The sequence below is a fragment of the Nicotiana sylvestris genome, chromosome 10 (assembly GCF_000393655.2).
Source record: "Nicotiana sylvestris chromosome 10, ASM39365v2, whole genome shotgun sequence".
Classification (NCBI taxonomy): domain Eukaryota; kingdom Viridiplantae; phylum Streptophyta; class Magnoliopsida; order Solanales; family Solanaceae; genus Nicotiana; species Nicotiana sylvestris.
The window spans coordinates 29,675,316-29,819,494 of NC_091066.1; the positions used below are offsets into that span (position 1 = coordinate 29,675,316).

General features: G+C 39.6%; 5 protein-coding genes and 1 non-coding gene across 8 annotated transcripts; 2 read left to right on the top strand and 4 right to left on the bottom strand.

The window, feature by feature from the left end:
* Positions 1 to 23,162: 23,162 nt before the first annotated feature.
* On the top strand, positions 23,163 to 38,798 carry LOC104226433 (ubiquitin carboxyl-terminal hydrolase 6). Of its 2 annotated transcripts, none has more exons than XM_009778437.2 (18): positions 23,163 to 23,286; positions 24,305 to 24,450; positions 24,611 to 24,646; positions 24,733 to 24,840; positions 25,413 to 25,513; positions 26,161 to 26,287; positions 26,766 to 26,825; positions 26,940 to 27,007; positions 27,214 to 27,264; positions 28,034 to 28,142; positions 28,696 to 28,784; positions 29,099 to 29,168; positions 36,561 to 36,641; positions 36,759 to 36,854; positions 37,017 to 37,062; positions 38,052 to 38,186; positions 38,281 to 38,355; positions 38,525 to 38,798. In XM_009778437.2, exons 1-18 carry the CDS (start codon positions 23,277 to 23,279, stop codon positions 38,578 to 38,580), a joined length of 1,464 nt encoding a protein of 487 aa, XP_009776739.1. In that variant the 5' UTR covers positions 23,163 to 23,276; the 3' UTR covers positions 38,581 to 38,798. The 2 variants fall into 2 exon arrangements, with proteins under 2 accessions (XP_009776739.1, XP_009776740.1); XM_009778438.2 differs by having other exon boundaries at positions 38,067 to 38,186.
* Positions 38,799 to 40,229: 1,431 nt separating this feature from the next.
* On the bottom strand, positions 40,230 to 43,126 carry LOC104226435 (putative pectate lyase 2). The gene is made up of 4 exons (XM_009778439.2): positions 42,713 to 43,126; positions 41,792 to 42,147; positions 40,975 to 41,110; positions 40,230 to 40,457 (listed from the first exon to the last, which is right to left on the bottom strand). The coding sequence occupies exons 1-4, from the start codon at positions 43,103 to 43,105 to the stop codon at positions 40,230 to 40,232; spliced, it is 1,113 nt and encodes a 370-aa protein (XP_009776741.2). The 5' UTR covers positions 43,106 to 43,126.
* Positions 43,127 to 44,959: 1,833 nt separating this feature from the next.
* LOC104226436 (serine/threonine protein phosphatase 2A 55 kDa regulatory subunit B beta isoform-like) lies at positions 44,960 to 53,648 on the bottom strand. 2 transcript variants are annotated; one of them, XM_009778440.2, is made up of 14 exons: positions 53,191 to 53,648; positions 49,955 to 50,058; positions 49,765 to 49,863; positions 49,325 to 49,444; positions 48,598 to 48,810; positions 47,862 to 47,953; positions 47,645 to 47,763; positions 47,379 to 47,502; positions 47,025 to 47,148; positions 46,370 to 46,438; positions 46,187 to 46,278; positions 46,027 to 46,104; positions 45,867 to 45,937; positions 44,960 to 45,739 (listed from the first exon to the last, which is right to left on the bottom strand). In XM_009778440.2, exons 1-14 carry the CDS (start codon positions 53,312 to 53,314, stop codon positions 45,603 to 45,605), a joined length of 1,566 nt encoding a protein of 521 aa, XP_009776742.1. In that variant the 5' UTR covers positions 53,315 to 53,648; the 3' UTR covers positions 44,960 to 45,602. The 2 variants fall into 2 exon arrangements, with proteins under 2 accessions (XP_009776742.1, XP_009776743.1); XM_009778441.2 differs by having other exon boundaries at positions 48,604 to 48,810; positions 53,191 to 53,647.
* Positions 53,649 to 60,200: 6,552 nt separating this feature from the next.
* Positions 60,201 to 62,300, bottom strand: LOC138879141 (uncharacterized). Its single transcript, XM_070158729.1, has 4 exons — positions 62,037 to 62,300; positions 61,851 to 61,955; positions 61,528 to 61,727; positions 60,201 to 60,654 (listed from the first exon to the last, which is right to left on the bottom strand). Exons 1-4 carry the CDS (start codon positions 62,298 to 62,300, stop codon positions 60,201 to 60,203), a joined length of 1,023 nt encoding a protein of 340 aa, XP_070014830.1.
* A 7,596-nt stretch (positions 62,301 to 69,896) lies between these two features.
* Positions 69,897 to 81,797, bottom strand: LOC138879142 (uncharacterized). Its single transcript, XM_070158731.1, has 5 exons — positions 81,492 to 81,797; positions 81,178 to 81,377; positions 78,523 to 78,580; positions 72,828 to 73,471; positions 69,897 to 70,092 (listed from the first exon to the last, which is right to left on the bottom strand). Exons 1-5 carry the CDS (start codon positions 81,795 to 81,797, stop codon positions 69,897 to 69,899), a joined length of 1,404 nt encoding a protein of 467 aa, XP_070014832.1.
* Positions 81,798 to 94,671: 12,874 nt separating this feature from the next.
* On the top strand, positions 94,672 to 94,778 carry LOC138880560 (small nucleolar RNA R71). Its single transcript, XR_011403294.1, has one exon. It is a non-coding gene; the product is annotated as a small nucleolar RNA R71 (small nucleolar RNA).
* The last annotated feature ends 49,401 nt before the right edge of the window (positions 94,779 to 144,179 follow it).

Consider the following 144,179-nt stretch of genomic DNA (forward strand, 5'->3'; position numbering starts at 1 on the left):
TTTTCTATCTTTTTCATTTCTTTCTAAAAATTCGTTTTGAAAAGGATTTTTCAAAGTTTACTACCAGAGGCCGAAGGGGTACAAAAGCAAAATACGAAAGGGATAGGCCAAAAGCCGAGGCAATAAGGCAAAAGGCGTCGGTTGCAAAACCAAAGGACGAATTGTGTAGAAAGTTAATGGTGACGTAAAGAGAGCGGAAAATGACGGGTAAAGGACTTGTGGACCAAGTTCCGAGAAAGTTTCCCCGCAGAATATCGATAAATTACGGACCCAAGTCCGTAGTGGTCAGACGCCACAGGAAAGGGAAATTAATCCGATGCAAGATAACCCTAACAGTCCTAAAAGTTATCCCCAGGCGACGCAATTCTGTGCCTTGTAGTTCTGAGAGGAAATAAACTCCTAAGGGAGTGATGTCGGGATCGAAGCGGACTCCCCACAACGTGTTCTGCAAAGAGAAAGCAGGAAAGGGGATAAATGGAAAACCATCCCCAGCAGGCAGGGCACCCCCAGCAAGCAACTTTATCTACCAACCAATTGTTGGAGCACACAGCAAGGAACAGAAAAGGAAAAATCATCCTCCAGCAAGGACACCGCTGTCCACCATAATTAAAACTAACTAAATCCTTTTGTCTACTGCAGGAAAATAAAGGTTGATGATGTTAGCAGGACACGATGCCAGAAAGGTCACCAAAACCGGGGCAGAAAATTTTCTGTCGTTGTCAAAATTTTCTCGGAGGAACGAGCAAACAAATTCAAATATGTCTTAGTTTAAATAGGCGCCCACCTGTATAACGAGAGGATTAATTTTCAGTCTTAAATTAAATAGGCGCCCACCTGTATAACGAGAGGAATATTTTCAGTCTTAGTTTAAATAGGCGCCCACCTGTATAACGAGAGGAATACTTTTCAGTCTTAGTTTAAATAGGAGCCCACCTGTATAATGAGAGGAATACTTTTCATGTTTTAGTTTAAATAGGCGCCCTCCTGTATAACGAGAGGAATACTTTTCAGTTTTAGTTTAAATAGGCGCCCACCTGTATAACGAGGGGAATAATTTTCATGTCTTAGTTTAAATAGGCGCCCACCTGTATAACGAGATGAATACTTTTTATGTCTTAGTTTAAATAGGCGCCCAACTTTATAACGAGAGGAATACTTTTTAGTTTTAGTTTAAATAGGCGCCCACCTGTATAACGAGAGAAATAATTTTCAGTCTTAGTTTAAATAAGCGCCCACCTTTATAACGAGAGGAATATTTTCATGTCTTAGTTTAAATAGGCCCCCACCTGTATAACGAGAGGAATAATTTTCAGTCTTAGTTTAAATAGGCGCCCACCTGTATAACGAGAGGAATACTTTTCAGTCTTAGTTTAAATAGGCGTCCACCTGTATAACGAGAGGAATAATTTTCAGTCTTAGTTTAAATAGGCCCCCACCTGTATAACGAGAGGAATAATTTTCAGTCTTAGTTTAAATAGGAGCCCACCTGTATAACGAGAGGAATACTTTTCATGTCTTAGTTTAAATAGGCGCCCACCTGTATAACGAGAGGAATAATTTTCAGTCTTAGTTTAAATAGGCACTCACCTGTATAACGAGAGGAATAATTTTCAGTCTTAGTTTAAATAGGCACCCACCTGTATAACGAGAGAAATAATTTTCAGTCTTAGTTTAAATAGGCGCCCACCTGTATAACGAGAGGAATAATTTTCAGTCTTAGTTTAAATAGGCGCCCACCTGTATAACGAGAGGAATACTTTTCATGTCTTAGTTTAAATAGGCGCCCACCTGTATAATGAGAGGAATATTTTCAGTCTTAGTTTAAATAGGCGTCCACCTGTATAACGAGAGAAATACTTTTTCAGTCTTAGTTTAAATAGGCGCCCACCTGTATAACGAGAGGAATATTTTCAGTCTTAGTTTAAATAGGCGCCCACCTGTATAACGAGAGGAATACTTTTTATGTCTTAGTTTAAATAGACGCCCACCTTTATAACGAGAAGAATACTTTTTAGTTTTAGTTTAAATAGGCGCCCACCAGTATAACGAGAGGAATACTTTTCATGTCTTAGTTTAAATAGGCGCCCACCTGTATAACGAGAGGAATACTTTTCATGTCTTAGTTTAAATAGGCGCCCACCTGTATAATGGGAGGAATACTTTTCATGTCTTAGTTTAAATAGGCGCCCACCTGTATAACGAGAGGAATAATTTTCAGTCTTAGTTTAAATAGACGCCCACCTGTATAACGAGAGGAATAATTTTCAGTCTTAGTTTAAATAGGCGCCTACCTGTATAACGAGAGGAATAAGTTTCAGTCTTAGTTTAAATAGGCGCCCACCTGTATAAAGAGAGGAATATTTTCATGTCTTAGTTTAAATAGGCGCCCACCTGTATAACGAGAGGAATAATTTTCAGACTTAGTTTAAATAGGCGCCCACCTGTATAACGAGAGGAATAATTTTCAGTCTTAGTTTAAATAAGCGCCCACCTGTATAACGAGAGGAATATTTTCATGTCTTAGTTTAAATAGGCCCCCACCTGTATAACGAGAGGAATATTTTCAGTCTTAGTTTAAATAGGCGCCCACCTGTATAACGAGAGGAATACTTTTTATGTCTTAGTTTAAATAGGCGCCCACCTTTATAACGAGAGGAATACTTTTTAGTTTTAGTTTAAATAGGCGCCCACCTGTATAACGAGAGGAATACTTTTCATGTCTTAGTTTAAATAGGCGCCCACCTGTATAACGAGAGGAATACTTTTCATGTCTTAGTTTAAATAGGCGCCCACCTGTATAATGAGAGGAATACTTTTCATGTCTTAGTTTAAATAGGCGCCCACCTGTATAATGAGAGGAATACTTTTCATGTCTTAGTTTAAATAGGCGCCCACCTGTATAACGAGAGAAATAATTTTCAGTCTTAGTTTAAATAGACACCCACCTGTATAACGAGAGGAATAATTTTCAGTTTTAGTTTAAATAAGCGCCCACCTGTATAACGAGAGGAATAAGTTTCAGTCTTAGTTTAAATAGGCGCCCACTTGTATAAAGAGAGGAATAATTTTAAGTCTTAGTTTAAATAGGGGCCCACCTGTATAACGAGAGGAATAATTATCAGTCTTAGTTTAAATAGGCGCCCACCTGTATAACGAGAGGAATATTTTCATGTCTTAGTTTAAATAGGCGCCCACCTGTATAACGAGAGGAAGAATTTTCAGACTTAGTTTAAATAGGCGCCCACCTGTATAACGAGAGGAATACTTTTCAGTCTTAGTTTAAATAGGCGCCCACCTGTATAATGAGAGGAATATTTTCAGTCTTAGTTTAAATAGGCGCCCACCTGTATAACGAGAGGAATACTTTTCAGTCTTAGTTTAAATAGGCGCCCACCTGTATAATGAGAGGAATATTTTCAGTCTTAGTTTAAATAGGCGCCCACCTGTATAACGAGAGGAATACTTTTCAGTCTTAGTTTAAATAGGCGCCCACCTGTATAATGAGAGGAATATTTTCAGTCTTAGTTTAAATAGGCGCCCACCTGTATAACGAGAGGAATACTTTTCAGTCTTAGTTTAAATAGGCGCCCACCTGTATAATGAGAGGAATATTTTCAGTCTTAGTTTAAATAGGCGCCCACCTGTATAACGAGAGGAATACTTTTCAGTCTTAGTTTAAATAGGCGCCCACCTGTATAATGAGAGGAATATTTTCAGTCTTAGTTTAAATAGGCGCCCACCTGTATAATGAGAGGAATATTTTCAGTCTTAGTTTAAATAGGCGCCCACCTGTATAACGAGAGGAATATTTTCAGTCTTAGTTTAAATAGGCGCCCACCTGTATAACGAGAGGAATACTTTTCAGTCTTAGTTTAAATAGGCGCCCACCTGTATAATGAGAGGAATACTTTTTAGTTTTAGTTTAAATAGGCGCCCACCTGTATAACGAGAGGAATACTTTTCATGTCTTAGTTTAAATAGGCGCCCACCTGTATAACGAGAGGAATACTTTTCATGTCTTAGTTTAAATAGGCGCCCACCTGTATAATGAGAGGAATACTTTTCATGTCTTAGTTTAAATAGGCGCCCACCTGTATAACGAGAGGAATACTTTTCAGTTTTAGTTTAAATAGGCGCTCACCTGTATAACGAGAGGAATACTTTTCATGTCTTAGTTTAAATAGGCGCCCACCTGTATAACGAGAGGAATAATTTTCAGTCTAAGTTTAAATAGGCGCCCACCTGTATAACGAGAGGAATAAGTTTCAGTCTTAGTTTAAATAGGCGCCCACCTGTATAAAGAGAGGAATAATTTTTAGTCTTAGTTTAAATAGGCGCCCACCTGTATAACGAGAGGAATAATTATCAGTCTTAGTTTAAATAGGCGCCCACCTGTATAACGAGAGGAATATTTTCATGTCTTAGTTTAAATAGGCGCCCACCTGTATAACGAGAGGAATAATTTTCAGACTTAGTTTAAATAGGCGCCCACCTGTATAACGAGAGAAATAATTTTCAGTCTTAGTTTAAATAAGCGCCCACCTGTATAACGAGAGGAATATTTTCATGTCTTAGTTTAAATAGGCGCCCACCTGTATAACGAGAGGAATAATTTTCAGTCTTAGTTTAAATAGGCGCCCACCTGTATAACGAGAGGAATACTTTTCAGTCTTAGTTTAAATAGGCGCCCACCTGTATAACGAGAGGAATAATTTTCAGTCTTAGTTTAAATAGGCGCCCACCTGTATAACGAGAGGAATAATTTTCAGTCTTAGTTTAAATAGGCGCCCACCTGTATAACGAGAGGAATAATTTTCATGTCTTAGTTTAAATAGGCGCCCACCTGTATAACGAGAGGAATAATTTTCAGTCTTAGTTTAAATAGGCGCCCACCTGTATAACGAGAGGAATAATTTTCATGTCTTAGTTTAAATAGGCGCCCACCTGTATAACGAGAGGAATAATTTTCAGTCTTAGTTTAAATAGGCGCCCACCTGTATAACGAGAGGAATAATTTTCATGTCTTAGTTTAAATAGGCGCCCACCTGTATAACGAGAGGAATAATTTTCAGTCTTAGTTTAAATAGGCGCCCACCTGTATAACGAGAGGAATAATTTTCATGTCTTAGTTTAAATAGGCGCCCACCTGTATAACGAGAGGAATAATTTTCAGTCTTAGTTTAAATAGGCGCCCACCTGTATAACGAGAGGAATAATTTTCATGTCTTAGTTTAAATAGGCGCCCACCTGTATAACGAGAGGAATAATTTTCAGTCTTAGTTTAAATAGGCGCCCACCTGTATAACGAGAGGAATAATTTTCATGTCTTAGTTTAAATAGGCGCCCACCTGTATAACGAGAGGAATAATTTTCAGTCTTAGTTTAAATAGGCGCCCACCTGTATAACGAGAGGAATAATTTTCATGTCTTAGTTTAAATAGGCGCCCACCTGTATAACGAGAGGAATAATTTTCAGTCTTAGTTTAAATAGGCGCCCACCTGTATAACGAGAGGAATAATTTTCATGTCTTAGTTTAAATAGGCGCCCACCTGTATAACGAGAGGAATAATTTTCAGTCTTAGTTTAAATAGGCGCCCACCTGTATAACGAGAGGAATACTTTTCATGTCTTAGTTTAAATAGGCGCCCACCTGTATAATGAGAGGAATACTTTTCATGTCTTAGTTTAAATAGGCGCCCACCTGTATAACGAGAGGAATACTTTTCAGTTTTAGTTTAAATAGGCGCCCACCTGTATAACGAGAGGAATACTTTTCATGTCTTAGTTTAAATAGGCACCCACCTGTATAACGAGAGGAATATTTTTCATGTCTTAGTTTAAATAGGCACCCACCTGTATAACGAGAGGAATACTTTTCATGTCTTAGTTTAAATAGGCGCCCACCTGTATAACGAGAGGAATACTTTTTATATCTTTGTTTAAATAGGCGCCCACCTGTATAACGAGAGGAATACTTTTCATGTCTTAGTTTAAATAGGCGCCCACCTGTATAATTAGAGGAATATTTTCAGTCTTAGTTTAAATAGGCGCCCACCTGTATAACGAGAGGAATACTTTTCATGTCTTAGTTTAAATAGGCGCCCACCTGTATAACGAGAGGAATAATTTTCAGTCTAAGTTTAAATAGGCGCCCACCTGTATAACGAGAGGAATAAGTTTCAGTCTTAGTTTAAATAGGCGCCCACCTGTATAAAGAGAGGAATAATTTTTAGTCTTAGTTTAAATAGGCGCCCACCTGTATAACGAGAGGAATAATTATCAGTCTTAGTTTAAATAGGCGCCCACCTGTATAACGAGAGGAATATTTTCATGTCTTAGTTTAAATAGGCGCCCACCTGTATAACGAGAGGAATAATTTTCAGTCTTAGTTTAAATAGGCGCCCACCTGTATAACGAGAGGAATAATTTTCATGTCTTAGTTTAAATAGGCGCCCACCTGTATAACGAGAGGAATATTTTCATGTCTTAGTTTAAATAGGCCCCCACCTGTATAACGAGAGGAATAATTTTCAGTCTTAGTTTAAATAGGCGCCCACCTGTATAACGAGAGGAATACTTTTCAGTCTTAGTTTAAATAGGCGCCCACCTGTATAACGAGAGGAATAATTTTCAGTCTTAGTTTAAATAGGCGCCCACCTGTATAACGAGAGGAATAATTTTCAGTCTTAGTTTAAATAGGCGCCCACCTGTATAACGAGAGGAATACTTTTCATGTCTTAGTTTAAATAGGCGCCCACCTGTATAACGAGAGGAATAATTTTCAGTCTTAGTTTAAATAGGCGCCCACCTATATAACGAGAGGAATACTTTTCAGTCTTAGTTTAAATAGGCGCCCACCTGTATAACGAGAGGAATATTTTCATGTCTTAGTTTAAATAGGCGCCCACCTGTATAACGAGAGGAATAATTTTCATGTCTTAGTTTAAATAGGCGCCCACCTGTATAACGAGAGGAATAATTTTCAGTCTTAGTTTAAATAGGCGCCCACCTATATAACGAGAGGAATACTTTTCAGTCTTAGTTTAAATAGGCGCCCACCTATATAACGAGAGGAATATTTTCATGTCTTAGTTTAAATAGGCGCCCACCTGTATAACGAGAGGAATAATTTTCAGTCTTAGTTTAAATAGGCGCCCACCTGTATAACGAGAGGAATATTTTCAGTCTTAGTTTAAATAGGCACCCACTTGTATAACGAGAGGAATAATTTTCAGTCTTAGTTTAAATAGGCGCCCACATGTATAACGAGAGTAATAATTTTCAGTCTTAGTTTAAATAGGCGCCCATCTGTATAACGAGAGGAATACTTTTCATGTCTTAGTTTAAATAGGTGCCCACCTGTATAACGAGAGGAATACTTTTCATGTCTTAGTTTAAATAGGCGTCCACCTGTATAATGAGAGGAATATTTTCAGTCTTAGTTTAAATAGGCGTCCACCTGTATAACGAGAGAAATACTTTTTCAGTCTTAGTTTAAATAGGCGCCCACCTGTATAACGAGAGGAATATTTTCAGTCTTAGTTTAAATAGGCGCCCACCTGTATAACGAGAGGAATACTTTTCATGTCTTAGTTTAAATAGGCGCCCACCTGTATAACGAGAGGAATACTTTTTAGTTTTAGTTTAAATAGGCGCCCACCTGTATAACGAGAGGAATACTTTTCATGTCTTAGTTTAAATAGGCGCCCACCTGTATAACGAGAGGAATACTTTTCATGTCTTAGTTTAAATAGGCGCCCACCTGTATAATGAGAGGAATACTTTTCATGTCTTAGTTTAAATAGGCGCCCACCTGTATAACGAGAGGAATACTTTTCAGTTTTAGTTTAAATAGGCGCCCACCTGTATAACGAGAGGAATACTTTTCATGTCTTAGTTTAAATAGGCACCCACCTGTATAACGAGAGGAATATTTTTCATGTCTTAGTTTAAATAGGCACCCACCTGTATAACGAGAGGAATACTTTTCATGTCTTAGTTTAAATAGGCGCCCACCTGTATAACGAGAGGAATACTTTTTATATCTTAGTTTAAATAGGCGCCCACCTGTATAACGAGAGGAATACTTTTCATGTCTTAGTTTAAATAGGCGCCCACCTGTATAATTAGAGGAATATTTTCAGTCTTAGTTTAAATAGCATGTATAACGAGAGGAATATTTTCAGTCTTAGTTTAAATAGGCGCCCACCTGTATAACGAGAGGAATATTTTTCATGTCTTAGTTTAAATAGGCGCCCACCTGTATAATGAGAGGAATACTTTTCAGTTTTAGTTTAAATAGGCGCCCACCTGTATAACGAGAGGAATACTTTTCAGTCTTAGTTTAAATAGGCGCCCACCTGTATAACGAGAGGAATACTTTTCAGTCTTAGTTTAAATAGGCGCCCACCTGTATAATGAGAGGAATACTTTTCATGTTTTAGTTTAAATATTTCAGATTTTAAGAGCAGTAACCCCACTGGAAGGCAGAAGGTTACAACAGGAATACCCAGCAGGAAACAATAAAAAATCCCCAGCACCGGGAAGCAGGAGGTTGCAACAAGAAGTCCCGGCATAAGTTCAGGCGCACGAGTCAAAAGGAAGAAAGGACGCGTCTTGAAAGAAGCGGCTTGTGAACATTAAATCATACCCAGCATAGCAAATCTAATGAAGAGAGCCGTACCACCAGAGGAACCACTGAAAAGCTTAATGAAGAAAGCCATATCCCCAGCGGACCAAGCAAAATGATGAAAACTGGCATTCAGAAAGGCAAAGGACCAGTGTCATCCCCCAAGTTCACAAAATAAAAGCATCGGAGGAAAACGCAAGCCGACAAGAAAGCAAGGCGACAAGAACAAGTTGAAGATAGATGAGATCTTATGATCCATAGTCTAGCCTAGCTTCTTGTTTTTTTCTTTTGGCACAATGTAACAAGGAGATCGGCAAGCGATAACAGCATACAGCAGCATGTAACAGCACACAATAACAGCGAACGTTACAGTCACACGGTAGTCCCAGCTACCAAAACTTCCCGAACTACATTGACCTGATTCCTGTTCAGCCCAGGATATGTATGAAACTTTTGAAGCAAAGGTTCGGTCAAATCTTTTTCAAAAAAAATGCTTCACACGGAGTACTCGGACGAGCAAAAATCGCCCGCTTTATCTTTGCGCGAAAACCCTTCGTGTCTTCGGGAAAAGAGGGGCAGCTGTAAGCACGTGATTTTTGTTTCACGGACAATCACTCCAAAAGAAAGCAAAAATAATGACAAATGGCCTCGCTGTACAATTTTTCGATTTTACGTGACATGTGCTGGTAGTCATTTGTGGTTCTGTCCATTTTTCATTTAATCTTATAAAACAAAATACAAAATATGTATGTCATGTGTAATTAAACCATAATTCGGTCATTAAAAGAAAATTCATAAAAAAACATATGCATCTTTTATTCTAGGGTGTGATTTAACCTATTTAAATATTTTAATATGTGTGTGATAATTGTGTTAAGTGTTAAATTAATGGTTGTTTTAATTTCATTTTTATTTAGTTTTAAAATTAGAAAACAAAAGAAAAGAGTGATGAAAATCGGTTTGGGCCAAGAAATGAAACAAAAAATAGGCCCAAAAGCAACCCACATCAGCCAGCCCAAGCAACCCGTCCCCAAGCCATCAAAACGACGTAGTTCAACACCAAAACTACGTTGTTTCAGGGACGGTTCATCTCAGCCGTTCCAACCAATCCAATCCAACGGCCCTAGACCCCTTTTCGCGACCCGTTTCCAAACTTGACCCATTTAACCCCGGACCAGCCCGACCTCCTTTAGATGGAACGACACCGTTCCCCTTAAGTGAAGGGATCTTAGCCCTCGATTTCACTTGATCTGACAGCCCTGATCTATTTTCCCCTTTCGTATATAAACCATCCATCACACCCCACGCCCCCTATCCAAGCCCCCACCCTGTTCCTCCGTCTCTCAGAACGGTACCTCAAAATACCCCCAAACCCTAGTAGCCGCCATAGCTTCCCTTTCACCTGAACCCGACGGCAACAACGCCAATGACCACCAGACTAATACCCTTAAGACACAAGACCACCCTCAACCCCAATCTAGTAATGGTTTGGCTCGAATCTTCCTGGAACGTCTCGAATAATCATTCGAAGGTTTGAGCCGAAACCCTAAGTCACCGGATGAGTCCCAAATTCACCCTAGTCACTCCCCTGACATCCCTCATACCCTAATCAGCTTTGGTTCCGGTCGAATATAAGCAGAACTCTTCGAACCCCAAATCTGAGTTCAAGAACCCTAAAAACCAACCTGGTTCATGTTGAGGTAAGTTCCCGGTGTAATCTTCTTTTCTTTCCTTTTGTGTTGTGCATATGTTCGTAGATTTGTTTTGAATTTTTTTTTATTATTTTATGTCAATTCCCCCCATCTTCAAAGACCCTTTTGTTTGGTCGATTTCTTTTCTTAAGTGTTAATTGAGTGTTATAAGATGTCTATTCGCTTCGATTGATGTTGTCGACTAGTTAAGTTTTGTAAACTCTATGATAAATGCCCCGAGTTTTGAAATAAATTGGTGCCATGTTTAATCTATGTTGTTTGTCGATTAATTGTTACGTATAATAGTTCGCATAGTCGATTTGAGTGACATCGTCAAATAATTAAGTTTCGTAAGTTCCATTGTTGTCCGAAAAATGCCTGAATCACTCAATTGTCCTGTTTTTGAGTTTAGTTGATTAGCGACTAATTAGTATACGCTGTAACTCGCAAAGTCGACTCGGCACATGTTGTCGTTTATTTCGCAGTATTAAAAAACAAACGACCTAACTCTTACTGGCTGATTTTGTTGAATGGTTGTATTGGGTTAATTATAGGTCTGTTTGTTAGCTGTGGGGGGTTCGAACTAGTTTTCAAAGGGTCATAACTGGTAGATCCAATAGAATGAAAGGGTGGGGCAAAGCAGCAATGATCAAGGGTCTGTTGGGTAACTTTGGTTGGGGAAAGACTAATTAAGTGTTCAGGATTAAGGGGGCTATCAATTGTTTAATCAAAATACTATTAATCTAGTATTAGTGGGGACAAAACATAAGAGCATGGGAGTTTAAAATGAATACTTAAATGAACCCATGACTCTTGATTAGAGCAATGGGCCAGGCATGGGGAACCAAATGACTTGCATCAAGAAGATGCTTATGCATGGGAAATGAAGGGGATGGGCAGACTTGGGGGCTGTGAAATTCTAGGCAGACCTTAGGGGTTCTCTTTCAGATTATAAATAGAGCTATTTTTAGCTAAGAAAGGGCTGGACATTTTCTAGTCTTCAGAGAAAAAGAAAAGGGGCTGGTCTTTCAATCTTAGGAAGGCAGTCTAGTTTTCAAAGTAAGATAAAGTTAGGATTGTGCTGGTTTTGCATCATAGCAACCAGAGGATACCATTTTCTTGCATCTTTCCCCTCATTGCTTAGCCTGCAATTGTTTGGTATCATTGGTTGCAACTGGATTTTCTTACCTGGGTTATAAAGATCTGTGTCTGGGATTTTGTTGCTGTTCGACTGAGTGTGCTTCTGTTTGCTGCTGTTGCTGTGTTCGTTGCATACTACTCGGCTGATCATTCTCCTTCTTCTTTTGCTTTTCTATACCAGGTACACGACTAATACTGTCAATGTAACTTGAAAGTTGAGCATGAATACAAAAGAGAAGAGTTGAAGATGTTTATTTTCATACATAGCCTGTATATTGAATATCATGTGATGGATAATAGTTTACATTTTTGCTTGGATACTGGAGGTAGCCCTCATACATAGTAAATGTCAACGTATGGTAACTTGATATCCTATTGTGTATGTAGGCTAATAGATAAAAGGATTGACAGTGTAGTAGGCTATATCTTAGAAATTAGCTATGTTTGTGATTAGCATGTCCTTTAATGCATGTTAAGTATGAAAACTATCCATTATTAGTTAATTTCCTTCCCTTTTGATAAACTGCCTCGTTATAACTGGCAAACCACACCTTTAGAATAAAGAACACAAGTTTACGGTCTCAACCTCACGAAGGTCGAGCCCAAGTCGAAACGAACTAAGCAGGCTTTCATCGGAAAAACAGTGGCCCAGGCCTGGCCAATCCTGCATGAGCTAGGCTTGGGCCCATAATATTCGATCAGTTGCCCGTGTGCGTGGCCATGTTTCTGATTTTGTGAAAGCATTCGGAATCCTGCTGTAAATAACCTGCAAGCATGTAATTAAGTAGGATCATTTTTGCTTTCAATTAGTAGAGACAAATGCGACAAGAAACGTAGCTACTATAGGATATCCTTTTAAAATAAAGATGAGATGAGCCTCGACAAATAAAAATGCACAAGTTGCGGGGCCCTCTAAATGTATATATTAAAATACTTAGAATTCGGGACAGGCCGTTTAGCGAATTTTACGGCCTTCCCCAAAATAACAATACGCTAGTTGCTTTAGGCGCGCCTTTAATAATTTATTTTCCTTAACTCGGGTGCACATTTATGTGACCTAAATCCAAATCTCAACCGAGTCGAGATATGTCAACAACCACGGGTGCATTGATGTAACGTGGTTCGAGATATATTTTCACGACGTTGCATTTATCGTAAAATAATAATAACGACAAAAGCGGTTAAAGTTAAAATTCGCACACGGGTTCAATATGTATAAAATCAGATAAGCAAGCCGAATATGACAGTTGAGCGACCGTGCTAGAACCACAGAACTCGGGAATGCCTAACACCTTCTCCCGGGTTAACAGAATTCCTTATCCAGATTTCTGGTGCGCAGACTGTTAAATAGAGTCATTCTTTTCCTCGATTCGGGATTCAACCGGTGACTTGGGACACCCTAAAATCTCCCAAGTGGCGACTCTGAAATAAACAAACAAATCCCGTTTCGATTGTCCTTTAATTGGAAAAAACTCCCTTGTACCCTCGCGGGTATGTAAAAAGGAGGTGTGACATTTGGTATATAGAATTGATAAACCGAATACCAAACCGAAGTTCTTAAATACCGAACCGAAATACCGAATGTTCACCCCTACTTTAAGACCAAGTTAGATTCACACAACCACAAAGTTATTCTTGATGAGGTTATAGTTGCAAGTAGAGTTTAGCTGATGACGTTTCTTATTCAAATTCTTTATTTTTGACGTTGCCAATCATATAAAATATTTTATGGAGATCCAACTTATGCAGATACATTATCAGATTTTAGGACAACTTGAAAAAATACAGTTCCTCTATGATGTCATTACAACTACAAGTGAGGGGAATATATGTGTCTATTTATCTAATTATATGACTATCGACATACTATTTAGCTATTTGTTTACTGCATCAAAAATTTATAATTAATTTATTTTAGTAATAGTATTGTCACGACCCCAAATACCCCGGTTGTGATGGTGCCTATCACAGTACTAGGCAAGCCAACCCAACATTTAACCATAGTGAATTCTTTTTATAAAACCATTTTCTAAAACCAATTAAGTCTCAATTTCTCATATGAAATATATAAATCAACGAAAAATACAGAAATTTGTACAAAATATACCAACACAACCCAACAATCAGGTGTCACAAGTCAAGAGCCTCTAAATACAACCCAAACTGACTGAATAATACATCATAAGTATGAAATAACAGAAAACTAAGATAGAAAGGAGGAAAACATGACTGCAAACGCCGTGCAGCTACCTTGCAATCTCCGGTAAAGCTCTAAGAGTGCTGGAAGCTCCCACTCTGATGTCCGGGTACCTGGATCTGCACACAAGGTGCAGGGAGTAACGTGAGTATGCCAACTCAGTAAGTAACTAAAGAAAATAAGGTCTGAGTGCAGCGACGAGCAGTTAAAAATCATATAAGAGTGTTCAACAGAATCTCAAGTCAAACTCAACAGTTTAATAGCAGTTACTTCGTAAAAACTTCAGTTTCAATTAAAATACTTTGAAATCATTTATTCAACATCTTTCAATGGAGGCTCAGTATAAAAGAAGAGTGAAAACATTCAAATGTCATAAATGGACCCCTCGGGCAAGGTATCACTCACAGCATAGCCTCTCGGGCAAGCCTCTCAGTCACTTGTGTCCCAGCTCTCGTCAATAGTATTTACACTCAGCACTCCGGCTCAATAATATCTCATAATAATAATAATCATAATAACCGGTGCGGCGTGCAACCCGATCTATAGTTTATAGTCGACTACGCTCACTGGGGGTGTACAGACTCCGGAGGGGCTCCTACAGCCCAAACATCATATCGCTGCGGCGCGTAGCCCGATCCAATATATATCGCTGCGACGTGCAGCCCGATCCATAATATATAATATTATTGTGGCGTGCAGTCTGATCCATAATTAATATATATATATATAATCCTCACCATTAGGTCATCAACCTCTCTCAGTCATTTACCTCACAGCCACTCGGGCATATCAGTAGAAAATCAGGGAACTCCACCCAAACAGTTTTCATATATTAAGAAGTAGAGTGATAAAATCGGATTTAAATAATAAACGGGTAAAACATGACTGGGGATATGTTTTTAAAACAGATAGAGTGAGGAAAGTAGTAAAAATTACCCATAGGGTCTAAAGAGGTCGGCACAAGGCCCTAAACATGGTGTACAGCCCAAAGTATAGTATCAATCTAAAAAATACGGAATATCATAAGATTTCAAATCACATATGCGGCTTAATAGTCGCTATGGGATGGACCAAGTTACAATACCTACCGGTGCACGCCCACACGCTCATCACCTAGCATGTGTGTCACCTTATTTATCAAAACAATATGAAATACCGGGGTTTCATACCCTCAGGTCCAGATTTACAATAGTTACTTACCTCAAACCGGATGAAATAATACTCCGCGATGCCCTTGCCTCTCGACTCGACCTCAACTCGCGTCGAATCTATCCAAAATCAGAATCACAACATCAATATATGCTAAGGGAACGTAACCCATGCGAAAATAATCAAATTATATCAAAAATCCCGAAATTGGTCCAACCCGACCCCCGAGCCCACGTCTCAAAATTTGATAAAAGTCACATCAATGGAATCCTTATCCTCCCACGAGTTCATACATACCAAGAATACCAAAATACGATCACAAATGGCCCCTCGAATCCCTAGATTAAGGTCTCCAATTTCCAAGCCCCAACTCCCCAATTTTACGCTTTAAATCCCCCAAATTTCATGTTTAATTAGGTAGAAATCACAATAGGATTGAGTATTAAGTCCATAAATCTTACCTCCAAGTGTTTCCATTTGATTCCCTCTTCAATCCTTCTCAAAAAGCTCCAAAATCGCTCAACAATGGTGAAATTTAGACCTAAAATCGCGAAAGGGGTCTTTTTAACATTCTGCCAAGCACTTGAAATCCCTTCTTCGCGAACGCGGTCAACGCCTCGCGTTCGCGAAGCACAAAATTCCGTTGATCACTTAATCCTTCATCATGAATGCGACACTCTGTACGCGAACGCGAAGCTTCAGCTCCTCAACCCATCAGGAACATGACACCTAGCTCGCGAAGTCCAAACTTCCTGCCTCACACCTTAACCCTTTGCAAACGCGAGAGCCCACTCGCGAACGCGAAGACCAAATGTCTGCAATACCAACAATAGATTTTCTGCAACTTTTCCTACATAAATTTGATCTGTTCAACCACCGAAACTCACCCGAGGCCCTCGGGACCTCAACCAAACATGCCAACATACCCCATAACATCATTCAAACTTGTTTCAACCCTCGGAACGCTTAAAACAACATCAAAACACCAAATTAACATCGGATTCAAGCCTAAAAAGTCCAAAAACTTCCAAATTCCGCTTTCGATCAAAAAGTCTATCAAACCTCGTCCGAATGACCTAAAATTTTGCACACACATCACAAATGGTACAATGGACCTACTCCAACTTCCGGAATTCCATTCCGACCCCTATATCAAAATCTCACCTATCAACCGGAAACCGCCAAAATTTCAATTTCGCCAATTCAAGCCTAAATCTACTCTGGAGCTCCAAAACACATTCCAATCGCGTCCTAAGTCCCAAATTACCTCCTGAAGCTATCCGAACCATCGGAATTCACATCCGAGCCTTCATTCACATATGTCAATATCCGGTTAACTTTTCCAACCTAAGCTTACTCAAAAGAGACTAAGTGTCTCATTCCTTTCCAAAACCTCTCCGAACCCGAACCAACCAACCTGATTTCACATAATACAGCTAAACAAGACAATAAGAAGCAGAAATGGGGGAAATGGAACGGTAACTCTTGAAACGACCGGCCGGTTCGTTACAAGTATTTGCTGAGTCTCGGACAAAGTCCTTCCATCTCATCAAGTTTGATCCTTCTTCGCCAAAAATTGGTTTACTTTTTATAATTTAATTTTGTAGTATATAATTTTGAAATAAGTGCACTGAAATTTTATATTGGCCAAGATTGTTTTACTATTTGTGCTTAGTCTTCTCATAGAAATATTAAATGGACAGGATCATTTGATTCCCAACATAAAATTTTGTAACTTACAACTTTTAGTCTTTCGAGTAATTAAAGAAACAAGAGAAAGAGAGAGAGAATGTTCCATGGTGTGTAACGTCCATGTATATATATTTTTTTTTGGTTCAAGGGTTTGCTCAAGGGCATATATTAAAAGATCAAGAAGTACATATAGTGAAAAATACCATCATAAAACAGCTAGAGTGAAATAAGTTTTACTCTTACAATTCGACTTGGTGACAATTTGAGCTCACAAAAGGAGAAACTAAAAATTAGACTTAGTGTTAGCATCTGTACAATCAACAAGGATCAAAAGTGAAGGATCCCTTCTTCACACGAATCCTAAAGTTCGGATACCATGTTTCATGTATTCGTTCTTCAAAGTGTACATGTAGTAAACGAGTCACGCGAACGTGTACACAATCACAACAATAAGTTAAGCCACGCCTAAAAGCATTTCTAAGAGTATTTATTTTTAAATTGTACTCGTGTCACGCGAACGTGTAACACGATCCATATTATGGAGGCGATGTGATTTAGTTGACAAGAATTTATTGAAAAAAAGATGCTAAAAATTAGAGTTAATGTTACAACCCATAGTTTTATTCCTAATGTTTACTAATGTGACTATGTAGAAAAACAAAGCATGGAAAAATATTTTAAACTCAAAACTCTTTAAATTTTTTGGTCCAAAATCGACTCTCCATTCAAAATAAAATGGCCAGAATCCCATCTAGCCACAAATCCCTTAAACATTAGAATATCACCGTTAAAATTTAAACACCTATAATGAGACCTTTTTAACACGAGAATAACTTACTATAACAATTAAAATATTATCAATACATAGTCGCATTAAGTTCAAACAATAATAATGAAACGAGATCTCACCAATTCAAGCAACGTAATCGAATCACCAAACAATCGCATGATGATAAAATACTCACTTCTAACAGAGACATCTCAAATAGTATATGACTGTCACGACCCTAACCCGGACCCGATCGTGATGGCGCCTCTCATGAAGACACGGCTAGCCAACTACTCCCAATTCGACGTTAAATAGTTAAAATAGCAGTAAAACAGTCTAAGACATGATTAATAATGCGCAGTAGCAAATAATATCGATAAAAAAAATGCGGAAGTACAACCCAACACAGCCCTAACCGGGGTGTCACTAGTCATGAGCATCTATAAGTTTTAATACAAGTCTGAGAAGTCTATACATTATTACAAACTGTCTGAAAAGAGATAGAAGTGATAAAGGAGTAGAGACACGGGGCTGCAGACGCTAACAGATACCTCATGAACTCCGAATGTCCGCCTGAAGCTGGAGGGATCAGCACTCGGGAGCGGAACCAGCTACACCTGAATCTGCACACATGGATGCAGGGAGTAATGTGAATACTCCAACTCAGTGAGTAACAAATATAAATAAAGACTGAAAGCAAGAAATCACGTAAGGCATAAAACATTCTATAATGAAGCAGTAAAACCATTTAAAATCAGTAAATCAGTGAAATTACCTATCCTTTAACTCAATGTAGTTTCATGAAAAGCCTTTTTCAATACTTAAGCAGGTAAATTATGAACAGTAAACACATAAAGGCTCTCCCCTCGGGCACAGTATCAACAAATCCACCCCTCGGGCAACATCTCAAAACAGCACCAGCCCCTCGGGCAATCACATAGAACAATACCAGTCCCTTGGGCTCAATCTCACATCAGAATGGGTAACCGCACTCACTGGGGGTGTACAGACTCCTGGAGGGGCCCCTTACGGCCCAAGCGCAATATCAAGCCACCTCGTGGCATCATCACTAGGCCCTCGGCCTCATATCAATCAAGCCACCTCGTGGCGTACATATCTCAGGCCCTCGACCTCATATCAGTATCAGTGTTTCCTCACAACATAGGCCTTCGGCCTTACTCAGTCAAAAATCCTCACAAGCCACCTCGTGGCGTACATATCTCAGGCCCTCGGCCTCATATCAGTATCAGTGTTTCCTCACAACATAGGCCTTCGGCCTTACTCGGTCAAAAATCCTCACAAGCCACTCGGGCAATAATAAAACAGTGTTTCTCAGCCCAAACATCATTTAAAATATCATTTAAGTATCAAAAACCGAGTAAACATGGCTGAGTATGAAAAGAATGGGAAATAACATGACTGAGTTCAAGTATAAAGTCAAAACAATGAGGAAATATTAATAAAAATCCCCGAAAGGTTCAAATAGTTGGCACGAAGCCCAAATACGACATCCAACCCAAATAATGATGATAGCAAATAGATTTCAGTCAAATACGCGGCAAAATCATCAATCGGGACGAACCAAGTCACAATTTCCAATAGTGCACGACCCCATGCTCGTCATCAAGCGTGTGTATCACCTCAATATAGCACTACGATGTGCAATCCGGGGTTTCAAATCCTCAAAACATCATTTACAATCATTACTCACCTCGAACCGCCTAAATCTCTAGCTCGCGACGCCTTTGCCCCTCGAATCGGCCTCCACTCGCGGCGAATCTATCCAAAATCAGAATGAGGACGTCAAAATATACTAAGGGAACGAAGCCCAAGCGAAAACAATCAATAAAGGGCACAAATCCCAAAATTACCAAAACCCGACCCCCGGGTCCACGTCTCGCAATTCAATAATTTTTACATCTATAGATTCCTTATCTCCCCACGAGTTCATACATATCAAAAGTTCTCAAATCCAACCCAAAATGGTCCTCCAAATCCCCAATCAAAAGTCCAAATTTCCAAACCCTAGTTCTTCAATTTTTAGCTTGAGTTCCATGATTTTATAGGTGGAATTCACATAATAATCGAGTTTTTAGTCCAAAATTCTTACCTCCAAACGTTTCCCCTTGAATCCCTCTTCAATCTCCTTCAAAATTCTCCAAAAACGACCAACTATGGAGGAAATAAGCCCCAAATCGCGAACAAGACGAGCTTAGAAACATTGTGCCCAGACATTTATTCCTTCTTCGCGAATGCGGTCAAACCCTCACGTTCGCGAAACAAAAATTTACTTTGACCAATTTTCTCCTACGTGATCGTGACCAAGCCCTCGCGAACGCGAGGCTTTACCCAGATGAACCTTCGTGAACATGCTCCGTCCATCGCGAACGCGATGAGCAACCTCGACCTCAGACCAGCTGACCAAAAGACTCTACGCGAACTCGACTGCCATCTCGCGAACGCGATGCTCCAAATCCTTAGCCCTTCGCGAACGCGAATACCTTCTCGCGAATGCGAAGGCCAAAATTCCACTGACTTCCTCCGACTCTTCGCGAATGCGAAGAGTAAAAACCTGCAACAGCTGACCTGCAACTTCTGCAATTTTTCTAAACTCCAAAATGATTCGATTGACCACCCGAAACTCACCTGAGGCCCCAGAGACCTCAACCAAAGGCACCAACATAATCTAAAACCTTATTCAAACTTGTTCCAATCGTCAAAACACCTCAAATAACATCAAATCACCCAAAACACATCGGATTCAAGCCTAAGTTTCAAAAATCTTTCGAATTCTGCTTTTGATCAAAAACCCAACCAAACCACGTCCGATTGACCTGAAATTTTGCACACACATTTCAAATGACACAATGGAGCTACTGCAACTCTTGGAATTCCATTCCGACCCCTATATCAAAAACTCACCTATCAACCAGAAATCGCCAAAATATCAACTTCGCCAATTCAAGCCTAAAACTACTCCAAACCTTCAAAACCCCTTTCGATCACACTTTTAAGTCATAAATCACCTCCCAAAGCTAACCGAACCATCGAAACTCACATCCGAGCCCTCTAACATATAAGTCAATATCCGGTTGACTTTTCCAACTTAAACTTCCATAAAAGAGACTAAGTGTCTCAAACCTTACCAAAATCATTCCGGATTCGATCCGACCAATCCGATACCACAAAATACGGATAACGAAGTATAAAAAAGCAGAAATGGGGAAAATGGAGTAGTAACTCATGAGACGACTGGTCGGGTCGTCACAATGACAAATAAGAGCAAGTACGTAGCCTAATAGAAACAGTAGAGTAGAGGATGGACCTTTATTTGAGCAAGATCTTATTCAACAAAAATAGTTGTTCAGCTAGCAGAAACGGAATTCGGCGACAACACCAGAATTGCGAACAAAACCTCGACCCGAGAGCCACGACATGGACCTCAACTTGATGATTGGCAACGTCAAGAACAAAGACTTTGAATAAGAAACGTCACCAGCTAAACTCTACTTGCAACTATAACCTCATCTAGAATAACTTTGTGGTTGTGTGAATCTAACTTGAGCTTAAAGTAAATTATGGAGTAAAAGAGTACGTAGGAAGAATATTAATTAGGCGGCAACCTAGAAATCAAAGAATTTAAAAAGAAAGAGATAATTTGAAGTGTCCTTGTGCTCTTACCTCTTTATTTCACTCTTAAACTTCTTGTATAAATCAATCAAATCTTTTCTCTTTGACTCGAATCTTCTATAATTTTTTTCAAACTATCCAATATCATCCTTTATGATATGCAGAAAACATATAAGGGTTCCTCAAATAAATGTTAAACGCATCTAATACCCAGCTTATTATATAGAATGGAGTAAACTGTTACCTTTGGATGATTCATAGTTAAAAAATGTCTTTGAAGTTTTCAACTATATCCCCAGTCAAGCCGTGATACTCAGCAATGTTAAGGTGAGAACTTTTATAGGCATGAGTGAGGTGTCATAGTAAGTTTGATTCATCCAAAAAATTTTAGTAACAGAAAAATCACATTATTATCATTCAAAAAAAGAAGCACGGATGAGCCTAAATATCTTTGTTCAAAGCATGATATTTGTCCTTGTATAGAAGTCCTTATATAGGTACATATGGAGGAATACAACAATAAATTATCATAAACTTATACATTAAACATTTGAGGGGGTACGGATATGAAAGGCATGAGAGTTATTATGATTATTTAAAAGTATAGGTTATGAAAATAAAGAGGTGTGAGTTATGAAGATAGGATTTTTAATATAAGATAAATGAAAAAATTGATGAAAAACTCAACAAAATGAGAAAAAAGATAAATATGTTTCTTGGCCCAAGAGAGGTGCCACCTCACTTTCTTATTGCCTTCTTTTATTTATGGGAGGAGATGATCTCTCTCTCTCTCTCTCTCTCTCTCTATCTATATATATATATATATATATATATATATATATATATACTACCCCCATTCCACTATTATTAATATTCAGTTAATTCGAACTTGAGCTCGAATGTTGAATTCACTTTTTTTATTCTTTCTCTTTCCTCCCTTATTCTAAAAAGGAAAAAAAGAGAAAAGAGGGGGAGAGGGATTCATCACCAATATTTAATTGGATCTCTAATCTTCTTCATTCCTACAATAACTAGAATGAAAAAAAGGGGAATATTAACGCATCCGGAAAAAAATATATATATAGAGAGAGATCATCTCCTCCCATAAATAATTTTTTCTTAATGTAGTACAAATAAATATTAGTATTAAAGAGGGAATATTAGAAAATAAATAGGAAAAAACAAAATAGAAAAAATGTAAGTAAAGAGGAATGGCCAAGTTTCATGTGTACTGCTGATGGATGAATATTTATTCGTTTTTTTTTATTTCTTTGGTCTTTTCTATTATTTCACATGTTTTCTTCTTTTTTTCAAATATTGAGAAACATTCGAAAAGTATTTTATAAACTAAAACTCAAATATGCATATATTAAATTTACTATTATTTTTTTATAACCGCACAAAGCGCGGACAAATTCACGGGAGAAATTCAAAAATAGCCTGATTTACAACTGGTCGTTAAAAAATAGTCCAATTTCAAAAGCGATCGAATTTTAGCCATTTTTCATGTAAAGATAAATCTGAGCGAAAACACTGTTCAAATACTGGAGTTCCAGGATAAGTATGCTGGAGTTGATGGAGTTCCAGCATAAGTACACTAAAACTCCAGCATAATATACTGGAATTCTAGCAAGTATACCGGTCCAGGATAATATATTGGAGTTTGGAGCACCGGTGCTCCAGTCTCCAATATATTATACTGGAGCCAGCAAAGTATACCGGTCCATCATAATATGCTGGAGTTCATACACAGGTGCACTGAACTCTAATATATTATGCTGGACCGATCTCTGTTGTAACAAAATAGTGGCTATTTTTCATTGACTTGATAAACACTGGCTATTTTTGAATGACCAATCCGAAAACTGGCTATACCGTGCTATTTTTACCAAATTCACTAGTTATTAAAATAGGTCATCACATAAGGACGTATTAGATACCTATTTGAGAGTGAAATTGGTTCAAATGAATAGTAGGATTCATTTAATGAATCCAACTAACTCATTATTAACACATATATTTTTGTTGTTTTTGTAACTTGTAGTACTTGAAAAAATCAATATTACTTTCAATTACCCCTTTAATTTACCGGAAAAGATTAGACAGGTACTTATAAGTTATGTATATAACAAAATTAGAACGAAACAGTAACTGGAGTTATACTATACAGACTACAGTATACACTTGTACGTATTTACATCACATTTTTTAACCGTAGTTAGATAATATCTCGGAATAGACGAGTATAAATAACTCATCGGTGGCATTTGCCCTTCTCTTCAAGCAAACATCAAGGACCCAAATTCCAAACAGAGGAGTAACGAGAGAGAAACCTATTCCCCAGTCCCGATCCTGCAAACGCCGAAGCTCCTATAACCATGGTCACAGGTCTGAACTTCCGCCATAACTTTCTCGTGTCAGCTTTACTATACTCTAAATTTGAACTATAATACCACATTGATGTGAAAATTCACACTTAGGTATCGATTTTTTAACACAGAGATTTATTTTGTGTTCATGCTTTGGTTTCAAGTATTGGAGAACCTCGTAATCGTTCTCTATAAGCTTCTGGTTTAACAGATCCTAATTTTTCTTAGAAGCTCGAATTATTTTGTATTGGAATGAAATGAACCTGAATATTGTGGACGATACAGAGGAATTATTGTGGTATAGTTGATTGATTGATTGATAGTCTTAAGTAAGAAAAAGACCTATTGGAGATTATGGTGAAGCTTATACAGGAGCAGCTGGACTTGGTTTTCACAATATCTTTTTTGTTAAGGTTAGAATAAACCTGCTAAAATTTTTTACTTATCAAAATAAATAAATAAACTTGCTAGAATTTTTTTCAAGTTGGTGATTGTTTAAGTTTTTCCGATTGTTTTTTCCTTTGGTAAAAACGTTTTTGGCAAGAACTATATTTTGAAGTTGTGGTTTGAGAGTGTTTGTCAAATAATCTTTTCAAACAAACTCTCTTTTCAAATATCCGAACATCTTCAACTTCCACGAAATAGGTGACAACTGGATTAAATTTGGGGGGGGGGAGTGGTTGATGGTGTATTAAGTTCAAACATCATTTATCTTTTTCTCTAGGAGCAGATTTTTAAATCATTATAGATACATTGCTTGATGTATGTTTGAGAAATACCATTGGTGTTTCATTTAGGCATCATCACTGTAATAGTTTGGTTAATGTTTTGTTAATTCATCATGGTGGTTCATTCAGACAGCATCATTCGGCTATGATGTTGATGTTGATTTGGTTACACAAGCAACTCATTGGTGGAAACAGTTTTCTAGGATACCCCTTTTATCATTTTCATTTGATTGTACCTCCTGTTTATTTTTGCACTTGGACAATTACGGGCTACAATTCTCTCCTTGCAAATCTGGTGATTGGTTGCAGTAAGTGTAAAGTGGCAAAAAGAAGTCTATCCTGCTGTGGAAATTGACACTAGCCAGCCTCCATATGTTTTCAAAGCCCAGCTGTATGATCTAACAGGGGTACCACCTGAAAGGCAAAAGATAATGGTCAAAGGTGGTTTGCTTAAGGTATAAAATTTCGTTTCTCTTAGCTTGTTATGCCATTTTTCACTTTGCAAATAAAGCACAAAACTCATTTGTGTTTTGAGGAACGCTGAAATTCTCAGCATCTGATGCTTTGCTTGTTAATTTTGTTGTTAACTCTTCGGTTATTTCTATGGTTGTTTAGGACGATGCCGACTGGTCGAAAGTAGGAGTAAAAGAGGTACACGGCTACTCATTGAATTACTCTCTATTTTTATGCAATGAAGTGCCAATTATCTAGAAGCATCTGTTATTTATTATTTCCAGGGTCAAAGGCTGATGATGATGGGAACTGCAGATGAGATTGTGAAGGCCCCCGAGAAGGGTCCTGTTTTTGCTGAAGATTTACCTGAAGAAGAGCAAGTGGTTAATGTAGTAAGTTTTTTGACACTGATGTTGTTGCATCAAATCGAATGATCCGGAGATGTGTGATTCCTTATGTTTAACTGCTTACATAGTTAGTCTTGTCTCATATGCTGTACTTATACCAGCACTGGATCCCTAGTAGATTTATTGGTATAACTTTACCGCAATTGCTTTGTTCATTTTTTTTCAAAAGCAGTTGCCTTTTCCAACTTCTACATGCAAATAAGCTTTAATATATAATTCTCTATTCTTTTTCCGCTGGCACAAGTGATTTTGTGGATGCCAAGCGCTTGTCGAATGCGTTTCTTGTTCCGCTGGCACAAGTGATTTTGTGGATTCCAAGCGCTTGTTGAATGCGTAATTTCTTCATTTACACATTATGAATCGGCCCTTCCCAAGACCCCGCACATAGCAGGAGCTTAGTGCACTGGGCTGCCTTTTTACACATTGTGAATCAGATTACTATGTTGTTTTAGAGTCCTGTCTAAAAGAACTGCTAACTTTTATAATGGCAAGGCTTAGTTTTGTACTTTTAATCAGTAAATGGGTGATGAGAATTTTTATAATTTTGTTTCCTCCAGGGTCATTCTGCTGGATTATTTAATCTCGGAAATACATGCTACATGAACTCCACAGTACAGTGCTTGCATTCAGTTCCAGAACTGAAGTCTGCTCTAACAGAGTGAGCATTTGCTTCTTTCATCCTTTCCTTCATTTTTGGGAGTCTTTTGGTTTAGGCTTTTTTTTGGTCCTTTTGCTTTAGCCTTGATTTCCCAAAACTTGATCAAATTCAATATGGTTGCTTTTAAGTCTAGTTCTGAAAATATTTAGGTCTATTTTGATTGCGTTGCACTTTTTTGGTTAGGCAATTCGATCTATTTGCACCTAATCCGTAATTCCTGTTTTTGCTAAAATTGATAATTCTGATTTTACTGTTTATATTTGTCAAATCTATTAATCATAATTTAACTTATATAATGTGTCGCGTTGTATACACCTAGATAGTATGTATTTACGGAGACAAAGCGGAGAAAACAGTAATTAGTAGAGGAGACATAAATTATCCTGTTTTAATTCCTATATATCCTCCCTTATATAAATATGGACTCGTTTCTCGGCATGTTCTCCTTTGGATGAAATCAATCCAAAATGTAATCCACTTTGAATCAATTTGGACTCCGAAACTGTGGATCTTTCCCGAACATTATCAGAAAAAAGATCAAAATGGCTCCTGTTAAATACCAAGTGTAGGAGTTCCAAAAACAACTCCGTTAGGTACATTTCTTTTTGTGTTCCTGAGATTCTGAGTTTATTTATTCTTCCTGTTAGGTATAACCAGCTTGGTAGAAGCAATGATTTGGATCACTCATCTCATCTCTTGACAGTTGCAACAAGAGATCTGTTTAATGACCTGGATAAAAATGTCAAACCAGTGGCACCAATGCAATTCTGGACGGTACTTTATTTGTCTTTATTCTACTCCTAATATTTTTGGTTACGACTTAGTATTCCTGACTTTGTATTCTTAGAAAATGTGTTTGGATTTCGAACAAAGTTACCATACCTTTGAAGGAGAATACGTATGCTGAGTAGGAGATAGTGTTTGCCAATAATTTCCTATTGGCAGACTTCAAAATATACTCGTTTAGCGTTGAACACTGAACTCGATATATTTTGTCATGACTTTTGTGTGCAAATGGATTTGCTCTTAGAGAGCAAGGATGAAGTACTTTGTATAGGATGCGAATAGAATGACTTAAGCTTGGGCCTGTTGTCTACATGGTCAAAACTTTGTGCATTATCATTCTTGCACAAGGTTACTTGGATTTATATGAGAACTATAAATGTAGCCTATGTTGATATGTTTGTCTTTTTAGTGTTTTCGTCACATGAGCTACTCGGGCATCAACATTTGATTAGGTTTATGTTCACAGGTTTTGCGGAAGAAATATCCTCAATTTGGCCAGCAGAGCAATGGAGCTTTCATGCAACAGGTTCCAAGCTTACCTAAGCTACCACAATGCTTCCTTGTTATTAAAAAAAAAAAAGTGTACCACTATTGCAATTGCTATATAGAGGTCCTACTGACATGTCCTGGATAATCACAGGATGCTGAAGAATGTTGGACGCAACTACTTTACACCCTTTCTCAGTCTCTTAAATCACCGAACTCTAGGTACTACATCTCCTCTCGGGATATTTCTTGCAGATGAAAGTCCCTTTTCTAAATAATTTCCATGTTTTGTTTCGCTAGTTGTTTTCTTTGTTTCAGTTTGGACATATGGTCCCTATTTTGTAAAAATGTGAAGGAAAACTCTCCTATATATACATTGTGCTTCTTTATGTCATGATTGTGACTGCTCTTTATCTCGGTACTTGCAGTGGAAGTCCGGATATTGTGAAGGCTCTCTTCGGTATTGAGTTTGACAACAGGTATTTCTGCAGTCAAATGTTGTTTACCTTCCAGTTATTCTGTTACCTTATCCCCTTTGCATAGAGTTGTTCTGCACCTAAATATTATAAGAGGCATGTGAACTTACTGTTGTATATGTATTGAGATAGGAAGGAATGCAGCTAGTGGTCCTAGGATGTAGGATGTTCCCTGTTCTGACTTTGAGTATCTTCTGGGCAACCTGATGAGAATCAACATCCTCAACTTTTACTCTGTCATATTGTGAATCATGTAGTTGACAATAAGAGATGAATTACTGAAGTTTTTTTGAAAGTTGAAGCTAAAAATCATGTTTATGTTGACTTCTTTTAGTTTCTCCTACTGTTAGTTAAGTGTACTATAGTGCTACTAGTGTGTATTTGTATTACTGCTAATGAAAGGTCTGGCTGGTTTATGCCGTTCTAGGGTATTTTCAACAGGCTGTGCTTTTCTGCTGTAGCCTAGACCTCTGGGCTAATATTTCTTGTCTAGGACCTGACCTACTGCAATGAGGTTGGGAAGATCCCAATGCCCATCCCAGAGTTCTCATGTGCTCAAATTCATCTACTGATATACAAAATTTAATTTTCGATAGTGTGGGAAGCTGTTTATCATTCATGTCTGACTTGATCTATACTGTTCTGACTGGATTATGGTGGTTGTGCTAGAGTCCACTCTGTGACTATGTTCCATATCTGATATTAACTGCTAGATACTGAAGAAAAATGACTTAACTCTGCCCCTTATTCTCATGGTACTGATATGGACCAGGATTCATTGTGCTGAAAGTGGTGAAGAAAGCACAGAAACAGAAACTGTATATTCCCTTAAATGTCACATTTCACAGGAAGTGAACCATTTGCATGAGGGTTTGAAACGTGTAAGTTCGGTTCTTTTCCTCCTTGTATGTCCCAACTTCTAACTTTAGTCTTGTTTCCTCCCAAATGTTTCATATTACTGCTAAGTTCTGTCTCAATTTTTTCTGTTGTGCCAATCCAGTAATCATCCAATTTGATTAAGAGGACAGTCCCAAAGTGAAAAATGACGTATCTAATTCATAGAAATTCCTTTGGTAGCTGTAACCTTTAAGGATAACTAACAGTTAGTCCTGAAATGGTTGGTTGGATGGAGAAACTATTATATAAGATGCCTCACGGGCGGCACATTGGGGGGGGGTCTTTTGCTTTAGAATTTTTTCATGCCATGATTGGACCAAATGTGGGGCCTGCATGTTGAGGTTCATGCAATAGTTTCACATCAGAGGTAGGCTGAGCCATTGGAGCCGACTCATAATGCTTTTGGTGGGAAAAGATGCTTTGGAGATTTTGTTTAACTTGGTGCAAAATCGTTGATGATGTTTATACTGGAAATCTGGTATTTATCCCCTCAAAATAATTTAAATGCACTCATATGGCCATTGCTTTTTCTGACAGGGTCTGAAATCAGAACTGGAGAAGGCGTCTCCGTCACTTGGACGGAGTGCAGTTTATGTGAAAGACTCCCGAATCAATGGCTTGCCAAGGTATTAACTGGCTCGATTAAATTCCATGGCGATGTAGCGACATATGTATGATCCGTAGCTTCTGCATATAGACTATCTTAATCCACGCCTTTCACATAACAAAAATGCCTTTTGATGTGTTGAAGTAGTTCACCTCATTTTTGGCATCACTTCTTTCTCATTCTCCTTTCTTTTTTTTTTTTGGGGGGGGGGGGGGGGGCTTTTAATTCTCACACTTTTCTGGATAGTTTCTTTACTATTTGGTGCTGATTATTGACTGGTCTATGTCAAAATCTTCTTCTATTTTTACTATTTCTTTTTCATTTGATGAATAGATACTTGACCATTCAGTTCGTCCGGTTTTTCTGGAAGAGGGAATCAAATCAAAAGGCAAAGATTTTGCGGGTATGTTGACTTGCTCATCTTCCTTTTCACATTGATCAAATAGTTGGTCCTCCTTGAAAATGTGTCGGAAGAGGGAAAAAGGATCAGGTTACCATGTCCTGAACCGAGAAAGGGGGATGGAGAAAGGGAGTTCACTGTTTTACTTTGTTTTGTGAGGATGAGCGGTTCTGTCATGTTTAGGTGCTCTAAAGTCTCGCCTATTCTCTCGATTGTCAAATTCTGAACTGTATATTTTAACTTTAGGCTGGTTTGTGATGGTGTCGGTGTAGGAGTCTTGGTCTATAATCCCTTCCCAATAAAAAATTAACTGAAACTTCTCTTAAGTTTCTAATTGATCTTGGAGTAGGTGTAACTTGGGCACAATTACAAAGAGGAGTTCTTATGCACCAATGACTAGATTTCAGCTACTAGAAGTAAGAAGTAAGAGAAGGATGTGATATTAATACTTTGCTATTCTAGTGAGATAGTATGTACATAATATTTTTTTGAAAGAGAGTTCTGGTGAGAAGCTGATATGTTTTTTTTTCTTTTTTCCTTTGTGTTGATACAAGATCTTCTTAACAATCAAAAATATCTGAAAAGCTTTTTCCTGGATTCGGCCATTCGGGATAATAACCCACCCATTGCCATAAGTTCTGGGATCTATAAAGTAGTTGTACTGGGTGTTTCAGATATCTTTGTGTTTGTGAGAATGCACAGGAGAAATCTATTCTATTGATTAAAGTGTTGTACAACCCTATTTATATACAGTAATTACATAATAATAGGTATCTACTTCCCGATGTGGGACACTATAATACGAGAACCAGTAAGAGACTTAGTGAAAATATCTGCTATGCTAGCTAATCATTCTACTTTACAAACTTTGTAACAATATCTCCTGAGAGTATCTTTTCTCTGCCAAAGTGACAGTTGATCTCAATGTGTTTAGTCCTCTCATGGAACACCAGATATGACGCAATATGAAGAGCAACTTGATTATCACACGCCAGTTCCATCGTGCTGATTTCTCCGAACTTCAACTCCTTAAGCAACCGCTTGATCCAAACTAGCTCACACGTTGCCACAGCCATGGCCCGATATTCAGCTTCGGCGCTAGATCAAGCAACTACATTTTGTTTCTTGCTCTTCCAAGACACCAAATTACTTCCTACTAGAACGCAATATCCAGACGTAGAACGTCTATCAGAAGGTGATCCTGCCCAATCAGCATCTGTGTACCCAACAATCTGCTCGTGGCCTTGATCCTCGAATAGTAACCCTTTGCCTAGAGCTGACTTTATATACCGAAGAATGCGAACAACTGCAATCCATAACTGACTTACAACACTCACCGGAAAAGAAATGTCAGGTCTACTCACAGTGAGGTAATTCAATTTGCCAACCAACCTCCTATATCTCGTAGGATCTCTAAGAGGCTCCCCCTGTCCAGGCAGAAGCTTAGCATTCGGATCCATAGGAGTGTCAACCGGTCTACAGCTCATCATTCCCGTCTCCTCAAGAATGTCTTAAGGCATACTTTCGTTGTGAAATAACAATACCTGAGCTAGACTGAGCGACCTCAATACCTAGAAAATACTTCAATCTGCCCAGATCCTTAGTCTCGAAGTGCTGAAAGAGTTGCTGCTTCAGATTAGTAATACCATCCTGATCATTGCCAGTAATAACAATATCATCAACATAAACCACCAGTAATACACAGATTAGGAGCAGAATGCCGATAAAACACAAAGTGATCAGGTTCACTACGAGTCATGCCGAACTCCTGAATAATTGTGCTGAACTTACCAAACCAAGTTCGAGGTGACTGTTTCAAACCATATAGTGACCTGCGCAATCGGTATACAAGATCACTAGACTCCCCCTAGCAATAAAACCAGGTGGTTGCTCCATATAAACTTCTTCCTCAAGATCACCATGGAGGAAAGCATTCTTAATGTCTAACTGATAAAGAGGCCAATGACGTACAACAACCATGGACAAGAAGAGACGAGCAGACTTTAGCCGCGGGAGAGAAAGTGTCACTATAATCAAGCCCAAAAATCTGAGTGTATCCTTTTGCAACAAGACGAGCCTTAAGACGATCAACTTGGCCATCCGGGCCGACTTTGACTGCATAAACCCAACGACAACCAACAATAGACTTACCTGAAGGAAGAGGAACAAGCTCCCAAGTGCCACTCGCATGTAAAGCAGACATCTCCTCAATCATAGCATGTCGCCATCCTGGATGAGATAGTGCCTCACCTGTAGACTTGGGATAGAGACAGTTGACAAAGATGATATAAAAGCATAATGAGGTGATGACAGACGATGATAACTTAAACCGACATAATGAGGATTAGGATTAAGAGTGGATCGCGCACCTTTCCAAAGTGCAATCGGTTTACTAGGAAGAGGCAAGTCCGCAGTAGGAGCAGGGTTAGGTGCAAAACGTGAATCAGCTGGGCCTGATGCTGGCTGCGGACGACGATGATATGTCAAGAGTGGTGTTCCTGTGGCGGGGAATCTAGGAGGAGTCTGTGGCGAAAGGTGAAGGAGGAGCTATCGTAAGCTCCTTAAAGGTCGATACAGGTAAGACCTCAGATATATCAAGGTGGTCAGAAGAGGTAAAGAAAGGTTTAGACTCAAAAAATATGACGTCAGATGATATAAAGTACTTATGAAGATCAGGTGAGTAACAACGATATTCCTTCTGAACACGAGAATAACCAAGGAAGACACACTTGAGAGCACGAGGAGCTAACTTATCTTTCCCAGGGGCTAAGTTATGAACGAAGCAAATGCTCCCTAAAACACGAGGAGGAACAGAGTATAAGGGTGATTGGGGAACAATACTGCATACGGAATCTGATTCTGGATGGGAGATGAAGGCATCCGTTTAACCAAATAACAAGCTGTGAGAACTGCATCAGGTGGTCAGAAGAGGTAAAGAAAGGTTTAGACTAAAAAAATGTGATGTCAGATGGCATAAAGTACTTATGAAGATCAGGTGAGTAACAACGATATCCCTTCTGAACACGAGAATAACCAAGGAAGACACACTTGAGAGCACGAGGAGCTAATTTATCTTTCCCAAGGGCTAAGTTATGAACGAAGCAAGTGCTCCCAAAAACACGAGAGGAACAGAGTAGAAGGGTGACTGGGAAATAGTACTGCATACGGAATGTGATTCTGGATGGGAGATGAAGGCATCCGATTAACCAAATAACAATCTGTGAGAACTGCATCGCCCCAAAAACGCAACAGAACATGAGATTCAATGAGAAGTGTGCGAGCAATCTCAATGATGTGCCTATTCTTTCTCTCTGCAACCCTATTTTACTGAGGGGTATAAGAACAAGAGGTCTGATGAATAATTCCTTGAGAAGTCATAAACTGCTGAAATTGAGAGGATAAATATTCTAAGGCATTATCACTGCGAAAAGTGCGAATGGAAACACCAAATTGATTTTTAATTTCAGCACAAAAATTCTGGAATATAGAAAACAACTCAGAACGATCTTTCATTAAGAAAATCCAAGTAATCTTGAATGATCATCAATGAGACTAACAAAATAACGAAATCCCAAGGTTGAACTGGCTCTACTAGGACCCCATATATCAGAATGAACTAAAGAAAAAACAGACTCTGCATGACTTTCAATACTACGAGAAAAGGTTTGGGAATGTTTTCCGAGCTGACATGACTCACACTATAATCTAGATAAACTAGACAAACTAGGCACCATCCTCTGAAGCTTGGATAAGCTTGGATGTCCTAAACTTATGTGAATTAGGTCCGGAGGATCTGTAGCTAGACATGTCTTGGAGGAATTGAGTGAGTTAAGGTAGTAAAGGCCTTCTGATTCAAGTCATGTTCCAATCGTCTGTCCCGTACTGCGGTCCTGCATAATAAAAGAATCATCAATAAAATATATACCACAATGGAGGGCACGAGTCAAATGACTAGCAGATGCAAAGGACAGCCAGGGACATAAAGAACAGAATCTAGAGTGACAGAGGGTGGGGGATTTGCTTGTCCAACTCCTTTTGCTTTAGTTTGAGACCCATTGGCTAAAATAATAGTGGGAAGAGACTGTGAATATGCAATATTTGACAAAAGTGATTTATTACCAGAGATATGATCAGAAGCTGCTGAGTCCACAACCCATTATCCAAGAGTACTAGACTGGGAAACACAAGCAAAAGAATTATCAACAACAGAAGTATCAGTCTGAGCAATAGAGGCTACTTGTGGAGATGTCTGCTTGCTCGATACGGAGGGAACTCATTATATTCCCCTTCAAATAAAGAAAATCCCTGGTTACCTGTAGTCTCGGTCTGAGCAACATAAGCATTTTTGAGTGGACGACCTTGTAAAGAATAGCACACGTCACGAGTGTGTCCAAGTTTATGACAATAAGAGCAATTGGGCCTAGATCTTCCAAAACGACCACCTCCTCGTCTATTCTCCATAGTTTGAGATACCTGATTGTCCACTGACTGGGATACGAGAACAGATGAGTCAAGTGTCTGTGATGAGCTTACTAGGTGACTTGGTATTGCAGCAAGGCGAAGTAATTGAGAGAATAATTCATCAACATTGGGGACAGTCGGACTAGCCAAAATCTGGTCACATACTGAATCAAGGTCATTAGGGAGTTCAGCGAGTGTAAGAACTAGAAACATCTTCTGTCGTTGCTCTTGTTGCTTTTCAATACTAGCAGAAACTGACATCAATTGCTCAAATTCTTCCATGACTGCCTGTACTTGTCCTAAGTGTGTAGACATATCCAATTCCTGTTTCTTCAAGCTTGTCATTCGCGATATTACATCATAGAAACGAGATAGTCATTAGTGTATAAAGTACGAGCCTTCTCCCAAACTAAATAACATGTCTGGAATGGATGGAACAAAGGCATCAACTTGGAATCAATAGATCGCCACAGGATACTACATAACTGAGCATCGACCTTCTCCCAAAGTGTTTTGGCCTTTTCATCACCGTCGCTAGCCCTTTTTGTTAAATGATCTTGAACTCCTTGACCTTTACACCACAACTCGACAGACGAAGCCCAAGCTAAGTAGTTTGAACTTCCCATTAAAGGTTCTGAGGCAATCATAATACCATAACTTCCAGAACCCGTGTTTTTAGACCCAAATACATCCACTCCCAAAGACATTATTGGATTGAAAAGAGATCTAGCAAATTAGCACCAAATAAAACAAAGAATCAACTGTGGTTGCCGAAAAACTGCCGGAAAAAATACTGTAGTTGCAGGAAAATTTTCAAAGTGCTCGGAATCAAAAAATAAAAATATGGGAAGGCTCGGAATTGCAGGGCGATCAGACTGTTCTAAAGAAGTTTTCTGAAAAAATGGACGGAACGGGCTCCACGCGCCGGCGCGTGGAGTAGATCTTGCCGGCGAAAATTGTCTTCGGGCGGCGCGTGAGGCGGAGTCTGACGGAGTTGTTTGCTGGGGTTTGGTCGCCGGAGGTTGGGGGACCTTATGGTGGTGTTGGTTTTTGCACAACACCGATGGAATTGGTTTTGACGAAAAAATAGCCCTAAAAGGTCACCGGGATGAAGCACGTCGACGACTGGGTTTTCATTCCCGGATGTTTTCTCACTGCCGCTCTGATACCATGTGAGAATGCACGGGAGAAAAATCTATTCTATTGATTAAAGTGTTGTACAACCCTATTTATATACAGTAATTACATAATAATAGGTATCTACTTCCCGATGTGGGACACTAAACATGACTAACTACTTAACAGTGTTGAACATGGGTAACCCAGGGGGGTCTTCACCTAATTCCAAAACTGAAGTGAAAAGAGGAAAAAGAAAGCAGGCTTGTGAGGTTCCGCGTTCCTCTCCATCTGATATGACCTTTCTATATATATATATTCTTTTAAATGATGCTTCCCGGCTAGCTTATGCGCACCTCGATTATTCTATTTAGTACATGCTACCTCCCATCAGAACATGCACAAGGTAACTCTGTCCATCAAGGCTTAGGAAAATAGAAGAAATCACCTACTCTCTCCGTTCCAATTTATGTGATCCTGTTTGGCTGGGCACAGAGTTTAAGAAAAAATGAAGACTTTTAGAATTTGTGGTCCTAAACAAGTCAAAAAGGGGCCTAGATTATTTGTGTGGTTATAAAAGCTTCTCATTAATAGTAGAATTGTAAGTTTAAGCTAAATTGTTACCAAATTTAGAAATGGGTCATTCTTTTTGAAACAGACCAAAAAGGAAATAGGTTCACATAAACTGGAACAGAGGGAGTAGTATTTTTTGTTTCCATTGGGATTTGTGATTGAGATCTCATGGTTATGTATGCATATGTTGTGATGTAGTTCCATATCTTTACTGTTTAGATGGTTGACAGGGAAATAGTAAGTTCTTTTTTAACTTAATTACGAAAATAAATTGTCTTCTTTTATTTAAGCTTATGTGACATTATTTCCTTTTTAGTTTGCTTATAAAAGAATTAACCCTTTCTAAGTTTGGAGAACTAAATGTTCTCATTTTACGCTTAATGGCAAGCATTTATAGCCACACATTCGTTCTGCATATTTAAAACCTGAAGTTTCAAAAGTCTTATTTAACCATAGCATGTTTAAGACTACAAGTTTCAAAAGTCATTCTTTTTTCCTTATTAAACTTCCTGTGTAGTCAAACAAGGTCGCAATAAAATGAAATAGAGGGAGTACTATATTTAAGAATGGTATCATACTTGGTAGTTTTTCTCTTCTCGTCTCTCCTTTTTTGGGTAGGGGATGCATCAAGCTGTAGGTTCAATTGTTTATAACTTTTAAATAGCTAAAGAACTTGCTCTAGTAGTGATTTCGGGGGTAAGATAATCTTTGTGGTTAAGAATCCATTGAATATGGGAATAATAAAAAAAAAAAAAAAAAGAATGCATTGGATTAGAGATCACAACCATTTTTAGCCGATATTGGCTGCGATGTGTTCTGGCTAATTTTTTCTTGAAAGGTAACAGAGGATCGGTTCTGGCGAATTAACTAAGGTTCATTTTAAATATCACCCATATCCAACCTAGCCACCCATCTGTCACGTATAAAACTTATTGTGGACAAAAATAGAATGGTCACTTCCTTTTCCACCCACCGCTAGTTGCGACGTGACAACAAGGAGTTGTAAATGTGATGTGATGGATTTTAGTTATAGCAGGAACTTAAATGATAATCTAGGAAGCTACAATTTTGCTATGCTTCAAACAACAGTCATATCTCGTATTAAAACTCAGCAAGTCTTGCTTTTTTAGTAATATAGGTTTGCTAATATTTCAAAATCCTATTTTATATTTTCTGCATGTATTGGATCTCTCATTGCTTTAAGATATAAGAAATGGTAATCTTAAACTATGTCTATGCCATCAGAAAGTGGATTACCCGCTGTCGTTGGATGTATATGATTTTTGTTCGGAAGACCTTCGCAAGAAACTGGAAGGTCCTCGCCAGGTACTGTCTTTTTCCCATTGATCAATGTCTTTTAAGAAATGAGGAAAGACCAGACCCTCTTTGGCCCCTCTTTCTCTTTCTTGTTCTGTTATTACATGACTCTAAATTTGCTGCTAGGTTTTGAGGGATGCTGAAGGTAAGAAGGCCGGTTTAAAAACCAGTGAGAAAACTTCAAGTTCAACTGACGGCGACGTTAAAATGACTGAGGCTGAGGTATGAATTAATCTTTGTAATGTAGGAGTGACTTAAGGGGATAAAGAGGGACCTTTCGGGCCCACCTATGGCGGATTGTACAAGGTGGTTTAAAGTGGGAAATTAAGAATGTCTATAAGTAACTTCTGCCTTTTCTCCTTTTTTTTCCTATTGTTTATGCAGGAATCATCTAGTGGAAGTGGAGAAGCGTCTAAAACAACCCAAGAAGGTAGAGAAACACCTCCTTTTCTTGATAACTTGATGACTTGATAAACATATGCTGCTGCTGTATTTTAATTGGTAACAATGTCTGGCATTAAAATTGTAATATTTGGGAGAGAAGTTATTGTCATGAAATTACCTTCCAACTCACATATCCTTTTCAATGCTTTAAATGAAACTCTGTTAGTTAATTGTCAGATATAATTCTGCAGTAATATTGCGGTTCCATGAGGTTTTACAGTTCTTATGACAACAATGTTCTGCCCTGGGTATTCAAACTTCTTTTCACAAAGTCACTGTTAGTATCTTTGATTACAAGCGATTGACCTTCTATTAACAATTTTGGGATCCCATAAAGATTATTAACTTGGATCAGATTTATTCCTTTTTAAATTACTATATGTCCCTAGACACCGGCGGACGTTTGCCAAGTTTCTTTTGAAGGGGGCGCCTTTTAATTTTTAGAACTATGGAAGATCCTTAAGGTTTAGCTCTGCTGATACAAGTACATTTTAATTTGTTTGGACATTTGTTTGTATGTAGAAAATGTAGAGAACCTCTAGCATAGATAACCCCGTACTTGCCTTTGAATTTATATAACTACGAAAGATTCTAAAGGTTTAGCTCTGCTGATACACTTACATTAAGTTGGTGTTTTCTCGGAGTCCTTTAATTTGTTTAGACATTTATTTGTATGTGGAAAATGTAGAGAACCTCTAGCATTGGATAACCCCATAAATTGTCTTAAAAGAAAATTTTCTGAGTATTGGAATGAACTAGGGCCCAGATGGAGCAGAATGAATGTCGGGGATTAAATAAGGGACTCTAACTGGTTCTGGATTGGGAGCAGTAGTTGTGAATGATCAATTTTATCAACAGTTTAGTGTTTCTGATATATAAGGGGAAGTTAGTCTAAGAGCTCAATTTTGGAATTCTGTTATGAATGAGGAGTCGCAATGATTAGTGTTTTTTTTTTTTTTAATGATGCCCGATTAGTAAACTCCATTTCAGGTGTTCTGCCTGAGAAGGAACACCACTTGACTGGAATATATGATTTGGTGGCCGTGCTGACTCACAAGGGAAGAAGTGCTGACTCTGGGCATTATGTTGCCTGGGTCAAGCAAGAAAACGGTCAGTTTAACTGGGAAGAGATTTTGTTCTAGTAATCGTTGCTCTTGGACTACCATCTGATACAATATATTGAAAATCTCTTTGTAAACCACAGGAAAGTGGGTTCAATTTGATGATGACAATCCAATTCCGCAGAGAGAAGAGGACATCCCTAAACTTTCAGGAGGTGGTAAGTGAATCACTTGTGTATTACGTCTTCGGCAAATTTTCAAAGTCTGGCAAGCATATCCTTTCTTATAACAACAAGATGTAAAGCAGATGGAATATTTTGTTGCTTGTGTGCCTGAATGTGTTTTTCGTTCTGTCAGTTTATAGAAGTGCTTTATTTTTGGTTTCAGGTGATTGGCATATGGCTTATATTTGCATGTACAAGGCCCGTGTTGTTCCCATGTGATTTAAGTCGTCCGTTTGGGTTTGTTTCACATATTGGACATTCATGTATTAGAGTGAGTCACGTCGCACATGATTATTCTCTTACTTTTACTTCGACTTGAGTGTAATTTATTACATTTTGCATTGAATTGCACTTGTGCCTCCTTGGAAATTCAACGGGAATACTTTTTCGGACGTACTTGAATGGTTTATTTAGGCAAATATAGACTATTATTACAACTGGCTATTTTCTTGACCTAAGGGCTTTTGTCCTTTGGTACTAGCTATATGTTCATTATTGGCATCTGGTTCTTGTTTTCCACCAAAATTGCTTTCCAGCAGCTTATTATGAACCAAATCCAAAAGGAGCTCAAGTTCATGATCACATATTTGGGAAACTGTTAGGTGTTCGTCTATATACTGTAAGGTATATGTATGTATGCATGAAATACTAACCGTTAAATCCAAATGTATCATACATGTAGGTAAAACTTTTACCAATTTACTGAACTTATATTATAATAGACAAACCTTTTCTTTAGATATGAGGTTTAGAATTTCTGTCAGGTGAATTAGTTACTACTTTTGTTATTCTAACCTATTTTCCTCGGTTTGTTCTTTCCTATATAAACTTGTTCTTTCCATGTGTTATATCAGAATCGTGAAGCTTGGATGTTTCCTTTACATATTTAGGTCTTTATGTATCAACATATGGGATGATCGACTAGGCCTCCCGACTTTGTTAGATTCTTTCGTTGTTTTACGGTTTACAATCTCATAACATCATGACGGACATAAGCCTGCGCAATTTTACGTTGAATATTTTGCCTGGCAATTATCCAGTTAGTTCATAAGGCCATAGCTTACTCAAAACTGATGCTGCAGAGAGGTCCTTTTATGGAAAGCGAAGAGCGATTGGTATAGTTTGACTTGGATCGGAATTTAAGAAAGGTAGACTTTTAAAATTTATGGTCATAAATATGTCACAATATTTGTGCAACTATAAGGCTTTTGAAACTTGTGGTTTTAAACTTGTTATTTATATTGCTCAGAACTCTTAGAAAATGTCATCTGGTGCGTGTCGGATCCTCCAAAAGTAGTGTATTTTTAGAAGATCCGACACGGGGTGGGATAGCATTTTGGAGAGTCCATGCAACATAACTTGTTAACATTTGTGTGATTATAGAAGTTTGTCATTAAAGAAATATAAAGATGTCTTATTCTTTATTAAACGAACTAATAAGGGGATAGCTCAAAACAAAGTGGAAGGAAAGGAATAACAAAAGGAATAACAGAATTGCATTATTGGGATCTTGCAATATATGAGGAATAAGCTCAAGTAAAAACCCGGCCGATTAAGGTTTCATCTGATGTTGGCACACATATAGTACATGTGTGTATGTGCAGCTTTTGCTAACTTTAATGTATTTTGAAAAATCTGCACGAACTAACTACAGATCAAGGTAATTAAATAAAATCCATCAAACATAGCTCATCACCTGCATATAATTACTATTTTGAGGTTAATTCCCTACATATATATACATATAACTACAACAACGTTATTCCCTTCTCAATTCTCAGAAGAGATGAACATATCCATTTTCCAAGTAAAGAATACTACAGAAACACAATACCAGCTAGCCAAAGATCTGAACATTAGCTATGTACTCAGCAGGTAGAAGTAGTGGAACATTTTAGAGCACCAGCATTTCTAGTCAAGGCCTTGACATTTTTTCCATCTTCCACTGGAAAAGCTTGATCTGGCAGATAGTTTGGCTTCACGGACTCACGACCCGAACCCGATTCTCTGAAAGATGCTCCATTCTCAAATACATCTTCAACTGATTGGAAATTCCATGACACTTCACCAACTCCACCCTCCTTTCTCCATGTGATCTATAACACCATCATTTTCATCAATCAATCAACTTCTAAACTAGTCGGAGTCAATTGTATGAATCTCCTTTATATTCATTTCGTTCTATTTAGACTAAAGGCCAGCCCAGTGCATTAAGTTCCCGCTGTGCGCGGGGTCCGGGGAAGGGTCGGACCACAAGGGTCTATTGTACACAGCCTTATCTTGCATTTCTGCAAGAGGCTGTTTTCACGACTTGAACCTGTGACCTCCTGGTCACACAGCAACAACTTTACCAGTTACGCCAAAGGCTCCTCTTTGTTTTGATCTATTCACTCATTAGTTTATTCTGTTGCAAGATAAGTAAATAGATATGATCGTTTCATCTAAAAATTTAAGTTATTTGAGAATGAGCATTTTATTGTATTTATGTTGCTAAATTTTCATATAGATATATAATCGTCAATATTGTTTGAGAGAATCACTAAATAACAAATCCCTCAGAAATTCGAGACAATATTAACAAGAATGAAGAAAACTCCATGTTAAAAGGTTTACCTCTTTCTTTCCTCCTTTAGATGCAATAAAATAATTGGCTTGGCTCTTAATGCTAGGGTTCATGCTCCCCCCTATTGCGTAGTTTCCCCATCCTTCGTATAGATTGTTTACCACATGTGCATATCCATGACGAACCCTGCAAAATTAAGCATTGGAAATTCCAAAAATAAAATTAAGTAAAAATAAAAAAGTTCATGTAGACTAGGTATTAAAATGGCATAGTTCCTGTTTGGTCACAAATAAGTTACGGATTTAAGACGTGAATGAGAACTTCATAGTTAATTATTTTCAAATATGAATGTATGAATCGTTTCAGAACAACTAATAAGAAAATAGTATCAGACAAATTGGAATAAATAGGGGAAATTATAAATGCATACATTCCTACACTAGTCAACTTTCCTTCTTTCAAAGAGAGGAGGATGAGTTATTCACGTCTCATTTGATGGTCAGAGATGAATTGAAAGATAAGCAGCGAAAATTTTCCACTTTTTTTAGGAGGAAAAATAAAAATGTCTCCTATGTTACTCATATATATGGGGAGCACTTCATGTCAATGGCAAAGTCATTAATCTTGTAGTTTCGAAAAACTAAAAAATCTTAAACTTCAGCTTGAATGTAACCCGGTGCACTAACTCTTGTTATGCGCGGGGTCCGGGAAAGGGCTGAACCACAAAGGTCTATTGTACGCAGTCTTACCCTGCATTTCTGCAAGAGACTATTTTCACGGCTTAAACTCGTGACGTCGTGGTCACATGGCAGCAACTTTACCAGTAACTTCAGCTTGAATGTAACAATTATTTAATTTATAGGGTACCTCGGCATTCTCTGGTTGCAATTAGGACCAAAATAATTGAATGCAACAGTAACCTTCATATTCTTGTCTCTAAGAAATCCATCATCATGACCTAATAACATAACCTTATTTTGGGTCCTAAACCAATTATTGGATATTGTAATATCAGTAGAACCACGAGTAACATCAATTAAACCATCTTCACAATCGAAAAGGGTATTGTGGTCAATCCAAATCTTGGAAGAAGTCAACATTCTAATTGCATCTCCATCCAATGGACCCACATTTACTATTTTCTTATCAGGTCCCAAGACTGTTGATGCTGGTTGTGCCTTGCAATGGTGGATTCTTAGACCATGAATTATCACATTTGTTACCTAGAAAAAAAATCATGTTCAAAATCATATTATTTACTAAAAACCAAAACAAAACATGACAGTACATTACATAAATGTAGCCAGTTGTGAAGCTAAAATTTTTATTGAGGGATATTAAAATATAAAGAAGTGAATGTACGAAGAAATTAAGGGGATTCAACATATAATGTATATGTATAATTTTTTTCTTTTCTAGGTATACAATGTAATTTTGTCATTATAAGGTGACTCCGCCACTGCATGTAGTAGTCAGAGGTGGATCCTAGATTTAGAACTAGTGAGTTCGTGTGTGCCTATTAATATATTATCTATGTCAGAGTTGGATTCAGGATTTAGATTCTGTGGATTCAACTTTTAAGATTTTTAGCATTGAACTTATTATATTTTCAAAGTTATGGGTTCAAACTTACCATTTATTCATTTTAATAAATTTTTACACATAAACTTTGTTCCACGTCGAAAATACTAGGTTCAGATAATTTTGATCTGATAGTGTAAAAAAAAATATTATATTATCGGTGCATATAAGTTAAAACGTTTAATAAAATTGTCTAGTGGTACATACCCTTTGGAGCATTAGACAAGCACCATCAGCAATGTTAACCTTAACTCCACGGCCATCAATGGTAGCGAAACTGCTAACTAAGAGGGGATTTTGGAGCCTAATAGTCATGTCTCTTTGGAAAGTTACCCAAACCTTTCCTTGGATATGTGTCATCGCATATCTGAGAGTTCCGGGTTTAGGGTTCAGGGGATCGTCACTAGGATCTGTAACCTTATATTCGGGTCCAATATTATTAGTCATTTTTCCAGAATAACCCACAGAACATTTAGCTAATTGTTGCCTGTGACTCCTCCAATTTGGTTTTGTTCTCCAGCATTTATCAATCACGTTAAATCCATGCACAAAACTTGTACTTGAAATTGTTATTACTATAGTAAATAGAATAGTTAACATGAAATATGAAGGCTTGTTAGTTTTCGTCATTTACAACAGCTTTTTAAACTTTCCTTGCTCCAAAGGTAGATTGGAACTGTTTTTGACTAGGAAGAGTGGAGATTGTAGGTATTTATACATGCAATTTCCTTTTTGGTTTGTGGTAGATGAGGAGGTTTTGATAAAAATGATAGAATTGTATGGAAACGGAATAGAGTTTACTATATTTATACATTAACGTAAATATAGTAGGGACGTTGCTATATTAATGCATGTGTAAATATAGTAAACCCTTATCCTCTTCCGTGTTATTCTTTCATCTCTATTTGCAAAAAATAATCCGTTAAAAAAATCTTTTTGTGTGTGTGTGTGTGTTTCTATGAATTTAACCCGCGGAAGGAAATCACCTGATATTAAAGTTAATAACTCTCGATTTCAGATAATTAAGATCGACTTGATTCAAATCTAAAGGGGTCAAACTAGGGATTCAAAATTAGTTAAAATAGCACAGACTAATCAGTTTTCGGATTGATCATTTAAAAATAGTCAGCGTTTGCCAAGTCATTGAAAAATAGTCACTATTTTGCTGCAACGGAGACCAGTCCAGCATAATATACTGGAGTTCGGTGCACCTGTGTATGAACTTCCAGCATATTATGCTGGACCGGTATACTTTGCTGGCTCCAGTATAATATACTGCTCCAATCTCCAGTATATTATGTTGGACCGGTATATATACTTGAACTCCAATATATTATGCTGGAGTATTTTTCGAATTTTGAACAGTATTTTCATTCAGATTTATCTTTACCTGAAAAGTGGCTAAATTTCGATTACTTTTGAAACTGTGGCTATTTTTGAATGACCACTTGTAAATCTGGCTATTTTTGAATTTCTCTCTCAAAATTACTCCCTCAGGTCCATAATAATTAACCTTTTGGCCTATTTAATTTGGTCCAAAATAAGAGCCCGTTTGGATGAGCTTGTTGTAAGTGACTTTTAAGCCAAAAACCATAAGTTAGGAATTCTAGCTTTTGACTTTTGGTTTATTTTCGTTATTTTAGCTTAAAAATAAGTGCTTAAAAGCACTTTTTTACTTTATCCAAACACTACAAAATGGCTTAAAAACACTTAAAATAAGCTAATCCAAATGAGCTCTAAGTGTCCTTTTACATAATCAAGAAAAAAATAATTTTATTTTTTCAAAATTTACCCTTATATACATCTCCTAATATGTTAAAATAACAATTAATTAAGTATAATTTAGTGAATACATCTTTTTTCTCTCTAGGACTTCGTATCTTAAGGGGTGTATCAAAGGCATTATGGACGGGAGGGAGTATAACTTTCTTCTAGGTGATATGTATCAAGGAATTATAGGTGTCTCCTCGTAAGTAAATCTCGAATAAAGCAATTGTAGATCTTCAAGGGATATTAACATAGTCCCAATTTATTAGATAGAGTATGTTTTACTTATTGACGGTTAATTGGATTACTTTTAGACTAAATAGAATTAAATCAATTTTTTTATTTGTAAATTAGTATTCAAAAACAACGTAGAAGTTGCTACTGTCATTTTCTTCATCAAAATAGTTTGGCTATAGGTATTGAAACATGTTTACCGATCTATGTTCTTTACAACCCATAGTTTGACTACAAGGTGTTGAACGTTATCTTGGTATAAGATTTATTTCAAGACACAATTCATTATGAAGTGAGTTTTGACAGTCATGTTTGGACCATAATTTACTCCAAATATGCAATTTTTCTGATGAGGTTTTGATACACCAAAGTCAAATGGGACAAAGAAACTGATCACACTAAAGATCAACAATATTACAAAGGTTTCTTCCCATCTCAGAAAATCTTTCCAGGTAAAGTGAAAAATAGAAAATCTATCAATTAAACTGTTTAAACACAGATTCTGAAGTGACCGAAGTTTAGCAGTACCAACTTCACTTTACCAAAGTTAAAAAATACAGGTAAACAAATGCAGTTGCTCTTGAACTTCCGTTACAGTAGGGAAAAAATTTACTTCAGTTAATAATCTCTAACAAAAAGCACACTATGTTATCCTACAAAAAATAATGCTACCCAAGGAAAAAGGCGTAACATCCTGCCAGTTAGCAGTAGCTCCTTCTCGGCAAGATTCGGATAAAACTACATTTACCTTAGAACTAGTGGCAATTTTGCACATCCAACAGTTATGCTTGTAGGAGAATAACATTCTTTCCCAACTTCAACCCAACAAAATAGGAGATTTAGAGAAAAGGGTGAAGCAGAAACGGGAATAAGGGAGCGAGAATCCCAGGCCATCCGTCTACTCAAAAAGACTACGTCGCTCTGTTGGTGATCCTTTCAGCGACATCCGGACCTTGACATCAAAAGCATGTACTACACCTTTGCAAGGCACCTGGAAGTGAGAAATGGTAGAACCTCAAGTTGCTGCGAGAGAGATCTTTCTCGAAAAGCAACCCAAAAATGCTAACCAAGAAAACTACATCTCCCCTGTTATGACTTATGCGTAATACATATACAAGCTGTTTGCAGCAGCACAGGCTATGGAATTTTCAGTTGGATGCCATGCCAGATGAAGCAGTTTTGTTGTGAAATCAAATGAGTTTCCATTTGCATCAACACCTGCACTATCTGCTCCTGTAATGTGTACATAAAATATGACGTATAACTCAGAGCAGTGGGCGAAAAATTCATGCATCAAAAATAACTTACATAACACAAACTAAAATACATGCGTATAATATATGTGTGTGAAAATGCAGACCTCTCCGGACAACACGTGTTATACTGCTGCTCAGGGACCTGGAAGGCCTTGAAGGAGTCTGGACTTGCCTTCTGGAGGAGCACAATCAACGCCATCAGAAACCAAGGCATGTTACCACACAAAATCAAATGTGTTGCCAAAAATATTTTGACTTAGGTACCTCATAGGGTTTTTGCTTGCTTCCAGGGTAATTGCTTCAGTGCTCCCCGGAGGACAACCAAACACGCGGAAAAGATTGCTGATATGATAGTAATCATTTGTTTAAAAAATGAAGAGGTGGAGAATTGATATGTAAAACAAAGCTGAAAAATTCCACAGACCTGTAAGATCCAGTTGCTACTCGCATACCATCACCACTAAGGCAACACTCGAATTTATCAAAGATGGAATCATTCTCGTATAAGTCACAAAGCTGCACAAAATAGAAAATGCATTACTTATCAGCTCGACCTGTAAAAGGATAACCAAGTTCACATAACACTTTGATGGGGAGGGTAATTCACCTTTGGTCTTAAATATTCATGAACCTGGAATGTTGAAACTGGACCAGAGTCCATGTTTATGTCCCATAGCTGACAAAATAAAGCTTGCTCAGTAACAAAAGGAACAATTTTTATTGATAAAAAATGAAATTTCACTGACAAGGATGGAAAGAACATAAATTTCCTAGACCATAGCTGGAAAAAACTAGACCTACTCCGTGTAGGCGTGTCTCACACACAGAGAAACTACTTTTCGGATATGTTAAGTTTGCCAATGGGACGGAAGGAACAGAAAGTACCATACACAACCACGTAGATCAGTCTCTAGAAACCATAAAGACATTTTTTAAAATTAGTACCTCAAGAAAAACTCCAAATGTAAAGAGTACTTTTGCATTTTAAAAAGCAATTGACGCTGTATGGAGTTTACGATGAGCCATATTATTAATAAACATGAAAGCCCAAAACAACTGCTGGTAATGTGTCCAAGGAAAGACATGGCCATTCTAACATCACCTTCTCAAACTCTGCTTTACATAGGCACTCTTTTACAGATCAAGACATGCCTTCTACTGATTTAAAAATATGAACGCGAAGTACATAAGCAATTAAGCTGTGCACCTCTCCATTCACTGACTGGAATATGGAGATCCAGAAAAAACAAACAGAAACAAACCTTAAGGGTCATGTAGTCACGACTAAGTATGTATCGTCCATTCTTTGCAAATTTAATATCTGAAATTGAAGCAATTATCTCAGTGAAAAAAGATCTTGAACCAGGCGCTTCCTGTTCCTCAAACCTGCATAGAGGGAACACCAGAATTCCCAATTTATCAAAAGCTATGAAAAACTAATTCAAAATACAAACTCTGAACTTGAAAAATACATTTTCCAGTACTCCCACGTTGACAACACCTAGATCTTCCAGGATACTATCATGTACAGTTAAAAGTTCGTTTCAATGTAGAGACAGCATAAGAGAAGTACGCTCAGCAGAACAGAAAGACAAAACAATTACTGTGATACTCACAATTTAGAATGTGAGTCACATAATGCTGACTGCCGCAAATCTATTAGACGAACTGATCCTTTTGAACTACTATAAGCTAACATGTTACAATGTGTAGGATGGAATTCTGCTGAAGTTATCACCTCTGCAATAGCAAAAAACATTTAATTAAAGCCTAAGTACCTGCCGAAAAAAACAAGCATATTCTATTGTAGTGAAAGTCTCGCGCGGGGGGGGGGGGGGGGGAGGGGATGACCTAAGTCGAAATCAACACATGAAAAATGTACCAGTAAGATCTTCCATATTTGTTGGCTTGACATCGACAATATTGAAACTTTGATTACTTATTTCCAAGTTCCAAAGGTTTATTCGGAGATCATCGGCTGATATGAATGTTTCGCCATCACTAAATGGAGAGGAAAAGGACAGAAATTTTCATAAGCTCTGATAGACTAGACTCAGAAGAAGGTGAAGCAGATTTACTATTGTAAACAGGATCTTCACCTGTTATTTGATATAGAATTGATATGATAGTCATGAGCATGTGCATACACTCTTCTACACCTCGCAACAAGGCTGGCCTCGTTGCTTGTAACCTACAAGTTCACATACAAAGTTTTTAGATGCAGATGCAAGAGTTAAAAAGATATTCAAGACAATTTCATAAAAAACAACGCCTATCCTAGGGAGGAGGTAGGCTACATTCATTGGAAATTCCTAATACCCACAAGAAGAGATTCAAGGCACAAGGGAGGTGAATGTTAAGATAATCCATGCCTGGCATTTCAAGGACAATAGCACTTGTGTGTGGGCCAATATTCGTGCAAGCACATACGGACAATTAAAAGTGATGTAAAGGGCCTATGCATATAAAGGCTAGCTTGTATATTTGATTCCAACTTTAATAAATAGACATACATAAATACCCTAATCTTTCTGTTATACTCTCCATCATAGTTAAAAGAAGTTGCAGACATAGTATAAAGCATCCTTCAAATAACCTAGAGTGTAAAACGATCATATACATCAATCCAGTAAAACTACAGCTCCATGGAATTTTTTTTAATCTAAAATACCTTAGTTCGAACATATATTTTATAAAACTGAACATTATGATTAGACAAAGTCTAAGGACACCAAAGAAAAATGCACATAATTGATAGGCTAAATATTAACAAACTTGACATGTCATCAGCATCATAAAAAAAACATAATATAAAAGGTAAGGTTAAGCAAGTACAACAACCACCGGCAAACGTAGTGAGGGGATGCCCCCAGGTGGGAAGGACAAATCATTGCCCAAAGAACTGTACACTTTATCTCCATAGCCCCCATTTGCAAGACACTGTTTTGGGCTGGAACATACGCTCGAACTGGCTACACTGCCATTTCCAGCAGCTTTGGAAGAGTCAATATTCATTTCAGATATTTTCTTAACTTTCTTCTCTTGGATCTGAAATATTCAGGAAAAAGCAATTTGAAAGGAAATTAGCAAAGTGATACACAGCCGTGACATAAGATAGCCACATTCAGAAGTAGATGGTTTAAGAAATACATCATATCTTGATTATTTTACATTTATATCACGAACGAAGGAGTTGTTTCATCGCTGATACAAAACTATGAGCAGAAAGATATTTTACAAACAATTCGAGCAAACTGTTCAGCCAAATCTCACCGTTCAAAGGCATTACACCAACAAACAAATTCATATCATGTATCAACATTCCATTTACCACAACAATGTTTTAGTACAACAACGGAGTTGAAAGAGATAATGTCAAACTACAACCTTAAAATTAACTATTAATATCATTCCCCAATTATGTATCTTAAGCTAGAAAATAATTTACAAAATATTAAGAACTCATTTTCATTTAACTAGATAAACTGAGCAAGCAACCAAAACTCTACAATGCATTAATACCCAATAATCAGAGAGAAGCGAGTCAATAAAATAATTTTACCTTCCAATACTTAATAGTTTTGTCATTAGTAGAAAGAAGAAAGAGGGCACCATTTGCTGTTTGGCACCATCGGATCTTGTTGATTTTCTCCTCAATCTCCAAACTCTTCAGATAATCAAACTGAATGGAAAGATGCGGCAGAAGAAATTATAATTCTACTGGAGCAATAAAAAAGAAAGAAAACACAGCAGATGGAGGAATGCGACATAGCATAGAGGAGGCATTCAGCCAAGTCTACAGTTGCATCTTGACAGAGGAATCAGGCAGCTCGAAGGACCCCTTCTTACCAAAGTCATGAAATAGAATAATAACATCATCCTGAAGTTCTTTTGTATGATTGTTTCCAGGAAAGTTCAGCATTCATGAGTTTCCTATAGAGAAATTACACCAACAAATACGGCGAAAAAAGGAACGGCAAAGAACAGAGAAGAGGGGTGTACCTCAGGCTCATGGCTTTGAAATTCTGTCTTGTATCGAAACTCAGGATGCCGACTGACTGGATAATCCACTCTCTCTAACTCTCGTCGACTTCCAACATGCTAAAGAAAACAATGCACGCAGAAGAATGATCATCAAAACAATCAATTCTACAGTAACTAAACATTCTAAAACTAAAGAGAAGAAACCCACCTCCTTGGTATCGGTCCTTTCAAATAATACCACCCTACCCCCACGATCCCCGGTGGCAAGATGGTCACCAGTTTTATCAAACTCAATTGCTGAAATGATATCAACTGCAATCACAAAGACAAATACATACATCATAAGAGTCAAAGAAAGGCGTTCATTAAACAATCAAACATAGTGAGCCTAATAGAAGTTCTCCACTATTTGTGGAACTTGCATAAGTTCAGGCACATTAGCTGCATTTCTAATGCATTTTAATCTAAGGATGCTATTTTATAATATTAGGCCCATCTACATATCACTATATTATAGCTTGAAACAAAAGGCTCAACAAGTACTTTCTGATAACATGAAGTACCTATTATTAGTAGTCAAACTATGTTATACAATGCAGGGCACCAAATTATGAAGATGAATCATTGCACAGTTTTGAGTAACACATTCTCATTTCCTTGCTTTTTCATTCTGGATTTCTCTATATCAGCATAAATTACTAATTACCCGGAAAATATAAAGTCTATTAAATGAACTCACTAAAAGCCTTCATGATTAAATGCCTGAGAAAATGAATATTGGCACCCATAAAAATAGCTATAGAGTCAATCATTCAAACAACGATTCAAGCTAATTGGCATCCTATATGAATGCTCTATATCCATTCCGCTTCTACTTGAACCCATTCCTTTCTGTTACGCGCTCTGTTCCATTTTAAATATCTTTTCTTTTTAGTTTCTTCTAAAAGATAGTATCTTTCTATTTTTGTACACTCTTCAACTATAGACTTCCCATTTTATCTTTAATGACATGTTCAGATGTTCTTATAGGCATAGAAGTGATGTGTCATGTTTTTCTTGATAAGGTAAATTGTATTAATCAAAAGGGAGAGAAAATCCCGTATACAAGAAGTATACCAAAAAGTAGAGAATTTACATCAGAACATGAATCTCTATAAAAGACGCCAAATCTTCTATACAAATAGGGGCTATATGAGTGCACCAAAAAACGATCAAAGATAAAAGACTATTCTTAAGATGTGAAAAAGGAGACTCAATCCCCTCAAAAGCTCTCCTATTTCTCTTCCCCCAAACTATCCACATGAGAGCTAACGGGGCGAACTTCCACGCCTTTTGCTTTCTTCTTCTACGGAAACCGGCCTAGCTATATAGCATTTCCTTTACAATGTGTCATGTAAAGGAACACAAGTCTTCTTTACAGTGTGTCATGTGCTGTGTCATGTTTAAGAACACAAGTTCCAAGGGTACTATTTTAGTCCAAAAGTCTTCTTTCTTTCTTAAACTCCATGCCTAGTCAAACACCAACATATAAAATCTCACTTACCCCTATATTGATATGCAAGTATCTAACAAGACTAAGAAGATTCTGTCCTTGACAAACACCAACCGAAAGCTTTATGTACGTGCAAAAACAACTAAGCTTTAATCCCAACTAGTTGGTAATACCTATATGGATTCTCCCACTGGATTCTACTTTTAGCTTCCACGTGGAGATTGTAGGTCGTTTGAAACAACACTGCCATATGGATAATATGATTGCTATCTCGTGTCCTTTAAGTATCTTCAACCATCATAACATGGTAGCATTCAGAAATAGCTCTGGAATAATGCGTAAAATAAAATCTTGAGTTGCCTGAGGTAATATTGAACAGATTTTATTTCAAACATATACAAAAATCTCTCCCGAAATTCTATATATAAATAAGGTTGCTACTGATGGGATGTGACTCATGAATTTAATTTAGGGCATAAATGCTAGTAAAAAATAAAGCTAATCTGACTTTGGTGTTTCCATAGACAGGGCTATCCAGAGAGCTAGAGATACTATGAGCAGCCATTGTAGATGAACATGGTGCCGACGCAATAAGAAGACAACCGTGAGTCAAGAAAACTAATTTCATGTACAAGGACTTCTCTGATTAGCGCTGTTGATATTTAACCCTCTTTGAAAAACTTCAACTATCTGTCTAGAATTCATACCTTCTTTAGTTCCAGTGCCCACAATCTCCATGCTTGTAACCACTAAACCATGTGGCAAAAGAGAAGCAAAAAATGCAAGCCAATTAAACATCTTTAAGTGTGGTTTAATTTTAGATGGACTGATGACACTCCATACCCTATGAAGAGAATCAATTAGTTCACAAGTAAACTCCTAAAGTCAATTTCATGCTATGACAGACTATAATTCAATTCTCGTCTCTTAGAAAAACGCATCAATTAAAACCAGCTTCCAAAGAGATGTAATTCATATGGTTTTAATGCTAATACGTATTCGAATTATATTTACCCTGCGCCCTATTTTAGCCGTATACTTCAGGTCATACTCTCACATTGATACTCATCCTTAGGCAATAAAATCAGAAAATTTCTACACAAGGGTATCAAAGCATAATCTAGTATCTGTAGAGAGTAACACGTATTTGGCCTTTACCTACTTAGCCTGGGACCCTTCTTCAACCAATTTAACAGTTGGACAACCTTGACTTTAGCACTCTAGCGCGATATGAAGTACCTATGTGAGAGCCTATATAACACATTACAGAACTCAGTAAGCTTCTGATGAATCACTTGGCCTAATCCAAGCCTAAATCCCCATGGAGATCTCGAGCCTTTCCACAATTTACAGAAAGTGCTAGTCCTACCTTCACCATTATTCGCCTGACTCCAACTCCCACCTCAGTCAATACAAATTGGTAAATAGAACGTCCAGTTTATGACAATAATAACCTTTTCCAAGACAGAAGTAGAAGCACCACATACATATGCACATTGCAAATCTAATCTTCCATAGGGATTTGCACCCTTATGATTTACATTCAAGTATACATTCTTCAACACGTACACTCTATGGCAATACATGACCCAAATTAACAATTAAGAAGCTCACACTACAAATTTACTGCTGATGCTTGCAAGCAAAGTTCAAAAAATAAAAAAGAAAAAAATTACCAGCACACTACAGTTCCATAAATTTGGTTGAGTTCACTACAATACTGTTCATAAATTCGATTGATCAAAATCAACATTCAAATCAATCAATCAGATCCACGATCAGAATCTATCAGATTCGCTCTACTCACACATTTAACAGACTATATTTCACGCAATTGACGACCAAATAACAGATCAAAATCCTATAAGCAAACCCTAAAATGTATACTGATACCAAAAATGAGCACGGATCCAGCAAGAGTAAAAACTCAAGGGCGGCAATAACAGAATTACCTTCCTGCACTTCTTCTCCAGCCGTACGTTCACCGAAAACCTGAGAAAATTTCCATTCCAGGGACGGCGACGGTGGTGGACCCGCCGGAGCTGCCGCGACATCTCCACCAACACCACCTTTCATTATATTTTCCCCCAAAAAAATCAACAGCCAGAAATAAAAACAATCAAATATCTCTGAATCAAATGAAAGGTTCTAGAATCGGAAGGACAAAACAGTCACTTCATCAAAAAGCGATCGTCAGAAGAAGATCGTAAAAACTTCATAGCAGAAAAACATTTTGGATTCAGATTCAATCATTACGAAGTTCCAAATCAAAAACGACGACGTATAACCTTTCAATACAGATTCAGATTCTCTCTCTAATGGAGTAGTGAACCGTTTTTGCCATCGGAAAAACAAAGGCACTGTTATTTTATTTTAATTTTTTCTAAGTTCTATCTATACTATAATACATTCTTCTGTTTCTCTCTCTTCATTTTTATATTTTTTGTACAAGGCTTGTTACGCTTACATGTTGGTTATATTATTTTATGAAACAGTAAGTTTGATTGGTTGAAAGTTTATCGATCGAATGTGTGACGGTGAATGGAGGGTGAGAATAGTGAAAAAGGTAATCGGGGGAAATTATGTTATTGAAGTTTCAGTACACGACCGGGCGTTGTTGCGGGAGGACACGAAGGTAAGGTTGTATGTACGTTTATGTTCTTGTCTTTGATCTCTTCTTTAGATCTTTAATTCTCTAGATTATTTAATTTTATCTATATATAAATATATTTTTGTATTACTATGCAATTCTTTATTACTACTAATATGAGTTGAACGTGAGAGATGAAACTATATGGGTCAAAATCTATCTTTACAATACGTAAGTTGAAATAGTATTGGTGGAACGTTCCCAGTTGTCGCTTATCGAAATAATCTAAGAAACGGTGAAGTCCGTGGTCGAAGAGTCAACAAGGGCTGAAGCCGAGGAGTCATCAAGGATCAAGGCCGAGGTCGAGCACCCTTGACAGAGTTATAAAGGCTAGTTTCAAGATATGACATAAAAGAAAATATTCTAGTGGATATTCTCTGCACTTGTACTGTTAAGATTTTTAAGAACATGCTCCATATAAATAGAAAGATACATAATGATAGGGGACGTGTGAGATTCATTTATAAAACACACTTTGACTTGAAAAGGGAGAATCAGATCTTATTACAAGCATACAAAAACAACATTTACACTAAGATTCTTGTCCACACTTTTCTGTTGGCTCCGAGAATAACTCGGATATTTAAAGGCTTATCCATCACTCATCATTGTCAGAAGGAACATTCACTGATTTCATCCTCTCTTTGGGTGACTCATTCGTTCTATTTATATAAATGTCATTTATTGTTGTTCATCACTATTTAATGCTACATTACTTCCTTTGACTTCTTAAATATTGATTGTGTATCGCCGTTGCTATTGAAAGTAGATCTGCATGTTATTTATTGCAATCCCGAGAACTTCATCTTGGGAATATTATCGTGAACTAAGATTAACCATCATTTGTATAAATTTAATTAATTGAACCAAGAGCTATATTTTTGGTCAAACAATTTGGCTCCGTCTGTGGGAATTTCTTAGTTAAATTTTTAGTTTCCCCTAGATCAACAACTAACGCAAGTCACTAATCTCACAAACCCCGAGATCTTCTTTCTTTGTGCGTACAAAAACCTACATTGCAGTTAACCAAGGAGAAAGGATAAAAATAACAAGTGATTTCCCTAGCAACCTCATGAACGCTATCAATGAGAGCTGCGAAACAGTAGGCAAGGTTGTGACGCCTAACGCTTTCCCTAGGCGCGAGAGGTCACCTCCCCTCCCCCCCACTACAACATAATAAAACCTATTGGAAAAGGGGCCTCCACGTCTGCAAAAGAAGGGACACCCCCAGCTGTGAAAAAACTCCTCGAAGCATGGCTGACCGACACGCTAGTAATTCTCAATAAATCTGCTCCAGGCATAAATGCAGAAATTGCAAGAGCTTGCATGATACAACAAACAGGCGAGCAGTGCAACTGATCAAGCCCTCCGACGACAAATATAACTCACAATATTACTAAAAGTGCAGGTGACAATGCCTTTGATGTTTTAAAGAGGATGGAAGAAATGGAGAATAAAAACAAAGCACTCCGAGACTAGATGAAAGAACACCAAGAACGAGTCAACAAGCTACTGGGCGCTCCTAAGTTGTTGCCAAAAAGGGACGCCGGCAGGTTCGTAAAGCAGTCGTATAGCAATGGCGCAGCCCTGCATGTTATACCAAAGACCTTCAAAATGCCGCCCTACCTCAGGATATACGACGAAACAACCGATCCCGAGGATCATGTGATTCATTATGTCACCGCCGTGAAAGGCAACGACCTCGCCAAGGAGCAAGTGTCCTCTATTTTGCTTAAGAAATTTGGCGTAACCCTTACGGGAAAGGCGTTAACATGGTATTCACAGCTACCAGCCCGCTCTATAGAAACTTTCGAGGAAATGGCAGATAAGTTCGTAACTGCCCATGCCGGAGCCAAGAAGCAAGAGTAAACGACATATTCGCTATCAAACAGTCCTTGGGAGGGAGAAAGAGACTTCCTCGCCCGGTTCAACAAAGTAAGGATGACTCTGCCGAACATATTTGAAGGGATAGCGGTCGCAGCTTTCCAAAACGAATTGAGTAGAGATGGCTCAAGAGAGACTAGAAAACGCTTGAGCCGATTGATGAAATATCCTCCAACCACTTGGGACGAAATCCATAATGCTTATTGCGTTGAGGTCTGAATAGACGAAGTCGACCTCAATGGACCAACTCACCGGCTAACATCGATGCAAATCGAATCCAGAAAGGAACAAAGAGTTATGGATTTCGTGATCCAAGAGGGAACGACACCAACCATATGTCAGGGTAGCCGCATCCCCCCCCCCATGAAGAAGGCCCATCTAGGACAAGGACAGGCATTCACCAGAATGAAGGAGATATGCCCCCTTTTATTATCTGCTCACAACTTTTGTGTGTCACCTACAGAAATAGTCTACACTCTTGAGAAACTCGAAACAAAAGGTGAAGTGGCCGCCTAAGATGAGATCAGACCCGAATACCAGAAAATCTGACGCCGTTTGTGGGTTCCACAAGGAACGTGGACACAAAATAGAAGATTGCATCTCCCTCAGACAAGAAGTCGTAAACATGTTACGCCAGGGACACCTTAAAGAGCTGTTAATCGACAAGGGGATAAACAACTTCGCTAGAGGACGTGAACACCAAGGCCCGCCGAAGCTGCCATCATCAGCTCGTACTATCAACATGATCATCGGTGGCAACGACGATGCTTCTATCAATGCCTTGAAGTTCACTACAACACAAGCTCAAGCGGTTTATCACCCCGCGAATGGCACAACAGACTCGAAGAAAGTATCATCTTCGATGATTCAGATGCCGACGGTTTGACTTTTTCTCGTAATGATGCCCTCGTTATTACTTTACGCATTTTAGATACTGATGTCAAATGCATCATGATGGACGATGGAAGTGGAGCATGCATTATTTATCCCCGAGTCCTCACCCAAATGAAACTCGAGGATAAGATAGTGTCGCGCTGCATCATGCTAACCGATTTTAATAATGCAGTTGAGTGGACGTTCGGGGGAAATTACACTCCTCGTCTTTGCCGGTGGAGTGACTCTGGAGACCGCATTCCACATCATGGACCAGGTCATTGCATACTACACCATAGTGGGACGACCACGGATACATCCCATGAGAGACATCCCCTCCAGCCTATACCAAGTAATTAAATTCCCAACACCATGGGGAATATTCATCATTCATGAAGAACATCGCACGTCCCGGGAATGCTACCGCATTGCCTTAGACATCACGAAAACCCAATAGAAAAAAGACAAGGAAAAAAAGGCAAAGCAATCAACCGGGCCGAGGTCGACACAAGGAGAAACCAGGAACACCATCATGGATCCCGAAATGGTCGAGGCTGCATATTTGAACATAGAAGACCTCGACTATGTTCAGTTGGACCTCAATGATCGTAGCAAAAAGGCCTATATCGGCTGTAAACTCTGGGAACCAGGTAAATTCAGCCAATTCTTAATAATTAATGCAGATTTGTTTGCCTGCAGCCATGCAGATATGTCGGGCATCCCAAGGGAAATCGCCACGCTCAAATTAAACATTGACCAGTTTCATCCCCAGTAAGACAGGTCAGGCGTAAATTCAACTCCGCCATTAACGCTGTAGTCCGCGAAGAGGTGGAAAAACTGTTAGAGAATGGCTTTATCAAGGAGTCGAAGTACCTAAGTGGATCGCCAACGGTGTGATGGTCAAAAAGAAAAACAGGAAATGGCGGATGTCTGTGGATTTCACAGACTTGAACAAAGCATGTTTGAAGGATTCGTTCCCATTACCCTATATCGATCAACTCATCGATGCAACCGCCGGGCATGAACTATTGAGTTTCTTGGACGCTTACTTAGGCTATAGCCAAATGCTTGTGGAGGAAGAAGACCAGGAGAAGACCACGTTCATCACCCACCAAGGAATGCATTGTTATAGGGCCATGCTATTTGGGCTGAAGAACGCGGGGACTACATATAAAAGATGACAAAGATGGTTAAAGACCAGCTCGGCAAGACCATGGAGGTATATATAGATGACATGGTGGTCAAGTCCGAAAAGGCAGAGAATCACATCTATCATTTGAAAGAAACTTTCGACATACTAAGGGGTACAGAATGAAGCTGAACCCGGAAAAATGTGCGTTTGGTGTAGCCTCGGGAAGGTTCTTGGGTTTTTTGGTTTCACAACGAGGGATCGAGGTCAACCCAGACCAAATCAAAGCTATCGAAGGGATACTTGAGCTCTTGACCACCAAAAAGCAAGTCCAAAGGATGACTGGACGAATCATCTCCCTATCAAGATTCATATCGCGGTTGTTTGATAGATGCCACAAATTTTTTGGCGTACTCAAAAAGGACAATGGCCTCGAATGGACTCCCGATTGCATCCAGGCTCTGTGAGAACTGAAGTTATACCTATCATCACCACCCCTACTTTCAAAACCCGAACCTAAAGAGCAGCTCCTCGTCATCTAACCATCTCCGAAGTAGTGATAAGAGCAGTCTTGATCCGTGAAAACAAAGGTACGTAATCTCCTATCTATCACATTAGCAAAACACTCGTCGACGCAGAGATGAGGTACCCGCACCTCAAAAAATTGACTCTGGCCTTGGTCGTAGCGTCACGAAAGCTTAGACCCTATTTCCAGTGCCACCCTTTCTCGGTTGTCACAACCTTTTCTCTAAGGAGCATTTTGCATAAACCCGAGCTATCGCGGAGGCTAGCCAAGTGGGCCATCGAGCTAAGAAAGCGTGATATCACATACCAACTGTGAACGACAATAAAGTCGCAGGTGTTCGTCAATTTTGTCGCCGACTTCAGTGCAAAAATAATGCTTGAAGTCAAAAGGAAAGCCTCACGACCCAAATTCTATTATAGGTCGTGATGGCGCCCAACACCGTTGTTAGGCAAGCCAACCCTAATCAACTAGTGAGTTCCCAATTATTTTATTAAACAATCCCGACATTTACTTAGCTTAAATTTAAAACAGTTGATAATTAATAAATTCAATAATAGAAGTACAACCCAAAAGTAATAGTCTACCAATGTGTGTGCCAGGAATTAATATCACAAGTACGAGGGCAACTAGTAAAATATACGAAAGAATATAACTATCCTACTGCCTGAAACAGAATAGACAGTAATAACAAAATGAGAGACTCCGACATGCTGCTGAACGGCTCAGAAGGGGCAAATCACCGTGGAATCTCGGTAAAGTATCAGGAACAAGCACCGGGCTGGTAGCTAGATGCACCTGCCTCAGATTATGTACATTTAAGTACAGAAGCGTAGTATGAGTACATAAACAATATGTACCCAGTAAGTATCCAGTCTAACCTCGAAGAAGTAGTGATGAGGGGTCGACTTGACGCTTACTAGGGTCAATAATAATATAATCTAAGTGTATGTTGAGCATGGGTGTCATGAATACATAACAGTGAATAATAGAAAGTGACAGATTCTTTCATAAATAGTATTTCGGTTTCCGACATTTCTGTTAGCAATTTATATTTCAAGGCATTTAAAGCACTTCAAGTCACAGAGTACACCAAACGAATAACATGCGCAAATAATGCCGAGGTCGTACGGCCCGATCCAACATAATAATAACAAGTTTGGAATCATAAAAAGGACTCGCTCGAACCCTCGGAATGCCCGAAGCAACATTAAAACTAAAAATCACACCCTAAAACCAATTGAATCAAACTTATGAACTTCAAGTTCTTCATTCTACTTCCAATGTGTCGAAACGTACTTATACTACTCGGAATGATACCAAATTTTGCGTGCAAGTCTTAAATAATATTATGGAACTATTCAAGGTCTCGGAATTCCATTTGGATCTCGATATCACAAAAACTCACTCCAAACCAAATTTAAAGAACTTCAAAAATCCTTAAGGAATCAACTTTCACTATTAGGCGCCAAAATGCTCCCGGGTCATTCAAAACCCGATCAAGACATATGTCCAAGTCCGAAATAATCATATGGACCTGTTGGAACCTCCAAATCCCGATTCTGAGGTCGTTTACTCAAAATGTTGACCAAAGTCAAACTTGGCCTTTTAAGCCAACCTTAAGGAACCAAGTGTCCCGATTTCAACTCAAACTCTTCCAAATCCCGAAACAACCATCCCCGCAAGTCATAAATTAGTAAAAGCAAGTACGGGAAGTCTTATTTAGGGGAACAAGTTTCTAGAAAGCAAAACGACCCGTCGGGTCGTTTCATTCGCCACCTCTTAAACAAGCGTTCGTCCTCGAATGGGTTTAGATTCATACCTGAAGTGCTAAACAAGTGTGGATATCTGCTCTGCATGTCCTTTCAGACTCCCAGGTTGCCCCATCGACTGGTTGGCCCCTTCACTTAACCTTTACTGCAAAATTCCTCTTGGATCTCAACTGGTGATCATGTCTATCAACAATAGCAACGTGCTCCTCCTCATACCCCAAGCTCTCATCTAGCTGAATAGTGCTGAAGTCTAACACATGCAATAGGTCGGCGTAGTACCTTCGGAGCATAGACACGTGGAAAACCGAATAAACTTCTAATAGGCTGGGGGGTAAAGCAAGCTCATAAGCAACTTCCCCAACTCGCCTCAATACCTCAAATGGGCCTATAAACTTGGGGCTCAACTTTCCCTTCTTTCCGAATCTCATAATACCTTTCATCGACAAGACTTTTAAGAGAACCTTCTCGCCGACCATGAATGATACATCCCACGTCTTCTGATATGCGTAACTCTTCTGTTTGGACTGTGCTGTGGAAGTCGCTCCTGGATCAACTTTACCTTTTCCAAGGCATCTTTCACTAAATCTGTACCATATAACTTAGCCTTACCAGGCTCAAACTACCCGATAGGAGATCGACATCGCCGACCATATAAAGCCTCAAATGGAGCCATCTCAATGCTGGACTAATAACTGTTGTTGTAAGCAAACTCGGCCAAAGGCAAGAACTGATCCCACTGCCCTCCGAAGTCAATCACACATGCTCTAATCATGTTCTCTAGAATTTGAACTTTCCACTCCGATTTCCCATTGGTCTGCAGGTGAAATACTGTGCTGAGCTCTACACGGGTCCCCAACTAACCCTGCATGGCTCTCCAAAAATAGGAAGTGAACAGAGGGCCTCTATCTGATATGATGGAAACAGGCACACCGTGCAACCAAACTATCTCCCGAATATAGATATGGGCCAACCTCTCTGAAGTATAGGTAGTCACAACAAGAATAAAATATGCAGACTTGGTCAACCTGTCGATAATGACCCAAACTGCATCAAACTTTTGCAAGGTCCGCGACAACCCAACTACGAAATTCTTAGTAATGCGGCTCCTATTTCTACTCAGGTATAGGCATCTACTGAAGTAGGCCACCTGGCCTTTGGTGCTCGTACTTAACATGCTGGCAATTCAAGCACCCAGCCACATACTCAACTATGTCTTTCTTCATCCGCCACCACCAATAATGGTGCCTCAGGTCTCGATACATCTTCATATCACCTGGATGAATAAAATACCATGAACTGTGTGCCTCCTCTAGAATCCTCTCCCTCACGCCATCGACATTAGGAACACATAGATAACTCTGGAGTTACAGGACACCATCCTCACCAATAGAAACCTCCTTGGCACTACCCTGTAGGACCGTCTCTCTGAGAGCTTCCAAATACGGATCATCGAACTACCGAGCCTTGATCTGTCCCAATAACGAAGACTGAGCAACAACACACGCAAGGACTCGACTAGGCTCTGAAATGTCCAACCTCACAATTCTGTTAGCCAAGGACTGAATGTCCAAAGCTAGTGGCCTCTCCTCCGGTGAAATAAATGCCAAGCTACCCATACTCTCTGCTTTCCTGCTTAAGGCATACGCGACCACATTTGCCTTGCCCGGATGATAAAGAATGGTGTTGTCATAATCCTTCAGTAACTCAAGCCATCTACGCTACCTCAAATTAAGATCTCTCTGCTTGAACAAGTGCTATAAGTTGCGATGATTAGTATAAACCTGACATGACACCCCATACAGATAATGCCTCAATATCTTACGAGCATAAACAACCACTGCTAACTCTAGATTGTGCATGGGGTAATTCTTCTCATAAATCTTTAGCTAACGTGAAGCATATGAAATAACTCGCCTCTCCTACATCAATATACAACCTAAGCCAATACATGAAGCATCGCAATATACCGTATACATCCCCGAACCGGAAAGCAACACTAGAACCGGTACTGTAGTCAAAGCTGTCTTGACCTTCTGAAAGCTCGCCTCACATTCATCGGACCAACGGAAAGGAGCACCCTTCTGGGTCAATCTAGTCAACGATGCTACAATGGATGAAAAGACCTGCACGAATCGGCGATAATAACCTGTTAATCCTAGGAAACTTCCGATCTCAGTCACTGAAGTAGGACGCGGCCAACTCTGAACTGCCTCAATCTTCTTGGGATCCATCTTAATACTCTCTCCTGATACAACATGCCCCAAGAATGCTACTGACTCTAGCCAAAACTCACATTTTGAGAACTTAACATATAGCTTCTGCTCTCGCAATGTCTGAAGCACTACTCTTAAATGCTACTTGTGCTCCCCCAGGCTACGCGAGTAGATCAAGATGTCATCAATGAAGACAATAACAAAGGAATCAATATAAGGCCTGAACACTCTGTTCATCAAGTCCATAAACGTTGTTGGGGCATTAGTCAAGCCGAATGACATCACCAGAAACTCATAATTGCCATATCTAGTACGGAAAGCAGTCTTCAAGACATCTGAGTCCCGAATATTCAGCTGATGATACCCCGATCTCAAGTCGATCTTATAGAACACCCTAGCACCCTGCAACTAGCCGAACAAATCGTCAATGTACGACAACCAGTACTTGTTCTTGATGGTAACCTTGTTCAACTGGCGATAATTAATGCACATCCGCATGGTTCCATCCTTCTTCTTCACAAACAACATTGGTGCACCCCGAGGTGTCACACTAGGTCTCACAAACCCCTTTGCTAATAGTTCTTCAAGCTACTCATTCAACTCTTTTAGAGCCATACGGTACAGTGGGATAGATATAGGCTGGGTACCTAGAGACAAATCAATACAGAAATCGATATCACGATATAGTGGCATGCCTAGAAGATCAGAAGGAAACACATCGGTGAACTCCCGAACTACTGAAACTGAATCAATCGTCGGAGACTCTGCGGTGGTGTCCCGAACATAATCTAGATAAGCCAGACAACCCTTCTCGACCATATGTCGAGCCTTCAGAAAAGAGATAACTGACTAGATGTACTAACCGAGGAAACCTTCCACTCCAACCTCGACAACTCTGGCATCACTAAAGTAACAGTCTTGGCATGACGATCTAGGATGGCGTGATATGGGGATAACCAGTCCATGACCAAGATGACCTCAAAGTCGGTCATACCAAGCAACATGAGGTCAGCTCTAATCTCAAAACCACAGAATGTGACCATACATGACCGATAGATCTGATCCACAACCACAGAATTGCCCACAGGAGTGGACACATGAACAAGAGTACCCAAGGACTCCTGGGAATATCCAGGAAATGAGCAAACATAGATGATACATATGAATAGGTAGACCTTGGATCAAATAGTACTGAAGCATCCCTATCGCAAACGAAAATAGTACCTGTGATAACGACATCTGAGGCCAATGCATCTGGTCTGGCCAGAAAAGCATAGAATCTGGTCTTGGCTGCATCTGCTCTCTACCTCTCAGACATTACCCCTCAATCTTCCGAGCAATCTGCACTACCAGCTAATAAGGAGTCCCCATCTCAACCTCTCGGGCCATGTTGGCCCCAATACCAGAATGCAACCCCGCAATATACCTCCGCACTCTTTCTGCATCAGTAGGAAGTATCATCAATGCATGGTGGGACAACTTAGAAAACCTCTCCTCATAGTCGGTCATTGACATCTGACCCTGCTCGAGCTGCTCAAACTGATACTGCAACTCTTCCCTCTCAGAGGGTGGAATATACCTATCTAGAAAAAGCTGTGTGAATTGACCCCAAGTAATAGGAGGAGAACCCGCTGGCCTACCGAGAATATAAGACTGCCACCATCTACCGGCCCTGCCCTCCAGCTGGAAAGTAGTGAAGTCAACCCCATGGGACTCCAATATCCTCATGTTATGCAGTTTGTCCTTGCACTTATCAATGAAATTCTAGGCATCCTCATGACGCTCACCTCCGAAGGTAGGAGGGTGTAATCTAGTCCATCTGTCCAATAACTTCTGCGGATCATCGTCCGCAGTTGGACTGGGCTCAGGTGCCACAACTACAACTGGCTGGGCCCCATCTATAGGTAGTGCACCCGGAGTCTTCATGACCAGAAGCCTAATCAGTAGGGGTCTGTGCTCCCTCTCCTGCCTGACATGTGGCTGGGTCTGCTGGAAATAAACTAGCATGAGTCATAAAGTCCATGAACCGCAACATACGGCCCATGACCTCCTGGAAGCCTGGTGCTGTCATGAAATCTGTCAGGGCAGGCGCTGCTTCGGGCACTTCTCCCTACTCCTCAATAATAGGATCCACCGTAGGATCCGCCGGTGGTGCAATTGGAGCAGCTCTGGGACGCCCTCGTCCCCTACCTCAGGCCAGTGCCCACCCCAGCCTCTGCCTCGTCCTCTAGCAATGTGGGGAGCAGCTCCTTCCGGGTTTGAAACGTCTACCGTATGTGTCCTCACCATCTATGAGAGAATAAAAGAAGGAAATTTAGTATGCCATCAACTGCACAATAGAAGATGAATAAAGAGCATTTTCCTAACACCCTATAGCCTCTCGAAGATAAATACAGACGTCTCCGTATCGATCCGCAAGACTCTATTCAGTTTGCCCATGACTTGTGAGACCTACGTGAACCTAGTGCTCTGATACCATGTTGTCACGACCCAAATTTCATTATAGGTCGTGATGGCGCCCAACACCATTATTAGGCAAGCCAACCCTAATCAACTAGTGAGTTCCCAATTATTTCATTAAACAATCCTGACTTTTACTTAGCTTAAATTTAAAACAGTCGATAATTAACAAATTCATAATAATAGAAATACAACCCAAAAGTATAGTCTACCAATGTGTGTGCCAGGAACTAGTGTCACAAGTACGAGGGCAACTAGTAGAATATACAAAAGAATATAACTATCATACCACCTGAAATAGAATAGACAGTAATAACAAAAGGAGAGACTCCGGCATGCTACTGAATGGCTCAGAAGGGGCCGCTTACCGTGGAATCTCGGTCAGGAACATGCACCGAACTGGTAGCTTGATGTACCTGCCTCAGATCCTGTACATTTAAGTACATGAGCGTAGTATGAGTACATCAACAATATGTACCATCTAAGTATCCAGTCTAACCTCGAAGAAGTAGTGACGAGGGGTCGACTTGACGCTTACTAGGGTCAATAATAATATAATCTAAGTGTACGCTAAGCATGGATGTCATGAATAAATAACAGCTAATAATAGGAAGTGACAGATTCTTTCATAAATAGTATTTCGGTTTCCGACATTTCAGTTAGCAATTTATATTTAAAGCAGTTCAAGTCACAGAGTACACCAAGCAAATAGCATGCACAAATAATGCCGAGGTCGTATGGCTCGATCCAACATAATAATAAAGTGTTCACTATCGGAGGGTCGAACGACGCGAACCATAGATGCATCTATTAACCCGTTCACGAATCATACATGCGACGCAATCAAATACAGATAAACATATCAAACAGTCAATCAATAATTTATTATGAAAGCAATTATCCAAAGTAATGTCAAACTTCTCTTTAATGGTCAAGAAAATGATGTTTAACTTTTTTTTTGGAAATTCATTCGCCAAGTTCGATATGATTTACGCAATTTAAATTAACAATAAAGTTACAAATATGGCAAGTAAAGCATGCTTTTGGGTCCTAGACTCTCCGGACTTAAGCATAATAGTAGCTACGCATGGACTCTCGTCACATCGTGCGTATGTAGCCCCTGAAATTAGAGGCACATATTCAATTATTACTCTTATGGGAAAATTCCCTCTTAAAAGGTTAGAAAAGAAACTTACATTACCCCAAAACTTACTTCCAAATTCAAGAATGCGCTCAAACCCTCAAATCGGAGCCGAACAATCCAAAATTATTCAAATGGGGTAAGAACTAGTCAATACATGCTCAAGAGGTCATATTCTAGCTATTAAAGTAATTTTCCAACCCTAAATGCAAGGTTCCTAAAATCCATCCCCGGGCTTACATGCCCGGATTCCGGTAATTTTGGAAGAAAATTGTTACTCATAACCTAAGAATCAAGAGTATGATTTTTTTACTTCATTCCATAATGAATTTCGTGGTTAGATCTTATTTTTCAAAACACTAGGTTTTACTCTAAACCCATAATTTTCACTAATTTACATGGTGTAATCTACCCCTAAGCTATGAATTAAACTCACATTAAGTAGAAATAACTTATCTCAAAATGTTAGGTTGAAATCTGCCTTTTGGAAGCTCCCAAATTACCCAAGAAATAAATGAAATGTGTCAAAAATGACACATCACCTTATTAAATGAAGGCACTGCCTTCAGCGATTTTTTCACCTGCAGTTAGGGGATCGCATATGCGGTCTCGCTTCTGTGAGGGATCGTTCACTTCTGCAGAATTGGACGGGGCTAGCTGGGGCAGCATCTACGGTTTGGGGATCGCTTTTGTGGAAGAGAAGCCGCATCTGCGGAACCTGGGCTCCACCCCTTAGGCCGCATCTGCGATTGGTGAGACGCTTCTGCGGTTTTGCACCTGCGGCTGGCCAACTGCAGGTGCGGTTATGACAGAACTGGAGCTTCAGCTCCTTCTCAAATTTCTAACTTAACTCGAGTCGTCCGATTGACGCTCGGGGTGCCCGAGTCCCCGCCCGAACATACCGACAAGTTTGAATCATAAAACGGACTCGCTCGAACCCTCGGAATGCCCGGAACAACATTAAAACTAAAAATCACACTCTAAAACCAATTGAATCAAACTTATGAACTTTAAATTCTTTATTATACTTTCAATGTGCTGAAACGTACTTATACTACTCAGAATGATACCAAATTTTGCATGCACGTATTAAATAACATTATGGAACTATTCACGGTCTCGAAATTCCATTCGGACATCAATATAAAAAAACTCGCTCCAAACCAAATTTAAAGAACTTCAAAAATCCTTTAGGAATCAACTTTCACTATTAGTCGCCGAAACGCTCCAGAGTCATTCAAAACCTGATTCGAACATATGACCAAGTTTGAAATCATCATATAGACCTGTTGAAATCTCCAAATCCCGATTCTGAGGTCGTTTACTCAAAATGATGACCGAAGTCAAACTTGGCCTTTTAAGTCAACCTTAAGGAACCAAGTGTTCCGATTTCAACTCAAACTCTTCCAAATCCCGAACCAACCATCCCTGCAAGTCATAAATTAGTAAAAGCAAGTATGAGAAGTCTTATTTAGGGGAACGGGGTTCTAGAAAGCAAAACAACCAGTCGGGTCATTACACCAAGCTTCCGTCCAAACACAAACCTCTAGGTCTTATACACCTATGGTGCATCCAACGCATCAGGGTCCAGACTAGGACTCGTACTCGAGGTCCCTACAGGCGAAGTAATCCGCTAGTCCATAAGGTGCCCGGATATGACTAACAATGAGGCCAAGTATAAGGCCGTAATTGCACACTCAAGTATGGGGCGAAACGGTTGAAACTCTATTGTGATTCCCAGCTCGTAGTCAACCGAGTCACATGGACTTTCCAAATCAAGGAATAAAGGTTGCAAAAATACTAGACCATAATCTGCAACATATTACCCGAGTTCGACGAATTCTAGCTTGACCAGATCCGACGGGCGCAGAATGCCAAAGCAGACGACCTCGCCAAACTGGTCATAGCTACCAAAAGCATCACGACTGTTTGTGGCAATTTTCCCGTTTCGCTCCTTTTTTCCTCCAATCTCGCATCTTCATCCCATATTGCCTCCGGATGATTCCTACACATAAAACACCACGAATTAGCACAAATCATTACATTCCACATCTAAAATCTACGAAACATGAGTAAAACTTGAGGCGATATACATATAAATATACATTATATACTTTAAGCTAAATAGAAACATCCCACACTTAGCTCTTGCTCGTCCTCGAGCAATGGGACTATCAACTACACCCCAAAAACGTACATATATTAACTAGAGAGGAGCACTTCAAGTTTTAATCATACACTCTACCCTTGACTATGATTGATCAAGCATGCACATACAAAATTCACATTATTCCCATTTTAACCATGCCCAAGTATAAATATTTCATTTCAATAAATTCAAACAACCCATCCGTAACCACCCTACCTCACGAGCCGACTCATTACCACTAAGCACCCTCAACTCGCGCACTCACCAACAAGAGAAGTTTACAATATTACCAATCCGTCATGAGATCAAGTGCCCTTGCCACAAATGAAAAGAGTGAATATAGAAATAGTTCACACGTTCAAATATGCCATTGAACATAAATTAAGGACATCACACAATTGAATAAAATTCACTCACTCTCACAAAGAATTCCATGTGCATCCCATGGTCGTATCATAAGCTTGCCCATAGTGTACATCTCTACTAATCTAAGCTAGCCAAATCTAGGATCAATTAGGACTTTAAGGTTGTAATGTAGGCTAAGGGACGAGTAGGATATATTTAGGAATAGTGACTAACCCTCCTAATCACTTTAATACACTACACTTAAAATCAAGCACATCTTTTCAACCAATTCACTCGCCACAAACCATATATAACCTAGTTTTTTTTTTCAATTAAGCACTTATATATTTCTATTAGCACGAATTAGTGAGATTAAGAGATGTGTGTTCTTCTACATTATTTGAACTATTATTTTTTCTTTCTTGCAATTTTTTCTTTTTCTTTTTTTTTTCTTCTACACATGCATTAAGGTTCATCAGCTAGTGATATTTTTTCACAACTTTAGTGCACCTTAAGGGCCCTTCCATAGTTCCACTCGAAAGCTACTTCCCAATCTCCCATCTTACTTCTTTTAGCGTCTAAGTGTCTTCGGAGGTAAAAGTTCAACAATCTCAAATTAAGAACAAAATAGGGATATGACTTGTAATGTGGGTGACAAAGAAAAGGTCTATTGGCTCAACGGGCTAGCAACGAAAAATTTTCTTTTTTTAAGTGACAAGCAAATCTATGATCAAGCAAGAAATGCCTACGTTATCTCCTAGAATAGCACAACTTAATAATTTTGCTTCGATTAATAGACGGGGCAAGTTCTAGACTACACAGGATAGCACAAAATATCACAAATCCTCACACACACATTACACATGATTTAATCAAGACGTTTCTATTCAACTCTCAAGTCAAGCAAGCACATATAGTTGAGAAAATTTAAGCAATATTACACTAGGTGGCATACAAGTCAAACAACTGAGAAAAGGCTTCACAGATTAGGCTATTTATTTTACTCGGGCATCACAATTCAAATCAAATGTACAGGAAGATAGAGCACATGTCATCGCCTAATATGCCAGCATCAAACATATCAATAGGTACCTTAGAGCAACTCATGTTTCTTCCTATCCTACTCTTAAAAAAACAAAGTACCCGGTTTGAGCAATACCCTTGGAAAAAAACGGCGGCCAAAGAAAAACCAAGGGATACTACCTAACTATTCTAAAAAAAAATAATACTTTTTGGTGCTTTTAATCGAACTTTAATCCCTCAAGAAAATTATCCAAGAGATCCATCGTCAGGAAAAAAGTCTGAACTTTTTCTAAATTTTTTTAATTTTCATTTTTAAATTTTTTTTCTCTAAAAGTAGACTATGTCTACTACGGGTTCCTAAAGAAAACTAAGCATATGCATAGTCCCCGATGCATGTAAGAATTTGAAACAAAGTAAGGTGGAAAGAAGAACTCCCTGTTAGTTAGATTCCCCCTCCTCAAAATGCCTACTAGCCGCAGCTCCGAGCTCATCATCATCATCCACTCCCAGGGGCACCAAATCCATAGGCCCGTGACTTCATCACCAATCTTATCCTTTGTGTCAGAGCCTTTGTGGGTGTTCTCATCCTCTGACGGGTGAACGGGACTGCCAGCTGCAATTTCCAACATTTCTTTTGAAGAACTGGACAGATCATTACATAGATGCATGAGCTCTTTGTCCGACAAGCCAACCTGCTCATGATCACATTTAGAGAGCTATAGAGATACCTGTTGAAGTTCTCGTCTCTCTCATTCCATGCCGCCTGGATAATCTTAGACATAGACTCTAGCAATGACGTGACGCCCATCAAACCCTTAGGAGCCTCCACAACCTCGTCATATCGGGGTATTCAGGTACCCCCCCCCCCCGAGACAGTATGTATTGCGTGGGGAAATTACCAAAGAAGAATCTCTTAATTTTTTTGCCCAAATCGTGTGTGGGCCATCTCCCCTAGCATGATCTCTCCCACATTGATGGGTCGCCCAGTCATCAAAAAAATATCTCACACACTCGAGCTCGAGTGCATTCATTAGTGTGCTCAACTGCATTGGTCTATCTTGCACGAAATTTTTCCACACCTTGGCGGTTTTGTTGAAGTCGAAGCGGATCATATAAAGATGGGTAACACTATTAGTTCTTGTCCACTTTGCATTCGAATTGACGCCACATAGAGTGTGACGTATAGCCTGGTAACTCGGGCATTTCACAAACTTTTGTAGCCTTTGCGGGTTGCGGCTATCAACTCCCAAAAATTCGCATAAGGAATGCCTATCTATTGGCACCTCCTTTACATGGAGCCATGACTTGAACAAGTCCCCATTCTAATTTGCATAAAGTTATCGCACCATGCTCAAATTTGCATGGCCCGAGAACTCTAGGAACTTATCCATCTTAATTTCTCTCAACCGGGCAAACACATCCGAGAAGTTCTTTTCTAGAGTTTTCACATTAATTCCCATTTCGGAGACATACCGCCCATATGGCATAAAGTTATTATGCCATTAGATGGCATCCTCACGAACTAGATCCAAATGAGGCCTTGGTCCCAGTGGTGCCTTCTTCGATCCATCGGCAACCTGTTTTTCTTTAGCTTGTTGAGATGATCCTTCCCCTTACTTGCATTTTTTAAGAGTGGGAGCAGTGGTTGAGGACTTCCCCACTCCTTTACCCTTGTTCAAACTATCACGAGTCATATCAACATAAAACACAAATAATCATGAATGTGAGAATGAATCAAGAAATCCGCCTAATGTTATCGTGTGAGTCAAAGATGACCCCACACTTAAAACCGAAGGCTCTATGCAATATACTCACAATATTAATTTAAAGCGCTCAAGTGTTGCACAACACGACGATGGGTACTCAAGACTTCCCCATGTCACACAATCATAATTCACTAACTATGCCACACAAATCAAGTGGTTGAACATGGTGAAGCGACTTAGCCTTAGTGCAAGCAAGTAACACATGGTCCACAATCTCTACAACTAATACACTACATTAGCTAATTCTAACAAAGTGCTACAACATACATAATACAAGATACATGGTGTGAGTGGCATTGTTATAGCATGTGAACATTAAAGACAAGCTTCGGGTTATGTAAAACCACCCCCAAACATCCCACACTTAGCCCGATATCACATACAACTAAACGCGGTTACTCAGACTTCACCAGTGCACAAAGTACTTTTTCAAGCATTCTATCAAACACATGGTGGGAATTAAGCCTGGTCAACTCAATTCAATAATGGTGGAACATGGTGGCCCTCCAAAATTTTAACAAAGTAGAGAGAATTTTAGTTTACTACTCCGTATATAACACAACAACCAAGTTGTGATAACCACTTTCGTTCCACCTCGGTCCACCCACCATAGAAACAAGTTCTAAGAAGCAACTTATGGGGAGATTGGGGAATGGGGCATTTGGGGGGGGGGATGGGGAACATAATCTACAATATGAAAGAAAAGGGGAGAAGGAGGAAACATACCTAGATGATTGAAGAGGAATACAATGAGGAAAACAAAAAAAACTTGAGAGAAGGAGAGAGAGCTGCATTTCAGAGATAGAGATAGAGATAGAGAGATACGAGTGAGAGGGAGATGGGGTTAAGGGTTAGAGTTTTTTTAATTTTTGTGACGATAGGCTGGGTTATTGGCTATGGGTTATAATGTGAGGGTAAATGGGTATGTGGGTTGGGTTTTATGGGTATGGGTAATAAAAACAATAAAACAAAAATGAAAAATGAAAAAGAAGAACAAAAATTTACTTACCTGCCAACCCCAACCAAGGTACATGCTAGGCCTGGCGCTAGGGGAAAAATCATTCTGTTTTCTGCGACCCAGGTAGCGCTGGCACTGGCCTGGGCGCTGGTTTCTCATTTTTATTTATTTATTTGAACTCCCCGACCTCCCCGAGCACTTTATATATCCAATTTACATACCCCACACCATTCCACATATGATTTTTATGTCTATAAAAAAAACAAAAAAAATACTCTAGTCTAGTCTAACTAACTAATTTTTTTTTAAAAGCTAAACTATGAAAGCAATAAAAATTGGGTTGCCTCCCAACAAGCACCTGATTTAACGTTGCGCCACGACGTAGGACCTCGCTTACTCATCAGTATTACTCTGGACTTTTCACGATCAATAACACCTCCCTTATAGTGCTTGACTCTTTGCCCGTTCACTAAAATTCTCTTTCACCATTTAAAGCACGCATCTCAATTGCACCATAAAGAGTGTCTCTCACCACCTCAAGTGGACCTGACCACCTCAATTTTAACTTCCCAGGAAACAACTTGAGCCAAAAATTGAGCAATTGTACCTTTTGGCCCAGTTCAAGGTAATGTGGCTTGATACGCATGTCATGCCATCCTTTTGTTTTCTCCTTATAAAGCTTAGCATTTCATAAGAGTGCAACCTGAACTCATCTAACTCATTCAACTGCAAGAGCCTTTTCTCGCCCACGACTTCAAAGTCCATATTCAACTTTTTAATTTCCCAATACGCCTTGTGTTCAAGTTCAACTGGCAATTGACATGCCTTCTCATAAACAAGCTTATACGGCGACGCCCCAATTGGTATTTTGTATGTAGTTCTATATGCCCACAAGGTATCATCTAAGTTTGCAACCCAATCCTTCCTATTCACACTCACTGTCTTCTCTAATATCTGCTTTATTCTTCTGTTGGACATCTCAGCTTGTCCACTTGTTTGCGGATGATATGTCATGGCAACTCTGTGGCGGACCCCATATTTGTCTATAAAAATATTGAACAACCGATTGCAGAAATGTGTCCTTTCATCACTAATTAAGGCACGCGGAGTCCCAAACCTCGAGAATATGTTTTTCTTCACAAAAGCAGCTACCACCTTGGCATCATTGGTTGGCAATGCGATCACCTCTACCCATTTTAACACGTAGTCAACTACTAGCAAGATATATTTGTTTCCTCTAGACAATGGGAACGTTCCCATGAAGTCTATCCCCCACACATTAAAAATATCTACCTCCAGAGTGTTATTCAAAGGCATCTCATGCCTCTTTGTGATTGTTCCTGATCTCTAACATTGGTCACACTTCTTAAAAAATGCATGGGTATCCTTGAACAATGTTGGCCAAAAGAACCCAGATGGTAAAACTTTTGTAGCTGTCTATCGCCTCTATGATGGCCTCCATACAGTGAGGCATGACAATCATACAACACAAATTCCACCTCCTTTTCACGAATGCATCTCATCATCAACTAATCAGCACACTGGCTGTACAAGAAAGGCTCATCCAGTAGTAGAAGTTCACATCATGTAGAAACCTCTTTATAGCTTCAGATTCAATTTCAAGATGAAGTACCCCACTCATAAATTCACATAATCCGGGTACCATGTGTCACAACTCCTTTTTTCCTACACCCCGGAAAGGGTATAAGGGAGTTTTTTCCAACTTAAAGTGACAATCGAAATGGGATTCATTTATTATTAAAAATTCAGAGTCGCCACTTGGGATAATTTATGGTGTCCCAAGTCACCGGTTCAAATCCCGAATCGAGGAAAAGATTGACTCTGTTTTACAGTCCGCAAACACATAAATCCGGGTAAGGAATTCTGTTAACCCGGGAGAAGGTGTTAGACATTCTCGGGTTCCGTGGTTCTAGCACGGTCGCTCAACCGTTATAATTGGCCAATTATCTGATTTTAATACATGTTTTAGCCTATGGTTCAATTTTAACTTATTAATCGCTCTTAGTCATTTTTAGGAAGATTGCAGCGTCGTTTAAAATATGTCTTGAACCATGTTACATAAATGCACCCACGGTCTACGACACATTTTATTTAACGTTGTTGGGATTTGGATTTGGGTCACATGAAATGCACACCCGAGTTTAGGAAGGTAATTTCAAATTACGCGCCTAAAACAACTACGCATTTTTCAACTTTGCGAGGGCCATAGAAAATTCGCTAAATGGCATGCCTCGAATTCTAAGGATTTAAAATTAATTAAATGAGGGCCATGAGTTTTGATGTTTTATTGTGGATGGAGTGGTATAAATTGATAAGTACAAAAGGCCTAAAAAAATGGATTAGCTACATGTATATCACTGGAGCCTTTTGTTATAGCATACTACAATTCAGAAAGGTGGAGTTGACATTTATGTGAAAATAACAAAAGACAGGTGCCAGCTTTGGGTTCATCTCCATATCATCTTCAAAAGACCGACTTTCGTTTTCAAATTCTAGAAAGAAACTAACAAAATTTTATAACAAAATAATGAATCTTAAATGACCATATGAGCACAAAAAAAAGAAACCATGCTGAGAACTATTCGGATGAACCAGAAGGAACAAAACAAACATGGACGTACAAAAATGCATTTTAAACTTGATTATAACAAAGAACACTTAAAGTAATTAATTTATTTAATACTATGCTAAAGAGAAAGTTGTTGTATCACCACTATAACTTCTACAGTGCCATTTGAAGCAGAGGAAGTTGAATCTTCACATGGTTAATTTAAGAAAATATGCAGTCAATAACATAAACTGAAGATAAGATCCTTCCACTAACGCAATCTATTTTTTTTTACATCTTAATGTTGACAAATTGTTCAACTTGACATACTTCTTTAAATTTTAAAATATGAACATGGTGCTACATGAGCTTAAAATCTAAATGTAAACAAACAATACCTGCTGGTTACAAGTCATGAGCCAAGAAAAATAAAAAAAAAAGTAAAAAATAAAAAAACGAGACAGAGTCATGAACATACTAAAATAACGTTAACATTTGCAAATCTCAATTCACCCAATGAAAGAAACATCATTCATGCGAACAGATTAAATACGAAAGAAACTTTATCAAAAGAACCAAATCAATTTGTTTCTGCTTCAATAAAGATGCTCCGACATTTTTTAACTCAAGAGCTTGAATTAAATACCTACAAGAGAGTGAATTCAAATGAATAAAATCTGAAAGTTGTAAAGTCAATACAACAGCAACAACAAAATCTCTATCAACTCTTCTTCAAACCCAAGATTCAAGGCCGAAATATTGAAAGAAAAATTTAATGAAAATTTTCAACCTAAATTTCTCTCCTCCCCCCTCCCCCTCTTTTTTTTCTTTCTTCTTCTCAAATTTTCTCTTCTATTTATAGCAAAATTTTCGAGATTTTTCAGATTTTTTTTTTAAAAATATTTTATTATTTTTTAATTAAAAGAAATCCCACTTACAAATTGCTTTTATTTTTTTTATAAAAAGAAATCCCACATTTCTTTACTTTTATTTTTTAAATTTCAACTTAATTACTTTTATCTTATTTAAAATCTCACTTGTTTACTTTTTAAAAGAGAATTCCACTTATTTAACTTTTCTTAAAAAAACAATCTACTTTCTTTTGCTTTTCTTTTAAAAATGCTACTTTCTTTTACTTTAAATTTTTTTAATTTTCAGATACCTTTATATTTGTTTTTTAATTCCAACTTTCTTTTACTTTTTATTTTTTTAAAATTTCCACAAAACTTTACTTTTATTTTTTTAATTTTCTACTTTCTTTTACTTTTTAAAAGAGAATTCCACCTACTTTTACTTTTATTTTTTTTATTCAATACTTCCCTTTTTCTTATTTTCTAAATCACTCCTGAAAGTTAAAAAAAAATTAATATTTTTTCGGAATTGTTTTATTATTTAAAAATAAAATAAAATAAAATAAAATAATATTAATAGTAATAATTCACCTTTTAAATTTTGTATTTTTACCCTATAATAAAAAGTGTAACAAAGCTAAAAATTGTAGGTTAAAACCCCTAAAATATTTACATAGAAGAAATGATAAAAAAGTAAATATTATCAAAAATTAGGTGCTCACAACTGCCCCTCTTTGTTTGGAAACATGAAGAGTTTTCAAGCAAAGATAAGGTGAGCCATGTGACTAATTTTTGAACATATTTTTATTCAAAAGGGAAGAAGTTAGGATAAGAGAAAAGAGAAAGGGTGCAACCGAGGCTTGATTTTGGACAACCTACATATCCCGGGTTATAGGGGAATCAGGTTGCATGTAGTTCAAGAAGTTTTGGTAGCTGGTACTACCGAAGAGCTGTGATTTTGCTGCTATCGCTGTTGTTTCTGCTTACTGAACTCCTTATTACACCGTGACAAAATAAAAGAAGCCAGACTAAACTATGATATACGAATTACAAGAATCCTGTCTATATCTTGAACTTGCAGTTTCTGCTGCCCTGCTGACTTGTACTCTCTGAGTGAGATTCCTTTGTTGCTGACTTGAATTGCATTCTAAGATGCTTTCCCTTTGTTCTTCAAGTGGGCTCCTGATTGTTGTCTTCCTTTGAACCTTGCTGCTTCCCTTCGTTCTCCAGGTGGGCTCCTGATTACTAACACTTGCGTTGTTTTCCTCGAAACTTGAACTACTTCCCTTCGTTTTTCAGGTGGTTTCCTGATTGCTGAACTCCTTTGAACCTTGCTGCTTCCCTTCGTTCTCCAGGTGGGCTCCTGATTGCCAATACTTGCACTGCTTTTCCTCAAAACTTGAATTGTTTCCCTTCGTTCTTTAGGTGGGCTCCTGATTACCAACACTTGACTTGTTGCTTCCCTTCGTTCTTCAGGTAGGCTCCTGATTACCAATACTTGAACTGTATTCCCTTGCTCTCCAGGTAGGCGCCTGATTGCCAAAACTTGAATTGTATTCCCTTGCTCTCCAGGTGGGCGCCTGATTGCCAAAAATGGAAGTGTATTCCCTTGCTCTCCATGTGGGCTCGTGACTGCTAAAACTCGAATGTATTCTCTTGTTCTCCAGGTGGGCTCCTGACTGCTGAAACTTGAAATGTATTCTCTTGTTCTCCAGGTAGGTTCCTGATTGCTGAACTCGAAATGTATTCCCTTGCTCTCCAGGTGGGCTCCTGACTGCTAAAACTCGAATGTATTCCCTTGTTCTCCAGGTGGGCTCCTGACTGCTGAAATTTCAACCGTCTTTCCTTGTTCTCCAGGTGGACGCCTGATTTCTGAAACTTGGTCCATCTTCTTCTTGAAACTGCTTTTCTTTGACTTGTTCTCCCTCGTTCCTCCAGGTGGGCGCCTGATTACCAATACTTGTGCCAATCTTCCTTGAAACCTGATTTGTTTTCCCTTGTTCTCCAGGTGGGCTCCTGATTGCCGAAACTCGAACTGTTGTTCCTTGTTCTCCAGGTGGACGCCTGATTGCTGATACTTCAACTATTGTTCCTTGTTCTCCAGGTGGACGCCTGATTGCTAGTACTTGGTCACACTCTTATCTTTGATATCTGTGTTGTTCTCCCTATTCTTCAGATGGGCACCTGACTTCAACAAAAATAGACAAAACAAAAGAAAATTTTCTGCCCCAGTTTGGTAGCTGGGCGCATCTGTGAGTTTAAACTGAATCACATCACCAAATATTACTAAGAATTTGAAAGCTAGGTCCCATTATCCAGGGGGGTCCTGACAACTCTTAACTAAACGACGATTTTAAATCTAAGCTATATCTTGTTATCTAAGGAGGTCTTAAACTACTCCCCATTATCCAGGAGGGTCCTGACAATTCTTAATTAAACGACAATTTTAGAGCTAAATTATATCTACTGAAGGGTATGTCTTATGCTAAATCTTGTTATCCAAACCAGTTTTAAACTACGTCCCATTATCCAGGCGGGCCCTGACAACTCTTAAATCAAGTCTTATCTTAAGAGTGACAATTCTACGGCTAAATTATATTACCCTACAACAAGAACTTATGCTAAACCTTGTTATCTAATGGAGATCTCAAAGCTAGGTCCCATTATCCAGGAGGGTCCTGAAAACTCCTAATTGAATCATATCTTAAACATGCGAACTTTAAAACCATCTTATTCCTTGGGATACATTTATGCTAGATTTTACTACTCATGACTGTTTTAAATTTTAAACTAGGTCCTATTTTCCAGGAGGGTCCTGACAACTCCTAACTAAATTCTATCTCCAGAATGAAAATTTTGAAACCAACTTATATTCTTTTGGGGTACATTTATGCCAAATCTTGCTACTCAGTCGTGTATTTTGAATTTTAAACTAAGTCCCATTTTCCAGGAGGGTCCTGAGAATTCTGCGATCAAACCTGCATGGTACTTGTCTTCCTTACAAGGTGCTTCCTGAAACAAATGCCATCTTTGCCCCTATTTCAAATCAAAGAAAATCTTGTCAATTTAAACGTGGCGGTTAGTTGTGGAATTCTTGTTGGGGGTGGTTTTCTCTTTGCTAGGCTCTGCTTCATTTCGACTGCCTTGAACATGGTCGAAGGATTGTTTTGACCTTCTGACTGATCCTTAACTGCAAGATCCCCAACTGTTGTTCTCCATTTCTGACCTTTCTATCTGAACTCGTATATCTCCCACGACATTACTGAACCATTCCACCGATTTAACTTTTGCTTACACCATATGTCCCACTTTTCATCATATCATCTCTGGCATGTTCTAGCCGTATTTTGCTTTGTGCAATTTCGAAACTGGTAGTAAGCTTTGAAATTCCTTCTTATTTGTTGAAACAAGGCTAAACTTAGAAAAATTAACAGCAATGAAATGCAATGATTTTGGGAATTATGAATAAAGAAGAAAATCTGAATTTGGATAACTGTTGGAGATAGGAAAAAAGAACTTATCTGAGTGGAGTCACTGGCACCAATGATCATGGTATGCATTTTGGATTAATCGGCCCAGTCTATTTAACCAATCTCTTTTCCAATTGTTTTACTTTATGCTCCAAGATGTTCCACAACCTAATTTACTTTTCGCCAACTTTACGGATCTTGTTCGACTTGCAGTGCCCTGAAGGGTTTTCACCAACAAACCTCTCTCATTTGTTGATTCCTCAATTCTTTGTCGCCTGATGGTGCCCGTGAAGGTTTTCACCAATAAGACTCTATCATTTTTATTTTCTCTCAGCTTTCGTCGCCTCATGGTGCCCGTGAGGGTTTTCACCAATAAGACTCTCTCATTTTCATTACTTTCCCTGATTGGACCAGAGTGTTACCCTGATATGAATCACCTCTATTTTCTCGACTTGGCATCTCTCGAAAACTGATCGGAAGGTCTTTTGGACAGTAATGTGGGCTTTTGGATGGGGTTAGAAATAAAGGGTATCAAAGGCTCAAAACAATTTGACATGGGTTTAAAATTACAACTTTTGGAATCACATTTCTTATTACAAATACAACCTCTGCCCTAGTTTCTTGCTTGGGGATCTTTTGACTTTTATTTTACCATGACCGAACCGTAAAGTTGCCTACGTATCCTTAATAGGAATCAGGTCAAACGTAGTTCACACCTGAATTTCCTTGTTGTTATACTTTTCACTTCTTTTCTTTTCCCTTTTTCTTTTCTTTCTTTTTCGTGATTGATTCCAAAAGAGGGGTATGAAAGAAATAAATAAGGCTCAGAAAGGGGAAACAAAGGGCAAAGTGTTTAGATAGTAGAACAAATTGCCTTCGTCATTTCAATCTTCGAAAAAATGCCAAATACAAACAATCAACAATTATAACAAAGAAATCATACATAATATCTTTTTACTGCATCAGAATTGATAGTCATGTCTATGCATTTTCCTTCGATATCTGTTAAACATAAAACACCATTGGACAATACTCTGGTTACAATGAATGACACTTTCCAATTCGGGGCGAACTTGTCTTTTGCCCCAACTTGATGTGGAAGGATGCATTTCAGCACTTGCTGGCCCACTTCAAACTTCCGGGGACACACCTTTTTATTATATGCTCTTGCCATTCCCTTTTGATACAACTGGCCATGACACACAGCTGCTAATCATTTTTCATCAATCAAGCTCAACTGCTCCAAACGGGTTTTGATCCACTCATCATTATCAATCTCAGCCTCAGCGACAATCCGAAGGGACGAGATTTCAACTTCCACAGGTATCACTGCTTTGGTTCCATATACCAACAAATAAGGGGTTGCACCTACTGAAGTACGGACAGTAGTGCGATAACCTAGCAACGCAAATGGTAATTTTTCATGCCATTGCCTGGAACCTTCTACCATTTTCTGAAGTATCTTGTTTATGTTTTTGTTGGCTGCCTCAACTGCTCCTTTCGCCTTGGGACGATATGGGGTGGAATTGCGGTGTGCAATCTTAAACTGTTGACATACTTCTTTCATCAAATTGCTGTTAAGATTAGCACCATTATCTGTGATGATCACCTTTGGGATTCCAAATCGACAGATGATATTTGAATGAACAAAATCGACCACTGCTTTCTTAGTTACAGACTTGAAAGTTTTGGCCTCAACCCACTTGGTGAAATAATCAATGGCTACCAGAATGAATCTATGACCATTGGACGTTGCTGGCTCAATTGGTCCAATGATATCCATGCCCCAAGCAACGAAGGGCCATGGTACTGACATCGTGTGCAATTCCGATGGTGGAAAAATGAATCTAATCTCCGTGTATGCACTGATGACATTTGCGCACAAAACTGATACAATCTCGCTCCATGGTGAGCCAATAATAACCTGCTCGGAGAATTTTCTTTGCCAGCACATATCCGCTCATATGTGGTCCACAGACTCCTGAATGTGCTTCGGATATGACAGCCGTAGCTTGTCTAGCATCTATGCATCTTAACAATCCAAGGTCTGGTGTTCTTTTATACAACACTCCTCCACTTAAGAAGAATCCACTTGCCAACCGTCGAATTGTTCTTTTTTGATCCCCCGTGGCTTGCACTGGATATATCCCCATTCTGATGTACTCCTTGATATCATGGAACCATGGTTTGCCATCAAGTTCTTCTTCAATCATATTGCAGTAAGCATACTGATCTTGTACTTGAATATGCAAAGGATCGACATAGGCTTTGTCCGGATGGTGAAACATTGACGCTAGGGTAGCCAAAGCATCGACGACCTCATTATGGACCCTTGGAATATGCCTAAACTCCACTGATCGAAACTATTGACAAATATTATGCAAACATTGTCAGTATGGTATGAGCTTCAAATCGCGTGTTTCCCATTCTCCTTGAATTTGATGTACCAGAAGATCAGAGTCTCCTAAGACCAAGACTTCCTGGACATCCATGTCTGCAGCTAGCCTTAAACCCAAAATGCATGCTTCGTATTCAGCCATATTGTTAGTACAATGAAAACGAAGCTGAGCTGTAACAGGATAGTGATGCCTTGTTTCAGAAATAAGCACGGCTCCTATTCCCACTCCTTTCATGTTAGCAACCCCATCAAAGAAAAGTTTCCAACCTAGTTTTTCGGCTTGTTCTAGCTCGTCAATATGCATTACCTCTTCATCGGGAAAATAATTCCTTAGTGGTTCATACTCTTCATCGACCGGGTTCTCGGCCAATGCTTGGGCTTTCATCGCAGTCCGAGTCACATAGATGATGTCAAATTCTGTGAGCAAAATCTGCCACTTCACAAGTCTTCCTGTCGGCATGGGCTTTTGAAAGATATACTTCAATGGATCCAAGCGTGAAATGAGGTAAGTAGTGTAGGATGACAAATAATGTTTCAATTTCTGTGCCACCCAAGTTAGGGCGCAACATGTCCTTTCCAGGTGAGTGTACTTAACCTCATAAGCCGTGAACTTCTTGCTAAGATAGTAGATGGCCTGTTCTTTCCTGACTGTGACGTCATGCTGCCCCAATACACAACCAAATGAATTTTCTAGGACAGTCAAGTAAAGAATCAAAGGTCTCCCTGGTTCTGGTGGTACCAGCACAGGCGAGTTAGACAAGTACCCCTTTATCTCGTTGAATGCTTCTTGACACTCATCAGTCCACTTGATCGCAGCGTCCTTCTTCAGCAACTTGAAAATAGGCTCACAAGTTGTCGTGAGCTGAGCAATAAACCTGCTGATGTAGTTCAACCTTCCTAACAGACTCATCACTTCAGTCTTGTTCCTCGGAGGTGGCAATTCTTGTATGGCTTTGATCTTTGATGGGTCCAATTCGATGCCTCGCCGGCTGACTATGAATCCCAACAGCTTTCCGGATGAAACACCAAATGCACACTTGGCAGGGTTAAGCTTGAGGTTGTACCTGCGAAGCCTTTGGCAGAATTTCCTCAAATCCCCAACGTGGTCGGCCTGACGCTTCAATTTAATGATCATATCATCTACGTATACCTCAATCTCCTTGTGTATCATATCATGAAACACGGTAGTCATGGCCCTCATGTAAGTTGCCCCAGCGTTCTTCAAACCAAATGGCATTACCCTGTAGCAATAAGTCCCCCATGGTGTGATGAAAGCCGTCTTTTCTGCATCTTCTTCATCCATTAGAATTTGATGATACCCGGCATAACAATCCACAAAAGATCCTATCTCACGCTTGGCACAATTATCGATCAAAATGTGGATATTGGGTAGTGGGAAGTTATCCTTCGGACTTGCTTTGTTGAGATTGCGGTAATCGACGCATACTCTGATCTTGCCGTCCTTTTTTGGTACAGGCACGACATTAGCCAACCAAACAAGATATTGAGTGACCCGAATAACCTTTGCATCCAACTGCTTGGTAATTTCTTCTTTAATCTTCACACTCATATCAGTTTTGAATTTCCTCAACTTTTGCTTGACGGGAGGGAATGCTGGATCAGTAGGCAATTTGTGGACCACTAAATCAGTGCTCAAACCCGGCATGTCGTCATATGACCATGCAAAAACATCTTTGTACTCGATGAGTGCTTTGATTAACTCTTCCCGGGTCTCTGGCTCGAGGTGGACACTTATTTTAGTCTCTCGGACATTGTCTGTGTCCCCTAAATTGACGACTTCTGTATCATTCAGGTTGGGTTTGGGTTTTTCTTCGAAGTGAATTAACTCCTTACTAATCTCTTCGAAGGCTTCATCCTCATCATCGTATTCTGATTCGTAATCACAATCTACTTCTTGAACTAATATTTCGGAATCAAATTGATTTTTAAGACTGGGCTGCGGATTCTTTATGCATGCCATGTCATTAGAACCAGCGTAAAAAGAACTGTATAGAAAAGAAAAGAAAACAAAAAGGAAAACCATCAGGAATGATGAAGAAAGGGAAATTGTATTTCATTGAATGATAAAAGATAACAAGGTTTGCACACTCAAACAGACTGAAAAAAAATGAAATCTAGATTACAACCCTGGAATAATCCGTACAAACTTAAAGGAAAATCAAAGCAAACTACCAAGACTCCTTCCGAGTAGGGAGATGAGTTGCCTTCCAATTATTAAGCTTTGTTTTTGGCCCGACAAATTGCACTTCCGCATTGCTAGAACCTTCTCCAATTTCCACCATGTTCACACTGTCGAACAACTTCTCAAATCTTTCAATTAACTCTTTGTCAGGATCAATCATAGAACTGGGAATTACTGTTACTGGGCGACTCCTCGTACCGGACTTGACAAATGATTTGGAAAGACGTGTGACCGGCTTTGGAAGGACCCATGCCCTCTGTTTCAATTTCCTGGCTCTTTTTATGTCTGCGGCTGTGGGCTTGAGTCCCAGACCAAATGTTCCCAAGTTTTCAGGAAGAGACACGGGCTGTATGATGCCTTGCAGAGCTGATCCCAAACCCTTTCCTGGTACAAAACCATTCTTCAGCATTTCATATGCTACCATGACTGATGCGGCAGTTATCTTTGGATTTGGGATACACTTTCCTTCTAGAACTTTCTCGACTGACATTGCGTCAGAAACTTGGTAGACCCATGGTCCCTTGTCATCTTCCATTTTAATGAATGGCACAATGGTGTTGCTGTGAGCGCAAAAATTATCTTCGCCGTGCACATCTATTTCCTGTCTGTCCCATTCAAACTTGACCATCTGATGGAGTGTTGATGGTACTGCTTTAGCGGCGTGAATCCACGGTCGCCCTAATAGCAAATTGTAGGAAACAGCTATATCCAGCACTTGGAATTCCATTGTGAATTCTACTGGACCTATAGTCAGCTCCAACATTATGTTTTTGCCCCCGCCGTACACAGATACTGTTCTTATGGATCCTCTCATTTTCTACTTTCAGCTTGCTTAGAGGGAGAGAGGACAGATGTTCGCACTTGAACCATTGTCAATCAATACCCGGGTAACCACGGAATCCTCACATTTCATTGTAAGGTAAAGGGCTTTGTTATGCTCAGTACCCTCTACGGGCAATTCATCATCGGAAAAAGTGACTCTATTTACTTCAAAAATATTGTTGGCTATCTTTTCCAGATGGTTTACCGAGATCTTGTCGGGGACATGGGCCTCATTCAGGATTTTCATCAATGATCGGCGGTGCTCATCTGAATGGATTAGCAATGAGAGCAATGAGATCTGAGCGGGCGTTTTCCTCAACTGCTCTACAACAGAATAGTCATGCACTTTCATTTTCCTCAAAAATTCCTCTGCCTCTTCTTTAGTTACAGCTTTCTTTACCGGCGTTGGATTATCTTTAGCTCTTCTTAACTCCTCGGGAGTGAAACACCTTCCTGAGCGAGTCAAACCTTGTGCTTCACAAACTTCTTCTTTGATTTCTTTCCCTTTGTAAATCACTGTCACCCGTTCATAATTCCAAGGAATAGCCTTGCTGTTGATCACTGGAAGCTGAGTTACTGGTTTTATAATAATAGGATCTGTGCGAGCACCCTTCACGACCACAACAGGTTTACTTGCAACCCCTGATACTACCACTTTAGCTTTCTCTGGTTTCACTGCAACAGTGCTTGACGACCCTTTCTCGGCTACCACAACTGGCTTATTGTCTACCCTTTTCAACTGGACCACTGATTTCCCACTGGTTACCTTCTTCTTTGAACTGGTTTCACTGGAACGGATCATCATTACCGTCTGCGAGGGTTTCTTAGGCTCTTCTCCTTTGTGTACCAACTCAATCATATGGGTCTCATGGTCAGCTGGCAGTGGATTATGATTGATATTTGGTGCTTCTGGGGCCTGACCTCGATCCGATGAGTATCAATAAGCTCTTGCACAGCTGTTTTTAGTTTCCAACACTTCTCTGTATCATGCCCAGGGGCCCCTGAACAGTACTCACAACTCACCGAGTGGTCAAGATTTCTAAGAGGGGGATTTGGCATTTTAGGCTCAATTGGATTCAGCATGTCCAACTGCCTCAACCTGTGGAAAAGACTGGTATACGATTCCCCCAGTGGAGTGAAAGTCTTTTGCTTCTATAACCTCTCATTCTTGAAGGCTTGGCTTGGTCGGAAACCCGTTCCGGGGGGATTTCTATAGGCTCTTGGGGGTGGATATGTGTTTTGTGGAGATGGGTATGGATTTTGTGGAGCCGGCGCACGCCATTGTGCGTGTGTCGGGGTTTGGGTATAGGTTTATGCCTGATGGACGGAAAATGGGGATCTGGCGGTGGGTAGTATTGTTGTGGAGGGCTATATAGAGTGTGGGGGTAATTTTGGTGGTAGGGTCGGGGTTGGTTATAGTAGGGTGATGGGCCTTTAGATCCGAACCAGGCTCCGGACTCAATTGTCGCAACATCTTCTTTCTTTTTTTCCCCAAGTACACCCTCAGTGCCATTTTGGATGGCCTGGGTGGTTGCCTTGATTGCTGAATAACTCGTGATCTTGTTGGACTTAAGTCCCTCCTCGACTATGCCTCCCATTTTTACAACCTCATTAAAAGACTTGCCTATTGCGGACACCAAATGACCAAAGTAGGTCGGCTCTAAAGCCTGCAAAAAGTAATCAACCATCTCGCTCTCTTTCATTGGGGGATCTACCCTTGCTGCCTGCTCCCTCCATCGGTAACCATATTCTCTGAAGCTTTCACTGTGCTTCTTCTCCAGTTTAGTCAAGGACAGTCGGTCTGGAATGATCTCAAGATTATACTGGAAGTGACAAGCGAACGCTTGTGCCAGATCATCCCATGTGTACCATCTTCCGTGATCTTGGCGGGTGTACCATTCCAATGCTTGATCCACTCAAACTCTGACTGAAGTAAGCCATTAACAATTCATCTTTTCCTCCGGCTCCCCTCATCTTACTGCAAAAACCTCTTAAGTGTGCTACTGGATCACCGTGCCCATTGTATAGATCAAACTTGGGCATCTTGAAACCTGGCGGCAATTGCACATTTGGAAACAAACATAGGTCCTTGTAGGCCCCACTTACTTGACCTCCTAATCTTCGCATGTCCCAGAATGACTGTTCTAGGCTCTTAACTTTCCTGAATATCTCCTCATGTTCGGGATTTTTGGCTGGTCTCTCAGCTTCTCTCGGGAGATCAGAACGTGGATTATAAGGGTAGGTTTCGGGAGCTTTGAAGGTGGGCTCCGGGGGGTAGTACTTGTTGTCCTGAGCTTGGAACATAGGCTCACTCGAGGATCTATGAAGTGCAGCTGGTGGAGATGCCACAAAGACAGGGGTGACTGGCGGAGGGGGTATGGAATTGATTTTGGTAGTGGAGCTTGTGGCATATGAGAAGTAGTGCCATGGTAATGTTGGTAAATGGGAAAGCTTGGATCGATGGCAGGATGATCCTGAGCCTGAGCTGGTGGTGGGGTGGAAGCAAGGTTAGCAGGGTAAGCTGGGGGTGATTGTCCTTTAGACCAGGCCTGATACATCTCGGCCATCTGTTGCTTAAGTTTGAGCATCTCCTCTTTCATTTTACTGATGTCCAACTCCTCTATCTCAACACTTGTGTCGACATCCGGGATAGACATGATTTCTGGTATTGGTCCTTTTGATCTGGTTTGGTAATGATAATGTGTCAGTATCCTCTAGATAAACTAACTGCTTGAATTCTCTGAAAAACAACAAACTTGTTAGTTTTTAGAGTTTAACACATATGCAATTACACGTTGGGATGCAATGCACCTAGGCAATTAACCATTTTCTATCATGCATTTGCTTCGGTTGCGTGCGTCATTCCGGCCTCTCATAATTGTGCCCCTTCTTTTAAGCTTCCTTTATTATATCCTCCTTTATTTATTTTTCATTTCCCCCTTTTCTTTTTAGTGGTGGTCGAATCCTATAGAGATTACCTACGTATCATGTCCCCGCATGAATCAGACCATGCGTAGTTCTAGCAGATAAGTGCACAAGTAAACAACTCTAAAAAAATAAATGCTTCCATTATAAAACTCAAAACTAACAAATTCCAAAAGACTAACAGATTCTGATGCAAAGACGAAATACAGACTCCAAAAATAAGCTATCATACTCCAACAAAAGGAAATATAGAACAGAAAGAAAATACAAACTCAACATGACTGACAGACTTTAACCGAAACGGAAATACAGACTTCATGAGAAATCATGAATACATCAATGCTCCTGGTGCCCGCGGGACATCATTCGGTCTCGCCGCTGGCCTATATGCAAGATCCCTTTGAAGTCGGTCCAAGTCACTCATTATCTGCTTAACAAATGTCATCACTGCTGCGAAGAATGTAGTACGAGTCATATCATCACAGATCTGGCACTTCATAACGACGTAGTCGGCGATGTTTCTAATTCTCTCTCTTATGACGCCTTTTTCTTGTAACAAACACCCAATATGCTGGTCCCTGGCTTCCAAAGTTTGGTTGGCCACATGATTCTGCTCCTGAAGATGTTGCAAGTCTATTTCTAATTGCACCAAGGCCGTATAACAATGTTCCCTTTCAACCCTGAAGTCTTTTGCCCGTTTGATCATTTTGTTTTCTGTGGCGATGAACCTTTTCTTTAGCCATGCAACCTCATTGTCATACTTTTCTTTCAGTTGCTTAACCAGACGTGCTCGTTCTGCCGAGTTTTTGGCCAATTGTTTTCGAGCCCTAGTTAATTCACTTTCTGCTTTGTTCAGATCAAAATTATATTCGCCCAATTTCCGCCTCAGGTTATCTATAAGTTTTTCATCTTTGGCACTTCGGGCGGGGTTTTTTGGCAGCTATTTTCATCTTTTGAATTTGGGCTCGAAGGGCCTCATTTTCTTTAGCTAGTTTCTTTTTCTCCCCCTCATCTGCGGCGGCCTACAGATCTTTCTCAAACTGCAACTCCATGACTTGCTTCTCCAATATGCCTATTGTGGCCTTGTACTCATGTTCTTTAGCCAACCAATCCCACTGTTCTTGCGACGCCCCGACGAACTCCTGGAGATGGGGTCTCTTGGCCGGCCTCCCAAACTCGATTTCTCTCCTATACCAAGCAAGGTATCCCGACGAAACTTCACCTTTGGACCGATCACATACACATGTATTTGCCATTAAGTATTGACACTCGCTCCAAATTTGGCGGACTGCTGCTTCGTGAAATTTTCCGTTAGGCCCGATCTCGACCACTTGGCCACTAAGATCTTCATCTTTCGGAACTATTTGACATCTCCCCAACTGCCTCAAAACTCGATACGGGGCATAGGGCTGGATACTCCTAAGTCCTATCAAAAGGAAATGGGGTCCAGTGACTGACATATATATGATTTCATCCACAGGCAGCCATCCAAATGTCCACTCTATTTGGCTTGCAGTGACGGAACGAAGGCGCGCTATCCACTCTATGACCCCTTCTAGCAAGCTGATTCCATCAACCCTCGTAGAAAATTCCTCTATGCATGTTTTCTCTATCGACCCATAACTCATAAATTGAGGAAGACGACATAGGTGTTCGATCATCCACATCTGCAGCAACATGTTGCACCAAAAAAGTGTCCCCCGGCTTTGCAGGCTGTGAGAGCGCGAAAGATTTCAGCTACTATCATGGGTGCGAGGGTGCTGTTGGCCTGAGTAAACAAAGTGCTGACAACCCCGGCTGCTCGTATGTCAATATTCCCATCTTTTCTAGGAAACACCAAAAGTCCCAAAAAGACCACCATAAATGCAAAACATCTGTGTTCTTCCCACTTAAGGCGGGTTCCCTTGCTGTAGATTTTGTTTTCCGGCTTGTTGAACCCCCATTTATGACCATATCTGTTGTATATAAACTGCAAAGTACAAAAACCAGCTGCCGAGTCTGGGTTGTGGACCTCCCTACTTATTTTTAAAGAGTCTAGGAACCTGTGCACGACTATGGCCCTCAGAGCAATTAGGTACTGGTGTCTCAGAGGAACTTTGGGACCCCCAATATATCCGGCTATTTCTTCCAATATTGGGGTAAGTTCAAAATCTGAGAAATGAAATACGTTGTGAGCTGGGTCCCAGAATGTGACCAATGCCTTTATGATATCCTCTCTAGGATTAATTTTCAGCAACCCAGCGAGGCCTCCAAAGTATAGATTGACCGTGTCTCGCCCTGATTTGCCCAAGTCATCCCACCACATGTGCAACTCCAAAGGGATCTTGTTCATAATTGCTACTGGTAAATTCTGGCTTGTGCTCATTCTACACATTTATTAAGGTGATTAATCATGATTTACTCTATTTTGAATCAAAACTGACCCTTTTTTCAGATTTTTTTTTTCTAAAACCAAAAGCCCAACTTTGCAAATACAGCCTTTTAGCACTTCCGGAGGGAGATTTTAAGGCTGTGCCTGCTAACTGGCCAAAAATTGGAAAAGACCAAAGGTGGTTGTTTATGCGAAATCAGCCTTCCGGCGTCCCTTTCGGGAACATTCGGCTATTTTTGATAAAAACGGCATCACCTTACCTATTTACAGTAAAATAAATTATTATTGTTTTTCGTTTCGGGCTATTTTTGGCAAAAAGAAGTTGGACCCGATGAGGGTTGCCTACGTATCCCACACCCTGTAAGAATCAAACTGACGTAGTTCGGCAAATAAAATAAACTATTTTTGAAAACAAGATTCTTTTTTCATTTTATTGGCAAAATAAACAAACTATTTTTGAAAACAAATCTTTTTTCTTTTCCTTCTCCTTTTTTTTTAAAAAAAAAATTCTCAAAAATTCGACAGAGTTTCGACACTATGCTCCGACATTTTTTAACTCAAGAGCTTGAATTACATACCTACAAGAGAGTGAATTCAAATGAATAAAATCTGAAAGTTGTAGAGTCAATACATCAGCAACAACAAAATCTCTATCAACTCTTCTTCAAACCCAAGATTCAAGGCCCGAAATATTGAAAGAAAAATTTAATGAAAATTTTCAACCTAAATTTTTCTCCTCCCCCTCTCACTTTTTTTTTCTTTTTCTTTCTTCTTCTCAAATTTTCTCTTCTTTTTATAGCAAAATTTTCGAGATTTTTCAGTTTTTTTTTTTAAAAATATTTTATTATTTTATTATTTTTTAATTAAAAGAAATCCTACTTACAAATTGCTTTTATTTTTTTTATAAAACGAAATCCCACCTTTCTTTACTTATATTTTTTAAATTCCAACTTTAATTACTTTTATCTTATTTAAAATCCCACTTTTTTTTTTACTTTTTAAAAGAGAATTCCACTTATTTAACTTTTCTTAAAAAAAAACAATCTACTTTCTTTTGCTTTTCTTTTAAAAATGCTACTTTCTTTTACTTTAATTTTTTTTAATTTTCAGATACCTTTATATTTGTTTTTTAATTCCAACTTTCTTTTACTTTTTATTTTTTTAAAATTTCCACAAAACTTTACTTTTATTTTTAAAATTTTTTACTTTCTTTTACTTTTTAAAAGAGAATTCCACCTACTTTTACTTTTATTTTTTTTATTCAATACTTTCCTTTTTCTTATTTTTTAAATCACTCCTGAAAATAAAAAAAAAATAATATTTTTTCGGAATTTTTTTTATTATTTTAAAATAAAAATAAAATATTATTAATAGTAATAATTCACCTTTTAAATTTTGTATTTTTACCCTATAATAAAAAGTGTAACAAAGCTAAAAATTGTAGGTTAAAGCCCCTAAAATATTTACATAGAAGAAGTGATAAAAAATTAAATATTATCAAAAATTAGGTGCTCACACCATCGGGGAGGGTCTTGGGTGATAGCAAAAAGTTGCTCATCAGGAAATGCCTCCTTAATTTTTCCATCTTCCTCCATGTGCTCATGATTTTGCAGCCTTGATAGATGGTCGGCTAATTGGTTTTCTCTACCCTTCCGATCTCTTATTTCTACGTCAAATTCCTGCAACAACAAAATCCAATGCATCAATCTAGCCTTTGATTCTTTTTTTTGTAAATAGATACCTGATTGCTGCATGATTAGTATGGACTATAACTTTTGTTCCCACCAAGTATGACCAAAATTTCTCAAAGGCCCACACAATAGCCAACAACTCCTTTTTATTGGTGGTGTAATTCAGCTGTGCATCATCAAGAGTCTTACTCGCATAGTATATGGAGCAAAACATCTTGTCTTTCCTGTTGCCTAACATTTCCCCAATAGCATGGTCACTTGCATCACACATAAGTTCAAATGGTAAGGACCAATCCGATGCCACAATGATGAGGGTAGCCACCAACTTCTTTTTGAGCTCCTCGAATGCCTTCAGGTAGGCTTCATCAAAATTTAAGGTTACATCCTTTTCAAGCAACCTGCACAAAGAAGTAGCAATTTTTAAAAAATCTTTAATAAAGCATCTATAGAACCCCGCGTGTCCCAAGAAACTCCGGACAACCTTCACAAAAATGGGCGGAGGTAATTTTCAACTGCCTGCACCTTTGCCTTATCAACTTCAATGCCACTCCTTGACACTCTATGGCCCAACACGATGCCTTCTTGTACCATAAAATGATACTTTTCCTAATTTAGCACTAAATTTGTTTCTTCACAACGGGCCAACACTTTGCCCAAATTCTTCAAACAGTCATCATAAGAATACTCAAAGACTGAAAAATCATCTATGAAGACTTACGAATTGCTCCACCATATAAGTGAAAATGGCCATCATACACCTCTGGAAAGTGGCTGATGCATTAGAAAGACCAAATGGAATTTGCTTGAAAGTAACAGTACTATAAAGAGATGTAAAAGTGGTATTCTCCCGATCCTCTAGGCATATGACAATATGGTTGTACCCCAAATAACCATCAAGGAAGCAATAATATTCATGCCCCGCTAATCTGTCCAACATCTGGTGAATGAATGGGAGTGGGAAGTGGTCACATTGCAGGTTGCTTTGTCGAGTATTCTGTAGTCAATGCAAACTCTCCACCCCGTCACGGTGTGAGTAGGAATTAGCTAATTTTTCTCATTCTCTACAATAGTTATACCCCCTTTTTAGGCACACATTGCATTGGGCTCACCCAGTTGCTGTCAAAAATAGGGAAGATAATACCTGCAACCCACTTAATTACTTCCTTCTTCACGACCTCTTTCATAATAGGATTTAATCTCCTTTGTTGCTCAACACTGGGAGGTGTTCATCTTCCAGAAAGATTTATGCATGCAAAATGATGGATTGATTCCTTTAATATCAGCAATTGTCCACCTAATAGATTCTTTATGCTCACGAAGCACTCTGAGCATCTTTTCTTCTTGCACACCGGTCAAGCTGGATGAGATAATCACTGGAAATATTTCAGAATCCCACAAGTAAGCATAGCGCTGGTACGCTTGAAGAGGTTTAAGCTCCAGCTTTGGAACTTCTTCAATAGATGGTTTAGGAGGGGTCAGAGTAACAGGCCTGTCCAACTCCTCAAATATCCCAAGCCCGCGGACATACTTGCAAGACATGTTAAGGACTTGCTCAATTTCTTCTATCATCTCATCTTCACTATCTTCTTCATCCCCCATCAAGGCTCATTCAAGAGGATCTATGGGGTTTATATAAGGAACTAATGAAGTCGCATCACTTTCTACCATAGAAATCATGGATAGCTCTTCATAGTGTACTGGTAGTATGAGTGCTTTGTACACATTGAATACCTCCAATCGATCACCCACTCTCATTGTCATCTTTCCTTCACATACATCAATAATATCTCGGCCTGTAGCTAAGAATGGACGCTCCAAAATAAATGGGACTTCTTGATCAGGTTCATAGTCCAAGATAATGAAATCAACTGGGAGTATGAAAGAACCCACTTGAACTAACACATTCCTTCAGGATGAGCAAGGGAGTGATCAACCAACTACAAAATCACCGTAGTTTGGTGTGTCTCATCCAACCCCAACTATCTAAAATATATAGCGACATCAAATTGATGCTCGCCCCAAGATCACACAAAGCTCGCCTGACTGCATGCTTACCAATCGAGATTTAGATAGTGAAACGACCTGGATCCTTTAATTTCTAAGGTAGCTTGCTTTGAATTCTTGAGCTACATTCTTTAGTGAGTGTCAGAGTATCGAACTCTGCCAACCTCCTCTTATTTGTCACTATGTCTTTGATGTATTTGGCATATTTGGGCACTTTTTGCAGGATGTGTACCAGCGGAATATTGATTTGCACCTGCTTCAAAATATCAAGAAACTTTTTTATAAGCGACAATATCCTTCTCTTTCTGCAAATCTCTAAGGGAATGGAGGTGCCGGCCTCGCAACTAATAGTGGGTTTTTTTTAGCTACCGCCTCTTCAGCTAGCTTTTCTGACTCCTTTGCTTTTTCTGATTTTGCTTCTATGGTGGCCGGTTTCTCATTAAAGGTCACTTGCTTTCTCTTTTTCGATGGGAATTCTTCTAACTGTCTCCCATTCCTCAATTGACACAACATTACTAGATGCCTTAGGATTAGCCTTAGTGTCGCTTGGAAGAGCTCCAACTGGTTGAGTGTTTTGGGCACTAGCAAGTTGCCCCATTTGTCTCTCTAAATTTCTCATCACTACTGCTTGGGCCTGCTGTTTAGCCATCAATTTCTTTAGCATCTCCTCAATGTGACTCGTCAAGTTTGTAGGTTGTTCAGCCTGTGGTGGTCTATATTGCTGTTGAGGAGCATGTGGCCTGTACTGATTGTGATCACCTTGATTTCCACCCCAAGAAAAATTTGGGTGGTTCCTCTAGTTAGTATTGTAACTGTTCACATACTAGTTTGTCTGGACCCTATTTGCATTGCCCACAAAACAGACATACTCTAGATTAACTAGGCATAAGTCGCTCGTGTGACCCTCTCCACATACTTCACAAAATATCTGAACCGTTGCATTAGCTGAGTTTGTTGCTTGTTAATAACCTAGGTCATCTTATTGACTTGGTTGGCCATTGTGGAAACCTGTGCTGGTAATGTAGAGAAAACATCTAACTCGAGGACCCCTACATATTTTTGCACTCTATGTCTACCCATCTCTCCTTGCCAATCAGGATTGCTTTTGGAGAATTTGTTTAATAAGGCATAAATTTCATCAAAGCTTTTCTCCAACACTTGACCTCCCACTGCATCGTCCATCACAATATTTGTCTCTGGATGGAGACATTATATGAAGGTGTGAGCTAACACTTTATTTGTCTAGTTGTGATGAGGACAATCTCTGAGCAGCCCCTTTAATCTCTCCTGAGCTGAATATAGAGACTCCCCCGATTTCTGTTTAAAGGCGACTATCTCACTTCTGATCTTTGCAGTTTTGCCTGAAGGAAAAAATCGTGCCAAAAATTTCCTTGCCAGATCATTCCATGATGTAATAGAATTAGTTGGTTCTGCCTTCAACCACCGCTTTGCTTCGCCAAACAAAGGAAACGGGAACAATGTGAGCCTCACATAGTTTGGAGTGACTCCATTAGTTATATAAGTATCACTAATCTTCAAGAAGTCCAAGATGTGCTGTTGTGGATCCTCGTGTGGAAGACCTATAAACTGCCCATTCACATATAATAGCTGGATCATACTCTATTTCAGCTCAAAGTGCTCAGTGATTCTGGACTTCACAATGCTGGGGTTGACATTAGCAATACTGGGCATCGCCACCTCCTAAACAACCATATATTGCTCCTCTGCCATGTTCATAGGTAGTTGAACAAGTTCCTGAAGATTATCTGTGTCCCTTGCTTCTCTCAACCTTCTGTGAAATGTTCTCTCAAGTTTGGGGTCAAAGCCTTGAAGTCTACCCTGGCTTCTGACCCTTCGCATTCAATCAAAGTCTTGAGAGCAGAGCAACCAATAAGAAACGTTAGACTTGATAAAATAAATAACTAACGTAAAAGCTAGAAAGTAGTCAATATTCAAGTCCCCGGCAACAACGTCAAAAACTTGTTTTTCCCAAACGCATACGCAAGTATACATGGTCGTACAAGTAATAAAGTGATAAATTGAGTGTCGAACCCACAAAGACTTGTGTTAACTATCCATTAGTTTTACCAAGATTATTATTCAGCCGAGTCAATCAAAGTTCTAAAGTGTGATTATACTAAGCAATAATTCTAACAAATGACTAATCAATCAAGCAGCAAATAGTTGTTGTGTATTCAGTAGAGACGAATATTCTAAGGTTATAATCGATTCACCAATCTTGTTGTATTCTAATTATCTCTCCCTTTCATACAATTCGCTCATGGTTATAAATTAATCGAACAATTGCTCTCGTAGTATTCTCTCGAATTACTACTTGCCTATTCAAAATAGATTAACGTCTATATTCCTATAGAATCAATCTATTAAGAACGCATTAAGATTACGATATCCAATTAAGCATGGTGACTAGGTATATTCTATTCTAACAACAAATCCTCCCCCGCTCAGAGTTAAGATCATGCCCTCTTTAATTTTTCTCTAATCTAGGTGTTGTTTTCCCAAGCATAGCATAGATAGTAAATAGAACCTAACTGCTGGCCAGACAATTAGCAATTAATAATAGAATTGAAGAAAAAAATCATATATTAGCAAATTGTAATCAAGGTTGAGTCAATTTTAAATAATAATATTCATGGCTAAATCACAACCCCAAAACTATGGGGTTTAGCCACTCGTGATAATATCAAAATAAATTCACAAGTGTTGAATAATTGAGAATACTAAGAAAAGATGAAGAAACTAAGATATCTCGCTCCCGGATGTTCCTCGTGTGTATTCTTCCCTCAAAGTGACGTCTTCCCTCTCAATATAGGCTTAGTCTTACTTTTATACGTGTTGGGGGGCGGGGGGAAGGGGGGGGAAGTCTTGGGTTGAAATAACCTTGTCCCGGGCGAACTAGGAGAAATTTTCTGTCACCAGCGCCCAGGGTAGCATGGAGTGCTAGCCCTGGCGCTGGGATATTTGGCATTCTAACTTCTGCGCTACAGGTAGCGCCCCACACTGCATGTAGTGCTACTTTGTGGCAATTTACCCGTTTCGCTCCTTTTTGACTCCAATCTCGCACCTTCGTTCCATAGTGCCTCCGGATGATTCCTAGACATAAAAACACCACGAACTAGCACAAATCATTACATTTCACCTCCGAAATCTACGAACCATGAGTAAAACACGAGGCGATATATATATATATATATCATGAATTCTATCACTTGGATAAATAGCAGAACAAATTAATCACGTAATAATATGCCAAAAACTTTATTTACAGTGTTCGTGTTTGATAAGCACAAAATGTGTTTGCTTACTTTAATATTCAAAAATTTCATCAAATCGCTATTTGGTTTACTAATATTATAATCAAAAGTTTAATAGAAAAAAATACTTTGCACTCGCTAACCGAACACGTAAACATATTTCTGAACAATATCTTTCAAAAAGCAGTTTATTTTTAAAAATAGTTTTCAAAAATATTTTCTCTCATATTAAACATAAGTAAGAAGCTAGAGCGTACCCTAAACGTTGATGTTACTCCCTCTATTCCAACTAATGTGATACAGTTTGAATTTCAGATTACTTAATTTTAATCGTAAATTTAAATATAGAATCTTTAAATTTTTTTAAAAAATAAAATTTACATATTTGAAAAGTACATAAAAAGTACTATATGCCACAGTAATTAACACTTCAAAATATTTAAAATGCATATGAAAAAATCACGATTAGAAGAAAAAATTCGTATGACTCGCGAAATCCAAACTACATCACATAAATTGAGACTGAAAAATTATTATTTTACTTAATTTAATACAAGGATGGTGAGGTCTAATTTACAAATGCTTATATTCACCACTAGCCACTAGGCATTAGAAAAAAAATGTCATTGGTACATGTGATTGATTAACAAGAAGAATAGTAACATATAAAACGAATTAATTTAAAATTCAACGAATTGATAGAGAAAAGAAAGAGAAACCTAATACATAGACACTTTTTTCCCCCGGTGGAAATGAAAAAAGACTTTGTTGCTCCAATTAAAATGAGTTTGTTAAATAGGGGTCCCCACGTGAAGAAGAAGTTTCTTTCCAATTGAATAATACTTCCTGTGGATCCAAATCGCCATCCACAAGTCATACTGAGAATTACAACTTACTAGAAGACTAATTATGTTATCATTCCCAAAAGAAAATGGACTAAAATATTAGCATTTTAGTTGATATGGAAATGATCGATTGAGGATTTTTCATAAATTACTATAGTTTAGAGCCTAGTAACTATAATTTACTTAATTAGCATTCGTAACTATTATTTAATTATTACTAACTTGTATCAATTGTATTCAAACCTACAACGAATACAATCTGTGTCAATTGTATTCGTTCGCGCAACGTATACAATGTGTATCAACAATATTCATTCGCGCAATCTGTATTCGTTTGCGCAATTGTATTCATTTGTGCAACAAATATAGTATGTATCAAGGGTGTATACAAAGGATATAACTTGTATCGACTGTACACATTGTGCATCAACTGTATTCATTCGTGCAACGAATATAATATGTATCAAGGGCGTATACAAAGGATACAACTTGTATCGACTATATTTGTTCGCGCAACTAATACAACTAAGGCGAAATACAGAAATACAGGAAAATAAAATATTCTTGTTGAGATTCGAACTCAAGACCTCCTTTAACTAAGCAGGCGCTCTAATCAACTAAGCTACGAGAGCTTATTGCTCTCTTGTTTTAGTTCAAAATAAATAATCTCTTATTTCATGGATTTGCTATAAAATTCAAATATAGCTACGATGTCACGACCCAAAATCCCACCACAGGCGTCGTGATGGCACTTAGTCTATAAGACTAGGTAAGCTGATTACTATTACAATTCAAGCCATTTTTAGGTATTTTTTTAATAATCAAAACCAACAACGGAAATAATTATAACACCTTCCCAAGACTGGTAATACTGAGTCACGAACTCTAACTAAATACATGCAATGATCTCAAGGATCGAGTTTACAATACTGTTCGAATAAGAGTTGACAGTACAGTAAAAAGGAAAGACCCCAAGTGACTGCGACGACCAAGCAACTCTACCTTAAGTCCTTGCGCTCACACTCTAACTCTATCCGAGTCCGATATCTCCAATACCTCGCTCTGCACCAAAATATATAGAAGTGTAGTATGAGTACACTACAATTGGTATCCAGTAAGTATCAAGACTAACCTCGGTGGAGTAGTGACGAGGTACAATCAAGACACTCAATAGTCAAATAACCTGTGCAATATAGCAGTATGCAATAGTACTGGAAAACAACTAGCAATGATAGCAACAAAAATCAACCAACGATATAAACAGCAAGGCAACAAGAACACCATAAATATTGCTCAAGCGATTAAGGAACACAAGTAAAACCAAGTAATCAAGTCCTTCAAATATAATTCTTTCACCTATAAGTTTTTCAAATAAAAATCTTTAGAATGTAATCCTTTCAAATAAATATCGTTCAAATAAAAGTCACCCTGCGACACCTCATTTCATAATCATAAAATACGGGTCTCAGGCCACTTTCATATTTTCACGTTACCTCGTACCCATATTTCTATCACAACTGCATGGACCACTCACTTGCCAATAATATCAATGTATATGAGATCCACATGATCAATTTATTTCCAATAAAGGAAGTTTAAAATTTTTAAATCAAGTAAGAAATCAACAAAAAATGAATTTATTTTAGAAATTATTTGGGTGAAGAAAATAACATTTTAATTAAAACGAAGTACCCGATAGTTGCTGATTTGGATGTAAAACTTATAAGAATTAAAGCATACAACACTTTTTTTTTAAAAAACAACTCAACCTTGAAAACTAGTAAAAATCAGAAACACAAATCCCAGAGTCTCGTACAAAGAGCCAAAGCCAAAATATTACAACAAGGAATACAAACATATAATAAAATCAAATAATACATCACAGAAGAACAAGAGGATTTATCTATCACGGAAATACAAAATAACCAAAGACAAGTGCAATCATAGAGAAATATCAACAAAGGGCATTTCCGAGATACCGTCTCGTAGTCCCAAAACCAAATGCTTAACAGGGGATCTTCCGAGGTACTGCCTCGTAGTCATAAAAGTAAATGCTCAACAGGGGATCTCCCGAAGTACCGCCTCGTAGTCCCAAAAGTAAATATACAAGATAGGGGGATCTTCCGAGATACTGCCTCGTAGTCCCAAAAGTAAATATGCAAGATAGGGGAATCTCCCGAGGTACCACCTCGTAGTCCCAAAAGTAAATATGCAAGACATGGGGGTCTCTCGAGGTACCGCCTCGTAGTCTTAAAAGTAAATATGCATCAACAGAGGCACTACAAGTGCTCAAATATCACAACATTTCACAAGTTACGCCTCAAGTGCTCAATTATCACATCATTCACAAATTGTACTATAAGTGCTCAATATCACAACACATCACAATTTGCACCTCAAGTGCTCAATTATTACATCATTCACAAACTGCACTACAAGTGCTCAAATGTCACAACTTGCCACATAAATCAACAATAATATTATTTTTCACAATAAGGAGCCCACGACTCAACCATAAGGTGCACACCATCTTAAGAAAATGTTCAGGAGTGAACAACTCAATCGAATAATATTTCACAATTTGGCACTTTGCCTCAATATGATTCACGACTATTATAATTCAATACCAAGTTTTCAACAACATGAACTAAAAGGTAATTCATCAAGGAACTATACCTCTTTTAAATCACAACTTCAGAAAATAAATAGATTTATTCATCTTATTAACTAAATTTCTCATTAAATTATCTGTAGGTAAAATCAATAATGAAAGTATTTTTCAATAAAAATAGCATCTCAAACAAACATAGAATTCACATAAAGGTCAAGTGGAAATCACACCAAATTATCATATAAAAATAACCTCGGTAAACAAGGAATGAGGTGTGACAAATAAGGAATTTAATAAGTTCCACCAATTTTTCAATTTAATACATAAGGATGTCTACGAATTTTAAGCGATATAATTTGCACATATAAACCAAGTACGTACTCGTCACCGCGCGTACATGATTTTCACATAAAACTCAATGCCTAAAGGGTAATTCCCCCACACAAGGTTAGGCAAGATACTTACCTTTTTGAAGTTAGGCCGATATTCCAAAGTAGCCTTCTCACTTAAATTGACCTCTGGACAACTTAAATCTATCCAAATTAATTATATAACTTCATTAAAATTCATCGGAAATAATTCCGGATAATATAACGTCGACTTAAAATTTCACATTTAAAAAGTCAACCAAAAGTCAATGCGGGACCCGTCTCTCGGAAACCCAACATAATTTTTACCAAATCCGAACACCCATTCCGATACGAGTTCAACCATACCAGTTTTATCAAATTCCGATAACAACTCGACCTCCAAATCTTAAATTAAAGTCTAGAGGATTTCTACCATTTTCAACCCGATTCACAAATTTAGTGATAAAAATGACAATAATTAATGTAATTTAACCAAAATTGAGTTAGAAATTCTTACCCAAAGATGAGTGGTGATTTTATCACTCATTGTAGTCTCTTTTCTTTAGTTTTTGTATCCTTTAATTATAAAATGAGGTGATTTATGGTGTGCATTGCTAGATTTTCAGGTAAATGATGCCATGAAGTGATTTGAATTCAATTGAAGCGGAATTGAGCAAAAAGTGTAACAAAAGTGCAAAATTCTTCAGTGATTCCGCATCTGCGGAATATTGTTCGCATATGCGAATTCGCATCTGCGAAGGACAAGACCGCATTCGCGGAAAGGAGTCACATGCACTGGGACCACATAAGGCATCGCGGGCTAGAGTTTGGCTTGGCTTGAGGTAAGTAACGCTTCCAAACTTGATTTTGAGGGTTCGAAACACCGAACTGTATGTTCTATGATTACTATTGAGGTGATGCAATGCCAAGTGACGGACGTATGGGCGTACACCGTGAGAAATGCGGCCTGGATCATTCCATGGCATTGCTTAGTGACTCTTTTATGTGGTTAATTGTGTTGTAATTATGTGATTAAGTTGATAAGCTGCAAATCATGCTAAATATTATGTTAAGGCTTTACGCCAATATTGTTGGGACCCGAGAGGTCGTTTCTTGCTGTCATGTCATTAGCTTCATTTATAATGTATACTCAGTACTGTTCATGCATAGGATATTATGCCTCAGTCTCGATTATTGCTACTTGACATATCATATCATTGTCGGGCTTGTATTATGACATTTTTGCCCATGTGTGTGAGACTGGAGAGTATTGACTGAGTGAGGCCAAGAGCCGGATATTGTTTGACAGTATGGGATTGGGCTGTTCGCCGCGAAAAGATATTGATCATGCCTTTGCTGGCATTGATAGAGTACTTGGGCTCAGAGAATCCCCTTCGGAGTCTTTACACCCCCAATGAGCGTAGTAGTTAATGATATTGAGGGATGGATCTTCCCTGGACATGGATCTTGTCCGAAGTATTGGTATGGAGATGGACCTTCTCCATGAGGCTGGATTGGCCTGTTTTCCTCGGTACTGGGTAACTTATAGTCTATGATGTACATACACTCCGAGATGGATTTTCCCTGGGCCGAGTGGGCCGTATACAGTACCGAGTTGTTGAGCACTGTGAGTGGAGGTATCATACGTGACATTGATCATTCTATCTGTGCATTTGTATTTAGAGTTTCCTGAGCTTTATACTTTGTATTGTTCATACTGTGTTTAGTTATTTCTGAGAAACTACATGAACTGTAAGCATGCCTATTTTTCCGTACAATTATCTGTTGCAACCTGTTTGAGGTTTGGTTCGTCACTACCATCATTACATAGTTTGGACTTGTTACTTACTGAGTTGGTGTACTCACGTTACCCCCTGCACTCCTGTGTGCAGATCCAGGTATCTCGGGGCATGGTAGCGGTTGCTGATCTTGCCAGTTGAGGACTTTCTGTGGATATTGCGAGGTAGCTGCTTGGCTACCGCAGTTCCGCCTTCTCCTTCCTTATCTTCCTTATAGTACTTTTATTCAGATTCTTAGACTATGTAGTCTTATATATTTCAGACAGTTGTAGTATGTTGCTCATGACTTAGTGACACCCGAGGTCGGGATTATGTACTTCTTTCCGTTGGATTTGAGTTCTATTTTTATCTTATTGGATTTCTATTTAAAACTATGATTTTTCTTAAGTCTTATATTGGAAAACAAAGTGAATGGATAATAATTGGCTGGCCTAGTATCACGATAGGCACCATCACGACGTCGTTAGGTTTTTGGTCGTGACAAAGAGGATATCAATATTCGGGAAGAATTGCAATTTGAAGGCATTTCACATTGCAAATATTTTTTAACATTAAAATTGTGTGGTGATATGGGAATTGAACTACACGAGTCAATGAGGAATTCCGAGGAGGAAAGAAAAAGGCCATACATCTTACAATTTGAGGGAACAATACGGAAAAATGACATTCCTGACATGAAAGCCAGGAAATGCAAAATGAAGAAATTAAAGTTTGGCTTGATCATCAACTTACCACCCCACTGCTCGTAGTCACAAGCTTGATTCCAAGTTAGGTGCCCAATTCATATCATCCAAGTGGCGAGAAAAATGGTAAAGTTGATCTGCGTTGTGCCACGACATTAGATGCGGCGCTTGGTGGGAGGCAATCATCATTTTCAATATTTTTGGGCGTTTTGTAAGTTTTATTTTTTAGAATAGTTTATTATGTTATTTTTGACTAATCTGCAAAGTTTCAAATTTTTTGGAGTTGAATTAAGGGGTTTGAAGTGTTGGAACAAGCCAAAAACAGTTGTTGTCCAGATCTATCCAGCTGAAGTCTGGTGCAACCGCACCTGCGGACACAATCACGCAGGTGCACTCATGCAGAAGCAGGATTTTGAGGCGCAGATGCGCAACACGCGTAGGTGCGGTAAAATACTCGCAGAAGAGCTTCTTTAACCGTAGGTGCGAAAATCGGGCAGGTTTAATGAACCAAGCCTTCATTTCATCAGGTATATACTATAACCTTTTTCCCCAAAACTCAAAATCCTCCATCTCTCACACACTCAAATTCTCCATTGCTCTCGATTTCTACTGCTTTTGCACAAGACAATCAGGTACTCATTACCACTCTCTCTCTCAACTGCCTTCTTCTTCTCAGTCTCTCCCCCACAGTCTCGTTTTCTTTTCTCACTCTTGATTAGGGTGAGAAAATTTGTTGAGTGTATGTTAGTGTGTGTTGTTGTTGATTGAACAATAATTTTGGGGGAAATCTGAGTACCCAATTTGTGTAAAGAAGCATAATTTCTCACTGCTTGCAACGTGTTCGATGAATTGTCCAAAATAAAATTGCTTGCTAAGCACCACAAAATCAGGTTTAATAGAGTCCTAGTTTCATGTAATGCACTAATTTAGAATTGTTGAGTATAAATTATGTGCTAACATCGTGTTTAAGAAGTGAAAAGAGCCGAAAATTTGGGGTTCGTGAAACCCCTGAAGAAGACCGATAAGCGCAAAATTGACCGCACCTGTGGCCTCGCATCTGTGAGGTCCTTATCGCAGGTGCAATTTTTGGTCAACTGGGGAAAACTGCAGAAGCGAAAGAAAACCATAGAACCTGCAATGTTTTTTCGCAGGTGCGGAAATTGGGCAGTTTTGCCAAAACCAGTAGCTTTGCAACTGGAGCTTCCGGGGCACGTTCGACTTGATTCATTGGCCTAATTGCATTGTTTTGAATTGCTTAACATGATTCTACTGCCCGACTAATATTTTTTTGATTTTTTGAAGGTACTTTGAGCTAAAATGGACCCGAACATGAACGAAAATGCTCTGCTTGATCATGAAATTTAGGAAAGAGGCTGCTGAGGAGGAATTTGATACTTCACGCTTCATGTCTACTGATTTTCAGCGCTGGTATTATGACAATCTTCTCAGAAAGAAGATCATGCTTGAAAAAGGGATTGTCGAGGATAAATTGGTCGAGCTGCTTCTAGAATTCTATGGCCGTCTGCACACCTCTAGCTGGTTGTGCTTCATGCCTACTCCATGCAAAACCAATGAGGAGTGGGTACGTGAATTGTACGCTAATCTTAAGCGTACAAACTTCGCCAACCCAAAACCCACCATTATAGGCGAAACAGTGAGGTTTTGGACTGAACTAATCAATGACATTCTAGGGCTTCCTAACCATCCACTTGAGCCAGTGAAAGAAAAGGATCATTGCAACAACAGAGAATGGCTTGTTTCTAAAATCTATCCCACAATCATGAGAGCAAAATGGGCCAACAAGAGAAGGGGTTTGAAGTCGATTGACTTTATAGCTGAAGCAAAAATATGGCTCTACATCCTCTGCAACAAGGTATCACCCTGTGGAAATGTTTCAGATGTCTCATACACCAGAGCCTTGATCATTGCATGCCTTCTAGACGGTATTCTTGTGAATGTTGGTTACTATATCCAGCGGGAGCTGAGAGAGTATTTGCTAGACGACAACTCAGGGTTGATGTTTCCTTCACTGATCCCAGAGTTGTGTAGGAGGGAAGAGATTAAGGTGCGTAGCACCAATCGTTGGTTACCCACCGACAAACCCTTTCATCCGCTGAGAGTAACAGGCGAGTGTAGTGCAGTAAAGAGCAAGAAGAGGAAATTCACCACTACTGTTGCCGGACCAGAGTCATCCTTACAGGAAGCCGTGCTTGAGGGACCATTTGGGATGCTAAACTCCTAGCTTACATCCATTCGTGACTTAGTGTCACTACTCCCTAGTGGTCCCTCATCCTCCCAGCCTATGCCCGCATATTTCAACAGGGAAGAAATGAAGACCTACCTGGATAACCAGAAAAAGCAGGCAGAGTCTCATGAGAAAATGGCAACTACTGTTGACAGACTCGAGGCAGCCTATGGAAACTTGGCCAAGGCACATGCAGATCTTCAGTCGGGCTTCCAAAAGAAAAAGGTGAAGAATAAGAAGAATGGCAAGTTTATGATCAAGATGTGGAAAGGCATCAAGGCCATCTTCAAATGGGGCAGCCAGACAGGAAGACACCAGTTGGGGATGACAATGATAACAAGGAGTATTCCTTCATGTCGAATGCTGCTGGTGATGATGTTGATGATACAGATGATGATAAGGCCGAGAGTTCTTCACGGCAGTGATTGGCTTTCCTCCCGCAGTCTGCTAGTCTGATGCAGGCCTCTGGGAGACCCTCAAACTACTTGTATTTTTATTTTGATATTGTGCAGTGAGAACACAACAGTGTTTTTAGTTGGGAGTGGATTTAGGGAGTACAATTTGTTTATACATTGATGCTTGACTTGTGCCCTTGTCGGGCTTATTGTTGTGGTATGGATATTATGTGCCCTTGCCGAGCTTATTTTATTATTGCTTATCATGTGCTCTTGCCGAGCGTAGTTGTGATTGGTTATATATGTGCAGATTAGTCACTTGTGTTATTCTATTTTATTTTCTTTCTTTATTTATTTTCTTTAGTAGTTTTTAGTTTATGTTATTATTGTTCCTATAGTATTAGTTGCTTCTGTTATATTATTTTTATTTTTGTAGTGTTTATTTTATCTTCTTTAGTATTTTAGTTTATATTATTTTATTTCTCTAGTAGTATTTCCTTGAATTTTCTTTATGCTATGATTCTTTCCCGAGGAGCATTTTTGTGTTGAACTGGGTGACTTTTCCCTATGATGGATGGCGTGACGACTTTCTTAAGGGAATTAGTCTTGTTTGTTATGTGGAGACTTTTGGATTATTTGGTACTAATAAAATTAGTCTCTTGTACGTTAAGTGTGAATTAAGAATACCCCTCCGAATTTTGGTGCTAAATTGAAAAAGTAAGTTACATGTGGAAGAATAATTTTTGTAACAACGTTTTGGCTCATTTGGTAACTCTTTATCCACTAGTTGACATGATATTGCTCTAAATGCTCTTATTAAAAAGTGAAATTAATCCGTCTTGATTAGTTCATGTGCCATGTGTGTTAGTTTTTGTTAAAAATAATTCATGTGTTTACTTCTATCATCTAGAACTTGCCCGGTTGCTCTTACAATGCTAATGCTAATTATGTTTGGTTGGAGGGATGACCTTTGACATTCTTTGTGATCTTTGAAAAAGCCTCTTTAGCCTTTCAAGCCTACCATTTCATAAATATTATCACTAGTTTACCCCATTTTAGTCTTTAACCTTTTCTTTGGCCACCTCGTTATAAACCTTTACCCTTTTGTGAAATAATTCCCTCTTTTGGACCCGTCCCTCCTTGAATATTGAGAATGAGGCTAAAAGCCTAAGTTGGGAGTGTTGGTGTCAAGTTGGAAATTAGTAACGTTGTACATTGAGGGTAGAAACATATACCTCAAAGTTGTTCATATGAAGTTATTCAAGCTCCAAAAGAAAATAGTAAAAACAAAGAAGAGAAAAATATGTATACATAAATATGGAGTCTTGAGAAAATTAGAGAGGTACTTTAAGGTGTTTCTATGTTGATAACTAGATGCCAATAAGCGCTATGTGGTTTAAAAAGAAGCAAAGTGCAAAAAGAAAGACAAATGTGAGTAGTGTTCAAGAAGGGTGTAGTCACTTGTATCCCAAATGCTTATCCGCCCTTCCCTAAACCTATATTACAAGCTTAAAAAGTTTAATGGATCTCCAACCGAATGTTCTTGAATAGGCAGCAAATTAAAATAAGGGCAAGCTTATGGCATGATATTTTGTAACACTTGAAATTCTTTGTTGAGAGTGAGTGTCTTTGTGCATTTGTCCCTTATGTTGTTATTGTAAATATGGTGATTTTGAAACTTTGTTTCTTGTGAGTGAACATGAATTAGGATGGAGTGGTGATAGTGATACATCCGGAAATGAGTAAATTGAACACATGTAGTAGACTAGTACTTTTGAGTCACTTCTTGAGGGCTTTTGCTGTCACTTGATCATTTTGAAATTGCTTTGCATTTCTTGAAGTTGTTTCTAAATGAGGGAGTTATTTGGTTAAGATTCACATGCTTGAGCCTAATAATTAATACCAACTAAATTCATAAGTATGGCGTTTAATTGGAGAATGTGGTTTGTAAATGATAGTAATACTACTTGTGCTTAAATGGTAGAGCCTCAATGACTTGTTGATTTTGATTTGCTTGAGGACAAGCAAAAGCTTTAAGTTGGCGGTGTTGATGAGTGGTGATTTTACCCCTCATTCTTGTGACGACCCGACCAGTCGTCTCATGAACTACCGATCTATTTCTCCCATTTCTGCTTCTTATTGCTTTGTTTATCGGTTCTATGTGTGATGTGATCGGGTTGGTTGGCTCGGGTTCGGAAAGGTTTTGGTAAGGTTTGAGACACTTAGTCTCTTTTGAGGGAGTTTAAGTTGGAAAAAGTCAACCGGATGTTGACTTATGTGTTAAAGGGCTCATATATGAGTTCCGATGGTTCAGATATCTTCCGAAGGTGATTTGGGACTTAGGAGCGTGATTGGAATGTGTTTTAGAGGCCCGGAGTAGATTTAGGCTTGAATTGGCGAAATTGAAATTTTGGCGTTTTCTGGTTGATAGGTAAGATTTTGATATAGGGGTCGAAATGGAATTCCAGGAGTTGCAATAGTGCAGTAGTTTGATACATTGTATCATTTGGGATGTGTGTGAAAAATTTCAAGTCACTCATACATGGTTTGATAGACTTTTTGATCAAAAACGTAATTCGGAAGAATTTGGAATCTTAGGCTTGATTTCGATGTGATTCGGTTGGTTCGATGTTGTTTGAGGTGTTTTGAAGATTGGTACAAGTTTGAGTAGTGGTATATGATGTGTTTATGCTTTTGGTTGAGGTCCTGGGGGCCTCAGGGTGATTTCAGATGGTTGGCGGAAAGTTTGGAAGTTGGTTTTGGAAGCTGAAGATGTTCCATTGCTGTCATAACCGCACCTGCGGCTAGGGGGACCGCAGGTGCGCCCCCGCAGAAGCGAGTTTGGAGCCACAGAAGTGGTGCTAGGACCGCAGAAGAGGTTGCGCAAGAGTGTGGAATTGACCGCAGGTGCGAAATGCTTGGGCCAGAAGGTATAAAAGGATTCCTTCGCGATTTTTGAGTTGTTCTTCACCATTTCAAGTCGGTTTTGGAGCTTTTTGGGAAATTTTGAAGAGGGAATCAAGGGATATTGTCTAGAGGTAAGATTTTTGAGTCTAATAATCGATCATATGGCATTATTTCACTGATTTAGCCTAAGATTAATGGAAATTAAGGGTTAAAAAAATTGGGAAACTAGGGCTTGGTATTGGAGACCTTGACTTGAGGATTTGAGGGGCCATTTGTGGTCGGATTTTGGGACTTTTGATATGTATGAACTCGTGGGGAGATAAGGAATCTATTAATGTAAATTTTATCGAATTCCTAGACGTGGGCCCGTGGGTCAAGTTTTGGTTAATTTCGGGAATTATGTTGTAAATTGATTATTTTCGCATGGGCTTCGTTCCCTTAGCATATTTTAACGTCGTGATTATGATTTTGGATAGATTCGATGCGGGTTGAGGCCAATTCGAGGGGCAAAGGCATCACGAGCTAGAATTTCGACCGGATTGAGGTGAGTAATGATTTTAAATGTTGTCCTGAGGGTATGAAACCCCGGATTACACATCGTTGTGCTATATTGAGGTGACACACGTGTTAGATGACGAGCGTGAGGTCGTGCACCATTGGGGATTGTGACTTAGTCCATCTCAAATGACGGTTTTACCGCGTATTTGATTGAAAACTATTTGCTATCATCATGTTTTGGGCTGAATGCCATATTTAGGCCTCGTGCCAACTATTTGGACACTTATGGGATTTTTACTGATATTTCCTCATTGTTTTGACTTTATACTTGTACTCAGTCATGCTATATTCTACTGTTTTCATAACTCAACCATGTTTACTCTGTTTTAACACATTATATGATATTTTAAATGATAATTTGGGCTGAGCATCATGTTTTACTGTTGCCCGAGTGGCTTATGAGATTCTAACTGAGTAAGGCCGAGGGCCTATATTCTGAGGATACACTGATTTATGATTATGAGGCCGAGGGACTGAGTTGTACTCCACGAGGTGGCTTGATATAAGGCTGAGAGCCTATTGATTATGTCTTGAGATGACTTGATATTGCGCTTGGGCCATAAGGGGCCCCTCCCAGAGTTTGCACACTCCTAGTGAGCGTGTGTACCCATTGTGATATGAGATATAGCCCGAGGGGCTGGTGTTGTTCCATGATATTGCCTGAGGGGCGGATTCTGTTGACATTGTGCCCGAAGGGCGGATTTTTATGTGTTTATCTGTTCTAGCTGCTTTTCATTTAATTGTTTAACTGTTAAAAAGGTATTTTAAAGAAGCTTATTCTGAATTAAGGTGTCTTTATATGTTTTCACTGTTTCATTGTTTTTACTGGTTTTATACTGCTTCTTTATAGCATGTTGATATGCTTTTATGTGATTTCTTATTGCTCAGCCTTCATTTATTGTTATTACTCACTGAGTTGGAATACTCACTTTACTCCTTGCACCTTGTGTGCATATTCAGGCGCTTCAGGTCCCGCTAGCGAGTGTTGATTCTTCCAGCTCAGGCGGATTTCAGAGTTCACTAGGTAGCTTCTCGATGTTCGCAGCCCAGTGCTTCTACCCCTATCTAATTTTTCTCTTGTTTTAGTTCTGTAATAGACTATGTAGACTCTTCCTATTTTAAATCGGTTAGTAGATGCTCATGATTGGTGACACCCCGATGTCGGGCTATGTCTATTCCGCAAATTGTATTATTCACCTTTACCTTGGGATTATTATTATGTTAAAGACTTAAATTTGTATTATTTTAATGGCTTAGAATGAATTGGGTGTGTGTCGGCTGGCCTTATCTTCACGAGAGGCGCCATCGTGACCGGGTCTGGGTTTAGGGTCGTGACAAGTTGGTATCAGAGCCTAGGTTATATAGGTCTCACGAGTCATGAGCAGGTTTAGTAGAGTCTCGTGGATCGGTATGGAGACGTTTGTATTTATCCTCGAGAGGCTACAGAACCTTTAAGAAAAACTTCATATTCTTGAAATTATTATCGTGCGAATCTGGTGATCCGAGTACCAAACTTCTGTTATTCTATTCTCTAACAGATGGTAAGAACATGCGCTACCAGTTAGGATGGAAGACCTCCAGTACCACCAGTTGTGGCCACTAGAGGTCGAGGATGCGGTCGTGGTCGCGGTAAGGGCAAGGGTGTGGCCCGCACAACAGCTAGGGCAACACTTGTAGATCTACCAGCCGCCCCAATTCAGGATCAGGCCCACGTTATGGACGCTCCAACAGTACCAACTCAGGCACCAGCTGTGCCCATTGTGATTCTGGGTCTTCAGGAGGCCTTGGCTCAGATTCTATCAATATGCACTGGCCTAGCTCAGGCGGTCTCAGTTACTACAGCCGCAACTACTTCTCAGGCCGGGGGAGGCAATCAGACTCCCGCCGCTCGTACACCTGAGCAGGTCGTGTAGGGACTTCAGACACCAGGGGCGCATCCAGCCCAGTCGGTTGTTGTTGCTCATGACTATGTAGCTCCTGCCATGCCAGAGGACGAGCATCGCAGGTTGGAGAGGTTTGGTAGACTTCAGCCTCTGACTTTCAGTGGAGCAGAGGGCGAGGATGCCCTAGGTTTCTTGGATAAGTTTCAAGGGATGCTTCATACAACGGGTATTCTGGAGACCAGCGGGGTCTCTTTCACTACTTTTAAGTTTTCTAGAGCTGCCTTCACTTGGTGGGAGGCTTTTGAGAGGCGTAGGCCTGTTGGTGCAGCACCCCTTACTTGGCAGCAGTTCTCCGTTCTCTTTTTGGAGAAGTATGTGCCACAATATCGTAGAGAGGAGCTGCGCAGGCAGTTCAAATGGTTGTGTCAGGGAGAGATGACTGTGACACAATATGAGATAAGGTTCTCTGAGTTAGCTCGTCATGCGATTTGGTTGGTTCCGACAGATAGAGAGAGGATTAGGAGGTTTGTTGATGGCCTCACTTATCAGTTTCGTATTCTCATGACCAGAGAAAGGGTGACTGGTGCTACTTTTGAGGAGGTTGTATACATTGCTCGTGATATTGAGTCAGTTGGTCGCCAGGGGCAAGATGAGAGGGAGGCCAAGAGGCCTCGAGGATCTGGTAGTTATGGTGGTGCTCCTTCGAGAGGTCAATTTCAGCACGGTAGAGGCTGTCCATTCAGGTTTACTCAGCTAGCTCGCCCAGGTTATCATGGGGCGTCATCAGGTCATGGTTCTCACGGTCCTCATTAGGTCCAGTTATCACTTAGTGCCCTTCCAGCTCAGAGTTCGTCCCGTGTTCCATTAGTACAGGGCTCTTCTATGCCAGGTGCATCTGCTAGTCATTTCGGTGCTAGGGGTTCCCTTCAGTCCCCATCTCCAGCACCCAGGAGTTGCTATGAGTATGGAGAGATGGGTCATATGTGGAGGCAGTGTCCTCGTCGTTTTGCGGGTTTATCTCAGCAGAGGAGTAAGCCATCGGCTTCAATGCCAGTTACTTTACCACCACCCACCCAGCCAGCTAGGGGTGGAGGTCAGTCCCGTTTCTATACACTTCTATCTAGACCCGATGTTATTGCCTCTGATGCTCTTATTACAGGTATTGTCTCAGTCTGCCACATAGATGCTTCTGTAATATTTGATCCTAGTTCCACTTTTTCTTATGTGTCATCATACTTTGCTCGTTATTTGGATACGCCCCATGAGTTTCTTGTTTTACCTATTCATGTATCTATCCGGTGGGCGTTACCATTGTTGTAGACCATGTGTACCGGTCTTGTGTGGTGACTATTGGGGGTCTGGAGACCCGAGTGGATCTGTTGTTATTATGTATAGTAGGCTTCGATGTTATTTTGGGCATGGATTGGCTATCTCCGTGTCATGCTATCCTAGACTGTCATGCTAAGACAATGACATTAGCTATACCGGGTGTGCCATGGATTGAGTTGCGAGGTTTGACTAATTATGTTCCTAGTAGGGTAATCTCATTCTTGAAGGCCCAACATATGGTTGGGAAGGGTTGTCTTTCATATCTAGCCTCTGTGAGGGATGTTGGTGCAAAGACTCCCAGTATTGATTCTGTTCCAGTTGTGAGGGATTTTCCCGATGTGTTTCCTATAGACCTGCCAGGCATGCCACCGGACAGGGATATTGATTTTGGTATTGACCTGGTGCCGAGCACTCATCCCATTTCTATTCCACCATATCGTATGGAACCAGTGGAGTTGAAGGAGTTAAAGGAGAAACTTTAGGAACTCCTTGATAAGGGGTTCATTCGGCCTAGTGTGTCGCCTTGGGGTGCGCCGGTTCATTCGTTCATGCATTTGATGAATAGCGTGTCCCGACCTTATCTTGACTCATTTGTCATAGTCTGCATTGATGATATTCTGGTGTATTCGTGTAGTCAAGAGGAACATGCAGAGCATTTGAGAGTTGTGTTGCAGAGATTGAAGGAAGAGAAGCTTTATGCAAAGTTCTCCAAGTTTGAGTTTTGGCTCAGTTTAGTGGCTTTCTTGGGGCACGTGGTGTCCAGTGAGGGTATTCAGGTTGATCCGAAGAAGATAGAGGCAGTTCAGAGTTGGCCCAGATTGTCCTCAGCCACAGAGGCAGCTTTCTTGGTTTAGCGGGTTATTTCCGCCGGTTTTTTCAGGATTTTCATCTATCGCATCACCCTTGACCAAGTTGACTCAGAAGGGTGCTTCATTTGTATGGTCGGATGAGTATGATGAGAGCTTTCAGAAGCTCAAGACAACCTTGACTACAGCTCTAGTGTTAATTTTGCCATCAACTTCAGGTTTATATACCATGTATTGTGATGCTTCGAGAGTTGGTATTGGGTTTGTGTTGATGAAGGAGGGTAGAGTTATTGCTTATGCTTCTCGTCAGTTGAAGCCCCATAAGAAGAACTACCCTATTCATGATTTGGAGTTGGCTGCCGTTGTTCACGCGTTAAAGATTTGGAGGCATTATTTGTATGGTGTGTCTTGTGAGGTGCTTACTGATCATCGTAGCCTCCGGCACCTGTTCAAGCAGAAGGATCTCAATTTGAGGCAGCGGAGATGGTTGGAGTTACTAAAGGATTATGATATCACTATCTTATACCATCCAGGGAAGGCCAATGTGGTGGCCGATGCTTTAAGCTGAAAGGCAGTGAGTATGGGGAGTTTGGCATATATTCCACTTGGAGAGAGACCCCTTGTAGTTGATGTTCAGGCCTTGGCCAATCGGTTTGTGAGGTTGGATATTTCGGAGCCCAGTCGGGTATTGGCTTGTGTGATTTCTCGGTCTTCCTTATATGATCACATCAGAGAGCGCCAGTATGATGATCCTCATTTGCTTGTCCTTAAGGACAAAGTTCAGCACGATGATGCCAGAGCTATGACTATGGGTGATGATGGGGTGTTGAGGATGCAGGCCGGATTTGTGTGCCTAACGTGGATGGGTTTCGGGAGTTGATTCTGGAAGAGGCCCATAGCTCACAGTATTCTATTCATCCGGGCGCTGCAAAGATGTATCAGGATCTGACATAACATTATTGGTGAAGGACAATGAAGAAAGACATTGTGGGATTTGTAGCTCGGTGTCTCAATTGTCAGCAGGTGAAATATGAGCATCAGAGACTGGGTGGCTTGCTTCTGCAGATGTATATTCCAGAGTGGAAGTGGGGGCGGATCACTATGGACTTTGTAGTTGGACTCCCATAGACCTTCAAGAAGTTCGATGCTATTTGGGTGATCGTGGATCGACTGACCAAGTCCGCGCATTTATTTCCCGTGTGTACTACCTATTCTTCGGAGCGGTTGGCAGATATCTATATCCGAGAGATTGTTCGTTTGCATGGTGTCCCAGTTTCCTTCTATGGATTATGTGCCTGTTGTTCGTTAGTTTCCTGAGGTATTTCCTTCAGATTTGCCGAGTATGCCACCTGATAGGTACATTGACTTTTGCATTGATCTGGCTTTGGGCACTCAGCCCATTTATATCCCACCGTATTGTATAGCCCTGCCTGAGTTGAAAGAATTGAAGGAGTAGTTGCAAGACTTGCTTGATAAGGGCTTTATTAGACCTAGTGTCTCGCCTTGGGGTGCGCCGATGTTGTTTGTCAAGAAGAAGGATAGATCGATGAGGATGTGTAAAGATTATCGGCAGTTGAACAAGGTCACAATCAAGAATAAGTATCCATTACCGAGGATTGATGATTTGTTTGATCAGCTTTAGGGTGCCAAGGTATTTTCGAAGATTGACTTGAGATCTGGCTACCATCAATTGAGGATTAGGGCATCCGATGTCCCATACAGCTTTCCGCACTCGGTACGGGTATTACGAGTTCTTGGTGATGTCATTCGGGTTGACAAATGCCCTAGCAACTTTCATGGATTTGATGAACCGAGTGTTCAAGCCTTACTTGGATTCGTTCGTGATAGTCTTCATTGATGATATTTTGATCTATTCTCGCAATCGGGAGGAGCATGAGCAACATCTGAAAGTTATTCTTCAAACTTTGAGAGATAGTCATTTGTATGCTAAGGTTTTGAAGTGTGAGTTCTGGTTGAGTTCAGTTGCATTGTTGGGTCATGTTTTATCAGTAGAGGGTATTCAGGTAGATCCGAAGAAGATAGAGGCAATCAAGAACTGGCCTAGACCCGCGTCAGCTACATAGATCTGTAGTTTCTTGGGTTTGGTGGGCTATTACCGTCCGTTTATGCAGAGGGTTTCATCTATTGCAACCCCGATGACCAGGTTGACCCAGAAGGGTACCCAGTTCAGGTGGTCGAACGAGTGTGAGGCGAGCTTTCAGAAGCTCAAGACAGCTTTGACTACACGCCGGTGTTATTATTGCCTACAAGTTCAGGGCCATATACAGTTTATTGTAACGCATCTCGTATTAGACTTGGTGCGGTGTTTGATGCAGGATGGCAAGGTAATTGTTTATGCTTCGCGACAGTTGAAGATTCATGAGAAGAATTATCCAACTCATGATTTGGAGTTAGCAGCCATTGTTCACGTGCTGAAGATTTGGAGGCACTATTTGTATGGCGTGTCATGTGAGGTGTTCACGGATCACAAGAGTCTACAATATTTGTTCAAGCAGAAGATTTGGAGGCACTATTTGTATGGCGTGTCATGTGAGGTGTTCACGGATCACAAAAGTCTACAGTATTTGTTCAAACAGAAGGAGCTAAACTTGAGATAGAGGAGGTGGTTGGAGCTATTGAAAGACTATGATATTACCATCTTATATCATCCGGGGAAGGCCAATGTGGTGACCGATGCTTTGAGTAGAAAGTCAGCCAGTATGGGCAGTCTTGCATATATTCCGGTCGGTGAGAGACCACTTGCTTTGGATGTTAAGGCTTTAGCCAATCAGTTCGTGAGGTTGGATGTTTCTGAACCCAGCCGTGTGCTAGTTTGCATAGTCGCTCGTTCTTCATTATTCGAGCATATCCGAGATCGGCAGTATGATGATCCTCATTTGCTTGTCCTTAGAGACACAGTGCGACACTGAGGTGCCAAGCAGGTTACAGAGAGAGATGATGGAGTTTTGAGGATGCAGGATCATATTTGTGTGCCTAATGTGGATGGACTCCGAGAGTTGATTCTAGAGGAGGACCATAGTTCCTGGTACTCTATTCATCCGGGCACTGCTAAGATGTATCAGGACTTGCGGCAGCATTATTGGTGGAGGAGGATGAAGAAGGATATTGTTTCATATGTTGCTCGGTGTTTGAATTGTCAGTAGGTAAAGTACGAGCATCAGAGACCTGGTGGTTTGTTCCATAAGATTGATATTCCTGAGTGGAAATGGGAGCGCATCACTATGGACTTCGTTGTTGGGCTCCCACGAACTCAGAGGAAGTTCGATGCAGTGTGGGTTATTGTTAATAGGTTGACCAAGTCAACACATTTCATTCCTGTGACAGTTTTCTATTCTTCTGAGAGTTAAGCAAGGATCTATATCCGGGAGATAATTCGTCTTTATGGTGTGCCTGTGTCTATCATTCGGACCGAGGTACGCGGTTTACCTCACATTTCTGGAGGATAGTTAAGCCTGAGTGGGCATACGGGTCGAGTTGAGAACAACATTTCATCCTCAGACGGACAGGCAATCCGAGCGTACTATTTAGATTTTGGAGGATATGCTCCGAGCTTGTGTTATTGACTTTGGAGGCTAGTGGGATCAGTTTTTGCCTTTAGCGGAGTTTTCCTATAGCAACAGCTACCAATCGAGCATCTAGATGGCTCCTTATTAGGCTTTATATGGTAGGCGGTGTCCGTCACCGATTGGGTGGTTTGAGCTGGGAGAGGCCGGTTGTTGGGTACGGATCTAGTAAAGGATGCCTTGGACAAGGTTAAGATTATTCAGGATAGGCTTCGTATAGCTCAGTCCAGGCAAAAGAGTTGTGCCAACCGTAAGGTTCGTGATGTTGCATTCATGGTCGGCGAGCGGGTGTTGCTTCGGGTGTCGCTTATGAAAGGTGTGATGATATTTGGAAAGAAGGGCAAGATAAGCCCTAGATTCATTGGTCCTTTTGAGATTCTTGATCTAGTGGGAGATGTGGCATACAGACTTGCATTTCCTCCAAGTTTATCATCCGTGCATCCAGTGTTTCATATATCCATGCTTCGGAAGTATCGCGGTGATCCATCCCATGTGTTATACTTCAGCACTATCTAGTTGGACAAGGACTTGTCCTATGAAGAGGAGCCGGTAGCTATTCTAGACCGGCAGGTTCGTCAGTTGAGATCGAAGAGTTTCCTTTCTGTTCGTGTTCAGTGGAGAGGTCAGCCTGCTGAGGCAGCTACTTGGGAGTCCGAGTCCGATATGCGGAGCCGATATCCCCATCTTTTCTCCGACTCAGGTACTTTTCTTATGTCCGTTCGAGGACGAACGATTATTTTAGAGGTGGAGAATGTGATGACCCAAAAGGTCATCACTCGTTTCAAAAGTAAATGCTGTGATTCGAGGCCTTAAAAACCTCTTTTTGTCTCACCTCGATTTGCATGCACAGTCCAGGCGCGTTTCTGAAAAGCTTTTATGTGAAATCTAAGAAAAATAAAGAAATTAGCTTTTAAAATTGATTAAAGTGACTTTGGTCAGCATTCTTGGTAAACAGACCCAGACCTATATCTGACAGTCCCGTAGGGTCCGTAGTAAAATATAGGACTTGGGCGTATGCCCGGAATCGAATTCCGAGGTCCCAAGCCCAAGAAATTAATTTTTGAAAGAAATTGTTTAACTAAAATTATAATAGTTTTTGGAAATGAAAAGATGTTTGAAATTGATGGTATCAGGCCCGTATTTTGATTCTGGAGCCCGGTACAGGTCTTATATAATTAAGTTGAATTTGTGAAGTTTGGTAAGAATCAGAGTTCATTTAGTATACATCAGACCTTTATTTGGGAAAATGGAAATTTTGATGTTCTTGAGTGATTTTATGAATTTGAGGTTTAATTCATAGTTGTTGATGTTATTTTGATAATTTGATCACACGAGCAAGTCCGTATGATATTTTTGGACTTGTGTGCATGTTTGGTTTGGAGCCCCGAGGGCTTGGGTGAGTTTTGGATAGGTCGCAGAGTGAAATTGGACTTAGGAAAACTGTTGCTGTGTTGCAGGTCTACAGGCTTCGCAATTGCGAAGCCTGGCTCGCAAATGTGGGCTCGCATTTGCGAAGATGGGCTGGGCGGGGGGACCTTCGCATTTGCGAGGCTCAATGTCGCAAATGCGACCTTAGCAGGCACCGCAATTGCGAACAGTTGTTTGCATTTGCGAAGAAAGCAGGGGCAGGCCTACCTTCGCATTTGCGAAGCTTGGGCCGCATTTCCGAGTTCGCATTTGCGAACCTGACTTTGCAAATGCGATATCTGCACCTGTGCAAATTATAACTTAGACAAAATTCATCATTTTTCAAACTCTCTCAAACCCTAAGCTCTCTTGGGCGATTTTCTAAAGAAAAGTTCTTCTCCAAATCAATTGTAAGTCGTTTCTAACTCATTTTCTTCAATCTATAACATTTTTTCACATGATTTCAATTCAAAATCAAGGATTTTCATGGGGAATTGGGTGTTTTTGGGTAGAACTTAGGATTTTTAATTTTTGGGGATTCGGACCTCGATTTGAGGCCTGATTTCAAAACAAATTATATATTTGAGTTCGTGGGTGAATGTGTAATCGGGTTTTGGTTCAAACCTTGGGTTTTGACCATGTGGGCCTGGGGTCGATTTTTGACTTTTGGGGAAAATATTAGAAAACCTATTTTCATGCATTATAATTGAATTATTTAGCATTTATTGATATCGTTAAGTAAATTGTGGCTAGATACAAGCGAATTGGTGGTGGAATCAAGGGATAAAGCGGCAGTTGAGGCTTGATTGTGTTCATGGCATTGAGGTAAGTGTTTGGTCTAACCTTAGCTTGAGGGATTAGGAGTTGTGTCTTATTTGCTATGTATAAATTGTTGAGTACGAAGTATAGGTCTGGTGACAAGTATCTATACGTCGGTGTCAAGCATGCCTGTGAGTCTTATACTATGATTGATGCGACTTCGTTTTGTATTGTCCATGCTTAATATGATGATTTCTATTGTTAAACAAGGCTTGTGGAAGTATTCTTGGTAATTGAACATTTTAGAGCATTGGCTCAAGTTGAGAATTGAGTTGTGAAGTAATTATGGAAAAGAGAAGAGGTTTATGATATTGTCTCCCTTGCCAGGATGTTATTGCTTTTGATATTATTTCCCTTGCCGGGATGTTATTGCTCATGATATTGTTTCCCTTGCTGGGATATTATTGTTATACCATTGTTCCCTTGCCGGGGATTCTATTGTGATTTTTTTTTATTCCCTTGCTCGAATTGCTCTGTGATTGTTGCATGGGTAAGAATGAGTGTAAAAGCACGAAGGGTGATGTCGTGCGTGATATTTGTGAGAGAGAGCTAATGAACGAAGGGTGATACCGTGCCGATATATTAAATGTAAAAGCACGAAGGGTGATGCCATGCCATGATATGAGTGATAATGCACGAAGGATAATGCCATGCCATGATTATGTGAGGTAAAAGCACGAAGGGTGATGCCGTGCCGATTATATTTATTCTTATGGTGAGGATGAGAGTAAAAGCAAAAAAAGTGATGTCGTGCACTTGTCATTGGTTTCCTTATTCTTGCTTATAGTTAAATTTTGGTATTCCGTATGTTTCTTTACTGAATTCCTGTTTGTACATGATATTCCTCGAGCATGTTTCCCCTTCCCATCTTTAACTGCTAGTTTCTATCGTTATTACTTGTTGTATATGATATAACTGCACATGTTTATATGGTAGTCTTGTCCTAGCCTTGTCACTATTTCGCCGAGGTTAGGCTAGACACTTACAAGCATATGGGGTCGGTTGTGCTGATACTACACTTGCACTATATGGTGATCCCAATGCTGGAGCTTTTGGACCACAGTGAGGTTGCTGCCTTCAGTCCATCAGGAGACCCGAGGTAGTCCTGTAGGCGTCCGCAGGCCTTGGCGTCCCCTTCCTATCTAGTTTTTCTTCTGTTCTTTACTATTTCAGAGATAGAAATGTATCTATTTTGTTCGGACCCTATTTGTAGTATTCTTAGATAGTCTATGAGACTACGACACCAGTTCTGGGTGGTTTATATTTATGGATTCGTATAAGTATTATTTTAAATTGTTACATTTTATTCTTCCACTTTATTATATTCGCTGTTTATAAAATGTTAACTCACAATTTTTAAGGGATTAAAAATGAAAAAGGTTAAATAATTGGAATAATTGGCTTGCCTAGCTTTCATTAGTAGGCGCCATCACGACTCCCGAGGGTGAAAAATTCGGGTTGTGACATGACGAAACAACATCCAACGTCCGAATACTCCTCTATGAGGAGCGCCATGCTGAAATGAACACATCTGGCGTAATATAGAGCCCGTATTCATATTTAAATCCATTCACAAACCACAAGCCAATTCTGATCGCACTGTACTAGGCTAATAACCTTGTAAGGACCCATAATAACCCCCTTTTCCCATATCACGCAAGAATAGCCGCCAAATCCAGAACAAATACCCTTAGTTTACAACCAAATGAACAGAGCGCCCATCAGGCATAAATTCTCACATCAACGGTAGTACCACAATCTCCATCTTAGTCTCCACCTTTAATCATTTAAGTGACTACCTGTCACACCTATACCATTTTTCTGTGGGGAACACTCCCCCAACCTTCCGCACCAGACAATGATTCTACACATCCATACTATCGGCCACACCAACGCTGTAAGCAATTCAAGAATCTGCAATCAGTATGCAAAGTCTCTTCACACTAGACACCGATCTAAGGTGAAACCAAAAACAATACCAGCCGACTCTAACCATCTGAGTCATTTCTCGCTCATCCGAGCTCGTGACATTCTTGTCAACACCGAACCGCAACCTTGATCCTCAACTTCCAAATCCCATGCTACTCACTGCACTTAATCATGCCAATGCACAAGAGCACACAAAAAATTTCATCATAACTCCTGAACCACTAATAGGGTAGAGACTTCATCATATTGAAACCTTTTACTTAGTTCATTTCAAGAGAACCATTGCAACACGCAGTCAAATTCCCATAACCACCGAAAATACAAACCTCGAGTCCTAGTTTAAACCACCATAATCTTTTCGGGGATCCATCAACACATAACATGCCATAATATTCGAATGCTTCCAAATAAGATAAATTACGGTGGCCATCAAGGCACCCACCTAGATAAAGAGGAAATTCTTTTCAGAGTTACTTCAAATTTCAAGTAAGTAAAAGGGGGCAAAGTTGAAGAACGAGGGAAGTCATTTCATAATTCAATTCAAGTTAGAAGTAGCAGAAGCTCGCCTCAAGAATGCGAGTCAACAGTCCGAGATGACCAAAAGAAGAAGTCTCAATCCAGAATGAAAGAAAAAAAAGAAGTAAATACAACCGCAGAAGCAGATGAAATATATGAACTGTTCAAGATATGGTTGAAGTCACGAGCACTGCATGTCCGGTCTTGATCTGAAGAAGTCGTGGAAGAATGAATCAGTACCTGCAACTAGCAAGCATCAAGGTTCAAATCAAAAGTGTGCATGAAGAACATTCAAGACTAAAGATCAAGATTCAGTAGACTTATAGATAGGAATCTTGTAACTCATAGCTGATAGGCTTGCTTAGTTCTTTTAGATTTTAATTTGATGTAATAACATGATCGTGGATCGGAACCTTAACGGAACGGCATCTCACTCGACTCTCTCATCCTCTCCACACACACTCCCTCGCTCTTCTCACTTCTGAACTACATATGTTCTGATTCCTTTATAGCCAAGGATATGTAAGTAGCTTAGATACTAGGGCTCGGTCACAATCTCTTGTCCATCTTTGTTTCGTTTTGAATAAGGGTCGAGTCATAAATTAATTACGTTGCTTATTATTCTTTGCTCAAAAAACTCTTCGAGTTTTCGAGCACAGAAGGGCAGTTGTAAGCACGTAATTTTTGACCCGCACTATTTTTAAAGTTAGTATTTCTAAAATATTTTACTTATTCTTATTTTTCATAGGATTTTAATCTACTTTTACTTTTAATTTAAATTTAGGACATAAATTTGAAAATACCAAAAAAATAGTTGCATCTTTTCTCTTATTTTTATTTAATTTAGGTCATTAGTATTTTATAGCGATATTATTTTAACGTTGTTTTGATTTTAGCCTATCTATACTTTCTTTTGTTTTAAGTATAATCTTCAAAAATACACGAAAAAGTAGTAGTTTCATATTTAATTTAATTTTAATAGTTTATTCTCCTTAATTAAGATTAATTAGCATTTTAGTAGTATATCTTGTTATCAATATTATTTTTGTAAAAAGAAAAGAATGAATTTTTGGATTAGTTCTTGTTTTCATGTCACAAGACCAATATTTTGAGCCTAATCAGGCCAAATTTTAGGCCCAAATTTGGAGCCCACTTCTTCCCTAACCCAACAACCCAACTCCACTTAAATCCTAACCTTTTATTTTATTTAATCCAATGGTCCATATTCCTCTATACCCCCCATATATAAACTCACCTTCTCCAAAAATAACCTAACCCTAGGAACCCTAGAAGACCCCATTCTCTTCCTCCAGCCGTCACTCCTCTCCAAGACCCTTTAGCCGCCAACAACTCTGCCCAAACCCCTAAAACCAGCCCCTCCTCTCATTTTGAGAGCTAAGATCAGCCGCCCCTTCTGTCTCGACTCTCACTATTGCTGCTCTTTTTGATGCCCGCTAGAATCGTTCACACCGACGGAAGGCGACCTCCATGGCTGCCTCACTTCCCATATCTTCTTTATCATCGTTTTAATACTATGGTCGAGCAAAGAACCAGACCTGGAATATTTTTATTTGGGTATAACAATAGCATACACAAGTTTAGATCCAATATTGCACATATAAAGTTCTTAAGTGTAGTCAAAACAAACACATCCCCCTTATCTTTTTCTTTTCTATCATCTAGAAAAGTAAAGCTACCTAAACCGTTAAAGCCAACACACAAACAACTCAAAAACGTTCTTTCTTTCTTTCACTAAAGACAACTCCAAACAAATTAAAAGCAGTTGAGTTTTGGGTGCTCAAATTTGAGGGACAAAGAGGTCACAAGACAGTCCGATTTGGTGCTTGAGTTTTTTCGGTTTCGGCTCCTATTTTGTCGCTATAATTGCTTGAGGTCCATTCTAAACTTTCCTTTTAGTTGTTATATTCTATCACATTGTGAAGTGGCTTATTTTACTTTTAATCTTATTGTTTTATTGATCTTTGGTGGTATTAGCATGTGTTAGATTTAATTTACTTGTGATATTGAAATCAGATTGGTTGATAAAGAGATAAGGATGATATAGTAGACTATTTTGGCTTTTAGAGGAGTACGATGGATAAAAGAAAGCTTTAGTTTAATTAATCATTGGGCTGTGGGGGTTTTGGGAACTAATCGTTAAGAGAATGAGCAAGAGCTGAATTCTTCTGTTATTTAGTTCAATGTTGTTAGTTTATTTCTTCATATTATCCACTAGTAGCATGGGTAGGCAAGCTTTAGGATTTTCTGTTTCTTTTGAGGTGAGTGGTCGTCCCCTTTAGTTTATACTTAGGGGAATGACCCGTAAACTTTGTAAATATTTTTATCAGGGGAATGCCTCAAAGTGAATGTAAAAGAAGACTGTGACATTATCATTGGAGGCGTAGTATAGGATAGTTAGATTTATTTTATTTTTGTTTTCTTTTATTTATTAGGTGGGGATGGCCTCGAGCCTCTTTTGTGTTTAATTTTCTTTTATGTGTGTTTTTTTATCTCAATTTGAATATTTTAAAAGCCAACTAGATCGAGTACGCAACCATGACTTTCATGGGACTTGGGAAATGCCTAACACCTTCTTCTCAAGTCAAATGAACCCCTTTACCTAGAACTCTGGTGCAGACTTAGTTTTGGAGTCCAAATGTGTTTTGAAGGAAAATTATTTTAAAACGGTAACCTGGCACACCGAAACCGAATGTCAGGTGGCGACAAATCTTTTGAAACACAATATTTTTGTCACTTTCAATTTTGAAAACTCTTTTGAGCTTCAAAAATCTTTTTATTATTTTAAAAGGATTAGTGAGATGAAAAAAGGGGTGTGGCAATGAACTCATGTACTCACACTCTCGGAGTACTCAATCTCACTGTCTCATACTTTTCACTCATCATACTCAATCACTCAGTACTGTATATGGCCAATCCAGCCCAGGGAAGATCCATCCCGGAATATATACAACAACTGACCATCAGTCTCTCAGTACTAAGTAGGGCCAAATCCAGCCCGTGGGGATGTGACGACCCGGCCGGTCGTTTTAAGAATTTATGCCCCGATCCCCTATTAACTGCTTTTCCCAAGTTTATTTCTACTATTTTGATTTGTCGGGATGTTCGATTTTGAGTTTCGGAGAGTTTTGAGACACTTAGTCCCTAAATGAGAGCTTAAGTCTTGGAAAGTTGGTCGTAGTCGAAACAGTATGAAGCCGGCCTTGGAATGGAAATTCGATGGTTCTATTAGCTCCGTTGGGTGATTTCGAGTTTAGGAGCGTGTTCAAATTGTATTTTGGAGGTCCGTAGCTAATTTAGGATTGAAATGCCGAAAGTTGAATTTTTAAAGTTTCCAGTCCGATAGTGAGATTTTGATCCTAGGGTCAAAACGGAATTCCGGAAGTTGGAATAGCTCCGTAGTGTTGAATGTGACGTGTGTGCAAAATTTCAGGTCATTCAGACGAGGTTTGATAAACTTTTTGATCAAAAGCGTATTTTTAGAGTTTTTGGAATTCTTAGGCTTGAATCCGATGAAAAATAGATGTTTTGATGTTGTTTTGAGCGTTCCGAAGGTTGGAACAATTTTGAATGATATTTTAAGATTGGTTGGCAGGTTTGGTTGAGGTCTTGGGGGCCTCGGGTGTGTTTCGTATGCTCAACGGATCATTTTAAGTTGTAAAAAGTTGCAGATTTTGTTTCAGCTGTTGCTGAGGTATTTTACTCTTCGCGTTCGCGAGTGGACCCTCGCGTTCACGAAGAGTCAGTTGAGGAAGGTGAAATTTAATCCTTCGCATTTGCGAGAAAGGTTCCACATTCGCGAAGGGCTAAGTGGTTGTGCATCACGTTCGCGTGGGTTGTGTCGCGTTCGCATAGAAGGAAATGAGCGGTTGAGCTTTAGGGGATTTAATTCATCGCATTCGCGATAGGTAGAATGCGATCGCGAAGGCCTGTCAGTGCAAAGTATCGCGTTCGCGAGGTATTGTCCGCGATTGCATAAGAGGAAAAATGGTCAAAGTTATTTTGTGCTTCAAGAACGTGAGGCTTTGACCGCGTTCGCGAAGAAGGAATTACCTGGGAGATATAAGATTTCAAAATCGAGGGTTTAGCCATTTTTATCAAAACTTAAGCTTGGGAGCTCGGATTTGAGCGAGATTTTGAGGGATTTTCAGAGATATCGACTGGGTAACGATTCTTAACTCCTTTTTGCTTGTAACTCATTAATCCAAACATGAATTCATCATTTAATTTCAGATTGGAGATGGAAATTGGGGAAAAGTTGGAAGAAAGTTCTTAAACCTAGAATTCGACTTTTGATTGAAAATTTGACCTTAGATTTGGATAATTTTGGTATACATGAACTCGGGAGAGTATGAGGATTCTGAAAATATAAATTTTACCCAATTCTGAGACGTGGGCCCGAGGGGCATTTTGGTTATTTTACCTAATTTCGCGTATTAGCTTAGAATTTCTTTGTAGAATCATTTACTTGAAGTGTCATTTACATTATGCAATTGACTTGAATAGATTTGGGCAATTTAGAGTCGAGTACTCGTAGCAAGAGCGTGGTTTTGGGTTGATTTTGAGCTAGTTTGAGATAAGTGGCTTGTCTAACCTTGTGTGGGAGACCTTCCCCTTAGGATTGGTATATTTGGTAATTAAAATTCCTTGTACGTGAGGTGACGAGTGTGTACTTGTGCTAATTATTGAAAATCCGGTTTTCTTTAAGTAATTACTAGTATGTTTCCTTTCTTGTTTCTATTACTTGCACTATTAAGCTTGTTGTTAACTTAGGAAATCATGTCTAAGTGACTTAATTGCTTTATTTGCTCTGCCTGCCTTACCTGAATTATGTGCAGCATACTAGGCTAGGATCACTTGTTGCCTTAACATGAAATTTTGCCATTTCTGTATATTTTCCTGTTGCTGCCGTGAATTTATTTTGGGATTACGGATGTGGGATTCCGATAGATCCCCCTGCATAGTTATATGGAACTACAGGAATGTACCCGATAGATTCCCCCAGTACTGGGTATTTACTTTTGGGACTACGGAACGGGATTTCGGTAGATCCCCGTGCACTATGAGTGGGACTACGGGACAAGATCTAGGGAGATCCATTGGATATGTACATATGAGACTACATGACGATGTCTTGGGAGATCCCCGATTGTTATTATTGGTGCTGAGCTATATTTCCTTTCCGTGTTTACCTTGTTTCTGTATAGTTGTTGTTGTTCTATACATCCTGTGTTATTTTACTACTGTATTTATTCATACTGTTCTGTTCTATACTGTTGATCTTTATATTTTATTTAACCTCAGTAGGGTCCTAACCTTCCTCGTCACTACCCAACCGAGGTTAGGCTTGGCACTTACTGAGTACCGCTATGGTGTACTATGCCCTTCCTGCCCGTAACGAGGCTGTTGCCTCCGATTCTGTCATCACAGGTATTATACTGGTTTGTCACAGAGATGCATCGGTTCTATTTGATCCAAGCTCCACTTACTCTTATGTGTCTTCTTATTTTGCTCCGCATTTGGGTGTATCTCAGGATTCTTTGAGTTCCCCTATTTATGTTTCTACTCCGAAGAAGATAGAAGAGTTGGCCCAGACCATCTTCAACTACCGAGATCCTCATTTTCCTTAGCCTGGCGGGTTAGTACCGTCATTTTGTGGAGGGTTTTCATCGATTGCAGCCCCTATGACCAGGTTGGCCTAGAAAGGTGCTACGTTTCAGTGGACGGAGGAGTGTGAGCGAGCTTTCAGAAGCTCAAGACAGCTTTGACCTCAGCCCAAATTTTGATACTGCCTACAGATTCGGGGTCTTATACGATCTATTGTGATGCCTCGAGGATTGGCCTCAGCGCGGTGTTGATGCAGGATGGTAGGGTGATTGCCTACACATCCAGACAATTGATACATGAGAAGAACTGCCCTATTCACGACCTTGAGTTAGCTGCCATTGTTCACACCTTGAAGATCTGGCGCCATTATTTATACGGGGTTCCCTGTGAGATTTATACTGACCATCGGATCTTGCAGCACTTGTTCAAGCAAAAGGATCTAAATTTGGGCCAGATGAGGTGGTTAGAGTTGCTGAAGGACTATGACATCACTATTTTGTATCACCCGGGCAAGGCCAATATGGTGGTCGATGCTTTGAGTCTTTGGGCAGAGAGTTTAGGGAGTTTGGCTTATTTACCAGCATCGGAGAGGCCTATGGCGATGGATGTTCAGGCTTTAGCCATCCAATTTGTGAGATTGGATCTTTCAGAGCCCAATCAGGTTCTAGCTTGCGTGGTTTCTCGGTCTTCCTTATTTGATCGTATCAGGGAGCGACATTATAATGACCCTCATTTGCTTGTCCTCAAGGATAAGGTTCAGCACGGTGATGCCAGAGATGCGACTATTGGTGATGATGGGGTATTGAGGATGCAGAGTCTGATTTGTGTACCCAATGTTGATGGGCTTCGAGAGTTGATTCTAGAGAAGGCCCATAGTTTGCGGCATTTCATCCATCCGGGTTCCGCGAAGATGTATCAGGATTTGAGGTAGCACTACTGGTGGAGGCAGATGAAGAAGGATATAGTTGGATTTGTAGCTCGGTGCCTCAACTATCAGCAGGTGAAGTATGAGCACCAGAGACCGGGTGGGTTACTTCAGCAGATAGAGATTCCGGAATGGAAGTGGGAGCAGATCACCATGGACTTTGTAGTTGGGCTCCCACGGACTTTGAGGAAGTTCGATGCTATTTGGGTGATTGTGGATCGGCTGACCAAGTCCGCTCATTTCATTCATGTGTGTACTACTTATTCTTCAGAGTGGTTAGCGGAGATTTATATCCCGGAGATTGTTCGTCTGTATGGTATTCCAATGTCCATCATCTCAGTTTACATAATGGTTCTGGAGGGTCGTTCAGCATGAGTTGGGTACTCGGGTGGAGTTGAGTACAATATTTCACCCTCAGACGGACGGACAGTCCGAGTGCACTATTCAGATTCTTGAGGATATGCTCCGTGCGTGTGTGATTGCGTTTGGAGGGTCTTGGGATCAGTTCTTTCCATTGGCGAAGTTTGCCTACAATAACAACTATCAGTCCAGCATTCAGATGGCACCGTATGAGGCTTTACATGATAGGCGGAGTAGATCCCCGGTGGGCTGGTTTGAGCCGGGTGAGGCTAGATTATCGTACAGACTTAGTTCAGGATACTTTGGAGAAGGTTAAGGTGATTCAGGATAGAGTCCGTACAGCCCAGTCCAGACATAAGAGTTACGCGGACCGGAAGGTTCGTGATGTTTCCTATACAGTTGGAGAGCGGGTTCTGCTTCGAGTTTTGCCTATGAAGGGCGTTATGAGATTTGGGAAGAAAGGAAAGTTGAGTCCGAGGTTTATTGGCCCTTTTGAGATATTGAGGCGTGTTGGGGAGGTTGCTTATGAGCTTGCCTTACCTCCCAGCTTGGCAGGAGTTCATCCGGTATTTCATGTTTCGATGCTCCGGAGGTATCACGATGACCCGTCACACGTGTTGGATTTCAGTTCAGTCCAGTTGGACAAGGACATATCTTATGTTAAGGAACCAGTGGCAATATTGGAAAGGCATGTTAGAAAGTTGAGGTCAAAGAACATTGCATTAGTAAAGGTTCAGTGGCGAGGCCAGTCAGTCAAGGAGGCGACCTGGGAGACCGAGCAGGATATGTGCAGCCATTACCCTCATCTTTTCACTAATTTAGGTATGTCTCTATGCTCGTTCAAGGACGAACAAATGTTTAAGTGTAGGAAGATGTGATGACCCAGCCGGTCGTTTTAAGAATTTACGCCCCGATCCCTTATTAACTACTTTCCCCGAGTTTATTTCTGCTATTTTGATTTCCCAGGATGTTCGGTTTTGAGTTTCGGAGAGTTTTGGGACACTTAGTCACTAAATAAGAGCTTAAGTGTTAGAAAGTTGTCCGTTGTCAGAACATTGTGAAAACGGCCTCGGAATGGAAATTCGATGGATCCGTTAGCTCTATTGGGTGATTTCGGGTTTAGGAGTCTGTTCGGATTGTGTTTTGGAGGTCCGTAGCTAATTTAGGCTTGAAATATCGAAAGTTGAATTATTGAAGTTTCCGGTTCGATAGTGAGATTTTGATCCGAGGGTCAGAATGGAATTCCGGAAGTTGGAAAAGCTCTGTAGTGTTGAATGTGATGTGTGTGCAAAATTTTAGGTCATTCGGACGAGGTTTGATAGACTTTTTGATCAAAAGCATATTTTTAGAGTTTTTGGAATTCTTAGGCTTGAATCCAATGAAAAATAGGTGTTTTGATGTTGTTTTGAGCGTTCTGAAAGTTGGAACAAGTTTGAATAATGTTATAAGGTTGGTTGGCAAGTTTGGTTGAGGTCCCGGGGGCCTCGGGTGTGTTTCGGATGCTCAACGGATCATTTTAAGTTGTAAAAAGTTGTAGATTTTGTTTCAGCTGTTGCAGAGGTATTTTACTCTTCGCGTTCGTGAGTGGACCCTCGCGTTCGCGAAGAGTCAGTTGAGGAAGGTGAAATTTAAGCCTTCGTGTTCGCGAGGAAGGTTCTGCGTTTGCGAAGGGCAAAGTGGTTGTGCATCGCGTTCGTATAGAAGGAAATGAGCGGCAGAGTTTTAGGGGATTTAATTCATCGCGTTCGCGATAGGTAGAACGCGATCGCGAAGGACTATCTGTGCAAAGCATCGTGTTCGCGAGGTATTGGCCACGATCGCGTAAGAGGAAAAATGATCAAAGTATTTTGTGCTTCGAGAACGCGAGGCTTTGACCGCGTTCGCGAAAAAGGAATTACCTGGGCAGATATAAGATTTCAAAATCGAGGGTTTAGCCATTTTTATCAAAACTTAAGCTTGGGAGCTCGGATTTGAACGAGATTTTAAGGGATTTACAGGGATATCGATTGGGTAACGATTCTTAACTCCTTTTTGCTTGTAACCCATTAATCCACACATGAATTCATCATTTAATTTTGGATTGGAGATGAAATTTGGGGAAAACGTTGGAAGAAAGTTCTTAAACCTAGAATTTGACTTTTGATTGGGAATTTGACCTTACATTTGGATCATTTTGGTATGCATGAACTCGGGAGAGTATGAGTATTCTGAAAATATAAATTTTACCCGATTCCGAGATGTGGGCTCGAGGGCTTTTTGGTTATTTTAACTAATTTCGCATATTAGCTTAGAATTTCTTTGTAGAATCAGTTACTTGAAGTGTCATTTACATTATGCAATTGAATTGAATAAATTTGGACCATTTGGAGTCGAGTACTCGTGGTAAGAGCGTGGTTTCGAGGTTATTTTGAACCGGTTCGAGGTAAGTGGCTTGTCTAATATTGTGTGGGGGACCTTCCCCTTAGGATTTGTATATTTGGTAATTGAAATGCCTTGTACGTGAGGTGACGAGTGCGTACTTGTGCTAATTGTTGGAAACCCGATTTTCTTTAAGTAATTACTAGTATGTTTCCTTTCCTGTTTCTATTACTTGCACTATTAAGCTTGTTGTTAACTTAGGAAAGCATGTCTAAGTGACTTAATTGCTTTATTTGCTCAACCTGCCTTACCTGAATTCTGTGCAGCATGCTAGGCTAGGATCACTTGTTGCCTTAACATGAAATTTTGCCATTTCTGTATATTTTCCTGTTGCTGCCGTGTATTTATTTTGGGACTACGGATGTGGGATTCCGGTAGATCCCCCCGCACAGTCATATGGAACTAGGGGAATGCATCCGGTAGATTCTCCCAGTACTGGGTATTTACATTTGGGACTACGGAACGGGATTTCGGTAGATCCCCGCGCACTATACGTGGGACTACGGGACGGGATCCCAGGAGATCCATTGGATATGTACATATGGGACTACAGGACGGTATCCTGGGAGATCCCCGATTGTTATTATTGGTGCTGAGCTATATTTTCTTTCCGTGTTTACCTTGTTTCTGTATAGTTGTTGTTGTCCTGTACATCCTGTGTTATTTTAGTCCTGTATTTATTCATATTGTTCTGTTCTATACTGTTGATCTTTATATTTTATTTAACCTCAGTATGGCCCTGGCCTTCCTCGTCACTACCCAACCGAGGTTAGGCTTGGCACTTACTGAGTACCGCTGTGGTATACCCATGCCTTTTCTGCGCATGTTTTTCATGTGCAGATCCAGGTATCGCTACTCAGGCCTATCATCCTTGACAGAGGCGACTACTCTAGAGACTTCGAGATACATCTGCCGCGCCCGCAGATCGAGGAGTCCCTTTCTATTCTAGCTGTTAAACATTGCCCTTCTGTATTTTTCTTTCTTGTTAGATATTCCGGAGTTAGACTGTTAGATATTCCAAATGCTTGTGTTTCCGTGAGTTTTCGGGTTTTGGGATAGTGTACTTGGTTTTGAGAATGTTATGTTGTATATGCTGAGCGGCATTATAACTATTATTTACATTCAGTTATTTTGGTTTTTGATTATTTCTTCTGCAAGTTTCGTTTATGTTCCGCATTTTTAGGCTTACCTAGTCGTAGAGACTAGGTGCCGTCACAATAATCCACGAAGGGCGAACTGGGGTCGTGACAGGGGAAGATCCATTCCCGGGTATATAAATGCTTCGGACAAGATCCATGTCCAGGGAAGATCCATACCTCAATATAATCAACCGCGCTTACTGGGAGTGTGTGCAGACTCTGGAGGGGCTCCTTCAGCCCAAGCGCTATATCAAGTCAATCATGGCACAAATCAATATAACCTGGTGCGGTGTGCATCCCGATCCCATAATGTAATCAATATAACATGTTGCGGCATGCAGCCCGATCCCATAATATAATCAATATAACATGTTGCGGCGTACAGCCCGATCCCATAATATCATTCACACTCAGGCCATCAATCTCACCCAGTCATCAATTTCTTTAGTCTTTCGGGCTCTCAATCCCATGAAACTAGCCCAAAATAATGATATGATGTGTCAATAAATGGTAACAGAGACTGAGATATGATATGTATATGAATGCGTATGACTGAGTGTGTAATGCAGTGAAAGCAGATAATTCAATAGCAGAAATGGCCTCTGTGGGTCCCAACAGGATAAGCATGTAGCCTAGACATGGTTTCTAACATGGATCACAGCTCAATAGCTCAAGAACGTAGAAGTTTCATGGTTACAAGTAAGATTATGTAACTACACAGTACCATAGAAATGACGGAGTAACAATTCACAAGATGCATGCCCACACTCCCATCACCTAGCATGTCCGTCACCTCAACACCAATCACATAACACATAATTTGGGGTTTCATACCCTCAGCACCAAGTTTAGAAGTGTTACTTACCTAGAATAAGCCAAAAACCAATACCGAGCAGGCTAAACGATGCTCCAAAATGCCATCTCGCGCGTACCGACCTCCGAACGGCTCGAAACTAGCCAAAAACAACTCAAATACATCAAATAAAGCCCAAGGAAACAATTCCAAATGATAAAGGTCGAATCTTTAATCAAAGCTCAAATATCATCCGAAAAGTCCAACCCGGGCTCACACCTCAAAACCCGAAAAAACTCACAAAATCCGACAACTCATTTAATTACGACTCCAACCATACTAGTTTCATCTAATTCCGACTTGGAATCGATGTTCAAAACTCAATTATTCACTTTAGAAAAGTTTTTGATAAAAATCATCAATTCTCCAATCAAAATATGGATTAATCCAAAAATGAACTTATGTGATCATATTAAAATACAAAAATTATAGTTAGATACTGACCCCCATGAGAAGACAAGAAGAACGCCGTCAAAATCACCTCGATCGGAGCTCTAGAACTCAAGATATGCTCAAAATACCAAAAGAACGCAGTCTGATTTTTTTATACACATGGATTTTCGCTTTTGCGATAAAAACTCCGCACCTGCGTATTTTCAGCTGTCATTCCCGCTTTTTCAGACCATTTTGCGCACCTGCGGGGTCGCAGATGCGGACCCAACTTCGTATCTGCGAAACACCAACACCAACTCTCTTCTCCGATACTAAAATGAGCAGAATTCCCTCATACGATATCCAAATTCGACGATTCTTTTTGCTATGGATCCATAATTATGATACGGATTTAATGCTTCAACCAAAACAGAAATTGGAGATTATTTTCTTAATATTGTATTATTTATGCTTGAAGAAACGATGTTGAAACATTAAAAAATGAACGCAACACAACCCAAACCTATCTGAAACTCACCCGAGCCCCTCGGGATCCCGTTCGAACATACCAACAAGTCTCTATCATAACACAGACTTAATTGAGGCTTCAAATCACACTTAAAATATCAAAATCACGAATCACACCTCAAATTGAACTTAATGAACTTTTGAACTTTCAACTTCCAAAACTTGTGTCGAACCATATCAAATCAACTCGGAATGACCTCAAATTTTGTACACAAGTTCCAATTGACATAATGAAGCTATTCCAATTCCCGTAAACATAATCCTAGCCCTATATCATCAAATTCAACTTCTGTCTAACTTGTGAATATTCCAAACTTTTAAATTTTCAACTTTTGCTAATTTGTGCCGAAACCTTCTAGAAACATCCAAATGCAAATCTGTGCATATGCCCGAGTCCAAAATCACCATCCAGGCCTATCGGAACCATCAAAACTACATTCCGGGGTTAAATTCACATAAAGTCAAACTTGGTCAACTCTTTCAACTTAAGCTTCAACAATGAAATTCATTCTTCCAAATCGATTCCGAATAACCCGAAAACCAAAACCGACGATTCACATAAGTCATAATACATCATACGGAGCTACTCATGCCTGTAAGCTGTCGAGCAAAGTACAAATGCTCCAAATGACCGATCGGGTCGTTACGGGTTAATTCTTTTCATTTAAGTTTCAAAAATGAGAATTGTTCTTTCAATTTAATCCTGAATCTACCGAAAATCAAACTCGACTGCATACACGAGTCATAATACGTATTACAAAGTTGCTCGAGACCTTAAGACGCTGAATGGGGCATTAATTCTTAAAATTACAAGTTGGGTCATTTCATACGAATGGTAAATTTGATGAAATTATAGCTACGAAAGATAAATACAGTGTAAATATTTGATATGTCGCATAATTTTTCCTTTGCTAAAATAGAGAAGTGCCCTTGAATAGTAGCAGAAGTGGTTTTTCTGCTTTTGAGAGAAGTTACAAATTCTAGTTTCTTCGAAGAAGAAGAAGAAAAAAGTTACTTTTTTCAAGATAAAAATATCCTTATCATAAACTTATATTTCAAATTTGTCCCTCATTAATTTAATCTTTACTTTTTTTTTTATCTCTACATCCCTTTTCTCTTTTTATTTTTACCGTATCTTTATTTTTCTTCTCTATTTCCTCTTTGGAATAATTTCTCTACTATAAATAGATCTCATCTGTCGTTTCTACTTTTCTTCATCTACTATTACTCGTTGAAATAACAAGGCCAATCACTAAATTCAAGCACTTTCTTCAAAAAGGTCTGATTTTTTTTCTTTTGTGGTATACCAATATAATATGATATCCAGTTTGTAGTTTTATTCATATATATATATAGAGAGAGAGAGAGAGAGGCATGCATGCATATAATATAGCTGACAAAATGTAATACTACCTAGTTTTTTATTTTCTCAAAAATAGATAGTGTCCTTCATACATATAACTTGTAAGTACATATGTCTCTACCAATATTATGCCTTTTCTATGCCTATACTTTATGTTATTTAAAATCGACAAAATATATTACTTTATATTTTATACTTTAGTTAAATAAAATTTTAAAACTAAATAATTTTCTTATAATAAATATTTAAAAATTTTCTTTTATAAATAACACTAGTTATAAACTAAATTTTTACTGTATTTTTTTATAATTTAATACTCAAAAATACTTTGTTCTAAGCACTTTTTAAAATAAATAATTTTTTGACAACTTGATCAAATGAGCTCTTAATATGAATCATACCAAATGAAGCGGCCTTTCCGGCCGAAGTGAAGTACTTCTTTGAAATAAAAGAGAAAATAAATGATGTTTCACCTCCTATAAAAAAATTTAAACTATTAGAGTGCACACATTAATTATATTATGTATCAATATTTCTATAAATTCTCACCCCTATTTTATCATTTTATTAATATTTCTATACATTCTCACCCCCATTTAATGTAATACTACTACTATATTAAGATCTAGTGGAGTCACACTTAATTAACTACTTACATTAAGATTTAAGATTTTCCAGAGTCTACGTTCTTTAATTTTACACATGACTATTTGTGTTCTATTTTTTTTAGTTTCTCACCCGATGTCCGATATTTGTATTTGGGTCTGACTAAATTCGGGTTCGCGCCATACAATCCAACATTTGGGGGTAAAGCGCTCCCAAACAAAGGCGACTCCATAGTTCATACCCAAGGCTCGAACCCGAGACCCCTGGTTAATGATTGCGATGACCTGATAGGTCATCTTATGTTTTAGAACCCAATTATGTACTTTGAAGCCTTAAATACCTTGTTTTATCCCTCCTCGATTTACGTGCACAGTTCAAGTATTTTTCGAAAATCTTTTATGTTAAAAATTAATAAAAATATAAAACTTTTGCCTTAAAATCCATTTGAGTTGACTTCGGTCAACATTTTAAATAAACGAATCCGGATTCATATTTTGACGGTCTCAGTGGGTCCGTATCGTAATTTGGGACATGAACGTATGCCCGAAATCGAATTCAGAAGTCCTTAGCCCGAGTTAACGGTCTTTGTTGAAATTTGAAAGCTTAAAAGTGTGTCACTTGTTTTACAAGTAAATTCTGTGATCCGAGGCCTTAAAAACCTCTTTCTGTCTCATCTCGATTTGCGTATGCAGTCCAGGCGCGTATCCGAAAAATCATTATGTGAAAATCTGTGAAAAATAATAAATTTTGCTCTTAAAATGAATTTAAGTTGACTTCGGTTAATATTTTGGGTAAACGGACCCGGACCCATGAATTGACAGTCCCAGAGGGTTCGTAGGAAAATATGGGACTTGGGCATATGCCCGGAATCGAATTTCGAGGTCCCCAAACCCGAGAAAAGAAAATTATTTAACTGGAAATATGTTTGAATTTGATGTATCGGGCCCGTATTTTGGTTCCGGAGCCCCATACAGGTGTTATATGTGACTTAAGTTGAGCCTGTAAAATTTAGTAAGAAACGGACTTCAAATGACGTGAATCGGACCCTCGGTTGTTAAAAAGGGAACCTAAGAGTTCATGAGATTTTTCTTTGATTTTGATGCTAAATTCATAGTTATTGCTGTTATTTTAATGATTTGATTGTACGAGCAAGTCCGTATGATATTTTTGGACTTGCGTGCATGTTTGGTTTGGAGCCCTGAGGGCTCGGGTGAGTTTTGGATAGGCCACAGAGTGTTTTGAACTTAGGAAGTTTCAGATTTTCTAATGTTGTGCTTTGCAGGTCTGCAAGCTTCGCAATTGCGAAGCCTGGCTCGCAATTGCAAGCTTGCATTTGCGAGAGACCCATCGCAATTGCGATGATGGGCTGTAGTAGGAACCCTCGCATTTGCGAGGCTTATGTCGAAAATACGACTTTAACAGGGACCGCAAATGCGAACAATTGTTCGCAATTGCGAAGAAAGCAGGATTTGGCCTACCTTCGCATTTGCGAAGCCTGGGCCGCATTTGCGAGTTCGCATTAGCGAACCTGACTTCGCAAATTGGATATGCACCTGTGCAAATTATAACTTAGCCGAAAATTCTTCATTTTTCAAACTTTCTCAAAGCCTAAACAACTTTGGGCGATTTTTCAAGTCCAAATCGATTATAAGTCATTTCTAACTTGTCTCAAAATCAAAGGTTTTCATGGGGAAAATTGGGTATTTTGGGTAGAACTTAGGTTTTTCAAAATTTGGGGATTTGGACCTCGATTTGAGGTCCGATATCAATACCAATTATATATTTGAGTTCTTGGTTGAATGTGTAATCGGGTTTTGGTTCGAACCCCAGGTTTTGACCATGTGGGCCCGGGGTCGATTTTTGACTTTTTTGGGAAAATCATTGGAAAACTTATTTTCATGCATTAGAATTGATTCATTTAGCATTTATTGATATAGTTAAGTCACTTGTGGCTAGATACAAGCGAATTGGTGGTGGAACCGAGAGGTAAAGCGGTAGTTGAGGCTTGAATTGTGTTCGTAGCATCGGGGTAAGTGTTTGGTCTAAACTTAGCTTGAGGGATTAGGAGTTGTGTCTTATTTGATATGTGTTAATTATGGAGTACGATGTATAGGCATGGTGACGAGTATCTATACGTCGGTGTCAAGCATGCCCGTGGGTCTAGTGTTGTAATTATTGTGACTCCATTGAGATTTATTCATGCTTAGTATGTTGATTATCATTGTTGGCTCCCTTGCCGGGATGTTATTGTTATGACATTGTCTCCCTAGCCGGGATGTTATTATTTACGATATTGTCTCCCTTGCCGGGATGTTGTTGTTATACTCTTGTTCCCTTGCCGGGATCCTTTTGCGAGTGATGTTGATTTAAAATGGGATCGGGTTACATGCCTACAACAAGAGATATGAAATAGGAGCGGGTGGCACGCCGCCATGGTGATACTTGAAATGGGATCGGGTTGCACGCCTGAAACAAGAGATATGAAATGGAAGTGGGTGGCACACCGCCGCGGTGATATTTGAAATGGGACTAGGTTGCACGCCTGCAACAAGATATATGAAATGAGATCGGGTGGTACGCTGCCACGGTGATGTTTGAAATGAGATCGGATTGCACGCCTGCAACAAAATATATGAAATGGGATCGGGTGGCACGCCGTCATGGTGATATTTGAAATGAGATTGGGTTATACACCTGCAACAAGATATATGAAATGGGATCGGGTGGAACGCCACCACGGAAATATATGAAATTGGATCGGGTTGCACGCCTGAAAAAAGATATATAAAATGGGATCGGGTGGTACGCCGCCACGAAAATATATGAAATGGGATCGGGTTGCACGCCTGCAACAAGAAAGAAATGAAAGTGAATACTGTGTTTGTTTCTCTTATTCTTGTTGGCAATCGAATTTTGGATTCTTTACATTCCTCTTTGGGTATTCCGTTGTTATCTAATACTCCCCTTAGCATGTTTCCCCCTCCCATCTTTAACTGTAAATATCTGTTTTTATTGTTCCGTTGTACATGATTTAACTGTACAGGTTTATTTGGTAGTCTGGTCCTAGCCTCGTCACTACTTCGCCGAGGTTAGGCTAGGCACTTACCAACACATGGGGTCGGTTGTGCTGATACTACACTCTGTACGGTGTACAGATCCTGGTGCAGCACCTTTTGGACCGCAGTGAGGGTGCTGTCTTCAGTCCATTCAGGCGACCCAAGGTAGTCCTGCAGGCGTCCGCACGCCTTTCAAATATCACCGTGGCGGTATGCCACCCGCTCCCATTTCATATCTCTTGTGGCATGCGTGCAACCCGGTCCCATTTCAAATATCACCGTGGCGGCGTGCCACCCTCTCCCATTTCATATCTCTTGTTGCAGGCGTGCAACCCGATCCCATTTCAAATCAACATCAATTGCAAAAGAATCCCGGAAAGGGGATAAGAGTATAACAACAACATCCCGGCAAGGGAGACAATATCGTAAACAATAACATCCCGGCAAGGGAGACAATGTCATAACAATAACATTCCGGAAAGGGAGACAATATCATAAATAATAATATCCCGGCAAGGGAGCCAACAATGATAATCAACATATTAAGCATGAATAAATCTCAATGGAGTCACAATAGTTACAACACTAGACCCACAGGCATGCTTGACACCGACATATAGATACTCGTCACCATGCCTATACATCGTACTCCACAATTAACACATAGCAAATAAGACACAACTTTTAATCCCTCAAGTTAAGGTTAGACCAAACACTTACCTCGATGCCACGAACACAATTCAAGCCTCAACTACCTCTTTACCTCTCGGTTCCACCACCAATTCGCTTGTATCTAGCCACAAATTACTTAACTATATCAATAAATGTTAAATGAATCAATTCTAATGCATGAAAATAAGTTTTCCAATGATTTTTCCAAAAAGTCAAAAATTGACCCCGGGCCTACATGGTAAAAACCCGAGGTTCGAACCAAAACCCGATTACCCATTAATCCACGAACCCAAATATATAATTGGTTTTGAAATTGGACCTCAAATCGAGGTCCAAATCCCCAAAATTTTAAAAACCTAAGTTCTACCCAGAACACCCAATTTTTCCCATGAAAACCCTTGATTTTGAGTTGAAATCATGTGAAAAGATGTTAAAGATTAAAGGAAATAAGTTAGAAATGACTTACAATCGATTTGAAAGAGTAGTTATTGAAAAATCGCCCAAAGGTGTTTCGGTTTTGAGAAAGTTTGAAAAATGAAGAATTTTCGGCTAAGTTATAATTTGCACAGGTGCAGATATCACATTTGCGAAGCCAGGTTTACAAATGCGAACTCGCAAATGCGGCCCTGGCTTCGCAAATGCGAAGGTAGGCCAAATCCTGCTTTCTTCGCAATTGCGAACAATTATTCGCATTTGCGGGTCCCTGTTGAAGTCGCATTTGCGACATAAGCCTCGCAAATGTGAGAGTTCCTGCTCCAGACCATCATCGCAATTGTGATGGGTCTCTCGCAAATGCGAGCCATGCTTCGCAATTGCAAAGCCTGCAGACCTGCAACACACAACAGTTGAAAATCTGAAACTTCCTAAATTGAAAACACTCTGCATCCAAAACTCACCCAAGCCCTCGTGGCTTCAAACCAAACATGCACGCAAGTCCAAAAACATCATACGGACTTGCTCGTGTGATCAAATCATCAAAATAACATCAATAACTATGAATTTAGCATCAAAATCAAAGAAAAATCTCATGAACTCTTAAGTTTCATTTTTAACAACCGAGGGTCCGATTCACGCCATTTCAAGTCCGTTTATTACCAAATTTTACAAGCTCAACTTAAATCACATATAATACCTGTATCAGGCTCCGAAACCAAAATACGGGCCCGATACCATCAAATTCAAACATATTTAAATTTCTGAAAACTCTTAAAATTCCAATTAAACAATTTTCTTCAAAAATTAATTTCTCGGGCTTGGGATCTCGAAATTTGCTCCGTACATACACCCAAGTCCCATATTTTCCTACGGACCCTCCGGGACCGTCAATTCATCGGTCCGGGTTCGTTTACCTAAAATGTTGACCGAAGTCAACTTAAATTCATTTTAAGAGCAAAATTTATCATTTTTCACAGATTTTCACATAATGGCTTTCGAGATATGCGCCCAGACTGCATACGCAAATCGAGGTGAGACAAAAAGAGGTTTTTAAGGCCTCGAATCACAGAATTTACTTGTAAAACAAGTGATGACCTTTTGGATCATCACATTCTCCACCTCTAAAACAACCGTTCGTCCTCGAACGGACATAAAAAGGAAGTACCTGAGTCTGAGAAAAGATGGGGATATCGGCTCCGCATATCGGACTCGGACTCCCAGGTTGCTGCCTCAATAGGTTGACCTCTCCACTGAACACGAACAGAAGGGAAACTCTTCGATCTCAACTGACGAACCTGCCGGTCTAGAATAGCTATCGTCTCCTCCTCATAGGACAAGTCCTTGTCCAACTGGATAGTGCTGAAATATAACACGTGAGATGGATCGTCATAATACTTCCGAAGCATGGGCACATGATACGCTAGATGCACGGCTGATAAGCTCGACGGCAGCGCAAGTCTATAAGACACCTCTCCCACTCGATCAAGAATCTCAAACGGGCCAATGAACCTAAGGATAAGCTTGCCCCTCTTCCAAAATCTCATCACGCCTTCATAGGCGACACCCGAAGCAACACTCGCTCACCGACAATGAATGCCACATCGTGAAACTTACGGTCGGCATAACTCTTTTGCCTGGACTGAGCTGTATGAAGCCTATCCTGAATGATCTTGACCTTGTCCAAGGCATCCTATACTAGATCCGTACCCAACAACCGAGCCTCTCCTAGCTCAAACCATCCAACCGACGACCGACACTGCCTACCATATAAAGCCTCATAAGGAGCCATTTGGATGCTTGACTGGTAGCTGTTATTGTAGGAAAAATCCGCTAAAGGCAAGAACTTATCCCACGAGCCTCCAAAGTCAATGACACAAGCTTGGAGCATATCCTCCAAAATCTGAATAGTACGCTCGGATTGCCCGTCCGTCTGAGGATGAAATATTGTGCTCAACGCGACCCGTGTGCCCAACTCACACTGAACTGCTCTCCAAAAATGTGAGGTAAACTGCGTACCTCAGTCCAAAATGATAGACACGGGCACACCATAAAGACGAACAATCTCCCGATATTGATCTCAACTAACCTCTCGGAAGAATAGGAGACTGCCACAGGAATGAAATGTGCTGACTTGGTCAGCCTATCAACAATGACCCACACTGCATCAAACTTCCTCTGAGTCTGTGGGAGTCCGACAACGAAGTCCATAGTGATACACTCCCACTTCCACTTGGGAATCTCAATCTTCTGGAACAAACCACCAGGTCTCTGATGCTCGTACTTTACCTGCTGATAATTCAAACACCGAGCCACATATGCAACAATATCCTTCCTCATCCTCCTCCACCAATAATGTTGCCGCAAATCCTGATACATCTTAGCGCCCGGATCAATAGAGTACCAGGAGCTATGGGCCTCCTCTAAAATCAACTCTCGAAGACCATCCACATTAGGCACACAAACTCGACCCTGCAGCCTCAAAACTCCATCGTCTCCAACTGTGACCTGCTTGGCACCTTTGTGCCGCACTGTGTCCCTAAGAACACACAAATGAGGATCATCATACTACCGATCTCGGATAGGCTCAAATAATGAAGAACGAGCGATTGTGCAAGCTAACACACGGTTGGGCTTAGAAACATCCAATCTCACGAACTGATTAGCCAAAGTCTGAACATCCAAAGCAAGCGGTCTCTCATCGACCGGAATATATGCTAAACTGCCCATACTGGCTAACTTTCTACTCAAAGCATCGGCCACCACATTGGCCTTTCCCGGATGATATAAGATGGTGATATCATAGTCCTTCAGTAGCTTCAACCATCTTCTCTGTCTCAAATTTAGCTCCTTCTGCTTGAACAAATATTGTAGACTCTTGTGATCTGTGAACACCTCACATTACACGCCATACAAATAATGCCTCCAAATATTCAACGCGTGAACAATGGTTTCCAACCCCAAATCATGAACTGGATAATTCTTCTCATGAATCTTCAACTGACGCAAAGCATAAGCTATGACCTTGCCATCCTGCATCAACAACACACCAAGTCCAATACGAGATGCATCACAATAAACTATATATAGCCTTGAACCTGTGGGAAAAATCAACACCGGTGCCATAGTCAAAGCTATCTTGAGCTTTTGAAAGCTCGCCTCGCACTCGTCTAACCACCTGAACTGGGCACCCTTCTGGGTCAACTTGGTCATCGGGGCTGCAATAGATGAAAACCCCTCCACAAACCGATGGTAATAGCTTGCCAAACCCAAGAAACTTTGGATCTCTGTAGCTGATGCGGGTTTAGGCCAGTTCTTGACTGCTTCTATCTTCTTCGGATCTACTTGAATACCCTCTGCTGATACAACATGACCCAAGAATGCAATGAACTCAACCAAAACGCACACTTCGAAAACTTAGCATACAACTGACTATCTCTCAAAGTCTGAAGAAGCACTCTCAGATGCTGCTCATGCTCCTCCCAGCTGTGGGAATAGATCAAAATATCATCAATGAAGACTATCACGAACGACCAAGTAAGGATTGAATACTCGGTTCATCAAATCCCTAAAAGTTGTTGGGGTATTGGTCAATCCAAATGACATCACCAAGAACTCATAATGCCCATACCGAGTGCGGAAAGTTATATGGGACATCGGATGCCCTAATCCTCAACTGATGGTAGCTAGATCTCTCAAGTCAATCTTCAAAAATACCTTGGCACCCTGAAGCTGATCAAACAAATCATCAATCCTCGGCAATGTATGCTTGTTCTTGATTGTAACCTTATTCAACTGCCGGTAATCTATACACATTCTCATTAATCCATCATTCTTCTTAACAAACAACACCGGCGCACCCCAAGGTGAGACACTAGGCCTAATGAAGCCTTTCTCAAGCAAGTCTTGCAACTACTCCTTCAATTATTTCAACTCAGGCGGGGCCATACGATACGACAAAATAGAAATAAGTTGAGTGCCCGGAGCCAAATCAATACAGAAGTCAATATCCCTATCGGGTGCCATACCAGGCAGGTTTGAAGGAAATACCTCAGGAAACTCATGAACTACATGCATAGAATCCATAGAAGGAACCTCAGCACTGGAATCACAAACATATGCCAAATAAGCCAAACACCCCTTCTCGACCATACGTCGTGCCTTCACATATGAGATAACACTACGGGTAGAATGACTAGGAGTTCATCTCTACTCTAAACGAGGCAACCCCGACAAGGCTAAGGTCACAGTCTTGGCACGACAGTCCAAGATAACATGGTAAGGTGATAACCAGTCCATCCCCAATATGACATCAAAATCAACCATGTCCAAAAGTAACAAATCTACTCGAATCTCAAGACCCCCAATCACAACTATATATGAACGATGGACATGATCTGCCACAATAGAATCACCCACCGGTGTAGACACATACATAGGAGCACTCAAAGAATCACTAGG

What these genes read in the sequence shown, in the direction of transcription:
- LOC104226433 (XM_009778437.2), top strand. An exon ending in GGTATTGAGTTTGACAACAG is followed by an intron (nt 27,265 to 28,033) that starts GTATTTCTGCAG and finishes GATATGGACCAG; the next exon opens with GATTCATTGTGCTGAAAGTG. An exon ending in GTCTAAAACAACCCAAGAAG is followed by an intron (nt 37,063 to 38,051) that starts GTAGAGAAACAC and finishes ATGCCCGATTAG; the next exon opens with TAAACTCCATTTCAGGTGTT.
- LOC104226435 (XM_009778439.2), bottom strand. Translation starts at nt 43,105, where the DNA reads ATGTTAACTATTCTATTTACTATAGTAATAACAATTTCAAGTACAAGT. An exon ending in TGCAACCAGAGAATGCCGAG is followed by an intron (nt 41,111 to 41,791) that starts GTACCCTATAAA and finishes TTAATTTTGCAG; the next exon opens with GGTTCGTCATGGATATGCAC. An exon ending in CTAAAGGAGGAAAGAAAGAG is followed by an intron (nt 40,458 to 40,974) that starts GTAAACCTTTTA and finishes ATGGTGTTATAG; the next exon opens with ATCACATGGAGAAAGGAGGG.
- LOC104226436 (XM_009778440.2), bottom strand. Translation starts at nt 53,314, where the DNA reads ATGAAAGGTGGTGTTGGTGGAGATGTCGCGGCAGCTCCGGCGGGTCCA. An exon ending in AAAGGACCGATACCAAGGAG is followed by an intron (nt 49,864 to 49,954) that starts GTGGGTTTCTTC and finishes TGTTTTCTTTAG; the next exon opens with CATGTTGGAAGTCGACGAGA. An exon ending in GCAAGCAAAAACCCTATGAG is followed by an intron (nt 45,938 to 46,026) that starts GTACCTAAGTCA and finishes GTGCTCCTCCAG; the next exon opens with AAGGCAAGTCCAGACTCCTT.
- LOC138879142 (XM_070158731.1), bottom strand. Translation starts at nt 81,797, where the DNA reads ATGAAAGCCCAAGCATTGGCCGAGAACCCGGTCGATGAAGAGTATGAA. An exon ending in TGGTTCCATGATATCAAGGA is followed by an intron (nt 78,581 to 81,177) that starts GTACATCAGAAT and finishes GATTTGAAATAG; the next exon opens with GGGCAAAGATGGCATTTGTT. An exon ending in AATGAGTTAGATGAGTTCAG is followed by an intron (nt 70,093 to 72,827) that starts GTTGCACTCTTA and finishes GATCATGAGCAG; the next exon opens with GTTGGCTTGTCGGACAAAGA.
- LOC138879141 (XM_070158729.1), bottom strand. Translation starts at nt 62,300, where the DNA reads ATGGATCCCAAGAAGATTGAGGCAGTTCAGAGTTGGCCGCGTCCTACT. An exon ending in CCGGTTCGGGGATGTATACG is followed by an intron (nt 61,956 to 62,036) that starts GTATATTGCGAT and finishes GCTTCACGTTAG; the next exon opens with CTAAAGATTTATGAGAAGAA. An exon ending in TGTATGGGGTGTCATGTCAG is followed by an intron (nt 61,728 to 61,850) that starts GTTTATACTAAT and finishes CATCCGGGCAAG; the next exon opens with GCAAATGTGGTCGCGTATGC.